General features: G+C 41.6%; 3 protein-coding genes across 10 annotated transcripts; 1 reads left to right on the forward strand and 2 right to left on the reverse strand.

Annotated features, from left to right (window-relative positions):
* Nucleotides 1-6,787: 6,787 nt before the first annotated feature.
* On the forward strand, nt 6,788-39,652 carry LOC124142965. The gene is made up of 8 exons (XM_048386428.1): nt 6,788-7,159; nt 8,859-8,919; nt 15,941-16,109; nt 20,242-20,342; nt 25,522-25,650; nt 35,270-35,435; nt 36,259-36,362; nt 38,892-39,652. Exons 1-8 carry the CDS (start codon nt 7,157-7,159, stop codon nt 39,008-39,010), a joined length of 852 nt encoding a protein of 283 aa, XP_048242385.1. The 5' UTR covers nt 6,788-7,156; the 3' UTR covers nt 39,011-39,652.
* Nucleotides 39,653-45,070: 5,418 nt separating this feature from the next.
* Nucleotides 45,071-60,256, reverse strand: LOC125374776 (type-2 ice-structuring protein-like). The gene is made up of 3 exons (XM_048386309.1): nt 60,016-60,256; nt 47,125-47,538; nt 45,071-46,737 (listed from the first exon to the last, which is right to left on the reverse strand). The coding sequence occupies exons 1-3, from the start codon at nt 60,089-60,091 to the stop codon at nt 46,589-46,591; spliced, it is 639 nt and encodes a 212-aa protein (XP_048242266.1). The 5' UTR covers nt 60,092-60,256; the 3' UTR covers nt 45,071-46,588.
* Nucleotides 60,257-69,447: 9,191 nt separating this feature from the next.
* On the reverse strand, nt 69,448-99,198 carry LOC124146935 (cell cycle control protein 50A-like). 8 transcript variants are annotated; one of them, XM_046517513.2, is made up of 11 exons: nt 99,047-99,198; nt 94,378-94,511; nt 92,968-93,114; nt 89,834-90,029; nt 87,732-87,845; nt 84,728-84,949; nt 83,375-83,540; nt 82,112-82,159; nt 81,046-81,082; nt 78,010-78,038; nt 69,448-73,285 (listed from the first exon to the last, which is right to left on the reverse strand). In XM_046517513.2, the coding sequence occupies exons 1-9, from the start codon at nt 99,108-99,110 to the stop codon at nt 81,064-81,066; spliced, it is 1,110 nt and encodes a 369-aa protein (XP_046373469.1). In that variant the 5' UTR covers nt 99,111-99,198; the 3' UTR covers nt 69,448-73,285; nt 78,010-78,038; nt 81,046-81,063. The 8 variants fall into 8 exon arrangements, with proteins under 8 accessions (XP_046373469.1, XP_046373470.1, XP_046373474.1 ...); XM_046517514.2 differs by lacking the exons at nt 81,046-81,082; nt 82,112-82,159 and adding an exon at nt 74,643-74,691; XM_046517518.2 differs by lacking the exon at nt 82,112-82,159.
* Between the last annotated feature and the right edge of the window lie 5,724 nt (nt 99,199-104,922).

The following is a 104,922-nucleotide window of genomic DNA, read 5'->3' on the forward strand; positions in this document are numbered from 1 at the left end:
ATCCCGCCATTGAATTCCACTAAGCTTAAATTGTTACAACTGGGGCGGCTGGGTAGCCTAGTGGTTAAAGCGTTCGCTCGTCACGCCGAAGACCTGGGTTCGATACCCCCCATGCATGGGTACAATGCGTTAAGCCAATTTCTGGTGTCCCCCGCCGTGACATTGCTAAAAGAGACATAAAATACAACCCATTCTCTTGATACAACTTTATAGGAAGTTCGTTCATCATTCATAAAATCTTCCGTGATTCGAAATATCCGCACGATTGCATGTTTGTTGCCAGAGTTAAGTTATAGGGCGAACATAATGGCTACAATATATAATTACTGATGTACATAAGAGGGTGATATTGCTGGAAGATTGCTAAACGCGGCATGAAACCACACCCACCCACTCTAAGCGGGCGACACCCAGAATCCCCAAACTCACTGACATTATGTGTTCGAACCCCGGAGGACAACATGGAATGAGTGAATATAGTATTACGCCGCTTTTAGCAATATTCCAGCAATATCACGGCGGGGACACCAGAAATGGGCTTCACACATTGTACCCATGTCGGGAATCGAACCCGGGTCTCCGGCGTGACGAGCGAACGCTTTAATCACTAGGCTACCCGACCGCCAAAGACAACGTGGAGCGTGCTGACTTGACCACTGGGGTGCCCGGTCCAGTTCCGGGCCACAGCCCACGCTGAAGGTTGACTGTCCAACTACAGACGCCAAGCACTGAATATATAAACAGTCGATACTGAACTTTCAGTCTCGTGCAAAGGCACACATCGTATTTGGCCTGCCTTTAGTGAGAGTGTTTCTATAGCCTTGTGGTTAAAGCATTCGCGTGTCTTGCCGAACACCGGGTTCGAATCGTGGGCTCGTATGGAAACAAGAAACACGACCCCAAGCAACATATATATGCTTGTCGTGAGAGGCGACTAACGGGATCGGGTGTTCAAGCTCGCTGGCTTGCTTGATTGCATATCATCATATCCCAATTACGCAGATCGATGCTCATGATGTCATTCACTGGATTGTCAGTTTCTGATTCGATTATTTGCAGACAGCCATCACAGAGCTGGAATAGTAGGGAATTTAACAACAAACAAACACAAGAACCTGTAAAACCTATTCCCTATGTCCCCGTTATTATAACCGTTACCTGGCTGCAAGATTAGTGATGCGGCGTTTAGCAAAAAATACTCACTCACTCACTCATTACCGTTACTCAGAGGATTCCGTGGATGAAGGTACATTTCTAAGACAACAATTGGGCGAAACATACGACCTACCTATGCGGTCAGTCCAACGCGGTTATTCCCCACTAATTGGGGGACCTGGCGCCCTAACATCACCAAATCTGAGTCAAATACTGGGATCACGCACGGCCAACTTGAACCAATATTTACACTTTTGCTTAACGATTGTGTTAAAGGTTCTAGCCAAGCCAATACGTCCGTGGGACGTGCCGGGAGACTAGTTCTAAACAACGTCGGAGGGGGGCCATGGCGAAGTGCACACAAAAAGTTGTTTCCAATTGGATGTTTCTTCTTTTGTACTCTTCTCTGTGACTGTCGGACATCTAGAGGTTGACACCTATAAGGCAATAGGTTTTCCAATGTCATTGTTAAAAACATCACTGTTTGTAATTTGTAGACCTAACAGTGAGTGTGAGTGAGTACGTTTAACGTCGCTTTGAACACTGTTTCGGTCATGTCATTTTTATTTCAGCAGTATGACTGCGGCCTGTAGAAAACCGAATCTGGACCAGACCATCCAGTGATTGTCATTGTGAGCATCAATCCTTGCAATAGGGATACGATGACATGCAGCCAACCAAGTCACCGAGCTTGACCACTCGGTTTATTTAGGCGCCTCTTACGACAAGCATATAGATTGTTAGGGGCCTTTAGTCTTACATGAAATTCCTACGGGTATGTATAATGGGGCGGTCGGGTAGCCTAGTGGTCAAAGCCGAAGACACCGGTTCGATTACCGACATGGGTACAATGTGTGAAGACTATTTTTTGTTTCTCCCACCGTGGCGTTGCTGGAATATTGTTAAAAGCGACGTAAAACCATACTCACTGATTAGAATATAGTAAAGCAGCATTCGCCACCACCCGCCTCTTTCCGTAACCTGCAAGAAAACTCGTCCCCCTGTCGATGAATGTTATGTGCAAAAAAAAGACAAACCAATCAGAATGCACGAATGATTTCAAGTTCTTCATAAAAAAATCCCTCAAAATAATTTTTGATTTTACATATGTCTTGCGTCTAAAAATATTCCAAAGACACAGTTAAATGGGTTAAATCATACTGTATAATTCCGCACGTCCCGATGTGTTTTAAATTGCATCTAAAATATATATAATATATGGGGAAAATGTGTGAACCATGACGCAAGGAGTTGACAATTGTTTAAGGTATGCCCGTTTGCGCTAAGACAGAACCCGGTCGCAAAAATGGCCACGAGAGGGGCACGAGTCGCTATTCGGCTTGTCCCGGAATAACACGAGTTGGTCACGAATGGTCAAGCAGGTGATGGTCATGTGTGTGACGAGGTCCACACCGTCGGGGTACCATGACACGTTGTGTCAACAAAGTCACCGAACCCGACCACCAGATCCATTTAGTAGCTTCTAACGTCTGGACCAGATCATCCAGTGATTGACATTGTGAGCAACGGTCCACACTGCCGGGGTACGAAGCGACGCGCAATCAACCAAGTCACCGAGTCTGACCACACGGTCCCTTTAGTGTTACGACAAGCACAGGATCCCGGGGACCTTTTCTAACCCAGGTTCCTCACGTCGTCAGTGTCAGCCCTCAGACGCTGGTCGAAGACGCTAATCAGCACGGGTGTTGAATAATCTGGGATTAGAATCCGTGATCAGCGGATCCTGGCACAGCTAAGGTACGCAACGTATTGACTCACGAAAGCATGAGCGCGTGTGTGAGAGTGTTTGGTTTAATGCCGCTTTAAACAGGAGGCCAGTTATATCACAGCGTGTCAGTTTGGTGTTAGAGGAAAGTCCTATGTCATGCACGTCTCAGATGTTTACTTCTTTGGTGAAACCCATTACACCAGGCATGCCCAAGGGACGCAACTCTGCACAGCGAATTGCGGCGCCTTAGACGACTGGGTCACTCAAGCATTTGCACGTTTACTGTGAGCACAAGGCGTTAAAACACGGCGAGTATTATATGAGTTACCTTGGCCGGTAGGCTGTAGTGGTTCCAGTTTAATTCAATATATCAACATGGAAAGGATATATTCGTGTCAAATATAAGAGAGCTACGCGATAAATCGCAAAGAACAATGAAGAACGAAGCGTGGTTTATATCACGATACACATTTCTGGAGGTTCGAATATGCGCTCGCAAATTGATGAAACATACATCGGACATCGTTATTTTTGAAAGGTATGTATCAAGTAAGTTGTTCCCCATAGATGTAGCTGGGCTGCGCAGATACACGCAGTTGCCGAACGACGGATGATCAACGTGAGGATTGTGAGAGTATGCGGGAAATATCAAACTTAACCCACCTGTTCGTATAATGGACTTGTCCGACATTTTCGAGGTCGGAGTCTATCCAGGCAGTCATCATTATTAAAATTTAGGTAAATATTTTTAAAACTTGTACATTTTATCAACATCCTTAAAGAGACTGTACATAATGTTGATATCTCAATAAGAAATACACGACTCGTGGGTGGTCGTTGTTTATCGTACAATACAACACTGCAGGGAGAAAAAACCACTCGAGGCTGCGCCCCTCATGGTTTATACTCCCTGCAGTGTATTATTGTACGATAAACAACTCCCACTTGTTGTTATGTCTTAAATATAGCACGGTGTCTGCTATACACATATATGTGAAGAGCTTGCAGCTCATGAAAAGACTATCTCCCAGTCGATGCCATGTTCCCAGTGAATGGTGTTATAGTATTCGAATGGACAAGAATGTGTTTGATTCGGTTGTGATGAAATGACGGAACATCTTATGCCAAAAAGTTTTGGGTTCATATGTCACTGGATGCACGAAACCCAGCTACAATATTCTACTTGGAGGTAAAACACAAATACCCACGTGAGTTTTGTTTCCTGTCAGGTTTGACGGTGGCCTTGTGGTTAATTGACATAATGAGGAAATTTGTCTCTGTGAAAATAATATTTTGACCAACTCTGTTCTGTGTGAATAGACTAAGTAAATTTACTTAAGCGATGAAACAGTTGCATGCGTATTAGATCAATGGGGGCACTATTTGACGTAAAACAAAACAAAAAACGAATCCAAATCAAGTCTAGAATAATTTGGCAAGTCAAGATCTTAATTTGTAGAGACAAAATTTAAAAATAAACACAACAATATTTGTGGGACTAAATGTCAGTGTTGATTCAGCTTTAAATGAAGCTGTGAAAAGAATCGTTCCTGTTTTGACAAAGCTTAACATACAATGCTATAAGTTATCTTTTGACTAAAACGTATACTTGTTACGTTTGCAGTTTGATTTACTGTGAGGGAAGGTGAGAAGCCTATCTTTCGTTCGCTGAAGCCCCCATCGACTCTGGAAGAGTTCGACCAATCGATGATGAATATGAATAAAATCGACAACCAGAAAAATCAATCTCAAAGCCATAAAAGTGCCCATCAAAGGGAGATAACAATACGAGGAAAGTGATACCTTCTGACAAGTGCGGTATAAACTGTCATCGATTCAAAAAGATAGCAATGAAATGTTCAATATATCGGCGGAGATATAATCCCGATATCTCCAACACGCCAGCTGGGACCTCGCAATCGGTCATGCCGCAGATATTCCTACGCCCAGTTAGAAAATACCCTTCCCCCCAAACGCACATGATCCTGTCATCTGAAAGTCGGCTCCATACAGACGGAGATATATTTCCCTACGGTGGAGAACGGGGATGATGATGTGATTTAGAAAATTGAGACTAGGCAGCCATGCCGACGTCTAACTGAACATACTCGACACGTGCCGTCAGACATAGCCAATAAAACACTGCACAGAGAGAGAGAGAGAGAGAGGGGGGGGGGGGGGGGGGGGGTGTAAGAGAAGAGAGAGAATGAGAAAGGAGAAAAAGAAGGGAGAGTGAGAATGAGAAGGGAGAGAAAGAAAGTGGGTGAGATAGCACGAGGAGAGAGAATGAAGGTAAGGAGAGAGAGAGAGAAAGAGAGGGAGAGAGAGTCGGAGAGAGAGGGTGCAAGAGAAGAGAGAGAATGAGAAGGGAGAGAGTGATACTAAGGGAGAGAAAGAAAAAGGGTAAGTAGAGAGAGGTGGGGTGGTGGGGTGGTGGGTGGTGGTGATAAGACAGTTGCCTAGTGGTCAGCGGTGCCGATAGCTGCTATACGGAGTAACGCCCCTTAGCCTTGCCAGGATCCGCTGTTTCTGGGTACGAATTCAAGATTCGCCTAGATTACTTTCCATTATCGGTCAACACCATTGAAGTACCAAAACAGAAAACGTCCAGTGTCACTTTGGCCTTGCTCCTATTACAATGCGTCACCGTGATGTAACTGAATAAGACATGTTAAACCCAACCCACTAATGTCAGTGCCCCCTGCCATATGCTCTGATACTCAGGATGTATTTAATCCTGGACTCAAACAAACGGCGTGGAGCACGTAGAAGAATTCTTTGCCACGCGTCATATAGATAGCAGTTTCAGTATACTGACGAGGCACCCTAACCCACTGAATTCTTTATAATAAACCGCAACCTTCATTCTCGATACTTTCTGGAGATAAGCCACGAGTTCTGCTGCTATATTCGAACTAGGTTAATTGCTTTGAGATTGCACGGGCGCTTCTTTCGATTCGTAACGGCACTTTTGAAATATAGCATTGCATCCAATATCTGAAAAATACGACATACTTTTCAATTTTCAATCATAGTAGATTACAAGATAAAACCTGTCATATTGCAGCTCCTCTTTCAATCACGTAATCCGTCTTCCACAGCCGAGTAGCTGAGAAAACAGGTTACTATTCACAATGAATTAGAAAAACGAACATGGTATTTCAAATATCAAAATACCCAAATTTAGATATCAATGCCCTTATTCGCCGAGTAAAGAAACATGTTCGACGGTAGAAATGGTGTCTTTGTCTGAAGTTCATTTCCGGAAATTGCCGCGGTGTTTTTGTTGAAAACAGATCAATCTGATTGTACGTGCACATTGCAATGGTAACATGTTTAAAAAGCAATGTTGAAGTGAATGATGAAATCCCTGTTGAGAACTCTGGTACAGACAGCCCGTACATTTCCTTTACAGAACCATTGATCGAGAAAAGAAGAATATCTCCGTTGATCCTCCTACTGTCAACGTTTGACCCGAATACTCCCGACGCAAATCTTTCACCGTAATGTACTCTTAAATCATTAAAAGGGACATAAACGCTTCTTTAAATGACACGAATCTTCTAAATGCACTAAAACGTCGAGAAGAAGTTTTGTCTGGGCGGTTGTGCGATTCATGCCTCTTGCTGTTTGCATCACGTAATCGACAAACATGTTAGTCGTACTTGCTAATTTACGATCCTTTGTCTTCTAACCATTTTAACTCGGAACCATTTGAATCTCCTCACATCGCCCACTTTTAATCTCCGATCTCCTCAGATAGATCTCTTTCAATTCAGAGAGTATTATTCAGCTGTGAATAGCTAAACCAGAAACGCAATCGACAAGGTCAGAAGAGGTCGAAGATGTAATTGACTCAATTACCATAATGATAGAGCCTTTCATATTAAGGCCCTTCTTCACTTGTTGAGCATGCGAATCCGGTAAAGTGCATTCAGAGGACCTCGGTGAATCTCGGCCGGGCTGTGTCTCGGAGTGCCGATAGTTGAGCGCTGTATGTTTTTCTGTAGAGCAATCCGTTCACTTCTCGGATCCGCGCACGATGGATTGAACATGCTGATTAGATTGTGAAAGTCCCTTATAAGCAGGGGAAGTAATTAGCTTCCAATGCTATAATTGGCCATTCTCTGCTAGCACTTGGGATGTGCGGAAGTGATTCTAAAATGCCCTGGCTTGAAGAAGGAGATCCAGTTATCGATATAAACAAGAGAGTTTGTGTCTTCGCGTCAGTGATGGGATGCTAAAGACAGTTACGGCAAGGATATATTCACAATGGTAGGTAATATTACTCCTAGAATTAAACTTCTAAACACGCACATAAATAACCGACAAAATGCATTTATCTCTTAATGTAAATGCAATTCATTTTTTATTGGTATCAACTGTACTTTATGTTTAGAATTTAATATTCTAACTGGCATTAGGTATTATAATTGATAACATGTATAGTTGTCACATTTGAATGTTAACATTTGTATTCATCGAATTGGAATCAACATGTTTTCGTTAGTATGTCTGTCGTAGGGTCCAACTTGTTTATGCGGAGACTTTGCACAAAAAAATACCTTCTATGGGAAAAGTTGCAACATATAAGACGTGATTTCATGAAATGTCATTATCGCAAAAAACGAATTTAGCCAAAGGGGACAGAGCATTGTTAGTCATGGTTAGGGACACTGCAAGTATCTGCCTGTCCTTGGCGACATCCAGCATTCCCGTTTCTGGCTGATGTCGCAGGACAATTCCATAGCAGCATGGTTCCATGGTGGTGAAAAGGTATGATATTTCGGTTGAAACAATTTCTCTGTGTCTAATTAATTATATTCTTGTTACACTATCGTTTGTAAACACACCTGCACGTATGAAGTAGATGTACCTCGTGCGGGGTTATGGGGTACCGTTACTTTATCAATATTGACATGTTTACTGTACGCATACCTCTGTTTATCCAAATTTGAAAGAAAATATTGTTTATACCTGTTAAACTCCCATCCCCAGATGTTCTAACAAGGTAGTAATAGTTCGCCTTATCTAATTTCTCCACGTCAGATATTGTGTGACATTACACTGTGCGCTCTGTGAGTCTGCTGGTTGAAGCTTAATGCAGTGTTCATGCAATATAACAGTTGTTTTCCACAATGTACTTTTGTGGGGATCGAACGCGGCTCTTCGGGATGACGAACGAACGCTTTAACAACTAAGCTACCTCAATACCCGCATGAATCAACACAACGATTTTGTGCCTAGCTCATTAAAATATATTTTTTAAAGCATGAAAATTATTAATTAGAAGGAAAAAGACCATAAGAAGTACCATTACTTGTTTATATACTCTTTAAGTCATACCGATAGTATCGAAACATGGCGTCTGACAATACGATATTTGAACCATTCAACAACAACGACTTATGTCCAACCTCAACTGTCGACCGGATTTGATAAACGTCGGAGAGATGGTCAAATTCCTCATCTATGCCCGACAGACATTCACCAGTCGAAGAACAAAAGGTTATTTTGAATGCACGTCCTTCACAATGCAATCAATGCCAAAGAAACTGACCGTTCGAGTTGCTCTAATTGATATCGCACCTCGCCCACCTCCCCGAAGAGCGAGTAATGCGCGGAATTTCTATGGCATGCAACACATTTTGTCTCTTGATCTGGGAATATTCTTTTAGCATCACTGTCCGACATTTTGTCTCCCAACTTCCCCCGAGTATACAATCTTAAAACACTTCCTTTCATTACTAAAATCAAAGAAATATTAATAGAAAACGTTCCACTTTTAATCCATATTTTTGATCATTTTTTGCGACACTCTTATTATCGATGTGCGACTTATTCCTAAACCTCCATTATGGAGATGAATAGTTTCCGGCAGTTTGTGTTGAAAGGCCTCAGATGTGAGGTGTTGAGTGACTGCCGTGGATCAGTTTCGATACACACCGACCATTGATGTGTTGTGATGTTTCAGATTATGCAGACTTCTCTGAGCGTGTGTACGTGCCTTATATTATTCATCATTTCAGAAACAGGTTTGTAATTTACAATTTCGTACTTTTTATCATTCCTAGGAGATGAAAATGAATGTGAAATGCCATTCCATTATATCACAGCTGATATCCTTGCTACATAAGAAACAGCTACGTATGAGTTGAAAGGTTTGAATATATTGATCATTCGTATTTTGATGATGATGAGGAGGATAAGGATGATGATGATGTGATGATGTAATGATGATGATGGTGATGGTGATGGTGATGATGATGATGATGATGATGAGTAAACATTTTAAGACTATGGGGATGTTGTGTTTAGGCTGTCAGAGGACAGCTCATTTCATTAGTTTAGACCATAAACGTGTTTAGATTTAACATACCGTTAAGGAATTCCTAAAAATGTCTTGTTGCTGTTTCCATTCTAAACACATTTTTTACAATGTATATTTGAGGGCATTTAGAAGTTGGATATGTAGTTAATGACATGATATAGATGATTAACTCCCTTATTACAATTGTGGAGACGTGACGGTGTACATTCCAATGTCTTCGTCACACAGATGATTATCACCTAGTTAACAACTATATTCTCATGAAGTACATAGCCGTATGGATTCCGGGTAAGAATATAGGTCCCCAGCAACCTATGCTTGTCGCAAGAGGCCACTAGATGCTTGAGTGGTCAAGCTCGCTGACTTGGTTGGTTGCATGTCATCCTATCCCTATTGCAAGGATCGATGCTCATGCTGTCAATCACTGGATTGTCTTGTCCAGACTCAATGATTTAGATTTAGATGGATTATTGAGGAATTAAACAGATACAAAGGTATGTTATTAATCAACCAGCTTATAGAGGTTTCATCTCAGTTTTGATCACAATTACGCCTGAAGGCTGCGGGTAAGAATCCATGAGATAAGGTCCGTCTGGAAGGAAATCCAAGAGGCCGCCATATCCGTTGGTTATATTCGAAGCTTGTTACTCACAATAATGCAATAGTAGTGATTAGCCTCCCCAGAAATAAGAATCGTGCTCGTAATAGCTGATTATGCGTAAAATCCGTCTGCAAAGAGCTGCACATTATAAGAAATTTAAAAAGTGATCCGCGCAGTAATAATAGGATTGGTGTTTATACAAGGTAGCACAATTTGGATGTATACAGGAAGCAACAGGGGCCTCATATTAATACTAATATTGGAATCGAACCCGGGTTACGGCGTGACGGACCAATGCCTACAGAACTCCTGCAGAAAAGAATTGGCTCACATATGACATGGTGCTTACTTTGCAAATTGTAGCCATTGTGGACAGAGAAATACGATCGGATCAACTGTGGATGATGTGGTCAGGAGGAGGGCTTGATCAAACATTTCACTACTAGAGATGGGAGCATCGTATCAAACACGTCAAAGACACTATGATCAAACATTTCACTTCTAGAGAAGGAGGGGCGGTCGGGTAGCCTAGTGGTTAAAGCATTCGCTCGTCACGCCGAAGACCTGGGTTCGATTCCCGACATGGGTACAATGTGTGAAGCCCATTTCTGGTGTCCCCCGCCGTGATATTGCTGGACTATTGCTAAAAGCGGCGTAAAACCATACTCACTTACTCACTCTCTAAAGAAGGAGCATCGTATCAAACTCGTCAAGGACTGTATGATCAAACATTTGGCTACTGTGTAGAGAAGGCGTATCGTATCAAACACGTGGCTACTGTGTAGAGAGGGAGTGTATGGTTAAACATTTGACTACTTTGTAGAGAGGTAGTATTGTATCAAACACGTGGCTACTGTGTAGAGAAAACAGTTTGATCAGACACCTGGCTACAGTGAAGCAAAGGAACGTTTGAACAGACACGCGAAGGAACGTTTGATCAAATGAAGCGAAGGAACGTTTTATCAGACACGTGGCTGCAGTGAAACAAAGGAACGTTTTATCAGACACGTGGCTACAGTGAAACAAAGGACCGTTTGATCACACACGTGGCTGCAGCGAAGCAAAGGATCGTATGATCAAATACGTGGCTGCAGTGAAGCAAAGGATCGTATGATCAGACACGTGGCTGAAGTGAAGCAAAGGATCGTATGATCAGACACGTGGCTTCAGTTGCAGTGAAGCAAAGGATCGTGTAATCAGACACGTGGCTGCAGCGAAGCAAAGGATCGTTTTATCAGACATGTGGCTATAGTGAAGCAAAGGAACGTTTCATCAGACACCAGGCTGCAGCGAAACAAAGGACCGTTCGATCAGACACGTGGCTGCAGTGAAACAAAGGATCGTTTGATCAGACACGTTGCTGCAGCGAATCAAAGGATCCTATTATCAGACACGTGGCTGAAGTGAAACAGAGGACCGTTTGATCAGACACGTGGCTGCAGCGAAGCAAAGGATCGTATGATCAGACACGTGGCTGCAGTGAAGCAAACGAACGTTTTATCAGACACGTGGCTATAGTGAAGCAATGGAATGTTTTATCAGACACGTGGCTGCAGCGAAACAAAGGACCGTTCGATCAGACACGTGGCTACAGTGAAACAAAGGAACGTTTGATCAGACACGTGGCTGCAGCGATGCAAATGATCGTATGAACAGACACGTGGCTGCAGAGAAACGAAGGAACGTTTGATCAGACACGTGGCTGCAGAGAAACGAAGGCACGTTTGATCAGACACGTGGCTGCAGTGAAACGAAGGAACGTTTGATCAGACACGTGGCTGCAGAGAAACGAAGGAACGTTTGATCAGACACGTGGCTGCAGCGAAGCAAATGATCGTATGATCAGACACGTGGCTGCAGAGAAGCAAAGGAACGTTTTATCAGACACGTGGCTACAGTGAATCATAAGATAATGGTGACATATTTTTCACGTTTTCCTTGCCAGATAATTGTTGAAAGAAAACGTTTCAAGGAAAATAAATTCAATCTGTTTCATTATATCGGTATAGATGCGTTTCAAAGTAATTATATACAGCTTGATCTCAGCACGCACGTGCCTAAACAGCCGAACTCTTCTCACAACATGTTGAAGACATTGAGATACAATAGGATTTGCCGTTGCCCCGGTGCATGCCAGGTAATGGAGGTCACCCTAACCCGCGCACAAAGCCTTCACATACAACAAGATAATTGTTTTCACATATTTCAGGGTGATGAAGAATTCAGAACTCCGGTGACGAACGCCTTGTATTTTACTTGAAGGCAGGTTTACCTAATAGCTCTAGACGTATCTATCATGGGCCCCATTCCTCATTTCTTTGCCAACGCTCGGAGATAAATCAAAATGAAAGCAGTCGCTCATTGCAATACCACTTCAGAGAAAACTGAAAAAACCAACGACAGTTGCTTGATCCGGCCTTTTTTAATTCTTTTATTTCGTAGCCAATTCCGATACTAATTGAGACCCTGTTTCAACACTTATCGAGTTTCGTACAGAGGTAAGTCGATAAGTAGACTTCTAGCTATATAAAGTGTAATACAGGGGCCATTAAAGCTCCATAAGGATCTAAAACATTTTCGAAATATCTCCTTTGAGTCCTTGGTTATCAAGAAAACTAAACTTACATTCATCCTTATAATCTTAATATATTCCCATGAATGAAAAGCGTCAAAGAGTAGTGCAAGACTTTGAAAACAAGTGTGCTATGGTAAAACGTTGTTAAAAATATGTTGACATTTTACAATAAAGCTATAAAAAATTCGTCATTAATAGAGGCGTGTGTACACTTAATTGATTATTTCATCATTTTTATCATCTGTGCAATGTCATCAGGATTGACATCGTCAGGAACGTCTACCAATCTGCGCTGTAGAGTCTGCAGCGCTTTCCGTAATCTAAGGTTGATCACAAATTATGAAATGTATTGGCAACTATAAATATACCTGTCTTTAACTCTTACATCTATCTCCAAATATGTATGCTTTATATCATCGAAGGTAAGCTTTCAGTAAGAATTCCAGTACGGAATCGAAAAACAGTTTGAAAGACAAAACGATGACCACCTCGAAGTCGATTTTTCTCTCTCTCATTTTGACCAGAGAATCTATAACATTAATCTAGCATCCCTGTTTTGACGAATCAGGGCATACGGTGATCAAAGCTGTATGATTAGATGGGTCCAAGCGATTGGTTATACAACAACTGTTAAATATTCAATGGATATGATGTATGCTTAGTTTGTTTGTTTGTTGTTTAACGCCGAACTCAGCAATATTCCAGCTATATGACGTCGGTCTGTAAACAATTGAGTCTCGACCAGACAATCCAGTGACTGACATCATGAGTATCGATTCACGCAATTGGGATACGATGACATGCATGAACCAAGTCAGCAAATTCCACAAATGACGTCTTCGGGTATTGTGACGTGATTCTAAACTTTGAGGTGCAGGTCCCCGTTCCACAAGGCGATCGTACTGTAGAGCAACGACAGTCGTGAGTCTATGTTAAAGTATGTGCGTTGGGATGACCTTAGCGCTACGATAACTTTGTGGAACGGACGCCTGAATTCAGGTGGACCGTTGTATGATATTAACTTCATACGTTTCAACTTTTGACGTGTTTGAAGTATTATTCTGTTAAACTCAACTGGATTATGCCATTGATCGTGTAGGTGTCAGCCTATTCACACCCAACAGTATAATTCTAAAAACGTTATAAATGGCAAGTAATAAAAAAACCTCGTGAATAGTTGTGGTATCTGATTTTCGCGAGTCAGATACCAGAACTATTCAGTCGTCTCATAAAATTGGTATTACACGAGAGCTCGTTCAGTATTCTATAGATATCATATATATCATATTTTGATTGGCTTATGCATAGACTCGTTAATCCAGCCAAAATATAACTCCATAATTCCAGCCTAGTTAGGCAAGGGTAAAAACTGGACTTTGATAGTGAGATAACTCCCTTGCCTCGGGAAGATGGTCTAAGACGAACCCCACTTCGGCGAACCCCACTTCGGCGAACCCCACTTAGGCGAACCCCACCAGTATATGGGTAATGCGGATTAACGTGGGACCATAATCGAGACGAATCTGGAATTCCAACTCACGTTAATTAAAAAGATACGTTGAAAAAAAGCCTTACTATCAATGTGTCTTTGGAATTTACCGTGATTAAATGTCTGACGGCACCTAACGAGTGGTATTAATTAGCTACAAGGCCGAATATCTCAAAGGAGTAGAGCGTCTGATCGTTGTCAAGGGAGACATTAAATAATTATATACGAGTATAATGGATCATACATAAACGAACCCCCGTTATTCCGGACACTACCGTTAATACTATACAGATAAATCATCCGAATTACCAATTGAGTATGGTTCTAAGCCGCACTTAGCAATTTTCCAGCAAAAATACATAAATGGGATGTCACAACCCTGGCATTCGGCTTAACGAGATGAAACCATTTTGTGTAAACCCATTCGTCTAAGGCGCTTCAATTCGTATCCCGATTATGTTTCTAGGAGTAAACGTCTGAGACCTGCATAACTCCGGGCTTTCCTCCCACAGTAAGCTGACGAGCCGTGGTATAACTGGAATACTGTTCAAAGCGGCGGTAAATCCAAAGCCCGAAGTGACGCAAGTCTCAGACGTTTATCACTTCGGTGAAACCCACGAGCACAGGAATGGTGCTGAGGAACCTAGAAACATAATCGGGGCGAACCGGGATTCGAACCCACAATCATAGGTTTCTGGCGTACCCAATGGACGCAACTATGCACAGCGAATCATGGCGCCTTAGACGACTGGGCCACCCGTGACCCCGATTATTTAATGTTGTTTTAATATTGCTGACTGCGGCATTAAACAACATTCGATCAACACGTCCAATTAACGATATTTTGTGTGTCAGAGCTAAAGAACAAATTATTCAATTAAAAATCCCAGTCCCCTCCCACCATATCAAATTGTCGGTCCCTCAGCAGTATTCCACCCACGTTCATATCGCCGATGCCAGGTAACGATCCGCGTCTTCGGTGGGCTGAGCTAATGCAGAAACTACGTACTTGGTTACTGAAATGAGTATTGGATGTCAGCATGGGCTGCATTGTACTGCTTAATCTGTCTGATCTGATAAACTGTCACCCGTGAAGATCCGAGGTAGAATACGTCATCAGCAACCCATGCTTGCCGTAAAGAAGGCGACTATGCTTGTAAGAGGCGACTAACGGGAACGGGTGGTCAGGATCGCTGACTTGGTTGATGCATGTCATCGAGCCCAATTGCGTGGATCGATGCTCATGATATCAATCACTGGATTTTCTAGTGCAGACTCGATTATTTAAAGACCGCCGTCATATAGCTGAAATATTGCTGAGCGCGGCGCAAAACAACAAACCAACCAACCAACCAACCAACTGTCTGGCAAAAGAAAGAATACCCATGATTGCGAGTGGCTAAAAATGAAACGAAAAAAAAAAAAGTTATTCGAGATGGTGATTTATTTGATACGGGTATCAAAGTTGTGTTTTGTACCGAAAGTTTGCAGTGTTTTGGTAACATTTGTTTCGAAAACGTTAAATTGTTTGGTCAAATCCAGTTTTTAATTGTATACATTCTTTTGCGCCGCAGTTTTTATTTTCGTACTCCGACGGCGCGGTCCAATGCTTATACTATCGATCCCCGGTTTGTCATTGCGTGGATCGATGCTCATGATATTAAGCACTGGATTGTCTGGCCCAGACTCGATTATTTACAGACTGCCGTCATGTAGCTGGAATTTTGCTGAGTGCGGCGTTAAACGACAAACCAATCAACCAACCGGTTTGTCTGATCTAGGCACGGTAATTAGAGGCCATGATGTAGGTGTTATACTTGTAACCAGGACGTACAACAGCTACAGTTGAACTCCGTTAATCCGGAAACACCATGCCCCAGACAATTACAAGCGGGTCTATCCCTTGAATCATATATGGACCAATGTTTTATTAACCCAGACAGTTGTTAACCCGGCCTATTGTAGCGGGAACGGTATAGTCCGGATTAACGGGGTTTCGCTTACAACACAAGTCACGATAACATGTAATGTGTTACTTCATGAAATTTGTGTTTCTGCAGCTGGTCGGTGCGAGTTCAAGCATCGACTGAGGGACAAATGGTACTTTCAAGGACAGAATCGAAACACATTTATTCGGATTCGTCGATCAGCTGTTCAGTTCCACGCGGACAGGAACCACAGGATCCGTTATAAGTGCGTCGAGAGCAGAGGGAATATTTACTTAATGAGGTAGGTCCACACACACGAACGGGGCACTTCGACCCTCCTCCATAAATATTTGTTGTTTCATTAACGACGTGCTTTCCGTTAGATCCACGGCGGCCTTGTGAATGACTTCAAACACGTGCATGGTGCATCTGGCAGTGAAATCGACACGCCTTCGTCAATCCGGCGAGCTGGCACGTGCTCATCCTATCCATGACAACGCAGTCATACAATAAGTGAAAATATACACGAGGTTCATTTTCAGCCAGAAACGGATATGACACACCTTTGTTTTTGATTGTCATATATCCTTACGAATTATGATAAAAGTTCGTTTTCCCTCACGAATTATTCAAGTTGTGAATATCATTATGAAATTCTGTGGATATGTTTGGACTAGGCTCACAAGGACCAAATACATGTCGAAATACAGATCTGAAGAAATATGACGAAAAATGAGTGAAAAAGAGAAAATATAACTCAAGATGAATAACACAGTTCCTGAAAAAACAACTCTAAAATGAAGAGTGGACACGGGTGACCCAGTCGTTCGAGTTATGTCCCTTGGGCACGCCAGAAACCTATGATTGTGGGTTCGAAACGCTGTTCGCCCCGATTATTCTGCCAGGTTTGTCAGCACCATACCCGTGATCGTGGGTTTTACAAAAGTGGTTAACATCTGAGACCTGAATCACTTTCCTCGCACATTAAGCTGCAAGACACTATGTGATATAACTGGAATACTGTTCAAAGCGGCGTTTAACCCAGCTCGCTTACTCTAAAATCAACCAGTTGATACATATAGCCTATCCTCAACCTTTGGTGTCATTATATTATTGCTTCTTTCGTTTCATTTTTTTCTGTTTCACCCAACCGACAAATGGGGGTGCCAGTCCCCTTGGTACGCCGGAGGCAGAGCCCTGTTAAGTGTAGACCGGATGCCACAGTGCGAGTTTGATGCCATGTCATGTTTATCTGGTACGCGGATGCCAGTGTTGAAATTTATTTTTTGTCTTGCAAAATCAATAGAATACTTAGCCCTAATCTTATGAGCACGGATGGTCATACACTCTATGTGAAAATCTAATTTACTTGAACCAGCTGTGTACTGATGTGACTCAAATGTTTTTTAAATTGGATGCCAAGAAAAAATAATTGGTACACAGAATGCCTGAATTTCATTTCCGTAAACCAATAATTAAACAAGATCTTATTTGCTATTTTTTCTTGTTTTTAATTGTTACTCTTTCAACAAGGGATATAACGAAATACTTGATAAGCACTTGGACATATCCACCCTTCGCTGGAATCGGATTGTGACTACTTAACCCAATCCTCTTATACCTGGCGGCTGTTATAATTAATTGTGGATACTGCCAGGTATATAGATTCCTGGTCGGCTCGGAGTCAGTATACTGTGTCTGAGTGGGGTATTCATGTTAAACCGCAGCATGGTATCTCAGTGGGCTTGCACTATAAGTCGGCATCAGTCCGGACTAGTACAAGCAGCCACACACACACACACACACAAACACACACGCACGCACGCACGCACGCACGCACGCAACGCACGCACAAACACACACACACACACGCACACACAGACAGTCACACATACACACACAGACACACGCACGCACACACACAGAGACACACACACACGTGCATGTACGTCGCAAAATAATCACCTCACCTATATAGAGTATATGGCATCCACAATCACTGGATTGTCTGGTTCAGACTCGATTGTTTACAGACCGCCGTTGTATAGCTGGAATATTGCTGAGTGCGGGGTTAAACAACAAACAAACAGACAAACCAACAAAAATGTATGGCATCCTGTATGATAAAAGGTAACTTGATTTGTAGTGTGTCCCCGAAGGTCCTAGAGAAGAAATTAAAAAAGAAGTGCATCTCAAGTCTATAGACCGCCTCCGTGGTCTAGTGATAGAGCGTCCGCCCGGAGAGCGGAAGGTCTGGGGTTCGATCCCCGGCCGCGAAAGATGGTACTTGTTGTTACCCTGTCTGGCGCTCGGCATTAAGGGGCTTACACAAGGACTGGTCGGCTCGGAGTCAGTATACTGTGTCTGAGTGGGGTATTCATGTTAAACTGCGGTATGGTATCTCAGTGTGCTAGCACTATAAATCGACATCAATCTGGACTAGTACAAGCAGCAACAAACACACACACACACACACGTACATGCACGTCGCTATATAAGTGCAATAATCTTGGACACGACGTTAAACCCCATTTCACCTCACCTCACCTCAAGTCTATAATGATTTGGCAAGTCTAGATTGCCTCACTCTGAAATTAAGAATTTTTCTAGGCTCAATTTGGATTCTTTTGTTTTGCAGATATAAATTTTTAAATAAGATAAATTTATTTCTTGGACTAAATGTCAGTCTAATGGAATTGAGTTCACGATTTATAAAACCTTGTAAACGAACTGGTTAAGGATATGAATGTCCGTGGATTTGCCGCCTACTTAACACTCGAAAGATAAAAAAAGTTAAAGAATAATTGGTAAAGACTCGTGACCGTATGTTAACTAGTGTGACAATTACACGTTTTTTTCTGGTTCGATGGTCATCAGGACGTTGTGATGCTCAAGACAGCGTCTGAGTGGAAGTGATTTCATCTGTAGTTATACAAGCACACGCCGACCCGTTTTTCCTGTAGTCAGTACAGAGCATCGGGACACTCGCTTTGTCACAGTATCGATCTCACAAACACTCAGCCCTCCTTTTGTAATTGTTGTTGGTGATGATTTTTTAGAGAATCTATTACTCTCGGTAACAATATAGATATTTGCCTCTTGATATATATTATTTTTGATAAATTAATTTTATATCCAGCAAGGGAAAATAATAACAGCGTGAACAAAGATTGGCTGGTTTGTTGTTTAACGCCGCACTCAGCAATATTCCAGCTATATGACGGCGGTCTGTAAATAATCGAGTCTGGACCAGACAATCCACTGATTAATGTCATGAGCAACGATCCACGCAATTGGGATCGATGACTTGTATCAACCAAGTCAGCGAGCCTGACCACCCGATCCCGTTAGTTGCCTCTTACGACAAGCATCGTCGCCTTTTACGGCAAGCATGGGTTGCTGAAGACCTATTCTAACCCGAATTTTTACGGGTCGCGTGAACAAAGAGTGAGTGAGTGAGTTTGATTTGAACGCTACTTTGAACAGTCTATTAGTTGTATCACGGCGTTTCAGCTTCATGTGGAGGGAAACCGGAAGTAATGCAGGTCTTAGACGTCTACCACTGTGGAGCAACCCACGAAGCAGCTTAATCAGGGCGAAGTTGGTGTTCGAACCATTTGTTTTTGGCACGCCTAAGGGACGCAACTCTGTACAGGAATAAACAAAGAGAACAGTAGACATCCGACAAACGCGTGCACAGAGCTCCAGATAACTTTTTGAGCAATTTAGTTGTTACTCGAAGATTTCTATTTTATTTGGGTTATTACATTTTTCATTGGGTAACCAATATGTTCTCTGTCATCTATTCATCACTCTATTGGCCAAAATGAGTAAGCATTTGCGATTTAAAAAAAAAATGAAATAATGTTTTAGATGTTATTAAACGGTTCTGAATATAGGCTTGACTCGGAAAGTAAATTAGCTGGTAATTGTGTTTCGGAAATTAGCTCCTTTGTACGCATGCTTTTTGGATATTTACGCGTGCTCTTTTCAAACATTTGTGTTTTCCATTTAATGCATGCGTTTCTGTACGCAAGTTAATTTGAAGTAATTGGGTTTTGAATAGTTTTTTTTGGGTATTTTACTCAAATACGCAGCTTATCTGTAGCTCTGCGTGTACATTGTCATGATCAAAGTACAGCGTTCGGATTACCTTATTCTTGTAAAGTCGACCCCCAATGAGTGAGTCAGTTTGGTTTAAAGCTGGTTTACACAATATGTTAGTTATATCACCTGAACATAATGGGCTTCCTGGTTTTCGGCGTAAAATGAACGCTTTGTCTTCAAGTCGACTCCTTTTCCTGTTAACACGAATATGACAAATACATAGAATATATTAATTCAGATCTAACAGTCTGGTATGTTGTTGGACCAGGTTTCTCCCGTGCATGGTTCTGGGGCTTGTATTCACATTACCAACTCTCTGTTTCCAGGAAGAATCGGTTCGAGCCCAGCAAGGATGGCGTCTTGTGTATCGGGTTTAGCTATCTGGCGGATCACCCTAACGCCGAGTTCAGCCTCGTCCGACTCATGTGTAAGTGTTTAGTGTCAGTTAGTCAGTGCGATGAGTTTAACTCCGCTTTGGGCAATATTCCATCAGTATCAAGGTGAGGCACTAAGAAGAGGCTCCACACAATGTACCATGGGATGAGTGAGTGAGTATGGTTTTCGCCGCTTTTAGCAATATTCCAGCAATATCACGGCGGGGGACACCAGAAATGGGCTTCGCACATTGTACCCATGTCGGGAATCGTACCCGGGTCTTCAGCGTGACGAGCGAACGCTTTAACCACAAGGCTACCCGACCGCCCCACCATGGGATGAGCTGGTGCTTTAACCATTGGGCTCCTCTCTCCCCACTCTATAGCATCAGGGGGCACGGGCGGTCCAGTCATCTAATCTATGATCTTGGGTTCGAATTCCGGATCTCCAGTTTATGTTTCTAGGTTTGCTAGTACCACACCCTTTCCTAATAGGTGACTAACGGGATCGAGTGGTCAGGCTCGCTGACTGGGATGATGTATGACATCGCATCCCAATTGCGTAGATCGAGGCTCATGATGTCAATCACTGGATTGTCTAGTCCAGACTCGATTATTTACAGACCGCCGTCATATAGCTGGAATATTGCTGAGCGCGGCGTTACAAACAAATACACAAACAAACAGTTCCATACCCGTGCTCGTGGGTTTTACCGAAGTCGTAAACGTTTGAGACCTGCATCACTCCTCCCACAGTAGGCTGACACGCCGTGATATAACTGGAATACTGTTCAAAGCGGTTACACCAAACTCACTCACCCTATAGCATCAGTATCACAACACTTGATGAACGTGAGTGTTCGTTAGTAGATGTGCCGACCAAACATTTCCAAAATGCGAAACGATTACGTAGCTTTATATCGCTGAAACCATTTGAAGCCAAATGATCATTTGACAAATTTGTCCGAGTTTAAGTCTTTCTACTATACAAGGTTTCATTGGGAAGCCTAGTGGTTATTAAGTGTAAGCCTGAAGCAACAAAGGCCCGTGTTCGACTCCCCACAAGGATACCATATATGGACATGCTTTTTAACTTTAAAGCTGCATTTAATCCTGCTCACTCATTATAAAAGATCGGACGTCTGAATATTCAAATGACCCATTCGGCTCGAAGCCAAACACCCGCCTAGGCAGCTGATTGTCTTAATGTCGTGTATTTACATTGCAATAGATGGCGTTCACGGCAGTGTCTGTCGTTCCAATTAATGTTGTAATCAGAAGGGGAGCACGGGTGGCCCAGTCGTCTAAGGCGCCGCAGTTCGCTGTACAGAGTTGCGTCCATTGGGCACGCCAGAAACCTATGATTGTGGGTTCGCCCCGATTATGTTTGTAGATTTGTCAGCACCATACCCGTGCTCGTGGGTTTCACCGAAGTGATAAACGTCTCAGACCTGCATCACTTCAGGCTTTCCTCCCACATAAAGCTGAAACGCCGTGATATAACTGGAGTACTGTTAAAAGCGGCGTTAAACACAACTCACTCTAAATGTCGGTTAACACGAAGTAAACAATCCAAATCGGCAGTCTCTTGTTACGGCACTCCTCTTGTCTCGAACTCGTGATTACTCAAAACGGGTAGTGGTGGTCCCAAGATCGCGGTATGTCGACTGTTTCGTCCCTGAAGCCTGAACACACATATCTGATGACCGCCTCCGTGGTCAAGTGGATAGAACGTCTGCTGAGAGGGCGGAAAAACCTATGGTTCGCTTCATACTAAAATACGTTAAAAATGGTACTTTTTGTTACCCTGACTGTTGCTCGGCATTAGTGAGTATGCTTTTACGCCGTTTTTAGCAATATTCCAGCAATATCACGGCGGGGGACACCAGAATGCTCGGCATTAAGGGGGGAAAACAAGGAGTCGGAGTCAGTATACTGTGTCTGAGTGGAGTATTCGTGTTAAACTGCGGCATGGTATGTCAGTGTGCTAGCACTATTAAACCAGCATTACTCGGGACTTACACACACACACACACACACACACACACACACACACACACACACACACACACACGTCGCTATATAAGAGCAATATTCCTTTTAGCGACCCATTTCACCTGACCTCACCTCCTATCTAAGTGGTTGTTCTGGGTTTAAATGTCGACACACAGGTCATATTCACCATGTAACACTCCAGACAGGAACTAAGGGCAAAAGGGGAACATTTAATTTTCCAAAGCCGTATTTTTTGTAATTCATTTGGCTATATTACTTCTTTTATCAGGAGACCCAATGTACTTTTTCTGACACTTCGATCGGCGAGCGGCACTCGAGGCCGTGGTTTGTTCACGACTTAGACATATAATCCTAGCAATGTCTTCCTCAGGCCTCTGCACTCAACGATTACCTTACATTAGCCGAAAACCACACATTAAAATGCGGATTTATTTTTGTGTCATGAAATTTGTACTCGTTACTCCCGCATAGTGTTTAAGTTTTTCTCTGTCGAAATTAAATGTTCGTGTACACTTACTCGCAGCTTGGTCTCGAGAACGTCTCCACTCTCAGGAATTCCTGGCTATGTATTTTATCCCAACCCTTATCACGCCGTGCTTTATACAACGTAAAACAACTGATTAAATCCGGGGTTTATGATGCGTCGATATACCAGTGTAAGCTGAAGTCCGGCTTATTGTGTGAATGCAAATAACACAAAAGATGAGGACTAATTAGTAAACGCACATGAGTCATGATCTTGTAAGACAAACGACATATTTCAATGCAATTAAATGTTAAATTATTCCAGAAATGAACGAAAAGCAAACGTCTTATAATAGGTGACCCACTGACAATAACAGAAATAACACTTCACGGCGCCATTTATCAGCATTCATGGCCGAAATAACTTCAGTTGATCTCTTCACGGACAGCAAGACCTGTGACTATTTGAACCAAGCAAACACGAGTGACGAGTATTTGATAGACCATATTGGAATGCGACGGAAAAGACAGGCACGCTGCGAGTTGGAGTGGACCCTGGCTTTAATGAAGGTCTAGGTCATTTAGTAAACTTTGTCAATACTCTAAATTTAATTTTTATGGCATCCTGTATTTGTTTGTTTGTTGTGTAACGCCGCACGCAGCTATATTCCAGCTGTATGGCGGCGGTCTGTAACTAATCGAGTCTGGACCAGACAATCAAGTGATTGATATCATGAGCATACGATTCCATGCATCAACAAAGTCAGCGAGCCTGACCACCCGATCCCGTTAGTCGCCCATTACGACAAGCATGGGTTGCTTGATGACCTATTCCAACCCGGATCTTCTCGGGTATGGTAACCTGTGTGAAAGGTATGCCCGTATTAAGATTTACTGTAGTCCTGGATAGACAAGACACAAAGACTATTTCAATCACATGTGGGAACATATATAGAGTGAGTGAGTAAATGTTGTTTTACGCCGCAATCATCAATTTTCCACAAGAACATCCCGGCGACCCGTAAATGACAGTGTCTGAGTCAGGCAAACGGGTTAACATCATCAGAAACTACCCTCGCCGTCGGGGCACGCTGACACTTTCCTGTCACACATTGTACCCACCTGATCTTCATTACTTGACTCACCGTTGAATTGAATTGCGAGGATCGATGCTCATGATGTCAGTCACTGGGTTGTCAGGTCCAGACTCGATTATTTACAGACGGCCGTTATAGAGCTGGAATATTGCTGAGTGCGGCGTTAAACAACAAAACAAGAACTTGACACACAGACAAGCAGTCATCTTCCCAAGGCAACTGAGGTAACTGCCTATAAAAGTCCATTTTCCAACCTTGCCGAACAAGGCTTGAATTTCTCGAATTTCTCGATCGTAGCGCCACCAGTGGCCATGACGAGTGATGTCCCTTCTATGGTGTTAGTGAAGACGATCTGATCCAAACCCAAGATCTATATCGTATTAAAACGGGGTTTACCTTGCGAAGTGCATCAAATCGCGTCAGCACCTTGATTAAAAACATGAAATGATTTGGAAAATATCTGTTGACGTCCAGTTGGCGGTGCACATGCTTTGCAAATCCTGTGAAATCTGCACGGCAGGCTCCAAACCGGATGTCGATTTCGTTACGCGATCTTGATTGGACTATACATAGACTCGTTATTCCAGCAGCGAATTTCCAGCCTAGTTCGGCAAGGAGGGAGACTGGACTTTTATATTCAGTTAACTTCCTTGCCTCGGGGAGATGACAAGCAGTCGGTTATAACAATTTCACTTCCCTCTAGAGAGTGAGTGAGGCAGGCCGCTGTGATCACTATAACGATGGGGAAACCAGAAAAAAGCCCTGGGAGAGGTTATCATTGTTACTGTTAATATGAAATAAAAAAAATAAAATAAAAAAAACACCAAAAAACGAATAAACTTTTAGAGTCACTTGGTGTTCGTTATATCCAGAGTTAAAGACGTTATATATGTTGAAGATGACGCAATGATGACGCTGTACATCATGCATGAAAAACCTCGAACTTCAGATCACAGTGACTTTGATTATCACCTGATTGTATGTATAATGATTTACATTGCACAATAATGCGGTCGGGCTAATATCTGACGATATTTGTAAAATGGTGTTGAGTGAGTGAGTGAGTTTGGTTTAACGCCGCTTTTAACAGTATTCCAGTTATATCGCGGCGTGTCAGTTTAATGTGGGAGGAAAGCCCGAAGTGATGCAGGTCTCAGACGTTTACCACTTCGGTGAAACCCACGAGCACGGGTATGGTGCTAACAAACCTAGAAACATAATCGGGGCGAACCGGGATTTGAACCCACAATCATAGGTTTCTCGCGTGCCCAAGGGACGCAACTCTGCACAGAGAATCGCGGCGCCTTAGACGACTGGGCCACCCGTGCCCCCTAAAATGGTGTTGATATACCCCTACAAGAATTAAAGGTTATTTATGTCTCAGCATTGATTTTAAATTTTATGGAACCTTTGGGAAATCAAGCTCCTCCACATTTTCCGGAAAGCCGCATAACAATGAACGGCACGTGTGACTAAAATATAACGGCTTAGCGACTCGTCTGGGAATAAGCTGTAAAAAATCATAGTATGATTACTGACGTTTAAATTGGCCAGATTTGACATGATGTAGTTGAGTTAGGCATTCTAGCATGTTTATTGCGATGCTTAATGTGTGCATTTGTATCTGATGTAAGACTCAGTTGATGCTTTACAGCCCCGGGGGTCTCCTCCCACATCATGAGTCCCAAGGTCATCGGCAGGGGGTCAAGGATCAACATCGACAACTCGTGTGAATTTCTCCAAGGTCACGACCAGAGACTGTACACCTTCATCAAGAGACGCAGTAAGTAGTGTGTGTGTGTGAGTGTATGTGTGTGTGTGTGGTGGTGTGTGTGTGTGTGTGGTGTGGTGTGTGTGTATGTGTGTATGTATGTGTGTGTGTGGTGTGTGTGTTTGTGTGTGGTGTGATGTGAGTGTGGTGTGGTGTGGTGTGTGTGTGTGTGGTGTATGTATGTGTGTGTCTGTGATGGGTGTGTGTGTATGTGTGTGTGTGATGTATGTTTGGTGTGTGTGTGTCTGGTGTGCGTGGTGGTGTGTGTGTGGTGTATGTGTCTGTGGTGTGGTGTATGTGTGTGTCTGTGGTGTGTGTGTGTGGTGTGTGTGTCTGTGGTGGTGGTGTGTGTGTGTGGTGTATGTGTCTGTGGTGTGGTGTGTGTGTGTGTGTCTGTGGTGTGGTGTGGTGTGTGTATGTGGTGTGTGTGTGTGTGGTGTAAGTGTGTGTCTGTGGTGTGGTGTGTGTGTATGTGTGTGTGTGTGTCTGTGGTGGTGTGTGTGTGTGTGGTGTATGTATCTGTGGTGTGGTGTGGTGTATGTGTGTGTCTGTGGTGTGTGTGTGGTGTCTGTGGTGTGCGTGGTGGTGTGTGTGTGTGTGGTGTATGTGTCTGTGGTGTGTGTGGTGTATGTGTGGTGTGTGTCTGTGGTGTGGTGGGTGTGTGTGGTGTGTGGGTGTGTGTGCGTGCGTGCGTGCGTGCGTGCGTGCGTGCGTGCGTGCGTGTGCGTGTGTGTGTGTGTGTGTGTGTGTGTGTGGCTGTGACATTGATGTCCCAGCTTATAAAGTCTGTATCTTATTACAGTCTAACCCTTTCAATCCGGAAAGTAATGGGGCAGTAATCATGATTTGCAAATGCGGGCATAAGTTAAATTGGGAACGCCACTGTCTAGATTAACAAGGTTTCATTGCATATGTTACTTTGGTTTGACTGCAAATATTGTTTGAGTCCGCAATAGCTCCCAGGTGTAATAATACGCCTTGTGCTTCCTGCTCCTCAACGACAAACTAATGTTCATCTTGGAAACGGAAGACAGGCAGGACTGGAAAACCCAATTTCATGCAGGTGGTGAAACGCCAAGGTTGTACAGGACAAGACATAACAATGTCGTGCAGGTGATGACACACCAAGGTCGTACAGGACAGTTAAACGTGAATGTCGTGCAGGTGATGACACACCAAGGTCGTGCAGGACAGTTACACGTGAATGTCGTGCAGTCCATGAAACGCCAAAGTCGTGCAGATGATGACACGCCAAGGTCGTACAGGACAGTTACACGTGAATGTCGTTCAGGTGATGACACACCAAGGTCGTACAGGACAGTTACACGTGAATGTCGTGCAGATGATGACACCCCAAGGTCGTGCAGGTGATGACACGCCAAGGTCGTACAGGACAGTTACACGTGAATGTCGTTCAGGTGATGACACACCAAGGTCGTACAGGACAGTTACACGTGAATGTCGTGCAGTCCATGAAACGCCAATGTCGTGCAGGACAAGACATATGAATGTCGTGCAGATGATGACACCCCAAGGTCGTGCAGGTGATGACACACCAAAGTCGTGCAGGACAGTTACATTTGAATGTCGTGCAGCGGCTGAAACACCAAGGTCGTGCAGGTGATGACACGCCAATGTCGTACAGGACAGTTACACGTGAATGTCGTTCAGGTGATGACACACCAAGGTCGTACAGGACAGTTACACGTGAATGTCGTGCAGTCCATGAAACGCCAATGTCGTGCAGGACAAGACATATGAATGTCGTGCAGATGATGACACCCCAAGGTCGTGCAGGTGATGACACGCCAAGGTCGTGCAGGACAGTTACATTTGAATGTCGTGCAGCGGCTGAAACACCAAGGTCGTGCAGGTGATGACACGCCAATGTCGTACAGGACAGTTACACGTGAATGTCGGTCAGGTTATAAAACGCCAAAGTCGTGCAGGACAGTTAGACGTGAATGTCGGTCAGGTTATAAAACGCCAAAGTCGTGCAGGACAGTTACATTTGAATGTCGTGCAGTCTCTGAAACACCAAGGTCGTGCAGGTGATGACACGTCAAGGTCGTGCAGGACAGTTACACGTGAATGCCGTGCAGTCCGTGAAACGCCAGGGTCGTGCAGGAGAGTTACACGTGAATGTCATTCAGTACTTGAAACGCCAAGGTCGTGCAGGAGAGTTACACGTGAATGTCGTGCAGTCGCTGAAACACCAAGGTCGTGCAGGACAGTTACACATGCAGATGCATGCCATCGTATCCCTATAACGTGGATCGATGCTCATGATATCAATCACTGGATTGTCTGGTCCAGACTCGATTATTTACAGACCACTTCATATATATAGCTGGAATATTGATGAGCGCGGCGTCAAACAACAAACAAACACATTTACATGCATAATCTGGCCACAATTGTTTTTGTTTCATTTTGGAAGCAGCCTACCTTAAATCAATGTGCCGCTTTGTTTGTGCTTTTGTAAAACCGTTTTACTCAACTCAAAGAGTAATTTCAGGAAATAAACCCCAGATCAAGCTTGACAATATGTTAGCTTGTTAAATATTTGCCTCCTGTGCCTTGGCACAATGAACAAAAACACCCTGAAGCAGGTCATTCAATATTGGTCTGGTCGCATTTAAACATCATTCTGACAAAAAACATTTACGTTCGCGCTATTCAATTAGCATTTCACGGTCAGTAATAGCCTGATACACTGTCACCATGCAATTGGCATAAAGACAGAAAATCGACTCTTGTCACGTTCCGCCTTACCTAATTTGTTAACTGTAGTCAAACTAACAACGGCGCGGAGAGAAGTCCGCCACGACTATCATCATTGGTTTGTCAGCACGATGCCTGCAATACATTGTTCTCTCTGAAAGGAGGTGCCGTTCGGTACAAATTCATGTTGTCTCATTTCAGGATATTCAGCGTATCAAAAGACAAAATTAAGGATTGGAAAAAACATCGGGCAAAATTGTTTGCCCCCAATCCTATCCTCGAATGGTCTATCTCTAACTACTCGACACTCTTGACTAATAGTATATACATTGTCTCGATACACCGATACCGTGACTAGATACATTACATCGATACACCGATACTCGTGACTAGGTACATTGTCTCGATACTCCGATACCGTGACGAAATAAACTGAACAACAATGTTCCTGTGACATTGAATAAGATTTAATGCAAAGTTATGTGTTTTTAACCAAATCTGAAACAATTTCGGTTTGCAACAGATAAAAGACTCCTGTAAGTGTTCAAATAGTTTAATTTGCCATACTGACTTCAGAAAATGCGTGATTTCATAAAAAAAACCATGAACATGCAAAAATGTCAATTTACAAATCAATAGCGTGTGTGTCCACCTCTGGTTGCGATGCATGGAATGGACCAGGCATCGCACAAAGTCCTGTGGGATATCTATCCATATCTGCTTGAGCATGTTTCGAAGTTCCTGGAGTGTCTGTGGAACAAGAGGTTGACGTCAAAGGCGCCGATCAATCTCATCCCACATGTGCTCGATTAGTGAGAGATCAGGGTAGCGAGCCGGCCAGTGGTGGACATTCACGTTGTTTTGTTGAAGGGAATCCTGAACCAGTCGAGCAATATGAGGCCGGGCGTTGTCATGTTGAAAGGTAATGCCTGGGCCATGACGACGCAAAACCGGTAGAATAACAGGACCGATGATCTCGTCGCGGTAGCGCTGTCCATTGAGATTTCCCTCCGACACTATCTATCAAACGGGTCCTCTGTCTTGCTGTAATCCCAACCCCATACCATAACGCTGCCGCCCCCGAACCGATCTTCTTCCATGTAACAATGATTGACGTAACGTTCACTTCGACGTCGGTACACTCTTATCCGTCCATCGCTGTGGCTGAGGTGAAAAAGAGACTCGTCAGTGAATAGAACTTGTCCCCACTGCATGGCCGTTCAGCGTAGACGCTGTCTGCACTACTGTAAATGTGCTTGACGGTGGTTTTCTGTCAAAATGGGACGTTTGGCGGGTCCTCTGGCGACAATCCCTGCACATCTGAGGCGACGACGTACGGTTTGTGAAGATATTCGTCGAAGGCCAGGGATGCTTCTTGCAGTCACTCTTGCTGGCTTGAATCGATTTCGTAGGTGTGTTGTTCGAATCCAGTTGTCTTGTCGATTATTGGTTACGCGTGGCCTGCCGCTCCGAGGATGGTCTCTGACTGCATTCGCCTGTAGCCAACGTTGCCATAAACACCAAACGGTGTTTCTGTGGACATTAAATTGTCTTGCAACATCACGTTGACTCGATCCTGCTTCAAGCATACCAATGGTTCGCAGAAGCTCTTTTTCAGACAGGCATGGCATTTCGTAAAGTTAAATAATTGCGTAATTTTGTTGTTTTTCTGAGTGGTTGTTGTCAGAACGATGCTAAACAATGCATATGGATCCCGTTACCGCACATGTTTTTATACCCATTTTTGGTTAGTGAAATGCACGGGGCTTGCATAGAAGTCAACTTTTGCATGGAATGCATGCTGTTCTGTAACAGTTGCGTTTTTGTGACTTGATTCCATATATGTACTACAATATTGAAAACCAAACTTTACTTATTTGAAAAAAACACTAAAATATTGGTGTCACAGGAACTTTTGTTGTTGAGTATACATTGTCTCGATACACCGATACTCGTGACTCGATACATTGTCTCGATACACCCACACCGTGACTAGATACATTTTCTCGATACACCGATACCGTGACTAGATACATCTTCTCGATACACCGATACCGTGACTAGATACATTGTCTCGATACGCCGATACCGTGACTAGATACACCGATACCGTGACTAGATACATTGTCTCGATACACCAATACTTGTGACTAGATACATTGTCTCGATACACCGATACTCGTCACTGGATCCATTTTCTCGATACACCGATACCGTGACTAGATACATTGTCTCGATACACCGATACTCTTCACTGGATCCATTGTATCGATACACCGATACCGTCACTGGATCCATTGTATCGATACACTGATTCTGCAGTGAAGCATTATAGTAACAGTACAGCCCAAACAAGAATTATACTGACCACGAAATCTCTATCCATTTGCCAAGAACATCTTTAAAAAAACTCAAATGTTAACATGCTGTCAAATTGATATACTTAAAGGGCACGGAGCCAACATTGGAGGATATTGCCAATTTCCCCCGTTCCGAGATGAGATAGCTAAACACTAACATCCACATGGCGCAGTTAGATACTGAGTAAGATGCGCTTGTGATATTCAACTCGTATGCCACTTAATGTCACAGATGATTCAAGCTCATTTAAAGTTACGCATCCCATCCACCGTAACTATACTTAAACACGAAAGATACGCAACATAACTGCAAGTAGTTTAATGACACTGAAAATCAATGTCCCCACAGTTATTACTCGCTGTGCAGAGTTGCGCCCCTTGGGCACGCCAGAATCCTATGATTATGGGTTCGAATCCCGGTTCGCCCCGATTATGTTTGTCAGCACCATACCCGTGCTCGTGGGTTTCACCGATATGGTAAACGTCTGAGACCTGCATCACTTCGGGCTTTCCTCCCACATAAAGCTGACACGCCGCGATATATCTGGAATAATGTTAAATGCGGCGTTAAACCCAACTCACTCACTCACTCACAGTTACTACAGGACAAACACTAAAGCACACACACCAGTACAGGTATTGCTAACGGAGTTCCTGTAGCGGTGACGTCTTCAACGTCTTCACATCAATTGTGAACGAACCACGTGAACTGTGACTGGTTGACTGGTTGACGTGATCTGGATCGGTGTCAATCTGACAGGGTGATGTTTTGTGGTGTGAAACATAGATGCAATCGAAGATGAATATCATTTTTCTGCTGATATGTCTCAAACACAGGTTTAGTAGTTATTTTTGTGGGAGACTCCAAATGAAGCCCAATGAGTTTCACAAACCAAAGCCCAACTCTAACAGCAGGCTATGTACATTGCTAACGTTATAAAGGAAAATATGTATACTCCATATTAAACTGCCCATGTCTTCTTATGAATGAACCTATATTCTTGAGTCCGTCCATACATTTATATTTCTCATCTCCAACCTCAGCCAACAAGAAAGCGGGCGGGCGAAATAAAAATAAAATAAAAATAACTTACTGTGTAACTTAAAGTTTAAACACTTGGAAGTAGTCAATCAATTAATTTATGACGTCCACCTTATTTTTCATGATTGTGTAATAGTAGTATTTTTTAATCACATGGGGCATAATTTTCCACAGCGGCGGGGAAAATTGCGATACAAAAACCTTTTATTAATTGACTTCGTAATGAAAATTCGGGAATGGCGGCAGATGGGAAACTGCCGAAACTACGGACAGCCTTATGTACCTACGATATCAATGATGGCGCGGTGATTGTCTTTGGCTTCATTGATACAACCTTTGGCTCAACTGGACTTACCTTAATTCAGATATGACTCTGGGATGCCCTTAGCAACAACATCTACGGATCATCAATTCCAGATAAACCCATGATCATCCTTGGCTTGTCAGCACTGTCTTTGTGCTCCCGTGTTCATACCGAAGTGGCAAAAGTCTGCGACCTGCGTCAATTCGTGCTTCCTTGCACGCACGTTATTATAACTAAAACACTGTTAAAGCAGTGTTACATCAAACTCACCTATTGGTATTTTGCCCCTTGGTTGATTGCACAGCTAATACCCAGTGTGTGACTCATGTATCAGAATGGTATAGCAAGTCGTTAAGCAAATGTCCAATTGCACCAAGGTACTAGATAAGCGTTTTCTGTGCTTGTAGAAGTTAGTTCCTTAGTCGCCCAAGTTCGTTGTCAGCCTCTCGGTAGCCCCTCCATCTCCCCCAAGCTCCTTCCCAGCGCGTGACACCTTCGTTACACTCTCGGTAACATCGCTGCCACCAGTGTGGAAGCGGCCATTACAAGAATCTTGAAATTTGCCCTCTAACCCCTAATGTAGTAACGTTCATACTTTTGTTTATGTGTTTGGGAATGCCATCATAGTTCATTTTGAAAAGGTTTATGACTGACCATATTTTCCAGATGAATTTACTTTGTTGTTTTAATAATCAGATTGGTTCGAGGTTGCAGACTAACGGAAAATCAAATAACTTCTCCCTTACATTCTTACTTTATCAATTACATGATAGTTTTAATGAAACAGAAATTCAAATTGACAAACAAAGAAAGTAATTTAGCAGGGATAAGTGTATTCGGCGTCATGACAGTCGTCACTTGTTTGTAAACATAACGGTCAATCGCCTGAGAGTTCAACTCCAAGTGTGGTTGTTGTCATCTATCACTGTGGGGAGTTTTGACTGGTGGCAGCGATAGTATAGAGAGCTCCGCGAACGGGCTATCGCTGCGAGGAGCTTGCGTCTCCCCGAAGCCAGGGAGGTAACTGACTATAAAAGTCCTGTTTTTACGCTTGCCGACCAAAGCCGGAATTTCGAGGTGCTCGATCGTAGCACCTCGAGTGGCTTTTACGAGTTATGTCCCTGCGATGTCCCTCCTATTGACCAATCAGATTCCTCCCCTCACATCACTTGCATATGCTTCAACTAAAATGGCGGCGCCCAGTCAAGATGATCTGATTAATAATCAAGATCTATGTTGTAATAAAACAGGTCTTAGCTCACGAAGTGCATTAAATCAATTGAGCACTTTGTTTAAAACCATGAAAATATTTGGGAAATTTACGTCGGCACCCTGTACACATGTTTTGTAAATCTTGCCGTCGACCGACATCTGCACGGCAGTCGCCATGTTGTTTACGAACTGGATGTCAATTTTGAAAGGCGATTTTAATTGGACTAGGCATAGACTCGTTAGTCCAGCCAAAACTTTACACCATAATTCCAGCCTTGTGTGGCGAGGGTGGAAAGTGGACGTTCATAGTCAGTTAACTCCCTTGCCTCAGGAAGATGTACCCCCTCTTCCTGCTAGGTGTGGATGTGTCCAGTTGGACACGTTTTGCTCCGTCAACACCTTCAATTCTTCTTTTAACTTGAATAAACTGGTACTGGTAGATGGTCCAGTGGGGTTGAGACGATTGTGAAGGCCTTTACCGGTGTTGTTGACGTGGTCCTTGGGTTGTATGGTGGCTCCACAGTGCCAACGGGAATCGTGTGTCAAAGTCTGTCAAGATGATAACCATGTAGTAACGGAAGTTGTCTACACTGTTGACTTCTGAGGCCTGTTCCATGATCTCCAGCCTCAACGACTGGGGCTTGGGAACGAAGGGCTATGGCTGCTGCTCGCCGGAACAAGTGCTGTCTTACTATATACTGCAGGGTCTTCTACCTCCCTCCATAGGACTTGGCAATAATGATTAAAATAGGGTTTGACTTAAGCTCTGATAACTGCGAGTTCAAAGTCTGTCTGGATCTTTGCTGGTGCCAGTGGTCGATGACGTTTCTGCTGGACTGTTTCTTTCAGTAGGCGGAAAGGTCTTGTATTGGTTGTCATCTGGCGATCAGGGAGACTTTGGGGGTTGACTAGGGGGCGGCGGATTCTCGTCTCGTGGATGATGTGCCATTGTTCCCAGGTGACTGGAGAGGAGTCAGTGACGATGCTGACTGCAGGCTCCCAAATATGCACTGGTACTGAAAGCAAGGGTATGACCGCATCAACGTCGTCAAAGAGAAGGAAGGTCGAACCTCCGATGTTGTTGTCCAATTGTCATCCAGATTGACTTCATATCTTCTCAAGGCGATTATGCTTGTCGTAAAAGGCGACTAACGGGATCGCGTGGTCAGGCTCACTGACTTGGCTGATACATGTCATTGATCCCAATTGCGTGGATTGATGCTCATGATATTAATCACTAGATTGTCTGGTCCAGACTCGATTATTTACAGACCGCCGTCATATGGCTGAATATTGCTGAGTGCGGCGTTACACAACAAACCAACCAACCAATCTGGGTACTGGCATATTGTTCCACCGACGTCTGTAGATGTCACTCTGCATGTTGTAAAAAAGGGCAAGATCATCTCCTTGGTGATTTGGTCGTTGTAAATCGACTGCCTTGGGGTAGTCTCTTCGGTGCCGATGAACTTCTTCTCTTCTCGGACATAACTGTGAACTTTGCGGGTTACATCTGTCTGTGTGGAGCCAAGTTCCGATGTCCTCCTGTCGTGATAAGGTTGGATAACACTCAGTCAGTCGTGTACTTAGTGTGGGAATCTCGATATATATATATATCCTATTGTTGGTCTTAGGACGGGACTATTATACAATTAGGCCGGTTTCAGGTGATTGATTGCGGGTGGGGTGATTGATTGCGTCATCGTCCCCCGGTGACGCGAATGGCCGCTTGTGTTTTAAGTGACTGTTTTTTTCTGGTCTGGATTCGATTTGTTTTTTGTGCCGTTTTTCAGATGAGTATTCCTCGGTGCGGCGTAAAACAACAATGACTAACTCATCCATTTCTTTACATTCTAATTTTCGATATTTCGTTTGCATTAACTTATTATCATAAAGTTCTATACATCCGTTTCGACTCCCAATACTATGCTGCTATTTCGAACACCTCCAAACAACCACGATAACTAGTGATCAGTCATCTGTGTCTAGGTCCCGGATGTAAGTTTCCCTCCAAATTGCTCGGCGACTGGAACTACACATACAGACATGCGCACCACCTGACGTTCGCCCAAAGCAACCTGACGCTCCAGCTCCTGAACGGCGAACGCTACATCTTCTACTGTGATTCGCGGGACAGGGACAATTTCGTCATCAGGTGGGTTCCGTATTTGGTCATGGGGTGGACAGGCGCGGTGACGTAGTTGACAGCGTGTCCTGACTGCGTGTTCTGACTGCATGTTCTGACTGCGTGTCACCGTACCTCCCATTATTAAACAGGCCACCGTGATACAACTGGAATATTGTTCAGTGCCGCTTAAACCATTCACTGCGAAAGCAGAGCTGGTTTGTCTCCTCCAGACTCTATCATTTACATGCTGCCGTAGTATAAACGAAAATATACACCCATGTTTGATGCTGGCTGGAAATGAAACAAACAAGAAATGGTTATTCGATTAAGATGTATTGACTACGAGTATCATAGTTGTGTTTTGGACCTTAGTGAGTGAGTGAGTATAGTTTTACTGCACAATATTCCAGCAATATCACGACGGGGGACACCAGAAATGGTGTACCTATGTCGGGAATCGAACCCGGGTCTTCGGCGTGATGAGCGAACGCTTTAACCACTAGGCTACCGACCGCCCCGGTTTTGGACCTTAAGTTTGTTGTGTTTCGCCGAATGTCAGCCTTTGATAACGTTTGAAAGTCTAGTCAAACCCTATTTTCAAGTGTATACTTTGTTTCGTTGTCTGTTGAGCTGGAATATTGAAGAATACGGCATTAAACATTAAACAAGGTAAAACCAGTGGTCAATAGTGTGAGCAAAATCCAGTTGCTATTTATATATGTCCGATCCACATTTCAGTTAGGAGCTTTTCATCAGTTTTTGAGGCGATGTTCCATGCCGTGTTTATATAAACGTTGGATGTAACAACAGACTTGTGATCACAGTTATGACCTGTTCAACTTTATTTCAGAAATGTTGGCTACAGAGGTACCGACAGGGACGCCATCATGTGCATGAGACTCGACCCCTTGGAGGAGGACCCCTTCTACGACTTCCAGCTCTCCAGAACCAACAGTGGGTTACCATAGCAACATAATATTCATAAACATGTTTCTGTTTGTTTGTTGTTTAACGCCGCACTCAGCTATATGACGTCGCTAATATTCCAGCTATATGACGGCGGTCTGTAACATATCGAGACTGGACCACACAATCCAATGATTGATTTCATGAGCATCGATCTACGCAATTGGGATACGATGACATGCATCAAAAAAGTCAGCGAGCCTGACCACCTGATCCCGTTAGTCGCCTCTTATTAACGCCGATTATTGCAGATTATTGCGACGTTGTACTAGTCCGGACAAACGCCGATGCTTCAGTGCTAGCCCACTGAGATATCATACCGCAGTTTAACATTGATGCCCCACTCAGACACAGTATACTATCTCCCAGCTGACCTTGTTTTAGCCCCTTAATGCCGAGCGCCAAACAGGGTAACAACAAGTACCATCTTTTAACGTCTTTTACTATGACACAACCGGGGATAGAACCCCGACCTTCCGCTCTCACGGAGGCGGTCTTTATACGTAAAACCGAAATGAACTGACAGGAATAGGTCTAGAAGAATAGACTAAATAATGTTTGTATAATTAGGAGTGACATACTCCTAGATGCCCTATGGGGATTCTGGGTGAGAAACGGCCCCCTACCCTGGTCGTAAGAGGCAACCGAAACGATCGGGTGGTCCGGCTTGATGACATGGCTGCTTGCGTGTCACAGATGGTGTGTTGTTGCACACTATCAATCACTGGATTGTCAGGTCCAAACTCGATTATTTACAGGCCGCCGTTATACAGCTGGATACTGTGCGACGTAAAGCAGTAAACAAACAAACAAGCAAACAAACAAACATACTGTTAGACAACTACAAAGTCTAAATCATATGGTCGTGTGAGGATGGTCATCTTCCCGAGGCAAATGAGTTAACTGACGAAACTGGACTTTTAAATTAAGTCTTGCCTCGGGAAGATGGAGGATGGTAGGTTTTTCGATTGTATAAAGGAACGTGTTGTGTATTGTACGTCCGCTTCTTGTGCATTACGCATCTGTCTCAACAGAATCACAACTCGACCTTTTCTGTAACCTGTACGAATAGGCTCACTAGTGGACACGAGTCGACATGAATGTTTGTGTCGGTGTTCCATTTGGCCAACTCGTCATTCCGGGAAAAGCCGAATCTTCTTGCAGGTTACTGATTGGGGAGGTTGTGACGAAAAACGGTGTTCAAGGGAATCGTCTTTTGGCTGTTCCCCATTTTCGTGTGGGATATCAATGTTAAGGTCTGCCGACAAGCATGTATTAAGCATGGACAGTCAGTCAGTCTTTACGCCGCTTTTAGCAATATTCCAGCAATATCACGACGGGGGACACCAGAAAGGGGTTGTACCCATGTATGGAATCGAACCCGGGTCTTCGGCGTAACGAGCGAACGCTTTAACCACTAGGCTACCCCACCGCCCCTTAGCATGGAAAGAATATGGCATTATATTTATGAGTCAAAGCCCCTCGACACAACAAATGATCGAGATCAGTGAAAATACAAATTTAAAAGATGAAACTAAATACAGTAATGTACGGTTATAACGAACTCAAAGGGACCACTGATATTAGTTCGATATAACCGTAGTTCGTGATAAGCATATAAACCGCATATATACAGCAAATGGCCGGGACAAAAAAAAGTTCGATATATCCGTCAGTTCGTCATAAGCGTGTTCATTATAAACGTAGTTTACTGTAGTTATGGCAATTTTTACAAAATCCCAAACAAAATTATTTCATTGTGTTATATGGTTGACGTTTTGCGAGTTTACTGTTATTTGGATGGCACAGCGGGGTGTGTAAGGGTACACCTAGTGGAGGAGTGAGAGGCACGTGGTCACACGTGTGCAGATGAAGCAAAGCAGCGTCGGTTGCGGAGAGTAATTGTATGGGTGATCATGTTGGGCAGCTTGACCCCTGATGGTTTCTTGGGCTTCTGTCCTGCCCCACACTGAAGCACACGTAACGCATGTGGTGTCTCTTTGGGCTGGTGACGTAATATGCCTGTGTTCACCCAACAGTGGATGGGTACCCGGTAGGAGGATCTGGTAATAAGACTTTTAACTTTCTTGGCATCACAGGCTATTTGGGTTATATACTCCCCATGGCGACGAGAATGAAACTCGACTGCACGCTGATCCAGTGACCTGGGTAACAATGAGATCTGCCATGGCCAGGTCACATAGGTATGCCACTTATGTTAAATCAACAGATTAAACGTAGGATCATAATCGAAAAATGATCCTCGGATCATGGCACGGATAAGGGACGCAACTCTACACAGCGGAATGAGACGCCTTTGTCACATTTATGTGAACGTAATAATATGAAGTCAGATATGTCTACGGGGGCGGTCGCCACGCCAAAGACCCGGTTTCGATTCCCGACATGGGGACAATGTGTGAAGCTCATTTCTGGTGTCCCCCGCCTTGATATTGCTGGAATATTGCTAAAAGCGGCGTAAAACCATACTTACTCACTCACTCTTACTGTCTACAGGTGGGGCAGAGATGGACGGGAAGCTGATGCTGGTTGAACGCGGGAAGCGCGTGCTGCTGCACACGGACTGTGATTGGCTGGATAGTCCCGCCAGACCGGAATATATCTACCCCTTATAAGGACAGAAGGACATGGACAATTTGGCGTGGATTGATCAGGCGGATAGTGTCACACACAAGACAGGAGACACACATCAACCTGAGCGTGATTTGGAGATGAACTGTCCTGTGTCTCTGACGGACGTATATGTATGATGCAAACTGACTGCAGCTTACTTTGTAAACACTGACTGTCACGTGAAATAGTTGCTGTAAATACCGCTGTGAACACAACACATTCATACTTAACTCATTGATATCCGCGAACAAAGGGATGTCAACAAAGGTAGACAAGTATGAAAGAAAGCACAGGGACTTGTTCGAGTCCGTGTTTCACATCCTTTTATCATGTCACTGTCACATATTCATATTCGGGAATATAACATTTTATGCAATGTGGAGGCTAGTTATGTATAGTACAGGTACGTCACGTTGTTTTGTTTTTGTTTGAATGCTGTGGCATAACTTGTTTCCAGGAGTTTTTCAGACTGTACATTATAGCAGTAGATGTGTGTTATGATCCCGTTATGATTGTCTTTCTGTTCTTTACTTAGCATTTTGTATATTGGCACATGATTTGTAGGCGTTTGTAAATATTACTGTCATGTTCAATTTGTAGAAATATACAGAAATGTTAATTGAATAAAGAAAAATAAAGCGGTATTTGTTGTTCAGAAATATTAGGATAGGTGGACATAACATTTTGACCTGCTGTGGTGACACATGAATGGCGTATCCCATTCATGACCAACTCGTGTTATTCCGGGACAACGGAAAGGGGCGAGTGGTAACGAATGGGCATTTCCGTGGGTACGATACACGGGAGGACATTACAACAGCTCTGGAATCGTAATAATGGTCCGCTTCTTGTATCCATTTTGCTGGTCGTAAAAGGTGACTACGCTTGTCGTAATAGGCGACTTACGGGATCAGGTGATCAGGCTCGCTGACTTGGTTGATGCATGTCATCGTATCCCGATTGCGTGGATCGATGCTCATGATGTCAAACACTGGATTGTCTGGTCCAGACGTAAACCAACAGATAAACAACCAAATAAACACAACTCTCCCTCACTGTTAAGAATCAGTTAGTTGGGCTGAACGTCCATTTGAGCAGAAAAACACAATGTGTAAGCTCAGTGTGTGAAGGAAGCCCAAAGTGATGCAGGCTTCTTGGGGAAACCATGGACCCTAAATCGTATAAGTGTCCACGGGGAAACCTACGGGCACGGACAATGGCGGAAGGTCATACCAGCTCTGCTGCTTCTATTTGAGTGAAGCAGTCAGTATTGCTCCAGCTGTATGACGGCGGTCTCTTAATAATCGTGTCCGGATCGGACAGAACAGTGGCTGATATCAAAAGCAACGATTCTGGTTTCATGCTATTGAGTGAAAAGTAAATATGTTGTCAGATACTTTCTAAGGGCTTGGGGGCGATGGGTAGTCTGTGAGTGAGTGAGTTGGGTTTAACGCCGCTTTTAACAGTACATGTATTCCAGTTATATCACGGCGTGTCAGCTTAATGTGGGAGGAAAGCCCGAAGTGATGCAGGTCTCAGACGTTTACCACATCGGTGAAACCCACGGGCACGGGTATGGTGCTGACAAACCAAGAAACATAATCGGGGCGAACCGGGATTCGAACTCACGATCATAGGTTTCTGGCGTGCCCAAGGGACGCAACTCTGCACACGGATTCGCGGCGCCTTAGACGACTGGGCCACCCGTGTCCCCTTTAAGTATGTGGAGTGTATCAGGGCTTAGGTTTGGGCGACGAGTGAGTGGATGTAGTTTTACGTCGTTTTTTGCAATATTCCAGCCATATCACGATGGGGAACACACGAATTGGAACTCAACTCCGGCCTTCGTCGAGACCGCCTCTAACAACTAGGCTTCCGCACATCACCCGCCTGTTGTTTGTAAAAATCAAATAACCCTCTGCTAATTTAATATATACCGTTAATTTACTCGGAAAAATAGGACTTCGGTCCGTTAGGCTATTTACAAAGCAATGTTTATCAAAATACTTGGATCCGTTAAACGATTTACAGAGCAATGTTTATCAAAACTGCTATGTATATATGATTCACTCGAAGTGTTCCTACGAAGTAGATCCAAATCAAGTGTATGATTGAGTAGCAATGAAATGAATCAACCGATCAGAACTCCTTGAGCCCCCACCTTATTCTCCTGATCTGGCTTCATGAAACTTCCATCGGTTCCCACACATGGGTACAATCTGTGAATCCCATTTCTTGTGTCCCCCGCCGTGATATTGCTGGAATATTGCTAAAAGCGGCATAAAACCAAACTCACTCACTGTTTCCACACACGAAGGAAGCTCAAGCCGAAACCCATTTCGACTCGAACGATGACGTCAGAGCAGCTGTTGGGAACTTTTTGACAGCCAGGAGAAGGATTTCTCGAAACTGGTATAAAATCCCTCCAACGTCGTTGGCAAAAGTGTATCGTGTAAATCACGTGTAACTACATCACATAATTCAATCTATGAATTACAAACTTTCCAAAGAAATAAAATCCTGACGTTCACGCTTCACAAGTATTTCAAAACTACACAAGACAGCACAACGAAAAACAGCTTACCCGAGGCAAAAGAGTTTACCGACTGTAAAAGTCCAATGTCCAGCCTGGCCGAACAAGACAGGAATTTCTGGGCTCCATCGTAGCGCCACCAGTGCGTATTATGAGTTATGTCCCTTCTATGTCTCTACTATTGACGAATCAGATTCCACCTCTCATATCACTTCCATTTACTTCAAACAGACTGGCGTCGCCCAGTGAAGACAATCTGATCGATAAAGTGTGTCTAATTTCGCGAAGTGCATCAAATCACGTGAGAATGTCAATTTCGTAGCGCAATTTGGATTGGACTATACATAGACTCGTTAGTCAAGCCAAAATATAACTCCATAATTCCAGCCTAGTTAGGCAAGGGTGGAAACTGGACTTTTATAGTCAGTTAACTCCCTTGCCTCGCGAAGATGTTGGAAAATTGTCATTGAAATATAGCCTATGTGTATTTTCAAGGCACGTGTCAAGCGTCGTTGCGCATCCAAAATGTAATTAGAACAGTCGATGACAGGGCAACCGTGTCCGGTAATATACCCGCACAGGCGAAGCTACAAATTCCTCAAGTAACAAGCTCAAAACAACGGATGCAGTTTGGGAAGGTCTTTATCAATCAACAACCGGCAGTAGAGCTACAAGAGTTACCCCCCTTTGTCAACTTTCTAAGAACAATCTTTCATTTCTTTCTTTCATTTGCGGTTATTATTACCTCTCTTTAAAAGAAAAATGAATTACTTTAATTAGATATGTAGAGGTTTTTTTAGGTGACAATTACAATGACATACAATGTAAGCTTTCCTGTGATTGACAGTTGAACAATAGGGATACGATGACATGCATCAACCAAGTCAGCAAGCCTGACGACCCAATCCCGTTAGTCACCTCTTACGTCAAGCATGCATGGGTTGCTGAAGACCTATTCTAACCCGGATCTTCACGGGGAACTTTTTATTGTTTGCATCAACTTTCCGTAATTTCGTGGGATGATTTAAAGAGCAACAACACTCCAACTTTGCGGATTCAAAAATTGCATATTATGGATTATAATTTCTAATGGTTTGTCTTGTGTTCAGCGCTGATTGGCATCTGATGATTACGCGGGCTGATTATAGCAGCGCCGGAGGGGCAACTGAGGGTTGGAGTATTATTAAACGAAGTAAGTGAGTATGGTTTTACGCCGCATTTAACAATATTCCAGCAGTATCACGGCGGGGGACACCAGAAATGGGCTTCACACATTGTACCCATGTCCGGAATCGAACCCGGGTCTTCCGCGTGACGAGCGAACGCTTTAACCACTAGGCTACCCGACCGCCCCTTTAATGAAGTAGTGCAGTGACGTCTTCATCAAAAGAAATAACAACGTGCAGTTTTACGAAGGGTCCTGTTGCGCCTTTGCAATTAAGTTCCGCTGGGTATTAAATTCCGAATGTAAGTTTCTTTACTCCCGAACTCGTCATGTTGTCATTGGCAAGCACTCGCTTAATAAAGGCGCGTCGCAGAATCAGTAGTTGAAATCCTCCATGTCTTCATCAATATTACAGTTTCTGATGCCACCTAAAGAATAACCATGTGTGCTGCGAATAGGTGGCGAACTAGGTGGGTTCGAATCTCGGACGGAACTCAACCCCAAAAAGTACGAGAATCTGTATTTTACTAAGAAAGTTTTATCCCAAATACAACATTTGTTACATTTGACCACTTTCTAAATGGCATTGTGTCTTCAACAACCATGTAGGTTTAAACGTTTCTATAATTATACCTATACATGTCATGTCCTAAGAATCTCGTGAATGTGAATTGACTGCCCCTGTATTTGAGTTGACAGAAAAACAGAGATTTTCGAGACGCTTCAATCACATGTGTCGATAAAAGGTGCCAACATCACACCCGGGTACACCCGGCTTCTAACAACATAATACCCCGGGTATCAACAGGGTAGTTATGTTGCGTGAATTTACTGTAATCACATAAATCCAAATCCCGCCGTATATAGTTCATACAACACGACAGCCGTTTTGAAGACGTGTTGATTGAGTTAACACTTTGATTTGAAGACAGAAGCAATATGGATTCCTGCCAGTACTTGCGACGAGGCGAGACGAGCGCCACTCTCATTCAAATCAGATCTCTACTCGGCCACAATACCTCTCTGCGTGAAGCTATGATGACTCCATTGATACTGACGATAGTTGAACCCTGGGCGACATGAACCCAGCTTAAATGAAGGATGCTAAGTTCTTGAAACAAGAAATGGATGTGTAAATCAACAGAACAATATACATGGTATAATGGCGCGATCGTTATCATTCATGGTCATAACAGGTTGAACTCTGTTTCCTTGAAAGTGTCTTCAGATCTTTACGCATTGAGGTGTAATATATAACATTTTAATGACATTGAGCCGAGTGTTTGTTGTTTGTTGTTTAACGCCGCACTCAGCAATATTCCAGCTATATGACGGCGATCATTAAATAATCGAGTCTGGACCAGACAATCCGGTGATTGATATCACGAGCATCGATCCACGCAATTGGGATCGATGACAACCAAGACAGCGAGCCTGACCACCCGATCCCGTTAGTCGCCTCTTACGACAAGCATGGGTTGCTTTGAGCGGAGTGGTATCTTTTGTTACAAGAGTTTCACAGTATCTTATGTTTATCACGCCGTGTCAGCTTGGTGTCGGAGGACAGCTCGAAGTAAACGCTTACCACCTTGGTGACACCATGCGTCTGATGTCGGCAAGGATGAAAATCATGGCGAATCTGGGAAAAAATCCAATATCAGCGTAAGCTAAGGGAAGCAACTCTACACAGCTTTCACTGCCTTAAACTGCAACTCATACTCCAGTCCTTTTGGTGAGTGTCAGGTGAAATGATGGTGATGATGATGATGATGATGCCTACAACGATGGGGTAAGGTTAAGTGAAATTGGGTTTAACGTCGTGTTAAGGATTATTTAACCCACATTGCGACGTGTGTGTCTGCTTGTACTAAACTGTCGGGCAAAAGAAATTGTACAATTGAATATTAGATTTGTCCAAAACATTACAAACGTTATCAAAACATTACTATCAAAAACAGTCAAAACAGTCGTCGAAACCCGGCAAACTTAATGTACAAAACACAACTATGAAACCTTTATGAAATACGTCACACCATTTTGTGTTTGTTTCATATTAGTTACCATCAAACATGGGTGTATACTTTCTTTCGCCCTGCAGTTAAGTCGGGAGTGTTGTCGTTTTCCTAGAGTGCCAGGCAGGGTAAAAATAACGTACCATCGTTTAACGTCTTTTGGTTTGACTCGGTTGGAGGATCAAACCACCGACTTTCTCTCTCAGTGCAGGCGCTTTATCAACTATACCCCGATGATACTGAATCAAAGCGGGACTAAGTATTTTTGACTTGTCACAGAAATATCACGTAACTAACTCAGTGTTTCAGGGCACAGGACAGTGTAGATCAACACACGACGCGAAAGCATTTCCAAGTACAATGCAAAGTGTATAAAACGAATAACATAATGCACACAATACACAATCACAAACAGCTGAGGATTGAGGATACGGTGGACAAAATGGTTGCCGAATGTAACCTACAAGGAATGTAGCTTGATTAGAGTTAGGATTACTCCTTAAACATCATTCAATCAATCACTCATTCATTCAATCGGGCAATCAAATATCGTCAAACACGAACACTGAAACTTCAACAAGGAATATAACGCTGCACCATCTGCAATGTATCGATAGTGTTCCATTGATCATCCATTGCTTTCATGTCTTCTGCGTTATCTTACGCCCGGATGTGTCGAAGTTACTCGGCAGTTCACGCCAAACTGTCAAAAGATCTCCCTATGAAAGACTTCTTCTGTTCTCTTTCGTGCTTCACAAACAAATTTGGGATCATGAATATTTAGTGGGTGTTTTCTATGAGCTTGTGTGCCCAGTCCTTACTACAAAAAATATCCCCCAAAATATTCATGATCCCTAGTTTTTTTTCAGTGAAGATATGCATAACTTCCACTTGGAAGCGACCTATCAGGAGGAGACTTCGGATAAAACTTCTTGTCTCGAACATGCCCGAGTAATTCCTATACACAAACGTAAATGTCTAACATATATCACAGTCTTAGTCTCCGGTTTACATTGCATCTCAGAAATGTGTTAATAATCGTTCGACAAAACTAAAAATTAGCAATGCTCCACTGCCACAATCAGGGATTTTATGATGACTTCAAGTAATGACTGATGTCACGATGTAAGGAAGTTTTCCTCTGAGATCCGCCACCTGTCTTCAGGCACGGGGTTCTCCCAGCATGCACTGTCTACAGGTACCGGTCCGCTAAGATCCGCCTCCTGTCTTCAGGCACGGGGTTCTCCCAGCATGCACTGTCTACAGGTTCCGGTCCGCTAAGATCCGCCTCCTGTCTTCAGGCACGGGGTTCTCCCAGCATGCGCTGTCTACAGGTTCCGGTCCTCTAAGATCCGCCTCCTGTCTTCAGGCACGGGGTTCTGCCAGCATGCACTGTCTACAGGTTCCGGTCCTCTAAGATCCGCCTCCTGTCTTCAGGCACGGGGTTCTCCCAGCATGCACTGTCTACAGGTTCCGGTCCTCTAAGATCCGCCTCCTGTCTTCAGGCACGGGGTTCTCCCAGCATGCACTGTCTACAGGTTCCGGTCCTCTAAGATCCGCCTCCTGTCTTCAGGCACGGGGTTCTCCCAGCATGCACTGTCTACAGGTTCCGGTCCTCTAAGATCCGCCTCCTGTCTTCAGGCACGGGGTTCTCCCAGCATGCACTGTCTACAGGTTCCGGTCCTCTAAGATCCGCCTCCTGTCTTCAGGCACGGGGTTCTCCCAGCATGCACTGTCTACAGGTTCCGGTCCTCTAAGATACGCCTCCTGTCTTCAGGCACGGGGTTCTCCAGCATGCACTGTCTACAGGTCCGGCCCTCTAAAATTCGCCTCCTGTCTTCAGGCACGGGGTTCTCCCAGCATGCGCTGTCTACAGGTTCCGGTCCTCTAAGATCCGCCTCCTGTCTTCAGGCACGGGGTTCTTCAAGAGGTCGATGGTGATGACAATGATGAAACTTACGACGAGGAACGCTAGACAGGCTATGGCGGCGATATCCTTAATTGCCAGGTTACTGAATACTGAAAGATGAAAAAAATTCATTTTAATCACATCCTTAAAAATTATTACCTATTCTCGCTCTCGCTCTCTCTATCTGTATGTCTGTCAGTCGGTATTTATAAATAACCAACAGCTTGAGTAATGGACAGACCTTTGAGAGACTCTTCCTTACAGAAGGTGTTAATAGCACATATTTGTAGAGAAAACTACAAGGCGTACACAGTCTATGAGAACAGTCATATACAAATAAATACACGTCTGTTCTTTTGCCAAGCTAGTCTGTTATGTGGAGAAAGTCACTGCGCTTCGGGATTGTAACTTAACCAAAACATCCATGTTTCATAAATATCACAAAAAACTGTGTTTTTCACGATCCCCTGCTGCCCAATTTCCCAATTGACATGTACCTGATGCTTTCTCACATATCACTTGATGCACTGCGGAACAGTCCGCTGTATTCCACGTAGCTGAAGATGCAGTTATTGAACCAATCACAATGCACGATGCATTCATCCCTTGTCCAATGAATGAGGATTTTAGAGAATTGCATCCGGTACAGTCTGAAACGTTCTGTTGTCTTGTCGTTACATACGCGTCCCCGTCGCCTCTCATCAGCAGGTAGCGCGACCACACCGTCCTCATATCACTGCTGGATGTGAACAACGACTTGACGAAATAAGCTACTTCAGTGTTTTTGATTGAAGCAATGTTTGCGCCACTTTCTGCGCATGACGCTTCTGCATCAGGGAGAGAAACTGCCGTAGCTTGGAACAGATAGCACATGTTGTTCTTCTCAACCCAGTTAACAGACGGGCAAACACCTGGAATAATAATAATAATAATAACAACAACAACAACAAAACACTACTACTACTACTACTACTACTACTACTACTACTACTACTACAACCTGTAAGTAGTTATGCGCCATTCCAGGGCAAGGGTTGCTCAAGGTACTACCGTGTGGACAAAAAGCATATACTTGATACATGAACATACACATGAGGGGAGACTGGACAACAACAGGTGTTGTGGGGAGTAATACAAAGAAGATACATATGTTGTAAGTCTGGGTTTGAATGTGTCCACATTGCCAGCGCCTGTAGGCTGCATGGAACACCCTTCCAAAGACACAAGCTGTATTGAGGAATGATCGTAGACCAACGTACTTCAGTTTATAAGCTGCTGCAGTCAAGCGATATTGATGTTTGGAGCGTAATGTTTGCGTATACGGATGGATAAATTCAAACACATGAGAGGGTGTCAATGCAGGAAGAGATTTATAGACCCGCGAAGATTCGGCATAGAATAAGTCTTCATCAACCAATGTTTGCCGTAAAAGGCGACTAGCGGGATCGGGTGGTCAGGCTCGCTGACTTGTCTGATGCATGTCATCGTATCCCAGTTGCGTGGAACGAAGCGCATTATGCCAATCAACGACAAGAAATAGTAATACATGACCACGAACTATCCACCCAATACACCCTGGCAGACATCAGACAACATCTTCCCTATACGTCTTGACTGATATCAAACACTATCTTCCCGATACGTCCTGACTGATATCAAACACTATCTTCCCTATACGTCTTGACTGACATCAAACACTATCTTCTCTATACGCTCTGACTGACATCAAACACTATTTTCCCTATACGATCTGACAGACATCAAACACTATTTTCCCTATACGCCCTGACTGGCATCAGACACTATCTTCTCTGTACGCTATGACTGACATTAAACACTATCTTCCCCATACGCCCTGACTGGCATCTGACAATATCTTCTCTATACGCCCTGACTGACATTGAAAACTCTATCTTCCCCATACGCCCTGACTGGCATCAGACACTATCTTCTCAATACGCCCTGACTGACATTAAACACTATCTTCCCCATACGCCCTGACTGACATTAAACACTATCTTCCCCATACGCCCTGACTGACATCAGACACTATCTTCTCTATACGCCCTGACTGGCATCAGACACTATCTTCCCCGTACGCCCTGACTGACATTAAACACTATCTTCCCCATACGCCCTGACTGACATTAAACACTATCTTCTCTACACGCCCTGACTGGCATCAGACACTATCTTCTCCATACGCCCTGACTGACATTGAAAACTCTATCTTCCCCATACGCCCTGACTGGCATCAGACGCTATCTTCTCTATACGCCCTGACTGACATTAAACACTATCTTCCCCATACGCCCTGACTGACATTAAACACTATCTTCCCCATACGCCCTGACTGACATCAGACACTATCTTCTCTATACGACCTGACTGGCATCAGACACTATCTTCCCCATACGCCCTGACTGACATTAAACACTATCTTCCCCATACGCCCTGACTGACATTAAACACTATCTTCTCTATACGCCCTGACTGACATCAGACACTATCTTCTCTATACGCTCTGACTGACATTAGAACACTATCTTCCCCATACGCCCTGACTGGCATCAGACAATATCTTCTCTGTACGCCCTGACTGGCATCAGACACTATCTTCTCTATACGCCCTGACTGGCATCAGACACTATCTTCTCTATACGCCCTGACTGACATTAAACACTATCTTCCCCATACGCCCTGACTGGCATCAGACACTATCTTCTCTGTACGCCCTGACTGACATTAAACACTATCTTCCCCATACGCCCTGACTGGCATCAGACACTATCTTCTCTATACGCCCTGACTGACATCAAACACTATCTTCCCCATACGCCCTGACTGGCATCAGACACTGTCTTCTCTATACCCCCTGACTGACATTAAACACTATCTTCCCCATACGCTCTGACTGGCATCAGACACTATCTTCTCTGTACGCCCTGACTGACATTAAACACTATCTTCCCCATACGCCCTGACTTGCATCAGACACTATCTTCTCTGTACGCCCTGACTGACATTAAACACTATCTTCCCCATACGCCCTGACTGGCATCAGACACTATCTTCTCTATACGCCCTGACTGACATTAAACACTATCTTCCCCATACGCCCTGACTGACATTAAATCTATCTTCCCCATTCGCCCTGACTGACATCAGACACTATCTTCTCTATACGCCCTGACTGGCATCAGACACTATCTTCTCTATACGCCCTGACTGACATTAAACACTATCTTCCCCATACGCCCTGACTGACATTAAACACTATCTTCCCCATTCGCCCTGACTGACATCAGACACTATCTTCTCTATACGCCCTGACTGGCATCAGACACTATCTTCTCTGTACGCCCTGACTGACATCAAATGGAATAAGTATTGTGCCTTCCGGGGCATCATACAGAAATCCTTACCTGGCTATTTTGTTTTGTTTGTGTTTGTTGTTTTACGCCACACGCAGTTCTATTCCAGCTGTATGTTCGAGTTTGGATCTGATATCAGTGATTGATATTATGAGCAACGAGCCATGCCTTCGGGTGCGATGACACACACTGACCACCCGATCCACTTGCTCGTCAGCTTAGGTTGCTGGGGATCAATTCTAACCCGGAATACCCACGGGATTATGGTGGACGGAGGGTTGTTTTATATCCTTGTTCATGCAATATGTAAATAATGACAATAATGGATTAATCGTTATCTCAGTCGTATGCGCGAATTTCCTCCTCTGATATGTTGTGTTTCGGTGACTGTTTTCTGCCAAGTAACGTTTTAAAACGTTTGTAATTTGTTGGTCAAATTTAATTTTCAAGTGTGTACTTTCTTTTATGTAAATCTTACGACCGTATTTGAATCTACATCCTTAGAGACCGCCTCCGTGGTCTAGTTGTAGAGCGTCCGCCCGGAGACCGGTTCGATCCCCGGCCGCGTCATACCAAAAGACGTTAAAAGAAGGTTCTTGTTGTTACCCTGTCTGGCGCTCGGCATAAAGGGCTAAAACAAGGACTGTTCGGCTCGGAGTCAGTATGCAGTGTCTGAGTGGGGTATTCATGTTAAACTGCGGCATTTGATTTCAGTGGCCTAGCACTATAAATCGGCATCACTCCGGACTAGTACAAGCAGCCACACACACACACACACGCACGCACGCACGCACACACGCACACACACACACACACACGTGCATGCATGCACGTCGCTACGCGACGGTAAACCCCATTTCACCTCACGCTTAGAGTACCTCAGGGCTAAATGACATACTTTAGGAATAGTGTTTAGTATTACCTAAACACTGATTGATATTAATTACGTGTAATAACATTAAAATGTTCCCAAAGCCATAGATCCCTACATCGTAACTCCGTGATAAGAAAAACATATAGAAAATATCAAAATGGTAATGAAATGACTGATTCTATCTGTATGTCTATGTAGTGTGCATCGATTCATTGTTAAATTGGTATCTCTGTTTGTGTCTGGAGTCGCGTGACTAATCCAAACATTTGGTATTTTTTACTAAATTAACTCACATAAACATACAAGTTTAACGTTTGAAAGCTGAAAAAATAAACACAACATTATTTCTTTAAAACATCCGTATTCGGTATTCCATGTTGCTGATGTTTCGGTTTATACCGCCGACAATTCATGAGTTTAGTCCCTTGACAAATACACTGTACATGACGACGGAGAAAAAGCAGAAATGCTTTATACAGCACTTAACAATACATGTATCCGACTTACTTCATTGTTATTCAGACAATAATGACCGCGTAAATCGGATATAAATCAACAATTTATTTATTGTTGGACACCAATTAATATAAAATATTTTTTTAGGTCATACAAGTTCGGGTTTTCCTCATCGTGTGGGTTATCTAAAGGGGTCCGCGTGAACGTGATATGCTTTTCAGGGCGATACATATATTTAGGTTATATCCGCTCTAAAATCCGGCTTTGGAATTAATTGTTTGATTGCCAGGGTAGTAGCAGAAGAAACACCGCCCTTTCTAATATATGCTGTCCTGGGCTCTGTTCCATAAAGCGATCGTAGCGCTAAAATGATCGTAACTCCCATACTTTAACATAGACTTACGACAGTCGAAACATCACGGTCGCTTTGTGGAACGGGGACCACGTGACGTTGTAGAAACAACCTATAGCTTAGCGCTACAACTGTCGTAAGTCTGTGTTAATGTATGGGCGTTAAGATCACCTTAGCGCTAACATCGCTTTGTGCAACGGCACCCTGGTTGTTAACGAATTAGAATAATGCGTTCTGGGAAAACAAATACAAAAATAGTTACCTGGCTATTTTGTTATGTTTGTATTTGTTGTTTAACGTCGCATTAAGAACTATTCTAGTTGTACGTTCGAGTTTGGGCCAGATTTCAGTGATTGATATCATGAGCACCGAGCCACACCATCGGATGCGATGACATGCACTGGCCACCCGATCCACTTGCTCGTCCCCTACGACCAGCTTAGGTTGATGGGGATCAATTCTAACCCAGGATCCCCACGGGACGGAGGGTAGTTTATAAACCTTGAAACATTTCATGATACAGCATGTCGTCTGACAAATCCGATCTGAGACGTCCCCCAGTCACACATTCCAGCAATATATTCTACTTTGATGTTGTTTTAAATCCTTGTTCATGCAATATATAAATAAAGAGCATTTATGGATTAATTGTTATCTCAGAAGCATGCGCGAATTTCCTCCTCTGATATAGACATACGTCAAAGACTTCCCTTGCGTGTTGTGTGGTTGTCACGATATTAGCATGCCTGCATATAGACTGTTATCATGGACCGCATGATACCAGGTGCTTGCAAAGCAGCTATATACATATTTGATATTTGATAAATACATGAAACACAATTTCGAACATTCATAAAATGTCTTATCTTGTTTTATTACAGGCAGACATGACAATGCCACGTCCTATTTTATAACACAAATGTGATATTTAGGAGATAAACATACTGTGTTTTCAATGTAGAGCTAGGTTATATTACACGTAGATTTACCCGCGCTAAATTGAATTTGGAACCGAACGCACAGCGTGAGGTTTCAAATGTTAAATTGAGCGCGGTGACGCAAACGATATGACGTCACAGTTGTATATACAAAAGCGCCAAAAAATAAATACATTCCCTTTGTAGATTTCTATCGTGTTTTCTGCACGAAATGTATTGCTACACATCCTTTGAATATTGTAGTAACCGCGTCTGTGCATTTTGTAACATGTAATTGTAGATATAATTATTTAAATATGCCTACCGACAATGACTGAAAAAAATACTATTCTATGAATATTAGCTTCCGCGGTGATGCGGTCGTTAAACCAGCTGTTTCAATCAGAGGGGGTTTATTGTGATTTAATAGCCTCTGATTGACCAATAAGAGACGAGTAAATTCCAAATCCATGGTAGAATGTATGCTTATATGTTGTTTAACGTCACAGTCGGCAATATTCCATCTATATATGAGGGGCAGCCTGTAAACGATCGAATCTGGACCAGGCAAACCAGTGATTGATATCACGAACGATAGAGTTGATGATACATGCTGACCATCCACTTCTTCTGACAAGCATAGGTTGCTTTGCTTACCTGCAATCACCACGGGGAATTGTACATGTACAATTATACAATCAGAACACCTTCTCAAAGGGCCATTCGGATATTATTGTTAAAGATGCAGTCATGTATTCATGTATTTTTCTACATTAATTATTCTTAAATATAATATTTCATGTTTCCCCGGCTGGTCGGATATCTTGAGAACTTGTGAGTGAGTGAGTGAATAAGGGAGGGAGAGAGGGAGGGGAGGAGGTTTTAGCAATATTCTATAAACATTACTGTGGTGGGATCGCGGGGAACCCAAAATGTAATTAATACATTATACCCATGTGGAGGATCGAACCTAGATCTTTCTTAAGAGATTAAAGCAAACATGAAAATGCAAATTCGATATTGCACATGTATTTTTAAGTCAGTGCATGAGATCCGGGTTCGATACAGAACTAGGCTGGAATTCCTGGGCTCGATCGTTGCGCCACCAGTGGTTATTACGAGTTATGTCCCTACTCAGCTTCTCATATGGACCAATCAGATTCCACCTCTCGTATCACTTGCATTTGTTTCTAACAAAATGGCGGCGCCAAGTCAAGACGATCTGATCGATAATCAAGATCTATATTGTGATAAAACGGGTCTTACATAGCGAAGTGCATCAAATCACGTGAGCACCTTGATTAAAAACATGAAAAAACTTGGAAAATATCTGTTGACGACGAGTTGGCGGTGCACATGCTTTGCAAATCCTGCAATCGACAGAAATCTGCACGACATTTTACGAACCGGATTTCGATTTCGTTGTGCGATTTTGATTGGACTATGCATGGATGTTAGTCCAGCCAAAATATAACTTCATAATACCAGCCTAGTTCGGCAAGGGTGGAAACTGGACTTTAAAAGTAAAAGCCTCGGGAAGACGTGGGTACAAATGATACCCTTGCAAATATATACATTCTCCACGTAAATATCTCCCAATTAAATTGATACAGCTGATTTGTTCCATACAATTAATCAACAACAAACTGGCAGTATGATAATAAACACGACATACAGTGCTGGACATCTGGTATACCGTATGCATCTTACACACGTCACTATGGAGACACGTGCCTGGCGCTACACTGCGGGTGTTAATGTACACAGCCATATTGTCCCCTACATGTTGCCATGGTAACATATATTTGTCCTTTGCAATTAATTCCATGGCAGATGCTAGTACTATACATGTATATGATTGATACGTATTTGGCCAAATGACACCGCACAGAATCCATCCTAACTTCTGATATCAGGGCTTATTCAAGTTTGAATATTGAATGTTGCATTGTTTGAAAACAAATTAAAATGGGTGCATCGTCCTGTATTCTATGAATATTAACACATGAGCGCGGACCAAATTGAACAGACCATGCCTTATCCTTGACTAGAACAAGCCCCCGACTTATATTAAATGTCTTATTGGAGTTAATGTTGAAAGACGGCGGAGTTTCCCTCGAAAATCGAGGAAATACGATAACAATGCATTTTTTCAAGTACCTCGGTCCGTTATCTGCCTGAGCTATTTCATCATAGATTTGCATATAGTCATAGCAACGTGTTGGACTGTCATGACTTATAATGTGCACACACTCCACGGGTAGCTGCGAATGCGAATTATTTCAAGTTTTCATGTTCAAAATGTCTATATATAACATGCTTATCAGAGTCGGGTATGCCATTCTTATTATACTTTAAGGGGTCGGTGGGGGTAGACTAGTGGTTAAAGCGTTCGCTCATCGCCGAAGACCCGGGTTCGATTCCCCACATGGGTACAATGTGTAAAACCCATTTTATGGTGTATTATATGAACTTCCATTGAAATTAGACTTGTAAAAGTGCACGGAAATATAAGCAAATCAAACTTAGAAATTGCAATTATCTGTAGAACAACGTATGCAAACTACTCCAGTATTTTTGTCACCATCAAATGCAAGCGGGTGGTATTAATTAATTTCATAACGCTTTTTGTCAATATGCAAATATGGCATTAGGTTATACATATTATTCTTTTAAACTAATTCTTGGTATTTCTAAAGAAGAATGACATTTTGAAAAGTCACTTTCAAACAACAGGAATGAACAAAAGGGATATTACCATGGTGACAGTTATATGCAATCAGAGGTAACGGAAAGACACAGATTTAACTTGTAACCATTATTATATTGATGGTATATTAACAGTGACCGTTTAAGCTGCTTAACGATAAATGAATTTATTTCTTACATCTTTTTAGCGTTTTTATTTTTTAATCTGCTTTTATTAAAATTCATCCTACAAGTAAAAGCTTCCTTGCTCCTATAATAATGTAATTCGAATCTTGAGAAATGTAGTGTGAATATTCCTTTCTTTATACACAACACGTCATGTTACACAAGGGCGTGTCTTCGCACTTGCAGTCTAATTTGGAAAGATGCCAAGACGGAAGTGAAAAGGAAAGTGAAATGTACATCAACGATTATAACCAAAAATATGGAGATAGATTTTACCGGATGAACGTAGACTTGACCCATCTCATAAACATTGTTTGTAACTGACTCATATTAATATCCGTTGCGAAAGTTTCCCGAGCAAACAGACCTGTAATACAGAGACTAAATAATTTACGAGTCTTAATAATTGTGTTTATCTTAGCGGTCGGTCAAGAGGCTCTTAATCATTACCTCCCTTTATATCGTGGGCTGAGAGTGATAAATTGTTTCTTTGAGAGAGTCAATGTGGCAGTGTGAGCCACACCCATCAACATGCACACACGTGACCAAAGGGTCAGCTTATCGCGACATATGTGTACTGTGTATTCTACAGTATGGGTAAACGCGTCATTAATATTACAGTATCTACAGAGGCGGTCATTGCAAGGCACTCCGACATGAACAACAACGTATGAATGTCCCATTGAGGCAATCTGCGGTGATTATTCAACCTACAAACATGTCTATGCATATAACACATATATTGCTACACAAGGGCGGATCCGTCATTTATAAAAGGGAGGGGTCCAAAATAACAAAATTCTCTCTCAGTGAATTTTACTGCCTCCAACATACTACATTTGGTTAGCAAAAGCGGGTGGCCCACCCGATCCCGTTAGTCGCCTCTTACGACAACTAAGTCAGTCAGCCTGCCCACCCGATCCCGTTAGTCGCCTCTTACGACAACTAAGTCAGTCAGCCTGCCCACCCGATCCCGTTAGTCGCCTCTTACGACAACAAAGTCAGTCAGCCTGCCCACCCGATCCCGTTAGTCGCCTCTTACGACAAGCACAGGTTTGCTGGAGGAAACTAAACAAGAAATAACCAAATTATTCGAAACTTGGCAATGAAATACCGCAAAAACTTTTGCGCTTCCTTATCCTTATCACCCTATCTTGTGATGCTGTACACCTCGTGCGCACCCCCTTATTCGACATCCGGGATATGTCCCCACCTAGTGAATACTTACTGTAAGTAACTCCTGCTACGCCTAGTATTGTTATTTCTACTACTTTAACCATCACTACATTACAAATACGTCTTCTGCTAATTCTACGACTACTTCTACTAATATTTCTACTTCAAGCCTCTCGTACTTCTAGTACACGTTTCTACTATCATTATATTACAGTTGATTTTGATATCACTACTTGTACCAGTATCGACTGAATACTGATACTGAATTATACTACGACCCCTGCTACTGTCTTCTTTCAATGTCATTAAAATCAGATCTTATGCCCCAGGGGGCACAGGTGGCCTAGTCGTCTAAGGCGCCACGATTCTCTGTCCCTTGGGCACGCCAGAAACCTATGATTGTGGGTTCGAATCCCGGTTCACCCCGATTATGTTTCTAAATTTGTCAGCACCTTACCCGTGCTCGGGGGTTTCACCGAAGTGGTAAACGTCTGAGACCTGCATCACTTCGGGCTTTCCTCCCACATTAAGCTGACACGCCGTGATATAACTGTAACATACTGTTAAAAGCGGCGTGAAACCCATCTCACTCACTCACTCTTATGACCCAACGTGATACCTCTCTATGATAAGATCTGATCAGCCAATCCTAAATTCTCGGTACGAGTAAGCGAAGAATTCAAACCAGTATATCTGATTTCTGTATCTCGAAAACGAACTAAACCGAGAAGTTCCGAAAGTAGAAAACTATAACGGTTCCAATATATTGTGGCTTATTCATACACCTTGTCGTTTCTGCGCGTCGTGACATCTACACCCAACACGGAGTACCGTCGAAGGAGAATTACAATTATATTTGGGTTTTCATTTGTATAAATCGAATTTCTTAATCGAGGTCTTCATTTAGATCGGGCGGTTAAAGTTCCCTCAGGGTCTATTATGTGACGGTGTCCTCAGATCCTACGCAGAGAGGTAAGGTATCGGAGTAAAACATCTGATTTGAAAGAGATTGATATACTTCTAGATCGTACACGCACCAACTTCAACTCCTCATACCTCTACCAGCACAAGTCCTGACACACTCGCCCACCAGTAACTAACACCATGACGTAGAACTGCCACTTCTGCTGCAACACAAACCGACGTCTGATATATTTACTAGCATATCTACTACTGCTACTACTACTGCTACTGCTGCTACTACTACTACTACTACTACTACTGCTGCTGCTGCTACTGCTGCTGTAACTACTACTAATACTACTACTACTAATACTACTACCACTATCCTATATATTATTACTACTACTAATATGCATGATTGGCCCTAAGAGGCGGTTACTAGCGGGTGACCTGTCACATAACTGGAATAATGCTGAGTGTGGCGTTTAACAATGAAACACAAACTACTATTTTTACTCAGCAATATTCCAGTTGTAGTGGTCTCTAAAACATCGAGCCAGGAGGTCTAGTGATTGACATCATGAGCATCGGTATACACTTGGGATATGATGACTTACATCAAACAAGTCACCTTCCCACCCCACCCACCCACTACTACTACTACTACTACTTTTACTACTACTACTACTACTACTACTACTACTACTACTACTATATCCAACCCGTGAAGATCCGGGGAAGAATAGGTCTTCAGCAAAGGCGACTTTGCTTGTCGTAAGAGGCGACTAACGAGATCGGGTGGTCAGACTCGGTGACTTGGTTGGTCCATGTCATCGTATTCCAATTGCGTGGATCGAAGATCATGATGTCAATCACTGGATTGCCTGATCCAGACTCGATTATTTACAGACCGCCATCATATAACTTGAATATTGCTGAGTGTGGCGTTAAAGAACAAACAAACAAACTACGATATCTTAATTGCACTTTTACCACTACTTCTACTCGACCGATCAGTGTCGCGACCAGTAACCTGATTGCCCCCAAACATTGAATGTATAATGAAAAACTGTTAGTGTATCATTCATAATAGTCTGTCATGCAGACCCTGAAACAAATATATCCAATACAGCCCATGCAAGTCTATAATGTTTGGCAAGTCTAGGTTACTGCCGTATCAGGCTGAAAAGGAAGAAAGTCTCTGGGCTCCTTTATTATATTTCATAACTATAATTTAACAACTGTTTTACTGTAAAATATATTCATTTCAGAGATTAGATGTTAGTCTAATATCATAAATATGTCACACTTACTCTACAGCATTACCACTGAATATCACACTCCATCAGAAGCCGCCTTTTCCGGACAGACCGACAATAGCGGCAGTACTTCTCACCAAAACGCGGACTTCGATGAACATAAGACCCCTCGCCCTGTGTGACGTAATGTTCGCTCCATGGGACTTGAGCGTTAACTTGACTTGATCATAAACCTACATGTACGTTGTTGTTCATCAAGGTTAACACAACAAAGGGTTGGTTAGATAGCCAGTGTATTTGTCAGCACACTTTTGCGGATCCATCAACTATAATGCCTACACACATTGAATCCTGACTTCCTTCTTGTCAAGCTGTGAACTAATTCCAGAAATTAAAAACAGATTCGAAAAGGAAGGAAGTAACCCTTTTTGTCATGGCATTAGTCTTATTTAAGATTTTCGCGTTTCTACTTAATTACAATTCTTAATAGACAATACTTCGATGAATTTAAAATTAGTAATAGGTTCTCCGACACTATTGAAAATAGTTCACGGAGTTTTTTTACAATAAAATTTCAAAAAGAATTGACAAATATCAGGGTATGAAACTCCCAAAAATTTCAGCCAGACCACAGGACTGGCTAGCTGAAATACTTGCCAGCCCTGACCAAAACCTGCCTGCCCACTATAATCATATGTTTCTCAGGATAAGCTAACGGGGTTTCTTTTTGGTTACATTTTATCATTCATCTTTACATGTGAATTAATGATTATCATCTGGAAATATTTAGAATATTGTCACATATGAAATATAACCCGACCGTCGGGCAGGGGGATTTGAAAATCTGACAGCCCGAGTTGAAATCAACCCGTCTCGGACGGTCGGGCAGGCAGGTATTTCGAACACTGCAAATATACGGATATTCAAGTGAGGCATGCAATATAGACAGACACATACATCTTTCTAGATCGCAAGTTTAGTAAGTGTGAGTTTGTGTAAAGTATAGAGTTAGATCGGAGCCTCAAGAATGCTCACATTGACTCACCCTCGGGTCATAACATTTGAAGTATTTTCTTTCAAAATAAAAATGAATTCAAATTCAGTTTCCAAAAATATGTTCAATGTGTTTAGGACGAAAGGCTCCATGTTGTTATGTTACGAAACGCCTTCTCTAAATATCCATTTAACGATTTAAATACTCACCCCTGCATCCCAGAAATAGCGTAATAAACAGTCCAAAAGACAGACACAACTCGGCTGATAGATCCATTTTCATCATCACTATGTCGACTACAGTGATGAAGTTAACTCATGATGGTTGAATTCCCTCCCCGACAGATACAGTCGAGTATTTACTGTATCAAGCGCATTTCACGGAATTCCTCTCCAGCCGTGTCAACACTCCTGTTGTCCCAAAGAGAGCTGAGCTAGTTTGTCGAGCGGTGTGTCGTGCTCCGTTTTGGCGATCTGTTCATTGTATACCAGCGCACGGATAAAACGTGTTCTAGGTTTTCTATTTGATTTTGAAATTATTCCGTCCCGTTGGGATTCGCTGGCATTCATTCGAGGGATTTGTCCTATAGTGTTGTTATGATAGATGGATGAAATGTTGGAAATTAATTCTGTAATCTTAATCATGACCGATTGTTTACTGAGCATATTAATTGTCCAGTTTTCTGTTATCATTCCAAAATAGTTTACCTGTCAGGGAATTAGTTTCAATTTGGGAATCGAATGGGAATGTAACAAAAGTCAAAATTAAAAAACAAATCGTTTTCGTCTGTTGTAACATTGTATTTGTTTGTCCCCTAAAATATCATGTTTTTCTGCGTCTTTTACGGCCTGAACTATTTACGAAACTTGTCAGGCATTAATTCTCCTGCAGCATTCACTTTATCTAGAAATGATCAGATGACAAGAAATATATAAAGATAGTTAGTTCTGAAACTTTGAATCGTCCCACTCACTAGTACATCCTTAAACCCGTGAAGACCCTGGTTAGAATTATTTTTCAGTAACTCATGCATGTTTGTGGTAAGAGGTGACTAACGGGATCGGGTGGACAGGCTCGCTGACTTTGTTGATACATGTCATCGTATCCCAATTGCGTATATCGATGCTCATGATGTCAATCACTAGATTATCTGGTCAAGACCCTATAATTTACAGATCGCCGTCATATAGCTTGAATATTGCCGAGTGTGGCCTTACACAACAAACAAACAAAACTACATCCTTAAAAGAAATCACCTGTAATCCGATCAGCTGGGTCATTATTGTATCCTTTTAGCAAGACAGTGAGTGAGCATGGTTTTACGCCGCTTTTAGCAATATTCCAGCAATATCACGGCGGGGAACACCTGAAATGGGCTTCACACATTGTACCCATGCGGGGAATCGAACCCAGACCTTCAGCGTGACGAGCGAACGCTTTAACCACTTGGCTTCCCTACCGTCCCAGCAAGACAATGAGAAGTAAGTTCCAGGGTTAATTTCCTTATCAGAGAATCTTCATCCGAAGCTTGAGTTAGTTGATTTTAGTTCTCAAGCAGGTAGTCTACACAAGCACTGACAACCTGGCACACATACAATCTGTCGATGAGCATATTTTCCCAAGCATTGAGGGTTTCATTTGTTTCCGGATTACGAGCAGTGCGCTCAAACGGAACTTAAGGAGTTGCTGCAAGCTTGGCCGATGAGTGTAAGTACGTTCGCCCACTGTCACCGCAGCGGACCCGTTCGTAAACAACATCATTCAACAGACAAAACAAATGGGTTCGTTTTAAAACACAGACTTGTTACTAGAGATATCCGAGTGTTATGGGCGTTCCCCCAAAATTAAAAAAATAATTATTTGATCCACAGATAAGTAATTTTTAAAAAAATCAACAAAAACTAAACATTTTTGAAGCATCTTGTTCTTTATGTGATTATGACGTCATCAGAGAACGGTACATTTTGAATTGATAACCTAGTTGACGAGAAATTGTGACTGTAAACTAAATGGTCACTTCAGTGGGAGAGATACAGACATCACGGTACAGACTCAATCTGTCAACAAGTGACTGAATGTGCAACTGGCAGCTTGTTCAACTGACGGTTGTCACATTCCACGTTACATGCCCCGGGACTTACTTTCACCTTAACGACCTTTGCATCTGCGTTCGTGTGCGCCTGGGGGGCCGATGCATTTAGCCAATATAAGCGTTGGTATACCGAGGCTTTATGTGAACTATTTTTCCGTAATGTATGTCATTTGCGTTGATCTGTTCTACAGTAAGCAAGTGTTCTCAAAATTGTCTCGGACCCGTGAAGATCCTGGGTAGAATAGGTCTTCAGCAACCCATGCTTGCCGTAAAGGGCGACTATATGCTTGTCGTAAAAGCGGGATCGGGTGGTCAGGCCGCTGACTTGGTAGTTGCATGTTATCGGTCCCAATTGCGTGGATCGATGCTCATGATGTCAATCACTGGATTGTCTGGTCCAAACTCGATTATTTACAGACCGCCGTCATAAAACTGGAATATTGCTGAGTGCGGCGTGAAACAACAAACAAACAAACAAACAAAATTGTCTCGCATCATAACTGATGGTTCAACCGACCCCTAAGTATAAGATACCCGATCTATGACATAACAGTCTCCTCCATCTCCTCCAGTGAGGACACGGTGGCCCAGTGGCTTAGTGCTGCGAAAGTCGATGACCTACCTCAGTTGTGTCCCTTTGCCGTTCCGGGATCCGCTGGGCGTGGGGTACCAACTCTGGTTAGGCCCGATTATGACGTTTGGTCGGTTAGGACCATACTGTGCTTGTATAGATTTAACAAAAGTTGTAAATGGCTAAGGCATGTACCTGCGTGTAAACAGAATATCATTAAAGGTCTCAACAACCTGTATAAGTGACCTTCAACACCAACATCTAATGCACAATGTAGGCTCGTGTATGATATAGGTCTACACCGTTGTGTAAAGAAAATGTCCATAATTTGAAGCGTGCGTGTGTTGGGATTACCGCCGCTTTGAACATTGGTTCAGCTGTATCACGGCGTGTGTGACGCAGGTAATACAGACTTGGCCACGTTGGTGAAACCCATGAGCACGGCCATGGTGCTGAGTTACCAAGTGAGTGAGTGAGTGAGTGAGTTAAAACACGGGCTATAGGCCACCAGTACCCAAAGCTAGGCCACCTCGCTAGGGATCATGGGGACTTACAGTACCTCGGCTTCCTGCATGATACCCCAGCAGGATTTACGTCATCACTTCAGCCACTGATGGTTGTGCACAATACTAGCAAATATTAAGAAATACTCAGCGTCACCAGAAATGGGCTTCACACATTGTATCCATGTCGGGAATCGAACCCGGGTCTTCGGCTTGACGGGCGAACGCTTTAACCACTAGGCTACCCGACCGCCCCGCGAACCATAGAAACATATAGAGACGTATGTACGTTAAGAAGAGATGCTTCCAATGTGTAAACCAATTAATGACAAAACTAATAATCGTTCAAGTGTTACCACAGTGTCTTTATTTTGTCACGATATGCTGCACGTGATTTCCAAACTTTACACGCAAATACTGCGCGAGACAAATGGTGCATCGCGAGTCATGGATCTATGACGTCACATGTGATGCGTTCATGAGTATCGGTTAACACAACATACCAGTATGTTCGTTTTGTGAATCGAACCAATCTAATATCTCTGAATATAAGCGGTAAGTACATTATACAGTGGAAGATCGAGAATGGGCATACATGGATGTATCATGAATCTGTATTAGGGGCATGGAAATGTGGGTGTTCATGTGTTGGTGGGTGTGTTCTGTAGTGATGCAGAACTTAGAAGTTTACCATTTTGGCGAAACCGACGAGAACGGGTATAGTGCTGAAAGATATGATAGACAGAGGTGCTTAACAAAACTCAAGCACTCACTATTTGTTTCCGACATTATTAAACATCAAATGGTGACTTGATTGCTTGTTGTCACATTTGAAACAAGTGACTTGGATCTTAAATTCGTTATATTGTTTTAAAAGGAAAGTGATCAGTGGTCTTGATTGGTCAAATAGGAAACGAATTCCTTTTGTTGAGGTTGCAAAACACGGCGGTTCAGTCCAAAATGATTAAATATTCTCTAGAGTGTTGTCGATATATTAGATCGTATCGTATCGTATCAGACCAATCGGGGTTCCGGGAACCACTGCGGGTGCCATTGGGAGGATCCCCTGCACGTGCATCATGTACATCACGTGGATCACAACAAATTACGAATACATTGTGTTTTGTCATAAGGATGTCAGAAACTGCGGAGAACAGTTATTGGCTCCCTTTGCAAGTTGAGACATTGGCTGGTCACAATGGCTAGACGGGCTAAATATCTATGGACATTGGACACCAGGTATTATGTCCCGGACCAAGGACAACTGGCCGACAGACAATTCGTAGGTCCGTACCATTCATTCAACGCTTAGCATGGTGGACGACGGATCAGTGTTCCAGCGGGGGCATGGAGTGAATTGGTCGGTTGGTGAAGGCCATTGGCGCTTGGGCCCACACTCTGAGAAACACCTGACTGAGTTCATCCGCAATTGTCGGCCTTGGTCGAACGTCATTCAGTCTTATTTGAAACTCGTCCCACGTGTGTTCTTTGGGTGTTAATCTGGGCTGAGTGCTGGGCACTGTATCGTTCGGGTGTCACGTAGTTGCAGGAAGTCACTTGTTGCTCTGGAAGTGGGGCACGGGCGTTGTCGTGCTGGAAAACATGGTTATCGTGACGTCCAAAATGTGGCACGATGTGAGGTCTGACGACCAGATCGACGTAGCATGCAGCTGTGATACCGTTGCCTCGACCAATATGCCTAAACACCACGCGACCAACTCTCTGTTGGGGAACAATATCACCCCATACCATGAGGCTGGGATCACCCAAGGATTCTCTTTCCATCACACAGACATCTGAATAGCGTTCCCCACGTCTACGGCAAACTCTCTCTCTGCCATCTGCCGTGGAAACACAGTATCGGCTTTCGTCCGAGAAATGAAGGTTCGCCACTGGTTTGATGCTGCGTGGTCCGCTGTAGTCGGTCATGGCGGTGACGAGCTGTGAGAAAGTGATCATTATTCCTGCTGGCCAAACGTTGACGCACTGTATCAGCACTGATGCGTCTTTGGTCGGTTGCAACCGTTTGTCGGGCAGTTTCTGTAGCTCTGTGTAACTTTCCTGAATATATTGTGGTAGTGTTGTGGTTATGTGTATTTTCTGTATTTTATATATTTGTGTACATATAATGTTTTGTAATGAAATTATGTTTTGACCAATTAATGCGTTGCATTAAATTAAATAAACCTGTATAGCTGCTGTATTCCACAGCGCTGCTGTCATCAGAATGACTTAATCCCTGCGTGGAGTTTTCTTTTATTTGACTTCTACTGGCTGTGGGGTAGGGTAGGTAGCTTGGGTCGGTTCTTTGTTTAATTCATCTAACAGGTTAGTAATGTTTTATAGGTAAGACTTACGCCGCTCCCCACCCCCCACCCCACCCAAAAAATAAAAAAAATAAAAATAAATAACTGAAAAATAATTTAAAAAATTAATAAAAATGTGTATAATTAAAAGGTTTGAGCGGCACTGCATACACATATAACTTTACGGGTGATACAGGAGGAAAGCCTTTCCTAACCATTCTTGCTGTCTGGCGAGCTTGCAGTCTTCCTAAAGCCTGGTGTCTCCGATTCCTTATAAGTCTTGTCCTGGCGCTAGTATCGATACGAGAATGTTGTATCCACGTATTGGGGTCCCCTTGATCAGGATAAGGCATATGGACACACACGTGCATTTTGATTTTGCATGCGGGACTTTGTAGCATGGTCGTTTGTTAAGCTGCGTTTTGGCGACCAATTTTATCATATTTGTGTCACTTTTTGGCCATCAAGATTAAACGAAGTTACAGACTGTCAAAAACGAGATACCTTCCAAAAATGCATTGATATTTCAATCGGAAACTTTCATGAATTATTTTCAAGTACAGAGGTTTCTTTTGCGGTTCAGTCCCGAAGAACCTGACCAGTCAACTCCACACAAAGATTGATTCACCCCACGTTTCATCTGTAGTAAGTACAGGACCAGTCAACTCTTCACAAGGATAGAGTCACCCTACATGCTTCATCTGTAGTAAGTACAGGACCAGTCAACTCTACACAAGGATGGAGTCACCCTACGTGCTTCATCTGTAGTAAGTACAGGACCAGTCAACTCTTCACGAGGATAGAGTCACCCTACATGCTTCATCTGTAGTAAGTGCAGGACCAGTCAACTCTACACAAGGATGGAGTCACCCTACATGCTTCAACTGTAGTAACTACAGGACTAGTCAACTCCACACAAGGAAGGAGTCAGCCTACATGCTTCATCTGTAGTAAGTACAGGACCAGTCAACTCTACACAAGGATGGAGTCAGCCTACATGCTTCATCTGTAGTAAGTACAGGTCTAGTCAACTCGACACAAGGATGGAGTCAGCCTACATGCTTCATCTGTAGTAAGTACAGGACCAGTCAACTCTACACAAGGATGGAGTCACCCTACATGCTTCATCTGTAGTAGGTATAGGGCCAGTCAACTCGACACAAGGATGGAGTCAGCCTACATGCTTCATCTGTAGTAAGTACAGGACCAGTCAACTCTACACAAGGATGGAGTCAGCCTTCATGCTTCATCTGTAGTAAGTACAGGACCAGTCAACTCTACACAAGGATGGAGTCAGCCTACATGCTTCATCTGTAGTAAGTACAGGTCTAGTCAACTCGACACAAGGATGGAGTCAGCCTACATGCTTCATCTGTAGTAAGTACAGGACCAGTCAACTCTACACAAGGATGGAGTCACCCTACATGCTTCATCTGTAGTAGGTATAGGGCCAGTCAACTCGACACAAGGATGGAGTCAGCCTACATGCTTCATCTGTAGTAAGTACAGGACCAGTCAACTCTACACAAGGATGGAGTCAGCCTTCATGCTTCATCTGTAGTAAGTACAGGACCAGTCAACTCTACACAAGGATGGAGTCAGCCTACATGCTTCATCTGTAGTAAGTACAGGACCAGTCAACTCTACACAAGGATGGAGTCAGCCTACATGTTCAAATGTAGTAACTACAGGACCAGTCTACTCTACACATGGAAGGAGTCAGCCTACATGCTTCATCTGTAGTAAGTACAGGACCAGTCAACTCTACACAAGGATGGAGTCAGCCTACATGTTCAAATGTAGTCACTACAGGACCAGTCTACTCTACACAAGAAAGGAGTCAGCCTACATGCTTCATCTGTAGTAAGTACAGGACCAGTCAACTCTACATAAGGATGGAGTCACCCTACATGCTTCATCTGTAGTAACTACAGGACCGGTCAACTCTACACAAGGATGGAGTCAGCCTACATGCTTCATCTGTAGTAACTACAGGACCAGTCAACTCTACACAAGGATGGAGTCAGCCTACATGCTTCATCTGTAGTAACTACAGGACCAGTCAACTCTACACAAGGATGGAGTCAGCCTACATGCTTCATCTGTAGTAACTACAGGACCAGTCAACTCTACACAAGGATGGAGTCAGCCTACATGCTTCATCTGTAGTAACTACAGGACCAGTCAACTCTACACAAGGATGGAGTCAGCCTACATGCTTCATCTGTAGTAAGTACAGGTCCAGTCAACTCGACACAAGGATGGAGTCAGCCTACATGCTTCATCTGTAGTAAGTACAGGACCAGTCAACTCTACATAAGGATGGAGTCAGCCTACATGCTTCATCTGTAGTAAGTACAGGACCAGTCAACTCTACACAAGGATGGAGTCAGCCTACATGTTCAAATGTAGTAACTACAGGACCAGTCTACTCTACACAAGAAAGGAGTCAGCCTACATGCTTCATCTGTAGTAAGTACAGGACCAGTCAACTCTACATAAGGATGGAGTCACCCTACATGCTTCATCTGTAGTAACTACAGGACCAGTCAACTCTACACAAGGATGGAGTCAGCCTACATGCTTCATCTGTAGTATGTACAGGACCAGTCAACTCTACACAAGGATGGAGTCAGCCTACATGCTTCATCTGTAGTATGTACAGGACCAGTCAACTCTACACAAGGATGGAGTCAGCCTACATGCTTCATCTGTAGTAAGTACAGGACCAGTCAACTCTACACAAGGATGGAGTCAGCCTACATGTTCAAATGTAGTAACTACAGGACCAGTCTACTCTACACAAGAAAGGAGTCAGCCTACATGCTTCATCTGTAGTAAGTACAGGACCAGTCAACTCTACATAAGGATGGAGTCACCCTACATGCTTCATCTGTAGTAACTACAGGACCAGTCAACTCTACACAAGGATGGAGTCAGCCTACATGCTTCATCTGTAGTATGTACAGGACCAGTCAACTCTACACAAGGATGGAGTCAGCCTACATGCTTCATCTGTAGTATGTACAGGACCAGTCAACTCTACACAAGGATGGAGTCAGCCTACATGCTTCATCTGTAGTATGTACAGGACCAGTCAACTCTACACAAGGATGGAGTCAGCCTACATGCTTCATCTGTAGTATGTACAGGACCAGTCAACTCTACACAAGGATGGAGTCAGCCTACATGCTTCATCTGTAGTATGTACAGGACCAGTCAACTCTACACAAGGATGGAGTCAGCCTACATGCTTCATCTGTAGTAAGTACAGGACCAGTCAACTCTACACAAGGATGGAGTCAGCCTACATGCTTCATCTGTAGTATGTACAGGACCAGTCAACTCTACACAAGGATGGAGTCAGCCTACATGCTTCATCTGTAGTATGTACAGGACCAGTCAACTCTACACAAGGATGGAGTCAGCCTACATGCTTCATCTGTAGTAAGTACAGGACCAGTCAACTCTACACAAGGATGGAGTCAGCCTACATGCTTCATCTGTAGTAAGTACAGGACCAGTCAACTCTACACAAGGATGGAGTCAGCCTACATGCTTCATCTGTAGTAAGTACAGGACCAGTCAACTCTACACAAGGATGGAGTCAGCCTACATGCTTCATCTGTAGTATGTACAGGACCAGTCAACTCTACATAAGGATGGAGTCAGCCTACATGCTTCATCTGTAGTAAGTACAGGACCAGTCAACTCGACACAAGGATGGAGTCAGCCTACATGCTTCATCTGTAGTAAGTACAGGACCAGTCAACTCTACACAAGGATGGAGTCAGCCTACATGCTTCATCTGTAGTAAGTACAGGACCAGTCAACTCTACACAAGGATGGAGTCAGCCTACATGCTTCATCTGTAGTATGTACAGGACCAGTCAACTCTACATAAGGATGGAGTCAGCCTACATGCTTCATCTGTAGTAAGTACAGGACCAGTCAACTCTACACAAGGATGGAGTCAGCCTACATGCTTCATCTGTAGTAAGTACAGGACCAGTCAACTCGACACAAGGATGGAGTCAGCCTACATGCTTCATCTGTAGTAAGTACAGGACCAGTCAACTCGACACAAGGATGGAGTCAACTATACCTAAGCAAGGGAGTACACAAGCCACATGTACATATTTCGCGGAAGGACGTACAAACAGAACACATTCACAGAATAGATTTATTGAAAACATAACAATTGATAATTACTAAATCAAATGTATACATTGACATAAATTAAAATCACAGTGACAAAGATTGCTATGTACAACAATGTTTCTTATGGAGCAAGAGTAATTGTGAGAGAAAGGAGAGTGTCAAGGTTACATTGCCCTGAAGGATACATTGTCACCTGGCATTGCCTACAGAGCTGAACAGCTCACACAGAATGGGGAAACAAGCACTGCTTTTATATTCCTGCTTTCATATGGTGAAAATAAGGAGAATAATCTTTCTCTAAATATGCTACATCCTGTACTCAATAATAATGTCTGCTTTTTATAACCTTTGTTTAGTTTCATATTATTAATTGTCAGGTCACATGGCTTTATACCAATAAGGTCAATAGGCAGAAACCATGGAAAGGAAAAGTAATGTTAAAATCCAAACAATGTTTACATCGATAGGGAAAACATGCTAATATAAAACAAAATTTTTAATGGATAAAAATAGAAATTGATTGCCTTGACAAATTGTGACAGAGCAAGTTTAACATGACCTGCATGGTGATGAGAAACATTTAAAAAGCTTTTCACGGTCTGATATTGATCACAACGGTCAAGGACACTGGACTGAGGATATGGACAAACACAGAGGATATGTACAGAGTGTACAACTGTTTACAGCAGTAGCAATCTGGTCAACAATAAAAGAAATATACAATTTTACCGACATGTGCAATTTGAAAAACAGACTAGCAAGATGTACAACCACGGGATATCTTACACAGTATATAGAACTTACATCATCATATACAGTATGTTTCCATATTTGTTACACCAATAACCATGGCAACATACACATCACACACACTATTCTCACATACCTGATGTAGAGTACCATACAGATTACCATAAAGAGATTTCAATCAAACCAAAATTGTAATATAATGAGTCAGCTTAAAACTAGCATACTTTCTCCAAACTGTGGGATGAAGTATCTCTTGTCAACAACTGGTGGAATATTCACATTACATTCAATGTGAAACAATTGTTTCAGTAATAGATCAGAAAAATATTTATCAATGCTACAAGTCTACAACTTCACCGACATTTTTTTTAACTTTACAATTTTGGACCACTTGCTGGATGAGATCACTACGTCCAATGAGCATTAGTGCTAGATGCAGCCACATTAAGAGAAGTCAATATCAGCCACTCCACAGAATTGAACTGTAATGTCCTATGATTGGTCATGGAATGTAAAACCAGAGCAGTTCAATAACTTCATTCATGTTTTAAGCCATGTTGACTGTATTTCAGGATGAGGATGGAGTACAGCAGGAAATGATGCAGGTCACTCTCACTTACCACTTTGGTGAAGCCCAAGAGATGCTGACATACCAAGGATCATAACCAGGCTGAATCAGCAGATCCTGACGTTATTTAGAAACACAACTCCCCTGCCAACCTTTTCTCTTGCCAGTCAGAAAAAAATCCAACTTTATAACCATGATCACAAAGACCTATAAACAATTGAGTCTGTGCAAGATCATAGCACACACACAAATATCCCATCTTCCCGAGGCAAGGGAATGAACTGACTGTAAAAGTCCTGTTTCCACCCTTGCTGCACTAGACTGGACAAGTGTCTGTTACAATTTATATCCCTCCTATTGACCAATATCAGTTGCATTTGCTCCAGTGAAGACAATCTCATCGATAATCAAGATCTATATTGAAATAAAATGGGTCTTAAGTGCATCAAATCATGTAAGCACCTTGATTAAAAGCATTAAAAGATTTAGAAAATTTCTGTTGTCACAAAGTTGGCGGTACACATGCTTGCAAATCCTGCAATCTACTGAAATCTGCACAGTAGTTTACAAACCGGATGTCAACTTCATTTCCAGCCTAGTTTTATAGTCAGTTAACTCCCTTGCCTTGGAAAGATGCAAATATCTAAGCCATCAAAATGCGACAATACCACATCCTCATTAGTCCCGTTACGCCTAGCATCAGATAAACTGCTGGGGCAAAGAAAGTATACACTTCTAAACAGGATTTGACCAAAGCATTACAAATATTATTTGGCTGAAAACAGTCGCCAGAACACTGCAAATGTAAGATCCAAAACAGGTCCGAGTACATCACAAAAGAATAACCATTTCTCGTTTGTTCATTCTTAGCCACATAAAACTTGGGTGTATACTTTCTTTTGCCCGGCAGTTTACTCGGCCACCATCCTAACCTGGTATCCTACAGAGGCATCCCATCAGACATTGGAAAGAAAGTTTCATATTAAAGAATGAACATCACTTCTGATCACAGACAGACACATCCCGATAAAGCCAATAGGTCAACACAATGCTTGTGACACACTAAGCAATAAGAATAAACAACAATCATGATAAGAAACACCATGTCAATGCTTGGTATTAGTTTACAACCAATTTCATATGCTGACTGACATGATTAAGCTTATCCTTCATTTTTAAAGTGTTTAGGTGAAACTAAAAAAAACAACAGCATTTTAAACAACTATTCGAAGTATACACACAGATACAAAAGTCAGCATAAATTCAGCAGTAGCCGATTAGGGAATGAGTAATTTGTAAATGTGCTTCAGTTATGAGATGAAAATGTGTCATACTTGATATTAGTAATTATTGTTAAAAGTGCTTCTTACAAAGTATAATTTTTCAATAACTTGTAGAATGCTTAGCAATTGGGAACTCTTATAAATATTGCAGAAAACATGCTCAACAAATTCAGATATTCAGTTGACAGAACGTCACAAGAAGCTATATGAAACTGTTTTAGAAAATAATTTTAGAAACGTGAAAAGTATCAATTGTTAAGAAAAAATATTTCCTCGAGGAAATATTTTATTTTATGTATGCACACTAAATATCAAAGATAATTTTATAAATGAGATGTTTCATCATTATGTCAAGGACACAATGCAGAAGTTTGCGACAATACGAAACTATGATCCCTGTTTTAACCCAGTAAACAGCAGAGGAATGACAACATTCCAGAATTTCTGGTGATGTAGTAAATAAAGCCAGCAAGGCAACATGGGAACTAAAAACACCAAATATACTGATGGAAAGAAATACAGGAACACCTACAGTAAAGCAGAACACTGCACACTGTGTTCAAGAAAATGCTTGAAATCAAAAACTGAAGTCAGTATTTGGTATATTTCCAAACCATCTCAATGTTTGGCTACATACCAAACATCACACAAATCATGCTTCCATTCATAGCTGTTCCCTTATATACTAGTATTTCCTTCAGTATATGGTCCATCTTGGAAATACTCTGAAGATTCAGTTGTAAGAACTCATGTAACTTGGTCTTTCGAGCAACCAAGCAGAAATGAAAAAATAATGAAAAGTCTCTTGTATTCAAGTCAAGTCTTTTAACCAATTTCCGTAATCAAACTGGATAGGGAAGTGACATGTATCTTTCATTACATTTTATATATTTGTTTATTTCATACAGCCCCTGATTCATTAAACATGTCACTCAAAAAATTAAATAAACATGCTTCTTAAATGTGTTATTTTTACCACCAACCTTATACATGTTGTAGTTTTGGAAAAATGCATAAAACCATATAATATATAAACAAAGGGCCCCTAAACAGATTATAGATAATTTTAGAGAAGGCAATCTGTTCAGAAGGCTCTTTCTTACAAAAGTTGGTTTGCTAAAAGACTGTGATTGGAGATCTTGTTATAGAGGTGAAAATGTTGAGGTCATGACCTCCGGGTTCCAGGTGTTCTTGTTCCTGTTCTAGTAGGCGTCACGGTTGGTCACATTGGTCATGTCACTATGTCTGAAAACAAAAAACAAAACTTAATGCACAGGTCATTTGGTGGAGCTGTTACACAGATATTGAAAATAAGTCATTCTTGTTGTATGAAAAGTAGTTTTAACAAATCGTTATGAAAGTGATCACAAACATTGGTATGTGTTCAGTGTACGGCTTAATATTATTCAGAGGTCTTTAAGAATATCATCAGATTATAAATGGGATAACTGCTACAGATTCAATATTAGTATACTTTTAATTGTAATATGATTAATATTAAAATAGAATTGGAATACTTCCTGACATGATCTATAATGAACATTACAATTATAAAATGAATCTTAAAAGCTGGTTATAAACTAAAACAAAGAGCAAATCAACAAGAAAATGATAAATTGAAAATGATAAATTTAAAACAAAATCAAACCTATAAATGAACAGTAGCTACCTAACCACCAGTTGTAAAGCTTGACGTGATCAGATGTACTTCTCTATGTAAACATGACATGACTGTCATGGCATATTGCACGTCATGGCATGTCAGGCAATCATGGTTATTACTTTTTTATAACATTTTCTGTCAAACGTTTCTGCAAAAATTTAGATTTTTGGCTTGATGGATGAGCTTGTTACCATAATTGTAAAGATAAGAAAATAATAATAAATTCTTTTTACAAGCAGAAACTTTGAACATTTTGAAAGCCTCTGTTGGGGAAAATAAGCCAGAAGCCTGAGTCATAAGCAGGGATTTTAAAAATAATATCATTTATACCATTATTGAATGAATTGGTGCTGCTTTCACCAAATGTCAGTAAAATCACATCATATCTGCGTAACGCACAAGGAAAGTCTAAAGTGATGCAGACTGTCAACATTTACTGCTTACGTGTATGTATATGATCAAGCTGATGAGGCCCACAGAAGGATCATGTATTTGGTTTCTCACAATCAGCAGATCGTGACAACTAAGGGCCACAACTCTGCAATTTACCCTTAGTCGGCCCTGACAAAATATCACTTTCCTTCTGTGTCTTCACATCCATTAAACAAAATTTGGTCTAAAATTATAATTTTTGAAGGTTGATTTTCCTCATCTTTGTAGAAAGAAATAATTACCGATAATGAAATTTTATTTTGTCAATTTATTTGACGGCCATTTCTAAAAAAATTGCAGTTTGAACAAGCTACTAATCCTGGACATAGAATTACGAAACATTGTCAATTCTGCTCATTCGATCAATCAACATTGCATGAAGCTGTTTTGGGCATGCACATGACAAGCAATATATCAATCACAAACAAAGACTAAGTGTCCATGTTTGTCAAAGGGGAGGTAGGCATAGCACAAGATGATACACCCAGGTAAAAATACCAAATTTACCAAAGTGAATGAACATGATGAATGAACATTCATGGACCAAACATTGTGTCTGAAATGTAAAGAGATATCTGGCTGACTAGCATCTAGAGAGGGGGGGATAACTCTCTTTACCACAGCAAATAAACACATTGAGCTGATGCAGATCAGGACATTTTACAATTCCAAACGGCGATCTTAGATTTCAAAATAAAATTCATTATTGAACTAAAAACAATGATTACTTATTGAACAATCATAATGAAACAAATTTATAAAATGAAAATAAAACAAATCTGAATTTAGTCTGAAAAATAATTTGTGGTTTTTACCAAAATTTATAAAAACACAAATTATAAATTCAAGCATGAATAACATTAATTAATGTGTGTGTGTGCTTATAGATATCAAATATATATATAAATTCTTAATGAAAATGAAAGAAGAAAAGGACCCAAGTAAGAACGACGTTTGGGTGAAATATGCTGATTTGCATAAAAGCTTCTGCTAGATGCTGTCCCATGCCACGGAGCTTGTAGATCTGCAGCTACATCCTCTATAGGTCCCTGTGTAACATGCTCCCAACTGTCTGCTACATCCCATCCTGCAGGGACTTTTAACATACAGCCCTACAGACTAACTATCAATAGCACAAGCATATCAATTTGCATGTACAGGCTAAAACAGTTGTAGACCATATGACCAAGATGACACAGATAAATTATTGAACTTAGTACAGATATAGCAAAAGACGAGGTTTCATGCAAGAACTGAAATCTGAAAGACACATATATTTTTTATAAGAAGCAACTTTGAACTTTTTCAAAAGCATCTTTTGAGGAAAATAAGCCAGAGGATTTATCTTAAACAGGGATTATGACTATACAGTAAACTACGGTTATAACGAACTCAAAGGGACCACTAATTTTAGCTTGTTATAACCGTAGTTCGTTATAAGCATATATACGGAATATATATAACAACTGGCCGGGACTAAAAATAAAGTTTGTTATATCAGTAAGTTTGACATGTAATATCATATATTCCTTTAGTGAATGAGTTTGTGCCTGAAAATCATCCATGAGTATTTTTACTAAATAAAAAGAAGCAGATGAAGCAGAGAGTGGCTGACCTGTACGGGGCATTGGATTATATGCACAGTTAATGCAGGCACTCACATGCACAGAGGGACGAGGATGCATTAACATTGCTATGTGGATATAATGGGCTTTCCTGCTCCTTCCTTGACACAGGGAAGACAATGCTGACAAATCCTACATCAGAATGAAGCAGTCTCTAGTTTATGTCTTTTGTATAACGTTTTATATTTACATCAAATAAATAAAATGAAAAATAGCGCCATGGTACTGTAGCTCACCTGGATATGAAGCCAAAAGTTTGAAATGTTAACAGCCACTTAACATTGCCTTTCGAATATTTTGTTCATCAATACTGAGGACAAATATGAAACAAGTATCTATGTTTCCAAACCACAAGAAACAGCAATAGACACTAACAGTTTAAGTCCACTAGTCCTCATAATGTTAACATATAGCAAAACCCTTAAAAAGGACAAATTTCTACTCGTCCTTAAGATAACTTAACTATTGGACAGTTTGGCAAGGACAATAGACTAGTGTCAATTTCTAACGCTGAGAAACCACTACCAATTACACAAATTTAATTATACTTTGAACAACAATGACCATAAATAGCTCTTTCAATATGGCTGCCATGGTGGCCATATTGGAAACTACATTTGAATAAGTTTAGGTGACATCATGGGTAGGAACAAGCTTGTGAAGTTTCAGCTTCAATGGTCAAGTGGTTTCTGGGCATAAGATGTTTACAGACACGCAACTGCTGTGGACAAGAAGGCCATGACAAAAACTCACTTGACTTTCAGTCAGGGGAGCTTAAAAAAAAGTAATAATTTGCAACACTGTTTAAAAAAAAGTCATAAGATAGAATTGCAGATGTTTATGATGCATTAAGAAAACACCATAGAAGAGGAACAAAATATATATAAGATTTTCAGAGTTATTTTTTAATTTCAATATGAAAAGAGGACTGCTCCAATCTAATCTAACATTTGTCTATATTAATCCAGTAACAATTGACATAGAAGTCAAATGAAAGACACTGAAAGCCCCTATCATATATTTCAGTCAACAACATTGAGCGGAATGATGAGAATACTTTAGCTGAAGCAATTACCACCCAGAAACATAATTTTTTCTCAGAATATTTATTTTAATACCCTCCTGATTTAAAAAAAATCCAACATTTTTCAATAAGGTATCATTTCTTTTACATGGTATTTTCTAAACTATCTATCACTTCCAAACAAAGCATACAAGACATTTACTTGAAAATACTTCAACATAAATCACAATAAAAGAAAAAGTAGCAGCTTGTGTCCATTATTCATAGTTCTGCTGTCAAATTACTTCCTCTTGTGAATCTATTTTCCTCCTTCCTTTCTAAGTACACCTCCCACCCCTCACCCCAAGACAATAACCTGGGTTGAAAGGCTTCTCTTTGCCAAATTGAATTTTACAGAATAAAAATGAAAGGTTTTACCACCACCACATATAAATCACTAAAAATGAACACTGTAGAAGCTATTTCTGGGGAACGTTTGTGAAGGCCTACAACCGTAACCAGCTGGATGAAGCAGGGCCGGAGATGGCTAGTCATGCACTAAGGTCCAAGTGTAGTGTTGTAGCAGACAGTTGCAAGCTGCATGTTACACGCCCCTGTACAACTCAAAGGATGCCACGGAATTTGTGTACACAGCTACCGAAATACTTTAGGTGCTCCTTGCTCACTGACAGATTTTGAAAGAGGGTCCGCAAACCTACTTGTAAACGGCATAATTAATATCAGCATCATAATATTGCTTCTAACAATTACTATATTAATGTCATAGTTTAATCAAATACAATATCGCCCTTGCATATTCATCAGATGTTCAAATTCAGATTATGTCAATAAGGAATTTCCCAAACTGAACTCTTTGATGGAATTTCTAAAAATTAATACTGCATCGGCAATATTTCAGCCATGTACATATTAAAAATATATCCATGACTTATTTTTCAACAAATACATTTATGACTACCACATGTTATTTACCAAAAAGTTTTCAAATTGAGATGCGCTGTCAGAAGAAATTTCACTTCTGTTTTAATTCTGGGCAAATGTTCCTCAAAGAGTTCTTTTAAAAATAATTTATCTCACAAGTTATTCAGTTATGATAAAATTAATGATAATCATAATAAGAAGCAGATATATAATAACGAAACATGAAACAGATCTTTCAAAATCTGTATTGTAAAGCAGTTGTTTGCAAATAAAGCTATTTCAGTAGCTGAATTCATACTGGTACCTATTGCAAACGAAATATCTTGACTTTTTCTTCAAGTACAGGGAAAAAGAAAAAGAAAAAAATATCAATCAGTATAATGTGACATCAATCAAGACACATGACACTGCCATTGCATAAAATATGCATTTGACAATATCCATTAAATTTTGGACATGTTAATCAAAAATGAAGTTTAACTTTAAACATGTGCAAAACATGAATTCTGTGTGTGTGCTTTTTCTTTATTATAGAGGTGATATCTACAACTGAAAGGTAATGTTGAGAGATAATTATGAATTAATAAACACCCATTAGAGGGATACATAAAGGACAGATCTATCAGGATATATATCAAAGGGGGGTAACTCTGCACCGACAGATAATACTAGGTTGCAGCAAATGTAGCCATGTTTTTGTACAAAAATCTGTAACAACTCAATTCCAGTATCGCTATTAAACAAAACACTTCATTGCTAGTATGATATCATTTAATATCATAGCCAATATCTGTATTAATATGTTACAGATAACATAATGGGCCCCAAGCAAGAGCTCAAAAATTTACTTTTTTTAAAGTGTGCACATTTGCACTTCCTTGATCATGTTGATTGAAATAAGAGTGATGCACTTTGTATTAAACAAAAAAACGTCTTCCTGATTTTGCAGATGATTAACATGATCAAGACTGGAGACAATCTAAACATAAATAGTTGCTATCGGGTTGCAGATTCTTAAAGGCCGCTTGAAGAGTGTAGGATTATGATATATACACCATAACTCCCTTGTAAGCGGGTGAGGTCATGCATGCATGGCTGGGTTATATGTTGGGGGCCTCAGACTGTGTGTTGCTAGGGGTAACAACATGCATACCACAGTCCCATCTCCCAGCCATGTTTCCATGGTAACACTGCCATCTCAGTGTAGTCATGCCACGTGAATACAAGCAGAACTCAGGTTCTGTTAATTACCGTAGCTGTTCTTGCGAACTCCAACAGCTCTGTTCAAGAATTAAAACTACTGCAGGTAAAATCTCAAATATTAATTCATGAATACAGCATTAACCTATGGGCTAGCACTACATCTTGGGTCAAGGTGATCAAAGTCATCACTTTCACCATCCTACATTGGGTATTGTGTGCCTTAGAGTTCAAATTGTCATCTTCGGGAATCACTAGTATTGGATGTCTGACTTGTTTGTTTGTTGTCAGAGATCACACTTGGCAATACTATATGGCAGCCTTCTTATAATCAACCAGAAATAGTCCTTGATATTATGTGCAACATCCCCTGCTGTCAGAGTATGACAGGCAATTAACCAATTCACCAAGCCTGAGTCACGTCTTCTGACAAGCATTGATTGCTGGGGACCTATTCCAAGTCGGACTGCCCACAAGGGACGACTGACATTCACTGCTTATACTAACAGATGGACATCAGGTAGGATTGTCATCGACAGAATGGTATATGGATACAAACTGTGGTGACTATATATAGATACAATGCATGGCATTGCTGTATTGATACAATGTGTGGCAATAATTTATAGATGCAATGTGTGTCATATATCTATAGAATTTGTGGATAAGCTGTATTGATATGTTTGGCAAAGCTGTATCGATACAATGTGTGGATAAGCTGTATTGATATAATGTTTGGCAAAGCTGTATCGATACAATGTGTGGCAATGCTGTATTGATACAATTTGTTGGTATGCTGTATCGATACAATGTGTGGGTATGCTGTATCGATACAATGTGTGGCTATGCTGTATTGATACAATGTGTGGCAACACTGTATCAATACAATATGTGGATAAGGTGTATCGATACAATGTGTGGCAAACCTGTATCAATTCAACATGAACAATGAATGGCAGCGCTGTATCGATACAATATATGGCAATGCTGTATTGATACAAAGTGTGGCATCACTGTATTGATACAATGTGTGGCATCACGGTATCAATACAATGTATGGCATGTACCTATAGAATGTGTGGCAATGCTGTATCAGAATTATGTGACAATATTGTCTGATACACAAGATGTCATATCCTTACACAATAATTTTTGCGCATGAAAAATCTCTGAAAAACTTGTCAGTTTTTAGTTATCTTTATCATCTCTTTATAAAAAACAAATTTGTAAAGAAAAAGGACAAACACATCAGTGTTATGTATGGCAATCGATATCAAATCCTTCATAAACGTGACATTTATTGTCTATTTTCAAATACTGTTTTAAGATAGTCAGTCTGTCTGTTGAATAGTGTTTACAAGATAGACACAATTTTATGGATAACAACTTCTTTAATACTGTAAAAAAACGACGTTTCGGTATAGATCCTTATACCGTTGTCAAGCAGGGTATAAGGATCTATACAGAAACGTCACTTTTTACAGTAATAAAGAAGTTGTTATCCATAAAATTGTGTCTACCTTGTCATCCGTCAACTTCTAAGCAATGCCTATCAAACAAAGAATAGTGTTTAGCACTTTGTGAACACTGATCAACATTAATTCATTTGAAATCCAAAGGCTTACATCCGTCGTAACCCTGACAACCCTTGCAATTACTCCCCAGCAACATAAGCTTGTCATAAGTGGTGACTTGGTGGATTGGGTGGTGAGACTTGGTGACCTGGTTGAATGAGTGTCATTGTACCACAGCGGTGGAGATGATATCATAATATCATTCACTGGATTGCCTGGTCCAGACTCAATTATTTACCCGATGTTAGATAACTGTTAATAGATTGTTAAACAACAAACAAACAATACAAACATGTTATCAAAATATTGAAATATCACGAATGATTTTCCAGTCATATTGACTCTGTTACTTCTTATCAGACAGACAACAGTGCTTGTTAGAGCTCATCAAACTGTGTTCAGCGAGCCGATAAATCCAGACTTTGTGCACAGGTACTGCAAAAGTGGGTGCAAAATGTTCCAATAGCAAAACTAAATGGTAATACTATTAACATTTTGATGTGAACAGCACAGCAACTCAACGACTAGTTAGTAAGAAACAGATCAGAAACACAATACATCCTTACCACCATGCCACTAAGTGACTACCAGGCATCGAATCGGCTGTCACATAAAACACACAGTTACTTAATGAACAACAACATACTACTACTGTAACAGCAGACAAATTCAGCCATGTCGTAACTAAAAACAGGCAATAATTATTCATCTATTAAAACTACACAGTCACAGCATGTCTCGGCAATAAACAGGTGCGTCCTATCTCTGTTCACATGATTTTAGAAACTACATGTATAATCTCTGAAATTTCAGTTTCAATTTTGAGTAAAGATACCAGGAATAAAAAAGGTTAATGCACCATCTACTCCTGATTTACATCTGTTACCTCATTCATTTGAGACCTTTAACTGTTAGGATATTGCAACAGCTATTTTCAACCAAAAACGGAATCAATTACTTTGGCAAAGGCCAAGAAAATTGCTAAAACAAGAAACATGATTGGCCTTAAATGCTTTCATGCAATAAATATTTCTGATGACAGGGGAACAAATAATAATTCAACTTCAACATAATAAAAAATTCAACAAACTGGGCCCCGTTTCTCAAAGTGATCTTAGCACTAAGTTCATCCAAACTCCCATACCTTAACAAAGGCTTATGATAGTCGTAGCTCTAAGATGACCCCAACTCCCATACTTTAACATAGGCTTATGATAGTTGTAGCGCTAAGATGATCCCCACTCCCATACTTTAACATAGGCTTATGATAGTCATAGCGCTAAGATGACCCCCACTCCCATACTTTAACATAGGCTTAAGACAGCCATAGTGCTAAGATGACCCCCACTCCCATACTTTAACATAGGCTTAAGACAGCCATAGTGCTAAGCATGCTAAGATGACCCCAACTCCCATACTTTAACATAGGCTTATGACAGTCAGAGCGCTAAGATGGCTTTGTGAAACGGGGCCCTGGGTTACTGCAAACATAACCCTAACTCTGCTAAGAGAAACTTTGTTTCAAGATTAAGAATTTCTGAACTCTCAAGTAAGCATTAGAACTGTTGGGGAAGTATGGAACATTGTTCTGCTTCCTCCTCCCCTGAACCAGGAGGGAAAACTGCCAAATACCGCTGTTTGTCCCAGGCTGGGTGCATCATCAATACATTCACACGCCAACTGAAAACAGCATCCTCTCGTGATCAGTTGGCAACAGAAGTTACATAATTGGCAATAGTGATGTCTGGAAATATCTACATCAGATTTTAAGTTGTGTTCACAAACATGGGATATTGGGAATCTAGTCTGCTTTTGGAGTCCCATCAGGGATGAACATGCTGAACAGAGCTGATATATGACCATAATCTAATCAGCTCAGGTCACTATATATGATACACCTCTCCTTGTATGCTTGGCTGTACATGTGTGAGTGAGTATGATTGTATACCGCTCTTAGCAATGTGCCAGAAACATGACGGAGGACCAGAAATGGGCTTTATACATTTCACCCATCAAGAATCACCTGATATCACACTGTCTATTTCACCTGACATCACACTGTCTATTTCACCTGACATAACACTGTCTATTTCACCTGATATCGCACTGTCTATTTCACCTGATATCACACTGTCTATTTCACCTGATATCACACTGTCTATTTCACCTGACATAACACTGTCTATTTCACCTGACATAACACTGTCTATTTCACCTGACATAACACTGTCTATTTCACCTGACTTAACACTGTCTTTCACCTGACATAACACTGTCTATTTCACCTGACATAACGCTGTCTATTCCACCTGACATAACGCTGTCTATTTCACCTGACATATTACTGTCTATTTCACCTGACTTAACACCGTCTTTCACCTGACATAACACTGTCTATTTCACCTGACATAACACTGTCTATTTCACCTGATATCACCCTGTCTATTTCACCTGATATCACACTGTCTATTTCACCTGACACAACACTGTCTTTTTTACCTGATATCACACTGCCTATTTCACCTGACGTAACACTGTCTATTTCACCTGACATAACGCTCTCTATTTCACCCAACATAACACTGTCTATTTGACCCGACATAACACTGTCCATTTCACCTGACATAACACTGTCTATTTCACCTGACATAACACTGTCTATTTCACCTGACATAACACTGTCTATTTCACCTGCCTATTTCACCTGACATAACACTGTCTATTTCACCTGACATAACACTCTCTATTTCACTTTACAGAACAATACACTGACTACAAAATAACAGCATGAGACACAGATCACAGCATCTATGACATCACAAACACACGAGCGTGACAACCCACTGATCTAACATACAAGTACCTTCAACAGTGACTGTGGTGATGTGTACTTACTTCTTGCCAAACTTGAGGTGTATGATGAGGAATACAATGCCCAGGATGATGCACAAGCTGCCCACGACCAGGTAGGCGATGCCCAGGAAGGGGTTCTTGCCACCCAGCCAGGATGTGGTGGTCAGGATGATGCTCTTCCTTCCACCAAAGGCATCTACAGGGTATGCTGGAAACAAATATAAAACTACTTGAAAAACAAATAAACAAACATCAAATATGGTGGACAAAAAATATGAAACCATCAGCCTCCTTAACTCACATGGATTGTTTGTTTGTTTGTTTGTTGTTTAAGGCTGCACTCAGCAATATTACAGCTATATCACAGCGGTCTGTAAATAATCGAGTCTGGACCAGACAGTTCAGTGATTGACATCATGAGCATCGATCTACGCTATTGGGATACGAGGACATGCATAAACCAAATCAGCGAGCCTGTTAGTCGCCTCTTACGACAAGCATTGTCGCCTCTTACAGCAAGCATGGGTTGCTGAAGACCTATTCAAATCCTGATTTTCACGGGTTTGTTAGTGGCATGCATTAAAGCCGTTCGATGGGAACAGATACCCACAATGCTCACAGACTGTACATGCTGCTGAAACACAATGTTTCTCGAAAATATTTATCATATCATATTATTATAAATTTGTATAGCACACTTTTCAAATTATAACTGCTCACAGGCACTTAGACAAGGATAGATCTTATTGTAACCACGGTAACTGGATCAGTGTGCCCTGGATTTTCATTTCCGGCTCTGTGGGGGGTATACAACCAAAGGTGCTAGAAGGCTAACAGTCACATTACCATATCACATCACTGCTGGGTGAACAGAGGCACATTTCAACAAAGTCACCTGCCTAAGGAGATACCACATGTGCTACATGTGTTTCAGTGTGGGGCAGGACCGAAGCCCTGGAAATTCTCAGGAGTCAAGCTGCCGAACATGGTCACCCACCCAACTACTCTCCATGCCCAACGTTGCTTAACTTCACCTGATTTGTGACCTGTGTGCTGTAGACAGGGCCGCGTGCCACCAAACAATTGATGTACCACCATATAATTGACAGAAAACATGACACAAGCAAACAATCTCAATGAACAGTATTAACATCACAAAAATATGGATTTCTATAGGCAGTTGATTATGGTATTAACATGATTGTGCAATTTTTGTTATTTGAAACTGTGGTCCTCACATCAAGCATGTTGCATCAAGAAACAAGCTTGCCATTGAAAATCTGAGAAAAACTAAAATTATACATATATATAAGTTTAATATCTTGGAAAATGACATTTCGTTTTCATAGTCAAATAAAAGTCATAACAGAAAAAACATGTATGAATTGTACAAACCATATGTGATGGAAATCTCATAGTCGCCAGCGGGAAGACCGTCGCTGAATGTGCCCTTGTGCTCAACACGCCGATACAGTTTGCGGAACGTGGGGAGGGCGGCTGTTCTCATCCACACAATCAGGTCTTCGTTTTCATACCCGTTGTCGTTGTTGCTCGGTTCAGTGTCAAGCTCCCACACAGGTTTGGGCCAGTTCGGAGGCTTGCTTAACCCGGCCCAGGCTGAAACAGGCACATCATGTCACGGGTCAAATAAGATCAAACAGAGTGTGGTATTCCATGTTTGAATTCAGCTTTTGTTTTTGTTTGTTAGTTTGTTGTTTAACAAATCATAACACAGCACTCAGCAATATTCTAGTTACTGTAAATCGTGAAATTAATGCGTCTTCAAAAGAATGCGACCACTGGACCCTAGCCAAAAATGCGACTCAATATGAATGCGACACCCCTCCTCTCAAGCATCAGTGGATTTTTATCTAAAGATGTCTTCAGTCAGGTTTAGAATCCTCACCGTAATCCAACCTTACATCAATCCAATCACACACCAAATAACACCGCTTATTGGCGCTGAGTAAAGTACTTCCACAAAAACAATACATGCGCGCTGGCTCGTGTCTGCCTTTGACGCAGTCGCAAAGAACAAAGGGTGGCGTCTGTCTGGACTTGCAGGTGTGATCAGTGATGACATAAGTGAGTAGAACTCTTGTCTTGACCCCAGCAGTGACACTTCAAAGGACATAATTAGTGTTTGAATGACATGGTTTATATACTTTATATACAAGTGCTGCTCAATAAACAGTAGTGTGGAATACATCAGCGTATGTCTAAGTTGGTATTTTGCTATCCAAAATGTCTTATTGTTGATATAAATGAGATGTTTAAAAATGCGAGCAAAGACCACTCGCATTTTTCGCATTGAATTCACGCTTGCATTAATTTCAAGATTTACAGTATATGGCGGTTCGTATATAAAAGAGTTTGGACCAGACAATCCTGTGATTGACATCATGAGCATCGATCCATGCAATTTGGATACGATGACATTCATCAACCAAGTCAGCAAGCAGAACCACCCTTTAGTCGCCTCTTACGACAAACGTGTTGCTGAAGATCAACTCTTACCTGGATCTTCATGCAGGAAGTCAAACATAGTTGCTGAAGACCAATTCTCACCCAAATCTTCACAGGTGTGAATTTAACTAGTATATTATGTTAATCAGAGATCACAACGTGTCAGTGTCTGATCATGTCTTGACAACACCCCAAAATTTAACAACCAAAACCTAATATTGAAAGTGACATTGAGCATCTTTTCTTCATCAAAACAAACAGGAATGGCCTCTCTTGATTTCCCAGTGAAAGCCTTAAGATACTATTTCAAACCATGGATATGGAACAACATGGCTTTGTAAATAGAACAGGTAGATGTTCTAAACTGCAACTGGCTGAAGGCAGGTTCCAGATAAACAAGGTCCTGGCTAGGACTGTTCCAAAGATCAAAGTACTGTAAACAGCTTTATTTCTGCACCGTTAAAATATTGCGAATACCACACCAAAGACAATACTGCGATGAGATATTTTTGCGAGTTGCTGTGTTCATAAGAGAAGTGACAATGTGGATTTGAAGATCAGTGTCATGAAACCAATTCACGCAAGATGGCTTGTTTCCTGTGTGGACAAAATTGCAAAGGAGACTGACGCAATCAAGCGAGGTTGGAAGAAGGCAGGATTACTGTGAGGTAACAGTGACACTAATTGGTCTGTTTACACTGTCATTTGTGATGTATTGTGTGACCATTCTGCATTCATTTGTGTTTTTAACTTTTGGAGTAACTTGTGGTTCTGGTTGATGATTTCAACATTTGATGACGTGTTGCAATGAATAAAGTATGTATGTATTATTTATACTTATTTTTGCGTTTTTAATTTTTGCGATTGAGTCTCGTTCGCAAAACTCGCAATAATAAAACGGTCGCAAAAAATTCCCTGTTTACAGTACTTGTAGTGGGATGATACATCGATGCATGAGTGGATTGCGGTTTTTAAGTATCAATCACAGTCACACACTAAGTTAAAAATATCAATTCTCATCTTAAATGTTTGCTTTAATAACTGTTTGACCAAACACTAATTATTAGTGAAAATTAGTAGTAAAAACGCAAATATTTTCATTCACTGCTCCATACTAGACACTTCAAACTGTAAATTGTCAGAGTGCCAGGTATTTGGCCATCCTGTCTATGAAAAAGATGGCTTATGTACCACAGATAAGAGCACATGTAAGTATCGTGACATGTATCTGATTGTGAACAAGGCATCGTGATACGTATTGGACATGTTGGAGTTGGTGTATTGTGCCTACCCTATGAACTACTGTGTGAGTTATGTGAAGCTAGGTTACCCACTGCGCTAAATTAAACTTGGGATGTTAATGCTAAATCTTTAACCTATAGTTAACCTATCTCTATGTTGAAAACACAGCATGTTTATCTCCATTCTACCACGATAAAATCAAATGTGAACTCTCGGGGTTTGAGAAACTATGGACTAAAGCAGCATTGGCTGAGTTTAATGAATTGAGGGGCTTTTCAATGTGACTTGAATTAACACGAGATTAGCCTTGAAACAAAGTATGATGCATGTGCACAAACATTTTTCTTTTACATGAAAATACTTTACTTTTGTATGTAATAGTGAGTGAGTGAGTTGGGTTTAACGCAGAATTTTAACAGTATTCCAGTTATATCGCAGCGTGTCAGCTTAATGTGGGAGGAAAGCCCGAAGTTATGCAGGTCTTAGACGTTTAACATATCGGTGAAACCCACGAGCACGGGTATGGTGCTGACAAACCTAGAAACATAATCGAGGAGAACCGGGATTCGAACCCACAATCATAGGTTACTGGTGTGCTCAAGGGACGCAACTCTGCACAGAGAATCGCAGCACCTTAGATGACTGGGCCACCCATGACTGGGCCAATAAATCCGAATGAACAATATCTCACAAGAGGGGTTGTTGAACTTGACATTCTTGTCAGACACCCATGCGATTCCGGTTCTCAACAGGGTGACATTCGCAGTTGTTGTGCTGTTCGCTTTGTAGGTTAGTGTGAACGAGTCTGCAAACAATTGAAACAGACTTGAGTATGTTAAGGAACAATGCAATAGACATGAATGGCGTGGTAACGAGTCACCAAAGTATTGGTGCATTGACATGCTTTATACAGGAAAGTGAAACTCCACTATGAACAATATTTCAATAATTATATATTATTATAATTATTTGTTTGTTTGTTTGTTGTTTAATGCCACACTCAGCAATATTCCAGTTATATGACGGCTGTCTGTTAATAATCTGGACCAGACAATCCAGTGATTTATATCATAAGCATTGATCCACGCAATATGGATATGATGAGAGCCCAACCACCTGATCATGTAAGTCATCTCTTACGACAAGCATATTCACCTCTTACAGCAAACATGGGTTGCTGAAGACCTATTCTAACCAGGAACTTCACAGGTCTGTTTCCGCAAAGTTTTTGACTGAAACTACAGACTGTTTACTGAAGGAGTCAGATAATGCTTGTGACTCAGGGAAACTCAGAGTAAGAGTGTGAGTGATTTGGGTTTAATGCTGCTTTTAACAGTATCCCAGTCATATCACTAGTGTCAGCTTAATGTGGGAGTGATCCCATCAAGTCTGAAGTGATGCAGGTGTCAGATGTTTGCCTTGGTGAAACCCACGAGTACAGGTATTGTGTTGACAGACCTAGAAACATAATCTGGGTGAACTGGAATTGAAACCCATAAACTTTTGGCATGCTCAATGGATGCAATGCTGCAGAGTAGATTGTGGCCCCTTAGATGAATGGGCATCCCGATCCCCCACATATCAACCAGACACTCATCCTAAATGTGGTACAAGCCCTCCCTTATCGGTCAATAACTAAGGTATTACCACAGAATGGATCACTGTTAGAAAGAATTTATATCCCAACACAACAGCATACTTTTGGTGGAGAGACTAGCAACATATAACGGTAGCTGTAACATGGCCATTCTTATTGAAATTAGATCTTAGTTCTCGCTACCATTAAACAAAGATCTGAGGACATGCATTACAGAGCACATCAGAATGATCTTTTCATCCAAAAAATCAGAGTATTGCTTACCAGATTGGGAAAGTGACTGTGAGAATGTGGTTTGTAATCATGCAACCTTGAAAAGGTTAACACACAACAGCTACAGGCTGCATTCAGTCAAACTCATTGTCTATCTGTCGTTTGGGATAGGTGAGGTGAGGTGAAATGAGGTTTAACGTCGCGTCCAAGATTATTGCACTTATATAGCGATGTGCATGTACGTGTGTGTGTTTGTGTGGCTGCTTGTACTAGTCCGGACTGATGCCGATTTATAGTGCTAGCTCACTGAGATACCATGCCGCAGTTTAGCATGAATACCCCACTCAGACACAGTATACTGACTCCGAGCCGACCAGTCCTTGTTTTAGCCCCTTAATGCCGAGCGCCAGAGAGGGTAACAACAAGTACCATCTTTTTACGTCTTTTGGTATGACGTGGTCGGGGATCGAACCCCGGACCTTCCGCTCTCCGGGCGGACGCTCTACCACTAGACCACGGAGGCGGTCGTTTAGGATAGAAGGGAGAGACTTTCCATAGCCCGTGTGAAGTACATGTACTGCTATACAATCTCAAACATCTATTCTTTTGTTCACTTTTGAAATCAATTTTGAATCAATATCATTTAAAGCGTAGCCTGGAATGGAAATCGCAAGTTTGAATCTGGTGCAGTAAACCTCGATAACGCTGCTTTCTGATTGGCTAATGGTGACTTCTTGTTCTTCATTTCATTGGTCGGTCAAAGGTCGTGAAAGGTCATTCTGATGGGACGTCCTCAGATATTTGTGTAGCAGTAGCAAGCAGTAAGGTCTGATTTTAATGTTGCAAGAAATTAAAAGCAGAGCATAAAACAACATTCATTCTCAAACTCATCATACCATTAAAACAGTTCTAAGATTTCAAGTCCTAAAAGGCGGTTGAATTATTTCAAAAATGGTTTATCAAACAACTCTAACATTTCTTACCATTGAAGAGGCTGTTTGCAATGGCACCGCAAGGAGCGATACCTGTGCTGTTGAAAAGCCTGTATGGATCGCAGTCTTGGTTCAGGCTGCCAGGGGCGATTGTCTGTCCATTGAGCTGGTTGTCATCACGTGATCTGACATAACGACGGTGATTCTGGTAGAAGTTGGTCAGGCCGTAGTACATGTACACACTGCCCTGAAGTTAGACGATGCCCTTGAATATATACTACACCTTCACAGAATGCTTCCATAGCGTGCCTTTTCAGTTATATTGTAAAATAAACAAAGCATGGGTCTCTTTAGCTAACCAAATGTCTCATCAACAAATTATGCAAAGGATAAACATCATCACTGAATTTGGATCACGTGGTTACAATCCGGGTCAGAATCGGCAGTCAGGTGACTGTAAGCAGTCATATTCAGCAGTAAACTTTGTCAATACCACTTTAATACATCTCCAGTTTGTTTTCTTTAAGTTTGTGCTGGTAATGTAATGTTAGGGCTGCAACAAATACACCATGTACACTATGTGGCTAATACAATTTGTGTCAAAAATATAGGGTAACGAAAACGAATATTAATTCATGAATACAATAACAAGTCAGCAGTGAATGTATTATTTGTCATATTCAGTGAAACATTAACAACATAAATTATTTGATTGGTTTGTTCATTATTTTTATCATACATTTATATACTGCACTTATCCAGGTACTAGTATCTGCTCAAATGCGACAATGACCAGTGACCACAATACTGTTAAATTAAATATTATAAGAGTGTTGTCTTTGAAGAAATCTATACATATAATGTTCTTATGGATATGTTTCGGTACGGGGTATGCACATGCTTGCATATTCATAAATATTCGATTCTAGTGGCCACAAATAATGAATTCAATTCATGAATGGATACGGTTCAATTCACCGAACAGTTTTTGTCCACTAGTCCTTATAATGATAACATATAGCAATACCCTTAAAATGGGCCAATTTATACTCGTCCTTGGGATACCTTTACTATTGGGCAGTTTGGTAAGGACTACAGGACTAGCGCCAATTTCTAACGCTGCCAAAGTGAATCGTAACAGCCCTAGTAAGTATGCAGGGTTTCAGATGGTCATCGGTCACCGGTCATAGACCGATAAAATTTCTATTTGACCGATGGTTTGTTTAAGTTGTTGGACTTTTGACCGATAGAAATGCTAAGCAAGCCGTCACACGTGTCATAATTTCATGATTAAATAGTAGGGATTATTCCACTCAGGGTATCGATTTTAATGCCCGATGAAATGCTCTCATAAAGTTTAGTGCCAATCGAGAGAATGTACAGTACACATATTGTCCTGTTTTCGATCCGAGCTTTCAGCATCATATACAGTGAGTGTTCTCTCGCTATTGCGCCCGTCAATAATAGCGCTTACTCGGTTATAGCAGGCGGTGAAGCATGGTCCAAAAATTTACTTATGTTTATAATAAACTCAAGTTTTCCAATGACACGATGTTTTCCCCCCATCTCAAAAAAACATAATCAACTGATCACCGCGATCACGTAACACCGGAAATACCAGTCAACAAATCCGAACTGAAGTATGCAATTTAATCCTATTATTATAATATCTGGTTATAAAAAGGTGTTCATTGTTTATCTGGACTTATGTTTGCAATATATCTTATAGATTTTATTAAAAAATTTATTCAATAATTATAATAATTTTGGCGAAATCGTATGCGAAGTGATCGGTAGATCGCACAACTCACCGTTATTTACAGCAACCACGGTCAGATTACCGCTATTGACGCCTTGAAACGAACTTTATTTGCAAGAGAATGGATACACATATCATTAATGCCATACCTTGACTCATTTAAAGTCATATTTGAGGCAATTTGACTATTAAATGTCAACATAACACTTTCGCAATCGAAATACATGTAGCACGGGAAGTCCCTTCGGTGACTGGTCAATTTGTTCAATACGTAAATAATTAGATCTAACAATGTGAAATCTCCGCAAAAACGCTGAAAATCGCGTTTTTTAAAACAGTGTTCCTCGAAAAGAGTCATCTTCCTCGTAAAAATATAATCAAAGATTAAAAAAAATACTCCGAAAATATCGTGTTTCCGGAGAACCGTCGCGGATTGTCCTGTTTTCGATCAGAACTTTCAGCATCAATTATGCCTTTATTATTATTCATGACACAATACTATTATCGTCGGATCATAGGTTTTCGGACATCATACGTTTTCAATCACGAATACTTGCACCATAACGGTAGGTGTCACACAGAAATTTCTTAATACTCAGATGATGGCTTGATTCTAAGATAAATTTGTCCTTTATGAATAAGTGAATGAGAAGTTTTACACTTACAGTTGTTCATGTGATCAGCGAGAAAACTATGACTGTTTCTTCAGTGTCCGAAAACCCATAACCCTTGATATGTGTTGAAATAATGTCATGTTTGCAATGTTTTTTTCAACAAAAGGTAAGTAAGTACAAGGCTATTTAAAAAAAAAATATATTTCAACACGGGGAAAGGTCAGACATTGCACGCTTGTGACAGTTGTCCTTGTGTCTGGGGGATGGGGGTGAAGTTGATGGCAGTATTGCTCCCAGACCCGGCGGGTAGCCGGGTGTGCGGAAGCTATGCCCGATTTTTTAAAAGTACTGATTTAACTTCGAAATTTTACTGCATCCGGAATCTTTGTTTAAGTGACTTGTTGACTTTTGCCACTGACTTATTACATTTCTTGGGTCCAAGTCATTGACCTGTATACAGCTTTTTGTGTCAAAATCACTGAGTATGCTGCACTGCACATGCTGCTAAATATCCGTCTGCCAAGCCTCAGTTAGATTGCACATGTTGCAACCATGTGATGAAAACTCACTGATGATGACTATGAATAGCATAATGAATATATCTTGAAAGGCGCACTTAGCAATATTTGTCATTACTGTAAATATTCCTTATCGCTGGAATGGTTTGTTTTCACTTTATAAGTATTAGCACACATGCGGCTAACTTCAATAATTAATCATCTCCGTATTTTGTGATTTTATTTTAAGTTGTGATGACAATAGAGCCAGATTACATCCCTGCTACCTCCAACCATGACAGATAAAGAACTGACCTCGAACTTGTCAAGTGTCACTGTTGCCTTGCAGGTGCAGGTCATGTGGTAGGTGGTGGTGTTGGGGTCACTGAGGAAGTCGGAGCAAGTCTGGTTGGGCATATTTGAGTTGTTACAGTGTGTGTAGTCCAACACATATTCCTTAATCTGAAATAGAGAGAACACATTTTATCATGTTAATATTCATAAATTAACTGCTGGCATCACATCCATTTCTAAATTGTTTGTTTGTTGTTCAACACCGCATCAGCAATATTTCAGCTATATGACGGCGGTCTGTAAATAATTGACATCATCAGTGTTGATTCATGCGATGGGATACGATGACATGCATCAACTAAGTCAGCGAGTCTGACCACCTGATCCTGTTAGTTGCCCCTTATGACAAGCATGGCCTTTCTACAGCAAGCATGGGTTGCTGTAGATCTATTCTAACACGGATCTTCATTTTCTCAAATGGATTTGAAATGATATGTATACAAGCAGTGAGGTCAGGGGAGGGGAAACTGACCTTATCATCGAGTTCAAAATTGTTGCACTTATATAGTGACTTGTAATATGTATGCACATGTACTTGTGTGTTTGTGTGGCTGCTTGTACTTGTCGGGACCAATGCCGATTTTATAGTGCCAGCACACTGAGATATCATGCCGCAGTTTAACATGAACATCCCACTCAGACAGTGCATTCTGACTCTGAGCCAACCAGTCCTTGATTTAGCCCCTGAATGCTGAGCGCCAGAAAGGGTAACAACAAGTACCATCCTTAAATGTCTTTTGGTATGACGTTGCTGGGGATTGAGCCCCCAACCTTCTGCTCTCCGGGTATACGCTCTACCACCAGACAACGGAGGCGGTCATATACAAGAAGTGTGTGAGTGACGATGTTTTACATTGCTTTTGGCAATATTCCAGCAAAAGCATGGAGAAGAATGCCAGAATTGTACTTTACACATTTTACCTGTAATGTTGATATGACATAAAGACATCCATGTTGCTTGTAACATTCTGTGTTCTCTTTAGTCTAACAATGTGTTGGCCACATGTTCCATGAATGATGCATTATGGGACATCATATTCTAAAATTTATTATGATGACGCATTGCAGGATCGCACATTGACCTATGACCTATGACATGACATCAATACTATCGTGAAGAATACAGTGCGCATGTTGGGAATCGACCCCAAGCCTTCGTCATGACGTTGATGTAGGGAGGATAAAGTCCTCATTTAACATCTGAGGCATTATGGTCTAATAAATTATTATCTCCATGTTATTTTCATATTTTTTCTATTGCAACTGGTACTCTTATTCATTAAACAGATGATGATAGACATAGTTGTTAATGGTTTCTCAGATATTATTTCAAGTTCGCCCCCAATGATCCCAGTTATGTATCATAGTTACGTTATCTGACGTGACTAGCAGGGCTACGCCGAGAGGGATGAAGGCAATGCCGATGGCGAAGAATGCGGGGAGAACCGTGTTCGCTGTCAGGATCGGCTGCCATGCTGGAAGTTTCTGCTGCTTGAACTTTGTATCTGAAATCATGGTAAGCAAAGCATCATTAAGATAGTTATCCGATACCTATGGCTCCAGCATTGCATCAGTCAAATCATAGACATATCCATGCAGACATTGTCAGACAACTCATGGCGATATCATCCAAGCACCAAGGTTTTGCTGGACACAAAATATTGCATCTTGTACATATACAAATTGAAAATGGATGTAACTCAACCTCATTGCACATCCTGGGGGACACAAAAAGGTATTGCCTGTTAATCAAAATTGCAGGTTGCAGCGATAGAAATTGGTACTAGTTCTAGAGTCCCATTACGGGTCATGTCAGAATTGCCGTTCATCCAACCAATCAGAGCACTGCTTACCAGATCATTTTGATCAAAGCAACCTCGAAAGACATAAACACAGGGTATTCCGAACAGGTACATGCTTTATCAGTCACAGACGTAACGTGTACGCGTGACGGCTCTGCCGTGTCTTGTACGCGAGACGGTGCGGTCCGCAGTACTCAGTGAAGCGCTTGATACTAATTAATTCAATCACCGTGGCTGTGCTGTCACCCGCGACCTCCGCGAAAGTAATTAAAGCGCTATGTAAAATCACCCACTGCCGAGAGGGGCCACAACAATCCACCCAAGGTCGTGACTGGCGGGTCGCGTGTGCATCGGGGCATCCGCCTTCCTATTTTCACATACCCTATCTTCGAACAGTTAAAACATGTCAACATGTCATTCTGGACTGGATACACGTCGAAGCTAGCGACCAGTTATCGCCATTTTTTCATGTTATTTCTGGCATATTCCGTGTATACTCTGACCTCGTGGTACCGCGGCATTCATCGTATCGCGACATTTGTGATTTCCGGTCGCTCACGCGGGACATGCCTTTTAGCGGGTGTCTGTTATGACAATCAGTAACCAGGAAGTGCTCGCTCCGTAAACAATTTCAATTTCCTCGGAATGTTCCGTCTTCTGCAAGTTAGGGGTCATTATCGCATTGATACTTACTTCTGGTATCTTTTTATTTTTTTATTATTGCCTTACCCCGTTTATGACTGAATCTATACAATCTAGGCCATCTATTAGCCAATCCAGAATGTTTGTTTGTTCCCTTATCAAATATTTAACCAAGAATTTGTCAAAATATGTTTCAAAGCAAGTCACCAGTTTGGAACTAGTGCCATGAAACACGAGAAAGGTCAAAAGGATGTCCTCAGATCTTTGTTTAGTGGTAGCGGGGACTAAGATCTGATTTTAATGAGATTGTATAAGGTGTAAGTCTTGTTTGTGCCTTGGAACCCCCCTAAATATGACTAAAATAATCGATAGACCCAGGAAAATCCTCGACTGAGGACTCAGGGAGTTAACTGATCATAAAAGTCCAGTTTTGACGCTTGCAGAACTTGGCTGGTGTTATGGAGTTACATTTTGGTTGGACTTACAAATCTATGCATAGTCCAATCAAAATCTCGAAACGAAATCAACATCTGGTTCGTAAACTCTCATGCAGATTTCACTCGATCATGTCGATTGCAGGAATTGCAAATTCGCCAATTCAGCATGAACAGATATTTTCCAAATCTTTTCATGCTTTTAATCAAGGTGCTCATGTGAATGAATGTACTTTGTGAAGTAAGACCCTTTATATTACAAAATAGATTTTGATTATCGATCAGACTATCTTGACTGGGTGCTGCCCTTTTGTTTGAAGAAAATGCAAATAGTGTGAGAGGTGGAATCTGATTGGTCAACTGGAGGGACAAAGGAGGGACATAACTCATAATAGCCACTGGTGGCGCTACGATTGAGCCAAGAAATTCCAGCCTAGTTCAGCAAGGGTGGAAGCTGTACTTTTAGTCAGTTAACTCCCTTTCCTTGGGGAACATAGGGGGCGTGCTTTCACCCCATTGTTATACAAGTGTCCATGTCAGCAGCTGAAAATTCCACAGATCCAAGGTCTGAGACCAGACACATTTCATGTGGGACCAAACGTTTTAATAACCATTTGGTCCGATGGACCAGAAATTAATTATTATATTATTTTAATCTGAATTACGAAATATATTCAACAAAAGATAATGATTGATCATATACAAACAAAACATGTCCTGATTGGTGGCTCTATATAGCATCCAAAAAAACTTGGTTTTTTTTCACAAATTTTCAGTGCTCTCGACTATCCATATTGTTCATTTTGAACACGGTCATATAAAGGAAAGTACTAACATTATCTTAAGTACATGACAGAATTTTGTTTTCATATATGGAAATTACCAAGGCTGCTTGAACGCATTGAAATATACAATTGGCAAACTAACAAAATGATTAAAATTGTGGGGATTGAAGAATTTGGGGACCAAGCTGAAAGAAGGACCAGAGACCAGAACGTGTAACCCCTGCGGCATCGTCAGCACGATGGTACTCAGCATCAGCAGCTAATCATGATGCTACGGCATTTACTTGCATAACAAGCATGACAAATGCTTAGACTTCAAAGAGATCAATAAGCATGGAAAGACCTGCACAATAAGCAGATCACTGACATTAGTTTTTCAATTGTCAATGACAGCTGAATCAGCAAAAGACCACCTGTGTTTTTGTTGCTGCCTGTTGATTGGGTTTACTTTTCACAATCTGGGACAAAGTATTAATGATGTTATTTTTCTATTTTGTTTTCCATTTCAAAATGACCATGAGTCCAGAATCATAATCATTATTTTTACATGCATATGGAACAAAAATTCCCACTATTGATTGTTTTATTTATACTGCAGTCAGTCATTGATATGATCCAATATGTATCACGATACTTGCATGTGCTCTTATCTGTGGTGTGTAAGCCATCTTTTTCATAGACACGATGGCCAAATATACCTGGCACACCTATGATTTACAGTTGGCAGTGTCAAGTACGGCGCAATGGATGGAAATATTTATTTTTTCACTATTAACTTGCACTACTGATTAGTGTTTAGTGGAACAGTTATTAAAGGATTCATCCAAGGTCAGAATCAATATTTGTTACTTAGTGTGCGACTATGATCGATACTTGTATCGAGATGTAAAAAATCGTGATCCACCGATGAGTCGGTGTATCTTCCCACCACTAATACTTAGGTGAATTTGTATTTATATGCTCGACTAGAAGGAAGACCCCAGATTAAGAACTAGAAAAGTAATGATAAAAAAACATGTGCTTTGTGATGCTGATGCATGCCTACTGTTACAAATGGTTAAATATATTTGTTATGAAATGAATAAAGATATAAAACATACAATATGTAAACTTTTGTCGCCACTTTTTGTTTGTGGCCGTTCTGACTTTTCAGTGTGGCCCTGTTGGTGTGGCCATTTTGATGAGGGGTTTATGGCCCTTTTGACTTTCTTTGTGGCCGCTTAGACCAATGTGTTTCTGGCCATTGATTTAACATGGTATATATCATGTTACGCTATATTATTGGGTAGTTAATTCATAATGGATTATAATGGTGCATGCTTACCACCTATTAAATATGACTTACACAAAATGTTTCTTGTTCCTTGTTTAGCTTTTATGACATTAGGATTAATAGATGCTGACTCTCTTTACTGACTTTGGTAATCAAAGTACCTGCCATTAGCGACTCAAGGACGGGCAAGTCTATATTATAACAGTATCATTATTTTGTGGTGTGATACGTGTGGAATATGTGGTTTGCATCACTTCCTGTTTTGGACTATTCATAATCAGTATGTATACAACCTAGGTTTGGTCAAAGGACATCATACGAACAAATGGGAAGGGACATTGACCAAACAAAGGAGTTCTTTTCTAACCAATTTAGAATCGAGGAAAGGGTAATTCCACTTCAAAAACATTCTAATTTCTATCATAAAAATAGTTAACGTGTATACTTATGAGTAGCCGTGACATATCACAATGAATCCTGATTCAATAAGTGATGAACTATCGTGCTTAGACTGGCATAAATATACAGATGACAAGGGTGTGGATCATGAGAATTACCGATACCGCGATAATGTAGTCATACTAGGTCTATACATGCTAATGATGCTATTCCCTCACCATGCTCACGTAATAATGATAAACAGATAAATGGTGAAAAGATATGGTAACTGCAGAATGTGCAGTGTGCTCCTGAAATTGCACGTTTGGTCCCCCTTCTCTCCCCCAACCCCAACAAACAAAACCTACACACAAAAACACACCAAAAAAAAACACACACAGAGACACACCCAACCCAACCAATTGGCAACTGTCACAGATTCACATAATACGGCCACTTTCCGATCATTAGATTAACAGATATATTACGAATGTACACAATATCAACAGACGACAGTTGTTTCTAGTGACATTATCACCTGATTATGTCGGAATTGCGACATTACCATCAGCCGTAAACAAAATGAGATGACGGAAACAGAGCAACCTGGATATTTGACATCATGCTATTATCGATTTGACATGTTTAATGGACTCACAGATTAGCAGTTTGATTATTTACATCATATACAATGTACAGATCATAAAACACTAAACTGATCGCTACCTTTAGGCTTTTTACTAGCTGGTTTGTCTTCTGTCGGACTTTCAGGTGGTGAATTCGTCGCCATCGTCAAAACAGGCCAGACTGCACTGCCACCTATGTAGTGAAGGGAGGTAACTCTCGTCCTTAGTCAAAGCATGATTCGTTTGTCGGATGAGCACCTGCTGAATTAGATTTTGAATTATATCAAAATAATAATCAACATATATCTACACTCTCAAACGTCGTTCCCAAATTATCAGATTTAAATGTCTTCCATGATTTGCATATGAAAATGGCAATACACTGGAACAATATTTCAATAAGATTATCATTTAAACACGACGAGTGGGGTCCCAGATAAGAATATAGGTCTCCAGCAACCAATGCTTGTCGAACGAGGCAACTAAATGGATCGGGTAGTTAGGCTCGGTGACATGGCCGATTGCATGTTATCGTATCCCAATTGCGTAGACCGATGCTCATGTTGTGAATCACACGATTGTCTGGTCCAGGCCCCATTATTTACCAACCGACTTAATTTGGCTTGAATATTGGCGATTGCTACGTAAAACAACAAACATGTCAAACGTCCAATATGCTTGCAAGACCTGCCCTGTTTGTATGTCTGATTCTATTTAATATAGAAAGTGTCAAAATACTACATTTATTCTCTCTACTCAAGGCAAATATAGATCTGACTACGCATACACGAGGATCAACGACAGAAAAATGTTGTATTGATTAAAAAAACAAGGCTCGGTCAATTCGCAGTGAGAGCAATTTTGATTCACGCCATTCAAACACCCGTCCGTTATCTCTCGAAAAAGTCCAACCCCCCCCCCCCCCCCCCCCCCCCCCCACACACACACCCTTGTTACCTTGTTAGCCATTGTTCTCCGCGAAATACGACAGTTGATAAACAAAATTTACGATTGTCCTCATATAACATTGTATTAAATCGTTAAAAGCTAACCATTCCCTAACTCACCGCTAAATAAATAACCATAAGGATCGTGTATGATTGGCGACGGACTCCCAACAGAAAAAGATCATGAAGTGGTGTATGATTTGAAAGAAGTGCCTAACGCTTATGATCCTAACGGGTTGTCTGTTGGGAAAGCGGATCCAAGAGCTTGGGATAGAGGGAACCGGCCCCAACCATTACATTCGTCACCACTCGCCTCTTTCCGTAACCTGCAAGAAGCTATTCGGCTTGTCCCGGAATAATACGAGTTGGTCACGAATGCAACCATTACTAAACTAACCCACAGGATGGGAGTGGCATACGTGATCAGTGAAGCGAGAGATTCAGCCTGCGGACCCAATTAGCGCTATGAGCTGTGCGCGGTAAACTAATGCCCGTATTAGCGAAAAATAATTTCAAAAAGGGTTCCGTCTCTTAGTTACTGGTATCGTACACAAGATCGAAGAAACATTAACCAATTTATTTATTTAAGATGTTGCTAATATACTGTACCTGTATCGAAAGCAGACAAAACATGAATAAAAAAGAATGTATTGACAGTTTTCGTTAAGACTTGTGATGATACCTCATTCAATGTACCGGTATTTGTAAAGGCCATGTTTTTAAGAAAACTCTCAATCTATTCTTCTTAAATTAATGTTTTGTAAACAAATTTATAAACTACTCGTTGCGTAATGATTCACGTATATTTCCCCCATATATTCCAGATGCTATTTAAAAAACATCAGGACTTACGGTATTTATAAGGTATGATTGAACACGTTTAATTGTATCTCGGTTATATTTTTAGAAGCAAGACATGTTTAAAATAAAATATATAAATTCTTGAGGGATTCTTTGACCGAAGTACGTGAAGTCATACGCGCATTCTGACTGGTTGGTCGTATTTTCGCGCATAACATTCATTGATAGGGGGACGAGTCTTCTTGCGGGTTACGGAAAGAGGCGAGTGGTGACGAATGAGGGGCACGAGTCGCTATTCGGCTTGTCCAGGAATAAAACGAGTTGGTCACGAATGTTTGTTAGTCTAGAGTTAAAGATATTTGTGTAAGCAATAGAGATAGGTCATCTGGATAGTTTTTGTTAGCTTTCATCCAGTTCTCGGGAACCTATCCAGAATCAAATAACTTGTTGAACAAGTTCCGTATTAAAGGAGTTATACTATTTTTCACAACATTTTCAAATTTCAATAACCGCGATTTACCATTTTGTAAATGGTTTATAGCTTTGTAGATTTCTGAGTCGGTAATAGTCGGTAAATACACTGGTCACCAAGTAGAAATTCTTCATGATATTGACAATCGACTTCAAGACTTTGCGTTAAAACCCGAAATGCATCATCTACACGTGCACCTGGCCGTCACCTAAAGCACGTGCAGGGGAGAGGCATATGTGGGGTAAGCTATTGCCAACGACCGCCCTTACACTCAGAGCTATTATTTACAGATGGCAACCTCGGTCGTTTCTGAAGAAATTGTGAATTTCAGTTTTCCTGTCGTTTTTAACACCTACATGTTATCGGTGATGTCCGTCTTGCCCCACGAAGCAGTATATGTGTTGAAACCATTCGTGCAGATATAACACTTTGATCTACTGTCCTCGGAGTAGGGTCGTTAGTAGATAGTGGCACGTCCTTATATTTACACACAACAATGATATAGCTGCATGGCTAGGCCGCGGATAAAGACATCGCATTATTTATAGCCATGTAGATCACTAGGGCCCAATCTGAATTTTTTATGAGACAGCCGAGTGACACGTGTGGCAGCATTAAAGTATATTCCGATCGTTGAATTTCCTCAGTAATATTTGAATATGAAATGTGTATTATTGAGCCTATCTATCTATCTATCTATCTATCTATCTATCTATCTATCTATCACCGCCGTGATATTGCTGGAATATTGCTAAAAGCGGCGTAAAACAATACTCACTATCTGTCTGTGTCTGTCTATCAGTAAAGTCTTTTATTTGTAAAAAGGCCACTGGCCGTAAATAAATAGATTCATTTGAAATAGTGTGGTACATGACAAAAAGGTACAAGTTTACAGATTTCCAGGCTTTGAAGTAATTACGTCTTCTTTCCCAGCTGTAATGGAGGTATTTACATAGTTGTCCCAATAATTGGTAACATGGGGATGGGACCGCCTCCGTGGTCTAGTTGTAGAGCGTCCGCCCGGAGAGCGGAAGGTCCGGGGTTCGATCCCCGACCGCGCCATACCAAAAGACGTTAAAAGATGGTCCTTGTTACCCTGTCTGGCGCTCAGCATTAAGGGGCTAAAACAAGGACTGGTCGGCTCGGACTCAGTATACTGTGTCTGAGTGGGGTATTCATGTTAAACTGCGGCATGGTATCTCAGCGAGCTAGCACTATAAATCAGTCCGGACTAGTACAAACAGCCACACACACGTGCATGCACGTCGCTATAATCTTGGACGCGACGTTAAACCCCATTTCACCTCACCTTACATGGGGATGACAGCAGCATTTTAAATTTATACATATTTTGGGTTATGGCAAAAAGTTGTTGGTAAGTACAGTTGTCTAATATCATTGTAATATTAACATTCTAAAGTAAAATGATCTTCATTCTCCATATTTGTTTCACATGTAGGGCAGAGCCGTAATCGTATGTCAACATCAGCCCGTCTACCTTCATTTACCTTAGGGGGCACGGCTGGCTGTGCAGAGTTACGTCCCTTGGGCACGCCAGGAACCAATGATTGTAGGTTCGAACCCCGGTTCGCCCCTATTATGTTTCTAGGTTTGTCAGCACCATACCCGTGCTCGTGGGTTTCACCGAAGTGGTAAACGTCTGAGACCTGCATCACTTCGGGCTTTCCTCCCACATTAAGCTGACACGCCGTGATATAACTGGAATATTGTTAAAAGTGGCGCTAAACCCAACTCACTCACTCACTCATTTACTTAAGTTGTTGTAGCCCGGCTCTAAGCCCTATCCTAACATTTCGATAGTTTATTTCAGCAATAAGAGAAAGGTATTTTTCTGTTTCCAGGAGACTTTTAAAGTCTTTATACATGGTGTACACAGAAGTAGGCATGAATGTACTCTTCCATGACTGAGAGAACAATGTTATCAAAGCATTTTTAAAACTATTAATGAATAATGGTTTGTCGCCAAGTGACTGAGACAGACTCCAAATCCGTGAGAAAATGATGTGGAACGAATAGAAGAAGCAAACTTATGATGGCCACCCTTATCGTCATCTATCTATATCCACCCATCCATCCATCTATTAACTCTTGCATGGAGCGTGAATGTCCATTGATGGGGGTAAATTGGGAATACACTTTTCATCTTTTCTAACAGTGCTAATGACGAAGTGGCCTACTGGTTATATGAACAGAGTGAAAAAACACTTTAAATTGAGTTACTCGCCACATTTTAGGAAAGCTACGTAAAAACGTTCTCATTGTATCTCACACGCCTGGATCAAATTCCGCTTGACGTCGAATGACGTCAATAATGCCTTCCGAATGACAGAAACAATAACCTGATGCGCGAGAAGTGATTTTTGCTACTAGTGCGTATACGATTTTTAGGAACTTGGTTATGTCTAATCCTATGGGTGATAAAGAATGATTTCTAACCGTATCAACTCTGTACGTGAAAGCTGACATTGGCAGACGAAACATTCCTAAATCATATCGTACGTATGTGTTGCAGCTGTAACCACATTGAGGACTTGTATTACTTTGTGATAATTTGACCCTAAAATTAGAAAATATCAGAAGGGAACATGTAAACAGTAAATAACGTATTGGCATCGTGGAAACCACTTCAATAGGTTTCTTTAAAACTTCATTTTTCCAAAATACCTAATGGTTTCAATGTTCCCAAAGAGCACCAACATTCTATCCATATAAGTTGATCTGTAGATCAATGGCTTTGCCTCATGTCAACAGAACTACGAGATGTGACGTTCTTCAACATAGGGGGCGGTGGAGTAGCCAAATGGCTAAAGCGTTCGCTCGTTACGCCGAAAACCCGGGTCGATTCCCCACATGGATACAAGCATCTTCCCGACGCAAGGGAGTTATCTGACTCTAAAAGTCCAGTTTCAAAACCCTTATCAAACAAGGCTGGAATTCCTGGGATCGATCGTTGCGCCACCACTGGCTATTACGAGTTATGTCCGTTCTATGCCCCACCTATAAGCCAATCAGTTCAACCTCATATCACATGCATTTGCTTCAAACAAAATGTCGACGCCCAGTCAAGACGATCTGATCGATAATAAAGATCTATATTGTTATATTGTTTTATCTCGTGCAACTCATCAAGTCACGTGAGCACCTTGACAAGAAACATGAAAAGTTTTGCAAAACATCTGTTGACGCACAGATGACTGTACACATCCTTTGCAAATCCTGCAGTCGACCGAAATCGGCACGTTGAAATTCATGTTGTTTACGAACCGGATGTCGAGTTCGTTGCGCGATTTTGATTGGACTATGCATAGACTCGTTATTCCAGCCAAAATATAACTCCATAATTCCAGCCTAGTTCGGCAAGGGTGGAAACTGGATTTATCTCAGTTAACTCCTTTGCCTCGGGAAGATGAGGTACAAGTAGTGAAGCCCATTTGCTGGTGTCCCCCGTCGTGATATTGCTGGAATATTGCTATCAGCGGCGTAAAACCATGCTCACTCACTCTTCAACACAGTTCTGAAACTAGAAATTGTAACCAATGATGTATGCTATCTATTTGACACGATGTTCCCAAATACTAATCTATGTAATTATTATTTACCAGCGTTTCCTCCTGCAAAACAAAGCTACAGAAGTGTTTACTTGTGGACGTAGTGATACATTGTTGTTTATTTGTCACACGCACACACTCAGATGTGTCTGTCTCACAGTCCCTGGACCATATTATTTTCAATTCC

Source organism: Haliotis rufescens, unplaced genomic scaffold, assembly GCF_023055435.1.
Source record: "Haliotis rufescens isolate VD_foot unplaced genomic scaffold, xgHalRufe1.0.p SCAF_6, whole genome shotgun sequence".
Lineage (NCBI taxonomy): Eukaryota > Metazoa > Mollusca > Gastropoda > Lepetellida > Haliotidae > Haliotis > Haliotis rufescens.

Coding starts and splice junctions, on each gene's coding strand:
- LOC125374776 (XM_048386309.1), bottom strand. CDS start 60,091: ATGATGAAAATGGATCTATCAGCCGAGTTGTGTCTGTCTTTTGGACTG. Junction 47,539..60,015: donor GCTATTTCTGGGATGCAGGG/GTGAGTATTTAA, acceptor TTATTATTCCAG/GTGTTTGCCCGTCTGTTAAC. Junction 46,738..47,124: donor GATATGTGAGAAAGCATCAG/GTACATGTCAAT, acceptor TTCATCTTTCAG/TATTCAGTAACCTGGCAATT.
- LOC124146935 (XM_046517511.2), bottom strand. CDS start 99,110: ATGGCGACGAATTCACCACCTGAAAGTCCGACAGAAGACAAACCAGCT. Junction 87,846..89,833: donor TGCAAACAGCCTCTTCAATG/GTAAGAAATGTT, acceptor AATTGTTTGCAG/ACTCGTTCACACTAACCTAC. Junction 83,541..84,727: donor TGAGATTTCCATCACATATG/GTTTGTACAATT, acceptor ATTTGTTTCCAG/CATACCCTGTAGATGCCTTT.
- LOC124142965 (XM_048386428.1), top strand. Junction 8,920..15,940: donor ATTCATCATTTCAGAAACAG/GTTTGTAATTTA, acceptor GTGTTTCTGCAG/CTGGTCGGTGCGAGTTCAAG. Junction 16,110..20,241: donor GGGAATATTTACTTAATGAG/GTAGGTCCACAC, acceptor CTCTGTTTCCAG/GAAGAATCGGTTCGAGCCCA.